At 54.0% G+C, this 140,083-nt stretch overlaps 2 protein-coding genes and 10 long non-coding RNA genes across 22 annotated transcripts; all 12 read right to left on the bottom strand.

The window, feature by feature from the left end:
- Positions 1-8,182: 8,182 nt before the first annotated feature.
- On the bottom strand, positions 8,183-11,689 carry LOC137440952 (uncharacterized). Of its 3 annotated transcripts, none has more exons than XR_010987269.1 (5): positions 10,756-10,912; positions 10,390-10,631; positions 10,020-10,278; positions 9,614-9,739; positions 8,183-9,069 (listed from the first exon to the last, which is right to left on the bottom strand). It is a non-coding gene; the product is annotated as an uncharacterized lncRNA (long non-coding RNA). The 3 variants fall into 3 exon arrangements; XR_010987270.1 differs by lacking the exon at positions 8,183-9,069 and adding an exon at positions 10,963-11,689 and having other exon boundaries at positions 9,368-9,739; positions 10,756-10,886; XR_010987268.1 differs by lacking the exon at positions 8,183-9,069 and having other exon boundaries at positions 9,367-9,739.
- Positions 11,690-17,816: 6,127 nt separating this feature from the next.
- Positions 17,817-19,773, bottom strand: LOC137440435 (uncharacterized). Of its 4 annotated transcripts, XR_010987138.1 has the most exons (4): positions 19,533-19,773; positions 18,922-19,054; positions 18,652-18,819; positions 17,817-17,986 (listed from the first exon to the last, which is right to left on the bottom strand). It is a non-coding gene; the product is annotated as an uncharacterized lncRNA (long non-coding RNA). The 4 variants fall into 4 exon arrangements; XR_010987139.1 differs by lacking the exon at positions 18,922-19,054 and having other exon boundaries at positions 18,652-18,841; positions 19,533-19,771; XR_010987141.1 differs by lacking the exon at positions 18,922-19,054 and having other exon boundaries at positions 18,652-18,837; positions 19,533-19,771.
- A 48,164-nt stretch (positions 19,774-67,937) lies between these two features.
- Positions 67,938-80,189, bottom strand: LOC137440951 (uncharacterized). 5 transcript variants are annotated; one of them, XM_068137754.1, is made up of 4 exons: positions 70,610-75,680; positions 69,519-69,651; positions 68,698-68,959; positions 67,938-68,197 (listed from the first exon to the last, which is right to left on the bottom strand). In XM_068137754.1, exon 1 carries the CDS (start codon positions 74,385-74,387, stop codon positions 71,703-71,705), a length of 2,685 nt encoding a protein of 894 aa, XP_067993855.1. In that variant the 5' UTR covers positions 74,388-75,680; the 3' UTR covers positions 67,938-68,197; positions 68,698-68,959; positions 69,519-69,651; positions 70,610-71,702. The 5 variants fall into 5 exon arrangements, 4 of the variants coding, with proteins under 4 accessions (XP_067993855.1, XP_067993859.1, XP_067993857.1 ...); XR_010987267.1 differs by lacking the exons at positions 67,938-68,197; positions 68,698-68,959; positions 69,519-69,651 and adding exons at positions 69,911-70,201; positions 80,067-80,189 and having other exon boundaries at positions 70,610-71,193; XM_068137758.1 differs by lacking the exons at positions 67,938-68,197; positions 68,698-68,959; positions 69,519-69,651 and adding an exon at positions 69,911-70,201 and having other exon boundaries at positions 70,610-76,055.
- A 2,140-nt stretch (positions 80,190-82,329) lies between these two features.
- Positions 82,330-84,512, bottom strand: LOC137440425 (uncharacterized). The gene is made up of 2 exons (XR_010987130.1): positions 84,475-84,512; positions 82,330-83,364 (listed from the first exon to the last, which is right to left on the bottom strand). It is a non-coding gene; the product is annotated as an uncharacterized lncRNA (long non-coding RNA).
- Positions 84,513-86,940: 2,428 nt separating this feature from the next.
- LOC137440960 (uncharacterized) lies at positions 86,941-92,975 on the bottom strand. Its single transcript, XM_068137767.1, has 4 exons — positions 92,934-92,975; positions 90,816-91,953; positions 90,363-90,530; positions 86,941-89,606 (listed from the first exon to the last, which is right to left on the bottom strand). The coding sequence occupies exons 1-4, from the start codon at positions 92,973-92,975 to the stop codon at positions 89,539-89,541; spliced, it is 1,416 nt and encodes a 471-aa protein (XP_067993868.1). The 3' UTR covers positions 86,941-89,538.
- Positions 92,976-93,412: 437 nt separating this feature from the next.
- Positions 93,413-100,026, bottom strand: LOC137440942 (uncharacterized). Of its 2 annotated transcripts, XR_010987259.1 has the most exons (5): positions 99,866-100,026; positions 99,694-99,772; positions 94,605-95,377; positions 93,799-94,081; positions 93,413-93,562 (listed from the first exon to the last, which is right to left on the bottom strand). It is a non-coding gene; the product is annotated as an uncharacterized lncRNA (long non-coding RNA). The 2 variants fall into 2 exon arrangements; XR_010987258.1 differs by lacking the exons at positions 99,694-99,772; positions 99,866-100,026 and adding an exon at positions 97,606-97,703.
- Positions 100,027-100,488: 462 nt separating this feature from the next.
- On the bottom strand, positions 100,489-102,202 carry LOC137440949 (uncharacterized). Its single transcript, XR_010987265.1, has 3 exons — positions 102,042-102,202; positions 101,870-101,948; positions 100,489-100,854 (listed from the first exon to the last, which is right to left on the bottom strand). It is a non-coding gene; the product is annotated as an uncharacterized lncRNA (long non-coding RNA).
- A 462-nt stretch (positions 102,203-102,664) lies between these two features.
- On the bottom strand, positions 102,665-104,378 carry LOC137440948 (uncharacterized). The gene is made up of 3 exons (XR_010987264.1): positions 104,218-104,378; positions 104,046-104,124; positions 102,665-103,030 (listed from the first exon to the last, which is right to left on the bottom strand). It is a non-coding gene; the product is annotated as an uncharacterized lncRNA (long non-coding RNA).
- A 462-nt stretch (positions 104,379-104,840) lies between these two features.
- On the bottom strand, positions 104,841-106,554 carry LOC137440946 (uncharacterized). The gene is made up of 3 exons (XR_010987263.1): positions 106,394-106,554; positions 106,222-106,300; positions 104,841-105,206 (listed from the first exon to the last, which is right to left on the bottom strand). It is a non-coding gene; the product is annotated as an uncharacterized lncRNA (long non-coding RNA).
- A 3,571-nt stretch (positions 106,555-110,125) lies between these two features.
- LOC137440945 (uncharacterized) lies at positions 110,126-115,755 on the bottom strand. The gene is made up of 5 exons (XR_010987262.1): positions 115,595-115,755; positions 115,423-115,501; positions 114,037-114,407; positions 113,335-113,436; positions 110,126-111,105 (listed from the first exon to the last, which is right to left on the bottom strand). It is a non-coding gene; the product is annotated as an uncharacterized lncRNA (long non-coding RNA).
- A 3,597-nt stretch (positions 115,756-119,352) lies between these two features.
- Positions 119,353-124,981, bottom strand: LOC137440943 (uncharacterized). Its single transcript, XR_010987260.1, has 5 exons — positions 124,822-124,981; positions 124,650-124,728; positions 123,264-123,634; positions 122,562-122,663; positions 119,353-120,332 (listed from the first exon to the last, which is right to left on the bottom strand). It is a non-coding gene; the product is annotated as an uncharacterized lncRNA (long non-coding RNA).
- Positions 124,982-128,475: 3,494 nt separating this feature from the next.
- On the bottom strand, positions 128,476-134,105 carry LOC137440944 (uncharacterized). The gene is made up of 5 exons (XR_010987261.1): positions 133,945-134,105; positions 133,773-133,851; positions 132,387-132,757; positions 131,685-131,786; positions 128,476-129,455 (listed from the first exon to the last, which is right to left on the bottom strand). It is a non-coding gene; the product is annotated as an uncharacterized lncRNA (long non-coding RNA).
- Positions 134,106-140,083: the final 5,978 nt, after the last annotated feature.

The raw sequence follows: 140,083 nt of genomic DNA, 5'->3' as shown, positions 1-140,083 counted from the left end.
AGAGAGTCCCCATACCGTTTCATTTCAGGCCAGCATTGCACCATTTGATCATTTCATTTCAGAGAGCCCCCAGTCCATTTCAATTCTGGCCAGCATTGCACCATTTGATCATTTCATTTCACAGAGCCCCCATACCATTTCATTTCAGGCCAGCATTGCACCATTTCATCATTTCATTTCAGAGAGCCCCCAGTCCATTTCAATTCTGGCCAGCATTGCACCATTTGATCATTTCATTTCAGGCCAGCATTGCACCATTTGATCATTTCATTTCACAGAGCCCCCAGTCCATTTCATTTCTGGCCAGCATTGCACCATTTGATCATTTCATTTCAGGCCAGCATTGCACCATTTGATCATTTCATTTCAGAGAGCCCCCACTCCATTTCATTTCTGGCCAGCATTGCACCATTTGATCATTTCATTTCAGGCCAGCATTGCACCATTTGATCATTTCATTTCAGAGAGTCCCCATACCGTTTCATTTCAGGCCAGCATTGCACCATTTGATCATTTCATTTCAGAGAGCCCCCAGTCCATTTCAATTCTGGCCAGCATTGCACCATTTGATCATTTCATTTCAGAGAGCCCCCAGTCCATTTCATTTCAGGCCAGCATTGCACCATTTGATCATTTCATTTCAGAGAGTCCCCATACCGTTTCATTTCAGGCCAGCATTGCACCATTTGATCATTTCATTTCAGAGAGCCCACACTCCATTTCAATTCTGGCCAGCATTGCACCATTTGATCATTTCATTTCAGGCCAGCATTGCACCATTTGATCATTTCATTTCACAGAGCCCCCAGTCCATTTCATTTCTGGCCAGCATTGCACCATTTGATCATTTCATTTCAGGCCAGCATTGCACCATTTGATCATTTCATTTCAGAGAGCCCCCAGTCCATTTCAATTCTGGCCAGCATTGCACCATTTGATCATTTCATTTCAGGCCAGCATTGCACCATTTGATCATTTCATTTCAGAGAGCCCCCAGTCCATTTCATTTCAGGCCAGCATTGCACCATTTGATCATTTCATTTCAGAGAGTCCCCATACCGTTTCATTTCAGGCCAGCATTGCACCATTTCATCATTTCATTTCAGAGAGCCCCCAGTCCATTTCAATTCTGGCCAGCATTGCACCATTTGATCATTTCATTTCAGGCCAGCATTGCACCATTTGATCATTTCATTTCACAGAGCCCCCAGTCCATTTCATTTCTGGCCAGCATTGCACCATTTGATCATTTCATTTCAGGCCAGCATTGCACCATTTGATCATTTCATTTCAGAGAGCCCCCAGTCCATTTCAATTCTGGCCAGCATTGCACCATTTGATCATTTCATTTCAGGCCAGCATTGCACCATTTGATCATTTCATTTCAGAGAGTCCCCATACCGTTTCATTTCAGGCCAGCATTGCACCATTTGATCATTTCATTTCAGAGAGCCCCCAGTCCATTTCAATTCTGGCCAGCATTGCACCATTTGATCATTTCATTTCAGGCCAGCATTGCACCATTTGATCATTTCATTTCACAGAGCCCCCAGTCCATTTCATTTCTGGCCAGCATTGCACCATTTGATCATTTCATTTCAGGCCAGCATTGCACCATTTGATCATTTCATTTCAGAGAGCCCCCAGTCCATTTCAATTCTGGCCAGCATTGCACCATTTGATCATTTCATTTCAGGCCCGCATTGCACCATTTGATCATTTCATTTTAGAGAGCCCCCATACCGTTTCATTTCAGGCCAGCATTGCACCATTTGATCATTTCATTTCAGAGAGCCCCCAGTCCATTTCAATTCTGGCCAGCATTGCACCATTTTATCATTTCATTTCAGAGAGCCCCCATACCGTTTCATTTCAGGCCAGCATTGCACCATTTCATCATTTCATTTCAGAGAGCCCACACTCCATTTCAATTCTGACCAGCATTGCACCATTTGATCATTTCATTTCAGGCCAGCATTGCACCATTTGATCATTTCATTTCACAGAGCCCCCAGTCCATTTCATTTCTGGCCAGCATTGCACCATTTGATCATTTCATTTCAGGCCAGCATTGCACCATTTGATCATTTCATTTCAGAGAGCCCCCAGTCCATTTCAATTCTGGCCAGCATTGCACCATTTGATCATTTCATTTCAGGCCAGCATTGCACCATTTGATCATTTCATTTTAGAGAGTCCCCATACCGTTTCATTTCAGGCCAGAATTGCACCATTTGATCATTTCATCTCAGAGAGCCCGCAGTCCATTTCAATTCTGGCCAGCATTGCACCATTTGATCATTTCATTTCAGAGAGCCCCCAGTCCATTTCATTTCAGGCCAGCATTGCACCATTTGATCATTTCATTTCAGAGAGTCCCCATACCGTTTCATTTCAGGCCAGCATTGCACCATTTGATCATTTCATTTCAGAGAGCCCCCAGTCCATTTCAATTCTGGCCAGCATTGCACCATTTGATCATTTCATTTCAGGCCAGCATTGCACCATTTGATCATTTCATTTCACAGAGCCCCCAGTCCATTTCATTTCTGGCCAGCATTGCACCATTTGATCATTTCATTTCAGGCCAGCATTGCACCATTTGATCATTTCATTTCAGAGAGCCCCCAGTCCATTTCAATTCTGGCCAGCATTGCACCATTTGATCATTTCATTTCAGGCCCGCATTGCACCATTTGATCATTTCATTTTAGAGAGCCCCCATACCGTTTCATTTCAGGCCAGCATTGCACCATTTGATCATTTCATTTCAGAGAGCCCCCAGTCCATTTCAATTCTGGCCAGCATTGCACCATTTTATCATTTCATTTCAGAGAGCCCCCATACCGTTTCATTTCAGGCCAGCATTGCACCATTTCATCATTTCATTTCAGAGAGCCCACACTCCATTTCAATTCTGACCAGCAATGCACCATTTGATCATTTCATTTCAGGCCAGCATTGCACCATTTGATCATTTCATTTCACAGAGCCCCCAGTCCATTTCATTTCTGGCCAGCATTGCACCATTTGATCATTTCATTTCAGGCCAGCATTGCACCATTTCATCATTTCATTTCAGAGAGCCCCCAGTCCATTTCAATTCTGGCCAGCATTGCACCATTTGATCATTTCATTTCAGGCCAGCATTGCACCATTTGATCATTTCATTTTAGAGAGTCCCCATACCGTTTCATTTCAGGCCAGCATTGCACCATTTGATCATTTCATCTCAGAGAGCCCGCAGTCCATTTCAATTCTGGCCAGCATTGCACCATTTGATCATTTCATTTCAGAGAGCCCCCAGTCCATTTCATTTCAGGCCAGCATTGCACCATTTGATCATTTCATTTCAGAGAGTCCCCATACCGTTTCATTTCAGGCCAGCATTGCACCATTTGATCATTTCATTTCAGAGAGCCCCCAGTCCATTTCAATTCTGGCCAGCATTGCACCATTTGATCATTTCATTTCACAGAGCCCCCATACCGTTTCATTTCAGGCCAGCATTGCACCATTTCATCATTTCATTTCAGAGAGCCCCCAGTCCATTTCAATTCTGGCCAGCATTGCACCATTTGATCATTTCATTTCAGGCCAGCATTGCACCATTTGATCATTTCATTTCACAGAGCCCCCAGTCCATTTCATTTCTGGCCAGCATTGCACCATTTGATCATTTCATTTCAGGCCAGCATTGCACCATTTCATCATTTCATTTCAGAGAGCCCCCAGTCCATTTCAATTCTGGCCAGCATTGCACCATTTGATCATTTCATTTCAGGCCAGCATTGCACCATTTGATCATTTCATTTCAGAGAGTCCCCATACCGTTTCATTTCAGGCCAGCATTGCACCATTTGATCATTTCATTTCAGAGAGCCCCCAGTCCATTTCAATTCTGGCCAGCATTGCACCATTTGATCATTTCATTTCAGAGAGCCCCCAGTCCATTTCATTTCAGGCCAGCATTGCACCATTTGATCATTTCATTTCAGAGAGTCCCCATACCGTTTCATTTCAGGCCAGCATTGCACCATTTGATCATTTCATTTCAGAGAGCCCCCAGTCCATTTCAATTCTGGCCAGCATTGCACCATTTGATCATTTCATTTCAGAGAGCCCCCATACCGTTTCATTTCAGGCCAGCATTGCACCATTTGATCATTTCATTTCAGAGAGCCCCCAGTCCATTTCAATTCTGGCCAGCATTGCACCATTTGATCATTTCATTTCGGAGAGCCCCCATATAGTTTCATTTCTGGCCAGCATTGCACCATTTGATCATTTCATTTCAGAGAGCTCCCATATAGTTTCATTTCTGGCCAGCATTGCACCATTTGATCATTTCATTTCATAGAGCCCCCATACCGTTTCATTTCAGGCCAGCATTGCACCATTTGATCATTTCATTTCATAGAGCCCCCATACCGTTTCATTTCAGGCCAGCATTGCACCATTTGATCATTTCATTTCATAGAGCCCCCATACCGTTTCATTTCTGGCCAGCATGGCACCATTTGATCATTTCATTTCACAGAGCCCCCAGTCCATTACATTTCTGGCCAGCATTGCACCATTTCATCATTTCATTTCAGAGAGCTCCCATACTGTTTCATTTCAGGCCAGCATTGCACCATCTGATCATTTCATTTCAGAGAGCCCCCAGTCCATTTCATTTCAGGCCAGCATTGCACCATTGGTCATTTCATTTCACAGAGCCCCCAGTCCATTTCATTTCTGGCCAGCATTGCACCATTTGATCATTTCATTTCAGAGAGTCCCCATACCGTTTCATTTCAGGCCAGCATTGCACCATTTGATCATTTCATTTCATAGAGCCCCCAGTCCATTTCAATTCTGGCCAGCATTGCACCATTTGATCATTTCATTTCAGAGAGCCCCCATACCGTTTCATTTCAGGCCAGCATTGCACCATTTGATCATTTCATTTCAGAGAGCCCCCATACCGTTTCATTTCTGGCCAGCATTGCACCATTTGATCATTTCATTTCAGAGAGCCCCCAGTCCATTTCAATTCTGGCCAGCATTGCACCATTTGATCATTTCATTTCAGAGAGCCCCCATACCGTTTCATTTCAGGCCAGCATTGCACCATTTGATCATTTCATTTCAGAGAGCCCCCAGTCCATTTCAATTCTGGCCAGCATTGCACCATTTGATCATTTCATTTCACAGAGCCCCCAGTCCATTACATTTCTCGCCAGCATTGCACCATTTGATCATTTCATTTCAGAGAGCCCCCATATAGTTTCATTTCTGGCCAGCATTGCACCATTTCATCATTTCATTTCACAGAGCCCCCAGTCCATTACATTTCTGGCCAGCATTGCACCGTTTGATCATTTCATTTCAGAGAGCCCCCATATAGTTTCATTTCTGGCCAGCATTGCACCATTTGATCATTTCATTTCAGAGAGCCCCCATACTGTTTCATTTCTGGCCAGCATTGCACCATTTGATCATTTCATTTCAGAGAGCCCCCATACCATTTCATTTCAGGCCAGCATTGCACCATTTGATCATTTCATTTCAGAGAGCCCCCAGTCCATTACATTTCAGGCCAGCATTGCACCATTTGATCATTTCATTTCACAGAGCCCCCAGTCCATTTCATTTCAGTCCGGCATTGCACCATTTGATCATTTCATTTCACCGAGCCCCCAGTCCATTTCATTTCTGGCCAGCATTGCACCATTTGATCATTTCATTTCAGAGAGCCCCCATATAGTTTCATTTCTGGCCAGCATTGCACCATTTCATCATTTCATTTCACAGAGCCCCCAGTCCATTACATTTCTGGCCAGCATTGCACCATTTGATCATTTCATTTCAGAGAGCCCCCATACTGTTTCATTTCTGGCCAGCATTGCACCATTTGATCATTTCATTTCATAGAGCCCCCATACCGTTTCCTTTCAGGCCAGCATTGCACCATTTGATCATTTCATTTCAGAGAGCCCCCATACCGTTTCATTTCAGGCCAGCATTGCACCATTTGATCATTTCATTTCATAGAGCCCCCATATAGTTTCATTTCTGGCCAGCATTGCACCATTTCATCATTTCATTTCAGAGAGCCCCCAGTCCATTTCATTTCAGGCCAGCATTGCACCATTTGATCATTTCATTTCACAGAGCCCCCAGTCCATTTCATTTCTGGCCAGCATTGCACCATTTCATCATTTCATTTCAGAGAGCCCCCATACCGTTTCATTTCAGGCCAGCATTGCACCATTTGATCATTTCATTTCATAGAGCCCCCATACCGTTTCATTTCAGGCCAGCATTGCACCATTTGATCATTTCATTTCGGAGAGCCCCCAGTCCATTACATTTCTGGCCAGCATTGCACCATTTGATCATTTCATTTCACAGAGCCCCCAGTCCATTTCATTTTTGGCCAGCATTGCACCATTTCATCATTTCATTTCAGAGAGTCCCCATACCGTTTCATTTCAGGCCAGCATTGCACCATTTGATCATTTCATTTCAGAGAGCCCCCATACCGTTTCATTTCTGGCCAGCATTGCACCATTTGATCATTTCATTTCAGAGAGCCCCCATACCGTTTCATTGCAGGCCAGCATTGCACCATTTGATCATTTCATTTCAGAGAGCCCCCAGTCCATTTCATTTCAGGCCAGCATTGCACCATTTGATCATTTCATTTCAGAGAGCCCCCAGTCCATTTCAATTCTGGCCAGCATTGCACCATTTGATCATTTCATTTCAGAGAGCCCCCAGTCCATTTCATTTCAGGCCAGCATTGCACCATTTGATCATTTCATTTCACAGAGCCCCCAGTCCATTTCATTTCTGGCCAGCATTGCACCATTTGATCATTTCATTTCAGAGAGCCCCCAGTCCATTTCATTTCAGGCCAGCATTGCACCGTTTGATCATTTCATTTCAGAGAGCCCCCAGTCCATTTCATTTCTGGCCAGCATTGCACCATTTGATCATTTCATTTCAGAGAGCCCCCATACTGTTTAAATTCTGGCCAGCATTGCACCATTTGATCATTTCATTTCAGAGAGCCCCCATACCGTTTCATTTCAGGCCAGCATTGCACCATTTGATCATTTCATTTCAGAGAACCCCCACTCCGTTTCGTTTCTGGCCAGCATTGCACCATTTGATCATTTCATTTCAGAGAGCCCACAGTCCATTTCAATTCTGGCCAGCATTGCACCATTTGATCATTTCATTTCAGGCCAGCATTGCACCATTTGATCATTTCATTTCAGAGAGCCCCCAGTCCATTTCATTTCAGGCCAGCATTGCACCATTTGATCATTTCATTTCACAGAGCCCCCAGTCCATTTCATTTCTGGCCAGCATTGCACCATTTGACCATTTCATTTCAGAGAGCCCCCAGTCCATTTCATTTCAGGCCAGCATTGCACCATTTGATCATTTCATTTCAGAGAGCCCCCAGTCCATTTCATTTCTGGCCAGCATTGCACCATTTGATCATTTCATTTCAGAGAGCCCCCATACGGTTTAAATTCTGGCCAGCATTGCACCATTTGATCATTTCATTTCAGAGAGCCCCCAGTCCATTTCATTTCAGGCCAGCATTGCACCATTTGATCATTTCATTTCAGAGAACCCCCACTCCGTTTCGTTTCTGGCCAGCATTGCACCATTTGATCATTTCATTTTAGAGAGCCCACACTCCATTTCAATTCTGGCCAGCATTGCACCATTTGATCATTTCATTTCAGGCCAGCATTGCACCATTTCATCATTTCATTTCAGAGAGGCCCCATACCGTTTCATTTCAGGCCAGCATTGCACCATTTGATCATTTCATTTTAGAGAGCCCCCATACCGTTTCATTTCAGGCCAGCATTGCACCATTTGATCATTTCATTTCAGAGAGCCCCACTCCGTTTCATTTCTGGCCAGCATTGCACCAATTTACCTGGTCTCATTTCAGAGAGCCCCCATACCGTTTCATTTCAGGCCAGCATTGCACCATTTGATCATTTCATTTCAGAGAGCCCCCAGTCCATTTCAATTCTGGCCAGCATTGCACCATTTCACCTGGTCTCATTTCAGAGAGCCCCTACACCGTTTCATTTCAGGCCAGCATTGCACCATTTCACCTGGTCTCATTTCAGAGAGCCCCCACACCATTTCAATTCTGGCCAGCATTGCACCATTTGATGATTTCATTTCAGAGAGCCCCCAGTCCATTTCATTTCAGGCCAGCATTGCACCATTTCACCTGGTCTCATTTCAGAGAGCCCCCATACTGTTTCATTTCAGGCCAGCATTGCACCATTTCACCTGGTCTCATTTCAGAGAGCCCCACACCAGTTCATTTCAGGCCAGCATTGCACCATTTCACCTGGTCTCATTTCAGAGAGCCCCCACATCGTTTCATTTCAGGCCAGCATTGCACCATTTCACCTCTTGTCATTTCAGAGGGCCCTCACACCACTTCATTTCAGGCCAGCATTGCAACATTTCACCTCTTGTCAGTCCAGAGAGCCCCCACAACCAGTTCATTTCAGGCCAGCATTGCTCCATTTCACCTGGTCTCATTTCAGAGAGCCCCACACCACTTCATTTCAGGCCAGCATTGCACCATTTCACCTGGTCTGATTTCAGAGAGCCCCACACCATTTCATTTCAGGCCAGCATTGCAACGTTTCGTCTTTTCGTTTCAGAGAGCCCCGCGTCGTTTCGTCAACAGAAAATCCTGCTAAAAATACCTGCTTTTTCTGTGGATAGTCAAGAGTATTACCAATTGCTACATAAGAAGCTTTGCAATTGCCCCCGTTGGATCTGTCCTGTTAAATACCAAGGCTTCCGTAATGTAAAAACGAATTCCAAATACGGTAACGCACGGCTTGAAAACATCTATGAAATGTGTAACGATTGCTCAGGAACGGGGGGTCTTCCTTTGTGCCGCGAGGGTCGTCGCTTTGCTTTGGGCTTTTTTACATCATCTGGGATTTTTTGGCTCCTTAGTTTACATGCCGATAGGAACCGTTTTCCCCCTCGCCCGCCGATTGCGCAACACATACCCTACGACTGAAAACCGACTGAAAAAATAAAACAACTGTTTACATCGACAGGAAAGAATGGGATCGATTGCTAAGTAGATACTTCGCAGCCGCCGAGCCGCCGAGCCGAGCCGCCGAGCCGAGCCGAGCCGCGCCGAGCCGAGCCGCCGAGCCGAGCCGCGCCGAGCCGAGCCGCCGAGCCGAGCCGCGCCGAGCCGAGCCGCGCCGAGCCGCGCCGAGCCGCGCCGAGCCCCGCCGCGCCGAGCCCCGCCGCGCCGAGCCCCGCCGCGCCGCCCTTTTAGGGGAAGAAAACCCTCTCGTTTGCCTGAGAGCGCCGAGGCGACTCGCCCCGAGACTATAAATCCAACTACAATCCTCTCCTCTCTATAGAGATATTCAGGAATGGTATTCATTGCGACGGTAAAGAGGCTCTGAAGTTACCCCCCCCCCCACCGGATCTCCTCTCTGAGATGCAAGTGATGCCGGAACGGAAAAGCGATTTGCGCGTAGAGCAAAGCCAATTTTGGCAACGTACCTACCAAAGGGGAATCGATTGAAAGCGGCGGACTTACGCTGAGCGGTCGGGGGGGCGTCTCTTGCCGCCGCGCGTGGGAAGCGCCCCGCCGGCCTCCGCTCGGCAGGTTTTCCGTTCCGAGAAAAACCAACCCGACGCCGAAACCGGTGAGTGTTCAAAAACCCTACAACGCAAAGGAAAATCCGTGAGCTGTTGTGTACTAGAGATACGCACTGTAAGTTTACGTCTTTCAGAACCCCATGCAGCGCATTTCAAAGCCTCTTTTCAGACAAATTAATACCAGACTGCTGCGCCTAGTTAAACAGCAGAGCTATGAAGTTGCAAGAGAGGGGTGTCAGGGTTAGCTGGCCTCTTAGGGATTTTAATCCCCTCCGAGAACGTGCAAGCGTTTCAAACGAGCTGCTACGTAAGAACCCCCGAGAGCGGCAGAGGCTGGCGCTTACCTGGAAGGGAGCCCGAGGAAACCGGGAAGAATCTGAGCGAGGAGCTGAGCCCCGCCAAGCCCCCAACGTGCCGGTTCCTTCCGCCTCGCCTCGGGGAGCCCCGCGCCGGTTCCGTTCGCCTCGGTTCGCCTCTCCTCGTCTCGGGGGGCCCCGCGGGTGAGCTGCCGCGGGGAGTTTGAGTCGCCGCCGGCTGAGGCGAGGAAAAATCTTTTCCTTCGCTGAAAGCGCTATGCCGACTCACCCTAAAACTGAAACTTTCCTGTTTACATGGATAGTAAAGAATAGGGTCAATTGCTATATGAAAACCTTTGCAGTCTCCCCCATTGGAATGCTTAGTGGAACCCCCTGGTTCCACCCCGAGGGCTCTTACCTGTGGCAGCGATTTGCCTTTCTCCCTTGTGGGACGCCCCCTTAGGGCTTACACGTTACCCCTTTCCCTTGCCAGCAGTCCTTTTCCTGCCTGAAGGCTCTTGTCTCTTCCTGGGGTGATCTGACTGAGTTAAAAGAGCTCTGCCTGAGAAGCCTCTAAGGGGGCGCCCGGAGAGGTCCTGCGCCTCGGCGGGCCCCGCGGCCCGACGGAGAGGGGTCCCGCCGCGGTCCTCGGAAACCGATCTGGGGGAAAAGACGAACGCCACGGCTCGGGTAACTGCCGGAGTTCTATAGGGCTCGCTACAGCCCTGGACGGCTGTGGGATCTCTCCTAAAGGTCTTGGAGCCGAGCGGTTTCACAAACTCACCTTACTTCTGTGAAAGAGGAGGTTGGACTATTTCCCAGAAGTCTGCTGCACGTTTTCCTGGTTTCTGCAGATAGTTTTCCTCCTTTTCTTACCAGCGACTTATGTGAAGTCTTAGGGCTTTTAATCCCCTCCTAGAACATTCAGGCGTATCGAACCTTCGGAGCACCTAAACGGGAACCGCGGACAGCGACAGAGGCTGGCACTAACCTGGTGCGGAGCTCAGCCGGACGAAGGGAACCCACGGAAGCTAAAGGAAGACGAGCTGAGAGCAGACCTCGGCGGAGCCGGCTGGCGCCCGGGGGAGCCGAGCCCCGGCGCGCCTGGTGAGAGGCAGCCCGGCTGGGCGGAGCCGCCGTCTGTTCGGGGGAAGGAAATCCTCCGGCTTCACAGAGAGCCGAGCCGACTCGCCCTAAGACTGCCAATCTCTCCTGTTCATATAGGTAGTCAGGACTGGCACTAAGTGCCAGGTAACAAGGCTCTGAACTCACCCCCGCTGCGTCTCTTCCGTTACACACAAAGGCTGCTAGCAGGTAGAAGCCGATTGCAAGCAGAGCAAAGCAGTTTGAAAACAGAACTACGAAATGGGTCTCAAGGAATTAAAGAGGGGGAACCCTCCTCAGTGTGTGTTGGGGGGGGGGATCCTTTGTTTCTTTTGCCTTTATTCTTTGTCCTGAGGTTTCTTTGGGTTTTGGTCTCTTTAATTTGAATGGAAGTAACCTCTGAGGAGAGCCCAGCGAAGCCTCCCCCCACACACAGGGGTGAGAATCCCCTACCTGGTCAGTGCTGCCCCCGCTCTTAAGGGGCCTGCTAGCATCTAAGGTGGATCTGGGGGTATCAAAGGGGAATTCGGGCACACAGAGAGGTATATGGGGAGGCTCTGGAGGGGCTCCAAAAGGACCTTTCAGTTGGATCCAACTGAGGCCACCGCCACCAAGACACGCCCCCCAAACTGAGGCCGCCGCCAAGCCAGCCCCCCCACCCACCCAAACACATAGGCCGCTGGCAAGACAAGCAACCCCCCCACCCCCCCCCCCAGCAACAGAAGCTGCCGCCAAGCCAGCCAAACCCCCACCCCAGCAACAGAAGCTGCCGCCGCCAAGCCGGCCACCCCCCAACCCCCCCCAAACCACAGAAGGCGCCACCACCAAGCCAGCCACCCCCAACCCCCACTCAATAACAGAGGCCGCCGCCAAACCAGCCACGCATCCCACCCACCCCAGTCACAACAGAGGCCGCCGCCACCAAGCCAGTCCCCCCCCCTCCCAACACAGGCCACCGCCGCCAAGCCAGCCCCCCCCCAACCACAGAGGCCACCGCCGCCAAGCCAAGCCAGCCCCCCCCCATGGCCCACCCAGTAACAGAGGCCGCTGCCAAAAAGCCAGCCACCCCCCACACACCCAAAAACATGGGCTGCCGGCAAATCAGCCACCACCCCTATCCCCCACCCAACAACAGAGGCCGCTGCCAAGGCAGCCACGCATCCCACTCCCCGCCCAACAGAGGCCGCTGCTGCCAAGCCAGCCAAACCCCCAACCAACAAAAAATGCTGCTGCCGCCAAGGCAGCCAGCCCACCACCCCATAACAGAGGCCGCTGCTGCCAAGCCAGCCACCCCCCCCACCCACCCAACGCCAACAGAGGCCGCCGCCAAAAAGCCAGCCACCACCCCCAACCACATAGGCCGCCGCCGCCAAGACAGCCACCCCCCCTATCCCCCACCCACTAACAGAGGCTGCCGCCAAACCAGCCACGCATCCCACCCCTCCCACCCAATAACAGAGGCCACCACCGCCAAGCCAGCCACCCCCCCACTCCACCACCCAATAACAGGGGCCGCCGCCAAGCCAAGCCAGCCCCCACCCCACGGCCCACCCAGTAACAGAGGCCACTGCCAAAAAGCCAGCCACCCCCCTACCCACCCACAACCAACAGAGGCCGCCGCCAAAAAGCCAGCCACCCCCCCAACCAACCACAGAGGCTGCTGCCGCCAAGCCAGCCAACCCCCCCCACCCCAGCAACAGAAGCTGCCACTGCCGCACCAGCCACCCCTCAACCCCCCCAAACCACAGAGGGCACCGCCACCACACCAGCCACCCCCCCAACCCCCACCCAATAACAGATGCTGACACCAAACCAGCCACGCATCCCACCCACCCCAGTCACAACAGAGGCCGCCGCCGCGCCAGCCACAGCCCCCCCACCCAGCCACATAGGCCGCCGCCAAGACAAGCAACCACCCCATACCCCCCAGCAACAGAAGCTGCCGCCAAGCCAGCGACGCATCCCACCCCAGCAACAGAAGCTGCCGCCACCAAGCCGGCCATCCCCTAACCCCCCCAAAAAACAGAGGCCGCTGCCACCAAGCCAGCAAATTGCCCCACACCCCCCAGCAACAGAAGCTGCTGCCGCCAAGCCGGCCATCCACTAACCCCCCCAAAAACCAGAGGGCGCCACCACCACGCCAGCCACCCCCCCAACCCCCACCCAATAACAGAGGCCGCCGCCAAACCAGCCACGCATCCCACCCACCCCAGTCACAGAGGCCGCCGCCACCAAGCCAGTCCCCCCACACCCAACACAGGCCACCACCGCCAAGCCAGCCCCCCCCCCCCCCCCCAACCACAGAGGGCACAGCCACCAAGCCAAGCCAGCACCCCCCCACGGCCCACCCAGTAACAGAGGCCGCCGCCAAAAAGCCAGCCACCCCACACACACCCAAAAACATGGGCTGCCACCAAACCAGCCAACACCCCTACCCCGTACCCAACAGAGGCCGCTGCCAAGGCAGCCACGCATCCCACCCCCCGCCCAACAGAGGCCGCGGCTGCCAAGCCAGCCAAACCCCCAACCAACAACAGACGCTGCCGCCGCCAAGGCAGCCGGCCCACCACCCCATAACAGAGGCCGTCGCTGCAAAGCCAGCCACCCCCCCCACCCACCCAACACCAACAGAGGCTGCCGCCAAAAAGCCAGCCACCCCCCCCCCAACCACAGAGGACGCTGCCGCCAAGCCAGCAAATCCCCTCATGCCCCCCAGCAACAGAAGCTGCCGCCAAGCCAGCCAACCCCCCCACCCCAGCAACAGAAGCGGACGCTGCCAAGCCAGGCAGCCCCCAAGCCCCCCAAAACACAGAGGCCGCCGCCACCAAGTCAGCCACAGCCCCCCCACCCAACCACATAGGCCGCCGCCGCCAAGACAGACACCCCCCCACTCCCCCACACCCCCACCCAATAACAGGGGCCGCCACCAAGCCAAGCCAGCCCCCCCCACGGCCCACCCAGTAACAGAGGCCGCCGCCAAAAAGCCAGCCACCCCCCCAACCAACCACCCCCCCAACCAACCACATAGGCCGCTGCCGCCAAGCCAGCCAACCCCCACACCACCCCAGCAACAGAAGCTGCCGCTGCTGCACCAGCCACCCCTCAACCCCCCCAAACCACAGAGGGCGCTGCCACCACGCCAGCCACCCCCCCAACCCCCACCCAATAACAGAGGCCGCCACCAAACCAGCCACGCATCCCACCCACCCCAGTCACAGCAGAGGCCGCCGCCACCAAGCCAGACACAGCCCCCCCACCCAGCCACACAGGCCGCCGCCAAGACAAGCAACCACCCCATGCCCCCCAGCAACAGAAGCTGCTGTCGCCAAGCTGGCCACCCCCCACCCCCCCCAAAAAACAGAGGCCACTGACAAGCCAGCCACGCATCCCACCCACCCCAGTCACAACAGAGGCCGCTGCTGCCAAGCCAGCCACCCCCCAGCCCCGCAACAGAAGCTGCCGCCACCAAGCCGGCCATCCCCTAACCCCCCCAAAAAACAGAGGCCGCTGCCACCAAGCCAGCAAATTGCCCCACACCCCCCAGCAACAGAAGCTGCCGCCGCCAAGCCGGCCACCCACTAACCCCCCCAAAAACCAGAGGGCGCTGCCACCAAGCCTGCCCCCCAAACTCCCACCCAATAACAATGGCCGCCGCCAAACCAGCCACGCATCCCACCCACCCACCCCAGTCACAACAGAGGCCACCGCCACCAAGCCAAGCCAGCACCCCCCCACGGCCCACCCAGTAACAGAGGCAACCGCCAAAAAGCCAGCCACCCCACACACACCCAAAAACATGGGCTGCCACCAAACCAGCCAACACCCCTACCCCCCACCCAACAACAGAGGCCGCTGCCAAGGCAGCCACGCATCCCACCCCCCACCCAACAGAGGCCGCTGCTGCCAAGCCAGCCAAACCCCCAACCAACAACAGACGCTGACGCCGCCAAGGCAGCCTGCCCACCACCCCATAACAGAGGCCGTCGCTGCAAAGCCAGCCACCCCCCCACCCACCCAACGCCAACAGAGGCCGCCGCCAAAAAGCCAGCCACCCCCCCAACCACAGAGGACGCTGCCGCCAAGCCAGCAAATCCCCTCATGCCCCCCAGCAACAGAAGCTGCCGCCGCCGCGCCAGCCACCCCCCAACCCCCCCAAACCACAGAGGCCGCCGCCAAACCAGCCACGCATCCCACCCACCCCAGTCACAACAGAGGCCGCTGCCACCAAGCCAGTCCCCCCCCTCCCAACACAGGCCACCGCCGCCAAACCAGCCCCCCCCCCAACCACAAAGGCCACAGCCACCAAGCCAAGCCAGCCCCCCCCCACAGCCCACCCAGTAACAGAGGCTGCCGCCAAAAAGCCAGCCACCCCACACACACCCAAACACATGGGCTGCCACCAAACCAGCCAACACTCCTACCCCCCACCCAACAACAGAGGCCGCTGCCAAGGCAGCCATGCATCCCACCCCCCGCCCAACAGAGGCTGCCGCTGCCAAGCCAGCCAAACCCCCAACCAACAAGACACTGCCGCCGCCAAGGCAGCCTGCCCACCACCCCATAACAGAGGCCGTCGCTGCAAAGCCAGCCACCCCCCCCACCCACCCAACGCCAACAGAGGCCGATGCCAAAAAGCCAGCCACCCCCCCAACCACAGAGGACGCTGCCGCCAAGCCAGCAAATCCCCTCATGCCCCCCAGCAACAGAAGCTGCCGCCGCCGCGCCAGCCACCCCTCAACCCCCCCAAACTACAGAGGCCGCCACCAAGCCAGCCACAGCCCCCCCACCTAGCCACATAGGCCGCCGCCAAGACAAGCAACCACCCCATGCCCCCCAGCAACAGAAGCTGCTGCCAAGCCAGCGACGCATCCCACCCCAGCAACAGAAGCTGCCTTCGCCAAGCTGGCCACCCCCCACACCCCCCAAAACACAGAGGCCACTGACAAGCCAGCCACGCATCCCACCCACCCCAGTCACAACAGAGGCCGCCACTGCCAAGCCAGCCACCCCCCAGCCCTGCAACAGAAGCTGCCGCCACCAAGCCGGCCACCCCCTAACCCCCCCAAAAACCAGAGGGCGCTGCCACCAAGCCTACCCCCACCCAATAACAGAGGCCACCGCCAAAAAGCCAGCCACACCCCCACACCCAAAAACATGGGCTGCCGCCAAACCAGCCTCCACCCCTACCCCACACACACAACAGAGGCTGCTGCCGAGGCAGCCACACATCCCACCCCCCCACCCAACAGAGGCTGCCACTGCCATGCCAGCCAACCCCCCAACCAACAACAGACACTGCCACCACCAAGCCAGCCACCCCCCCACCCACCCAACACCAACAGAGACCGCCGCCAAAAAGCCAGCCACCCTCCCCAACCAACCACATAAGCCGCTGCCGCCAAGCCAGTCAACCCCCCCACCCCAGCAAGAGAAGCTGCCGCCCTCAAGCCAGGCACCCCCAAAGCCCCCAAAAAAACAGAGGCCGCCGCCGCACCAGCGAATCCCCCCATACCCCCCAGCAACAGAAGCTGCTGCAGCCAGCCACCCCCCAACCCCCCCAAAAAATGGAGGGTGACGCCGCCAAGCCAGCGACCCCCCCCATCCCCACCCAATAACAGAGGCCACCGCCAAACCAGCCACGCATCCCACCCCCCCAACCAATAACAGAGGCCACCGCCAGGCCAAGCCCCCCCCCCCACGCCCCACCCAATAACAGAAGCTGCCGCCAAAAAGCCAGCCACACCCACACACACCCAAAAACATGGGCTGCCACCAAACCAGCCAACACCCCCCACCCAACAACAAAGGCTGTGGCCAAGCCAGCCACGCATCCCGCCCCCCACCCAACAGAAGCCGCCGCTGCCAAGCCGGCCAACCCCCCAACCAACAACAGACGCTGCTGCCGCCGCCAAGCCAGCCAACCCCCCCGCCCAATAACAGAGGCCGCCGCTGCCAAGCTGGCCAACCCCCCACACACACCAGAGGCTGCCAGCAAGCCAGCCCCCACTCCCCCCCCCCCAACTAACCCTAACCATCCAACTGAAGTGCCCCCAGGTGACCCTCCATTGGCTCCCACATGTCCCTGAATTCCTCTTTGATACCCCCCACACCCACCATAGATGCCCACAAACCCCCTGAAGTGGGGGGGGACGCTGACCGGTCAGGGGGGGCATCTCCTCCGGGTGCGTGGGGAGCGACTCAGCTGGCCTCTCTTCAGAGGCCTTTCCATTCAAATTAAACAACTGAATATAAAACCAGTGGGGTCTCCTTTGTGTGTGTTGTGCGGTTTTAATTTGCCGCTCAGGGCCATTGGAAACCTTTTGGCGTACACGTTACTACTGCTCTGCAACCTCTGGAGGAACAGCATGGCTTTTCCTCCGCTACAATACCTCACGCTAATACTTACGTTTTGTCATGGGTTTCCGTCCCCTCCGGGAACGTTCGGGCAAGCAGTCCGCCGGCAGCATTTGGGAGAGGCTGCCCCCGCCCCTCGGCTGTGTCATCGCTGCAGCGATTTGACCCTTACCTGGGAGCTCAGAGCTTGGATGGTGTCGAGGCTGAGAATCTCTCTCCTGCTCCCCCCCTCCTCCCTCCCAACAGAGGGGGGAAAAAAAAAAAAGGAAAGGACCAAATCCAGCAAGAAATAATTTGGAGTCAGCTGGGAAGCAGAGAGTTTAGTAGAACACTCGCAAGCCCTCCACCCTGTCTTCAGAATGGGCGTTCACCCCGCCACAAGCCACCCCTCCATTCCCCTCCCGCTCCCCTGTCACAGCCCTGTCATCCACTCTTGGCACGTGGTATTCGACTCCTCGAGGCGAGTCCCTGGTTATCCCGGCTCGTTCTCTCTCAGGGCAGTCTCTCTGGTGCTGGAACTGGGCAGGGATGTGGAGAAGAATCAGGAATCAGTCTGACTTTGAAAGGAAAAGAGGAAAAAAAAAAAAATCAGGAACAGTCCATTGCTGCAGGGACAGCAGGAACAAGTACAGGTGGGATGACCCAGGAGCTCTGTGGGTTGCTGTGCAGTGTGTATGTTGAGTCCTGGACGCCAGGCTGGTGTTAAGCCAGGAGGGAAAGAGGTTAGACCGACTTCTAACTATTCACACAGTGACTATAATGCATTGATGTGTGTTGCCCCCTCTGAGTTCATCCTCTCTCAGCCGGAGTCACATTCTGCTGTGGGATACGCTGAATGTCCCCAGTTTCCAACATGCTCCGCTAGGTGTGACCAGGCCTCTTGGCAGCAGCCGCCCCTGGGGTTGGTTTGCCCGGCGCTGGCAAGCCCTCCGCCCTGTTTTTGCAATGGTCTGTAACCCCCCCACAATCGCCCACCCCCACGTGGCATCGCGGTAGGAAAGACAGAGACAGCTGAGGGGCTGCCCTGCTTCTGATAGCCCCGACCCACGGACGCCCTTCTTGGTAGGGTTTGCGCCTTCGGGACGCAGCTGAGTTTTTGCTGCGCCTCTCTGTGAGAGCTGTTGCGTGGCTCTGCGTCTCCGAGCGTGTTCCCTGTTCCCCAGGATTTACTACGCCCCCATTGCCTTGCAGTCGGTGCATTTCTCCCTGGCCATCAACCAACCTCTAATGCCTGTTGCTCTCTAATTAAATCTTTCGATGGTTTCAGCTTTCTGAGCCTGTGTTGGTACGACTCCTGCTCAGGGCACCGCGAGAGAGACAAACCCTCCTTCTGTCCTGTGGTTCCGGGAAGGGTCCTGGCACTCGCAGGCAGGCACCAACGGGGTAGCGACTGTGAAGTGACATCAGCCTTGCTTGGTCGACCAAGTGGAAAGCAAAGAGTCAAACGGTAAGGAGTGGAGCAAAAAGCAAAGCTTAGCTCTCAGTTACTCACGTTGTAAAGCTGTGAGTAGGTTTCCCTGCACCCTAGAAAAACACTGCACAGGCATCTCATTTTTCTCTGGCATTCATTTAACTCGCAGAGCTGTGGGGGAGTTACTGGGAGACTTGGAAAGGCAGTGAGAGCACTAGGAAGGGAATTTGGAGTTACGGGGAGGAACACAAAGACGACAGGTGCCACGCTAGAAGAGCACTTACTGTTACCGGGAGAAGACCCCTCCTGACTCTTCCTGACTGCTGCTCGCCCCGGCCCGCCCGCTCGCTCGCCCCGGCCCGCCCGCTCGCTCGCCCCGGCCCGCCCGCTCGCTCGCCCCGGCCCGCCCGCTCGCTCGCCCCGGCCCGCCCGCTCGCTCGCCCCGGCCCGCCCGCTCGCTCGCCCCGGCCCGCCCGCTCGCTCGCCCCGGCCCGCCCGCTCGCTCGCCCCGGCCCGCCCGCTCGCCCCGGCCCGCCCGCTCGCCCCGGCCGGTAGTGCGCGAGTCCCCTGCCCCGTCGCGGCTCCCAAACGGTCCCGGCTCGGCTCCGGGAACCCCCCTGCAAGCAAAGCCAGAGTGCGGTCCTGCAGCTGCCAGAGAAAAGCCCCGGAGAGCTGTGGAGGCAGGCACTCACCTAGCACGGAGCGAGCAGGAACCCGATAGCCCCGGCGGGCCAGTGAGCGCCGTTTTAAAGCCGCCAGCCCCGTGCGCGCGAACAACCCTCGCTGCGACGCATGCGCTGAACCCATGGCAACGATCGCGACGCTATCGCCCTGGCGGGACTGGAGCCTCGCTGCGGCGCAGGAGTTGTACCCATGTCAGCGATCGAGTCAGGCTCTCTCTCCCTTTTCCCTTCTCCCCCTAACAACTTTCCAGCATTTCAAGCGTTCAGCGCGGTTCGCTGCAGCGCTGAGCGCCCTCGGGGCTGCACGCGCCGCGGCACGGCGGCGGTGCCGCCCGTGACGCACGCGGGGGCGGCCCTGAGCACTGCCCTGGGCGTGGGCAGCAGCTCGGCCCGGCCCCGTTCGGGATGTTTTGGCATTTAAATCGAAACCCTACACCGCGCGCAGGTAAAAGCCTCTGTTTATGATGGGTACGGCCGCAGGCTGTGCTTATAGCTCAAGCCCCTGTGTGACTTCATTACGATTCTCACAGCCTTTAAAACAGAGAGGGGAGACGGGGGGTCGTTTCCAAAGTTTTGTGACACAGCAGTCGCTCCAACTCCTCCCTCTCCAGCTGGAGAGGGTCTGCTCCGCATCGCCTCTCACGGCACTGACGCTGTGAAATGTTCTGTGGTCCCCTCCGAGACTTGTCAGTGGTTTAGGGGGGTGCCCCCAGCCCTCACCTGCTCCTCTGCTGCAGCATCCCCCTGCCCCATGTCCGCCCAGAATCCCCCCGCTCCCTTTGATTCTCCCCCCAAAAGGCAGAATGTGAAGCAAACTGCCCGGCCAGCAGCTCGGTCCTTTCCTAGTCAGTTGTGTACACATCCCCTCTCCCCCCGAAGGGGAGCTCTGCTGCAGCAATGAAGGGGGGCAGGGAAGGGTCCCCCACAAACAGCTGCAGCTACTCCAGCCCCCGTGCTGCCGGCTGGTGGCTGCCCCACAGTGGGGAATGTGCCAGAGGTCGATGTCTCTCACACCCAGTTTGGGTTGGACCCCTGGGCAGCGATGCTCCACCCGAGGCCTCCATCGGAGGCCGCAGGCAGGTTCCTCGCTGCTGCCTTTGTGCCTCAGACGCAGCCACCCTTGGATCCTCCTGAAGCCATGCGGCCTGCTGCGGTGCTCCGGTGCCCCACAGGCTACCCCGAAAGCTACTTCCTAGACTGACATGGAGCAGAAAGAGAGCAGAGTTTTCTCCTGCTAGGCACAGGAGACTCCCGTGTGGGAATGCATGCAGGGACCCCCCTGGTGCAGCAGGAATCATTTATTGGTGCAGCAGGAATCACTTACTGGTGCAGCAGGAATCATTTATTGGTGCAGCAGGAATCATTTATTGCTGCAGCAGGAATCACTTACTGGTGCAGCAGGAATCACTTACTGGTGCAGCAAGAATCATTTATTGGTGCAGCAGGAATCATTTACTGGTGCAGCAGGAATCATTTATTGGTGCAGCAGGAATCACTTACTGGTGCAGCAGGAATCATTTATTGGTGCAGCAGGAATCATTTATTGGTGCAGCAGGAATCACTTACTGGTGCAGCAAGAATCATTTATTGGTGCAGCAGGAATCATTTATTGGTGCAGCAGGAATCATTTATTGCTGCAGCAGGAATCACTTATTGGTGCAGCAGGAATCACTTACTGGTGCAGCAGGAATCATTTATTGGTGCAGCAGGAATCATTTATTGGTGCAGCAGGAATCATTTATTGCTGCAGCAGGAATCACTTATTGGTGCAGCAGGAATCACTTACTGGTGCAGCAGGAATCACTTACTGGTGCAGCAAGAATCATTTATTGGTGCAGCAGGAATCATTTATTGCTGCAGCAGGAATCACTTATTGGTGCAGCAGGAATCACTTACTGGTGCAGCAGGAATCATTTACTGGTGCAGCAGGAATCATTTATTGCTGCAGCAGGAATCATTTATTGGTACAGAACAGGCAGTTTACAGAGGGGAAATCCAGCAGCCCGAGCACTTCCCTGGCACTCCTGCACCACTGCTGCTCTCTGAGTTTGCTCCATCGTTATCTTCATCCCGTATCAGGTTGATCTTCTCCAGCAGGGAGGCAAGCGTCCCCCTGCCTCACGCTTCAGGCTGTGTACTGCAGTCCGCTCTTTTTTATCACCAGGCCATCCTTCCAGTATCAGCAGCCTGTTGTTCTCCCTTGTCCTGAAACCCTCCTGGGACCCTTTCTGCTTTCCTACGCTCCCAGTGCCCTTCACCCCTCCCCCGGAGGCACTGCACAGAGCCGGCGCTCGGTCCCAGAGAGACTGTAGAGCACAGCTGGATGGAAGATGCACCGCAACACACCCAGCACTCCTTTCTCTGCAGGAACAAGCAACAACCTCTCGGCAAGACTCAAGATGCTTACACAAGTGGCTCCACGACGTGTCTCAGATCCATCTCACCTCATCACCTGACCTGTGGAGTCGTTGTGTGAGCCAGAAAGAGAACCAGCCTTGGCCAGGGAGAGCGAGAGCGTCTCTTTCCCCCCGGAGCGGACGGCGGCTTGCAGGCATCAGGGCTGCTCAGCAGCCTGCCAGGCGTCCAGGCCTGGGCTCTGAGAAGGAAAGGGGAAGGGAGAGGAGAAGAGGGGAAGGGAGGGGAGGGGAGGGGGCCTCAGGGATCGGCCAGTTCCAACCCCCCTGCCATGGGCAGGGATGCCTCACCCTGGATTGGGCTGCCCAGAGCCACCTCCAGCCTGGCCTCCAAATCGCCCATGGGTGAGGCTACCACCACCTCCCTGGGCAACCTGTGCCAGAGTCTCACCACCCTGATGGGGAAGAGCTTCCTCCTGGCATCCAATCGGAACCTCCCCCCTTCTGGGTTTTGTTCCATGCCCCCCAGCCCTGTCACTCCCTGACACCCTTGAAGTCCCTCAGCTGCCCCACTTCCCCTCTTCATCCCCTCAAACCATCGGCACCTGGGCTCAGCTGGAGTCTCCTCCCACCCCAGGTGTGGCCACCTGGCCCCTCCCACCCACTCCCCTATTTAATCCCCTCCCCCAGGAAGAGCAGCCCCCCTAGGATGAGCCTGCCTGGGCTGAGGATCCTCCTTTCATCCCTGGTGAGTGTCTCTGGTGCACGCTGAGTGATGGTGGTGGTGGTGACAGAAAGTTGGGGACCTGGCGGCCTCCTGGCTGTCAGGGCCAGGGCTGATGACCGCCCCAATTCCATCCAGGGGTGCTGGCTGGGGCTCCCTGCTGGGGCTGAGCTCCTCTGGGTGGTGTCCTGGCTGGTAAGGGCCTTGCCCCTGGTGCTTGGCTGGGGGCAGAAGTGGTGGTGGTGGTGATGGAGCAGGAGCTGTGATGCTAACCGCACGGCTCTGACCTGGAGGCCCATGGAGTCTGCTCTCCTCCCTCCATAGCCCTCTGCTGCTGTGCCTCATCTGCAGAGCCTCTCCTCCCCCTCACTGCCTTCCTCCAGAAAGAAGGGAAGGAGGGAACAGCTGTGAGGCAGATCTGGAACTGCTTCCCCTCACCCGTCAGCTCTGAGCAGGCAGCCCCCAGGAAGGGGCAGGGTGGGCAGGGAGAAGCACAATGCCGGCGAGAACAGCCAGGACAGGACTGCATCTCCCCCCCCTGTGCTTCTGTTCAGGGGGGCAAATGCAGAGGGGGAAATAGTTCAGGCTGGCTGGGAAGCCTCTCTCACACCTCTGAAGAGGAGGAATCCCTGAGCAGAGAGACTGAGCAGGGAATCCCCGTCCTGAACACGCAGAAGCAGCACGAACCAGGCTGGGACGGGCCTCGAGGAGCGTCAGGTCCAACCTCCCACCCAGGGGAAGATGAAATAGGATGGGAAGAGAATTAATCAGGTTGGAAAAGGCCTCAGAGGTCCTCGAGTCCAACCTCCCACCCAGCCCCATCTGATCAACTCGACCATGGCACCAAGGGCCCCACCCAGGCCCCTCCTGGACATCTCCAGGGAGGGAGACTCCACCACACCCCCCCGGGCAGCACATCCCCAGGGCCAACCTCTCTTGCTGGGAAGAACTTCCTCCTCACCTCCAGCCTAAACCTCCCCTGGCACAGCTTGAGGCTGTGTCCTCTTGTTGTGGTGCTGGGTGCCTGGGAGGAGAGCCCAACCCCCACCTGGCTACAGCCTCCCTTCAGGTAGGTGTAGAGAGCAAGAAGGTCTCCCCTGAGCCTCCTCTTCTCCAGGCTAAGCAACCCCAGCTCCCTCAGCATCTCCTCACAGGGCTCTGTGCCCCAGCCCCCTGCCCAGGGCTCTGTGCCCCAGCCCCCTGCCCAGGGCTCTGTGCCCCAGCCCCCTGCCCAGGGCTCTGTGCCCCAGCCCCCTGCCCAGGGCTCTGTGCCCCAGCCCCCTGCCCAGGGCTCTGCGCCCCAGCCCCCTGCCCAGCCCTGCTGCCCTGCTCTGGACCCCTTCACCTGCACCCTGCTTACCGTGGCACCCCGCAGAAGGCTCTCTGGTGGAAGACTCCTGGGGGGATGGCTCCCAGCTGGTGAAGAGCATCTACAGCCCACACAGCTCCAGGCCTCTCAGGCTGTGCCTCTCTCTCTCCAGGAGTGAGGGCATCCTGTCCCCTAGGCAGGGAAGGAAACACAGCTGTGAAATCAGAGCAGTGGGGTCTGAGATCCCCAGGAGAACCCAAACCGAACCTTGGAGCTGGCCTCAGAGCTCCTCTGGGGGAAGCTATCGCTGCTAGGAGCGCAGAGCCCCCCCGGCGCGGCTCAGCCCTCGGCCTCCTGGAGGCAGCACTCGCCGCTGCCCATCTGCAGTGCCGACCGTGACGCGCGGGGGCAGCACTGAGCCACCGGGCGGCAGCACAGCTGCGCTGCCAACCGCTCGCGATGTGGCTGGGGGGGGCCCAGGGGGAGAGGGGCGTCCCGGGGGGGTCCCGGGGCTGCAGGGACGCCGAAAACCACAGTGAGACCTCCCCGAATCCTGCAGGACCCCAAAACCTTCAACCCCAGAAACCCCTAACCCTCACAGCCCCTCCCCAGCTCCTTTGGGACCCTCCAGACGGGCCCCCCCCAATTCCCCTTTCACGCCCCCAGGACCCTGGCACCGGCATCCCCGGGAGCAGCGCCCATCCCACCTCCCCCCCTCTGCCCTCTCCCTTTTGGGGGTCCCTAAAGGACCGTGGGGGTCCTGAGGGGTCCCCAAGGGTCTGTCAGGGTCCTTGGCTGTCCGCAGAGTTCTGGGGGGGTCCGTAGGGGTCCCCTAGGGTCTGGAGGGATATGTGGGGGTCCCCAAGGGTCTGCAGGGGCCCGTAAGAGACCCCCGCGGACCCCTATGGACTCTTAAGGACCATTCCAGACCCCTGAGGTCCCCCGCAGAGCCCCACAGACCCTTGGCGACCCCTGGGGACCCCCGCGGAGTCTGGCAGACCCCTGCAGACCCTTATGGACCTCCCAGAGCCCCCCCAGACCCAGCCCCTCCCCCCAATTCCCATCCCACCTTTTTCTGCCCTTCTGGGATCCCCTTCAGACCCTCCTGGGACCCCTCCCCAACCCTTAGGAGCCCCTCCTGGACCCCCTCAAACCCTTTTGACCCTCCCCCGTGCCCCACCCCCAAAAACCATCCCCCCTGCCCCTCCCCTCGCTGGGGTCCTCAGGGGTCCGCTGCAGCCAGCGAGCCAATGGGAGAACCCCAGGGGCTGCACCCCTGCCCCACCCCACGGGGACCCTGCCCCACAGATCCCCACCCCCTAGCTCCTGGCCCTGCCCCCTAGCTCCTGGCCCCTCCCCTTCCTGCCCCCCGCCCCCCTCATTCACCGGCACCAGTTCGAGGCACTGGGAGCCGCTGGGAGGTACAGGGATGGGCTGGGAGGGGGATCAGGGGGACTGGGAGTGCTGGGAGGGGGACTGGGGGGGACTGGGAGCCCCTGGGGGGGTGGGGAGGGGGGACTGGGAGCACTGGTCCTAACCCCAACCCCCTAAACCCTAACCCCTAACCCTCGGGTACTAACCCCACCCCCAAGCCCTGCCCCTAAGACTAACCCTAAACCTAACCCTAACCCCCTAACCCTAACCCCCCCAACCCTACCATAACCGTTAACCCCAACCCTAACCCCAACCCCCCCACCCTAACCGAACAGAACAGTTGCTTTTTTCAAAGTTTCATCCTACTTACTCCCTTACTTCAAAGAACTTACTTCTTTGTTAACTGCTTAATCTGTCAACGACTTAGATCTTACTAGTTCAAGTTTTCACACTTCACTCCTCTTACCAACAGAGATGACTTCATCAGGCCCAAATACGTCATACACAAGGATCAAGACACAATGATCTACAAACACAGCAAACCCTATCCTCACCACTGTCTTTTACAATATGCTTTAAAGGTATGTTACATCTTCTCTTGTCTAAGACGCTCAAAAATCCTAAGTTGTTTTATGTTAGCAAGATTCTCCTTGATCTATAAAGATAAAGCTGGCCAGGCTCCATCTCCATAAGTAAAGAAAAATCTTGCACGTAAACAGCAAAAGTGAAAAGGCTTCTTTGCCGGGTCAAAGGTGACATCTTGACTATTCACGGTTCTGCCCGGTATAAAATTGACCGTAACCTAACAATCCATCCTTACTCATCCTAACAATGCTGCTCTTTTGATACTTTGGTTTTGCTAAGGCACCGAGTCCTATAGATACTATCTTTGGCCTAATGTTGTTTGTTCTTCTTTCAAATTTCTCCTAGCTAAAACTTCCAGAATTCTTATATCCTCCATAAACTTTGTTAAATCACGCTTGAAACCGCACATAAAATGAAAGTTTGAGAATGTAGTATACTTTAGCCATTTTTTGGGGGGGGATGTAACACCTGAATTCTCCCTTGTTTTTTATAACCTAAAATGCAAATGTATTTTGTGTTATAATCAGACTAACTATTTAAAATTAATACAAACTGGTGAGTTAACATACAAGTCCATGACAACATATTCTCTAACCACACAACAATTAAGCAATTGTGATATTCAGTCCTAATACACATAGCTTTATGGTACATTCTCCCGATTGATGCTTTTGATCTCAGATTATCGTAACAGACATTGTGACCTGTGTTAGGTAGGTCTGCTGATTTTCAGCTTCATGTGAAATGCTATTTGTCCCATCCTTGTGATTCTTGTGCTGTTGTTTGTTGAGATGATTGCGGTACTGCGTTGCAGAAGTGATGTTCCCGGGTGTTGACATGGGTTAGCTATTTTTTGCTGGCATTACTAAAACCTTAGTTATAAAATGTGCATCCTTTTTGTTTTAATATATAATCCCTCTCTTAAAACGATTTTGAATACAAACAAAAAAAAAATCTCATTCTATAATATCCCTATATCAAACTCTTATGCTAACACCAAAAATCTCTAAAGAACTGAAAGAACTATGTTAAAATTAAATTATCAAATCAATGTCTAAAAAGAAACTAATAAAAAGTTAGAGCTCTTTCAAAATGCCATGGCACGAAAAAAAAAAAAAGGTTTGAACCAAAAGTTAAAATTTGAACTCACAGAAAAACAAAAGTTTGAGCTCATTACTAAATGCTTATACCTTAGTACAATCACTAATTACTTAATACTTATAAATACTAAATACTTACTATTCATTATGCTTACAGGTAAAACAACTATTGAAAACAGAAAAAAAAAATCTCTAAAACACATCACAATCAGAAATAATGAAATAATGAAATAATCATTGTTGCTTTAAATCAGAACACAACTTTCATAGACTAGAGAGGTTATCGGAAGGGGGGGGAGAAATGGGGGGGGGGGAGGTGGCTGGCTAGCAAAGGCACCATAGGGACAAAGAGAGGGGGGGGAAAAGGGGGGTGGGAAGAAAGCCACCGAATTCACACCAGCTGCCCTTCCAGGCAGCCTCCAGGTCAAATGTAGGATTCGCTGAAGGCATGGAGACTTCCATAGGAGGTGATAGCAGCAATTTTGAGCTACATTCATGTTTTTGAGCCTAAAACTCGAGGTGCTTGTAACAGATGCCACTGTCTCTTCTCCACTCCATATTGCTGGATGTCAGTGCATACAACTTACAGCAGCAGTTCCTAAAGTACACAAAAGTATCTGGCAATCAGTGTTTCTTACAGGCTCCTAGGACAGTCATCTTCTCCCAAGTCATGCTTTTTGCCTAAAGTGTCCCTTCTGTCCACAATTGTGGTGGGTTTGGAAGGGTAAGGCCGAGAAGCCTCCTCCCTTCCCCCTTGTAAGGTAAAAGGGGAAAAAAAATTGAAGGGAAAGGAAAAAAAACCTCACAAGCTGAATTAGCAAAGCAGTGGAGCTATATTTACAAAGCAATGTAAGGTATGCAGGGGAATGTTTACAAATTTACAATATCTACAATATATACAAAGATATACAACAGAGTAACACAGAAATGAGAGTAAGCCCCCTCGGCAGAGAGGGGGTTCCCCACCTCCGCTCTCCCCTCTCTCCCCCCCCCCTTCCCAGAGTGGGATAGAAAGAGAGAGAAAAGAGAGGAAAAAAAAAAATGTTAGAAGCAGTTTGTGTTAATTGGAAAGGAGTTAATACAGGCCTGGTATCTGGACTTCAAGGCCGAGGCCTTGGCAGAAAGCCCAGCACAGAGACAGAGAGATGCTGCACCGTGGAAAGGCGGAAGCAAGACTGATAGAAAAGTCCTGGAAATGTCCAGTTCACTCCCAGTTCAGAAGGCGCTTCCTCCCACTCTTCCAATGAAATTAGTTTAGACTATTTCTTCCGTTTACCAACTTCCGTCCACCATATTCCCTTTCTTAAGGGGGCAGCGTCAACCGGCCACAGTCCACCCCTTCTAAACAATTTCATTGGCTGTTCACACTGTCCATCCAATCCAAAACGATATTTACAGTTCGTGAGTAAAGTTCATAGTCCATTCCGGCTATGCTCAGATGTAGATGATTCAAAAGTCCAAGAAAATCAGAAAATGAGAAAAATGGAAAACAGTTCATTTCTTCACCGACGAAGCGAAGAAAAGGGAAACAGGGATTCTCAGGGTCTCTTAGTTGACTCAGGGATCTCAGGGTTCGTGCACCATAGATTCCTCGTTGATTCTTCCTTTGGACGAAATGTAGCTGTACAACAGTTTGAAATTAACCTCTTTCAGCTAAAGTTAAATTTCTTTGTGGAATACACTGAATTTCACCATTCTCTTGCATTACCCAATAAGTGTGACCCGGACCTTCAGCTGAAACCACCCCTCGGACAGGTTTAGCCTCTCCTGAGGGTGAAAATACCCAAACAGTTTTACCTAACAGATTCTTTTCTCTAACAACAGGAACTCTATCACCTTCTACTTTCCGTAGCAAATCTGAATGTGCAGGTCCAGCTCGGTTCACTGAACCTCTACTATTTACCAGCCAGGTTGCTTGTGCTAAATGTTTTTCCCGGTTTTTCAAAGATCCACCCCCCATGGCTTTAAGAGTGGTCTTCAACAAACCGTTGTAGCGTTCAATCTTCCCTGAAGCTGGTGCATAGTAGGGAATGTGGAATATCCACTCAATACCGTGCTCTTTTGCCCAGTTCTTTACAAGGTTGTTCTTGAAATGAGTTCCGTTGTCTGACTCGATCCTCTCCGGAGTTCCGTGTCTCCACAGGATTTGTCTCTCCAGACTGAGAATGGTGTTGCGTGCAGTTGCATGTGGAACTGGATAAGTTTCCAACCATCCAGTGTTTGCCTCTACCATAGTAAGCACGTACTGCTTACCAGAACGAGAACATGGTAGAGTGATGTAGTCAATCTGCCAAGCTTCACCATACTTGTACTTGGACCATCTGTCACCATACCACAAGGGCTTAAGTCGTTTTGCCTGCTTAATAGCAGCACAAATGTCACAGTCATGGATGACTTGTGTGATAGCATCCATGGAAATGTCTATGGATCTGTCACGAGCCCATTGGTATGTTGCATCTCTGCCTTGATGTCCTGACGAATTGTGAGCCCACCGAGCTAAGAATATGTCACCTCGGTGTTTCCAGTCGAGATCAAGATTAGAGTCCATGTCTACTTGAGAAACTCTTGCAGCTAGATCTGCCTGATGGTTGTGTTGCTGTTCCTCAGTAGCTTTGCGCTTAGGAATGTGAGCATCGATGTGTCTCACTTTCACTGGAATTCTCTCGATTCGGTCAGCAATGTCCTGCCACAGGTTGGCTGCCCAAATGGGTTTTCCTTTCCTCTGCCAACCACTTTTCTTCCAGTTCTTTAGCCAACCCCATAGAGCATTGGCTACCATCCATGAGTCGGTGTAGAGATAAAGCTTTGGCCATCTCTCACGTTCAGCCACGTCGAGAGCTAGCTGGACAGCTTTTACCTCTGCAAACTGACTGGATTCTCCTTCTCCATCTTTCGCCTCTGCAACTCGGCGTGTTGGACTCCACACTGCAGACTTCCACCTTCGCTTGTTTCCAACAAGACAACAGGAACCGTCTGTGAACAAAGCATATTTCTTTTCATCATCAGAAAGGTCATTGTAAGGAGGAGCTTCCTCAGCATGAGTTACTTTCTCCTCTGGAGGTTTAGCACAGTTGATACCTTCAGGCCAACTTGAGATCACCTCCACTAGACCAGGTCTTTCAAGATTTCCCATTCGAGCTCTCTGTGTTATCAGAGCCATCCACTTAGACCATGTTGAGTCTGTGGCATGATGTGGTGTGGAGCCTTTGCCTTTGAACATCCAATTCAAAACTGGTAATCTGGGAGCTAGAAGAAGTTGTGATTCAGTTCCAATCACTTCAGAAGATGCTTTCACTCCTTCATAGGCAGCTAAAATTTCTTTCTCTGTTGGAGTATAATTAGCCTCTGAGCCTCTGTAACCTCGACTCCAGAAACCAAGAGGACATCCACGTGTCTCACCTGGAGCTTTTTGCCACAAGCACCAGGTTGGACCATTGTCACTTGCAGCCGTGTACAAAATGTTCTTAATGTCTGGACCATCTCGGACAGGTCCCAGACCCATTGCTTGAACTACCTCTTGCTTTATCTGGTCAAAGGCTGCTTGTTGTTCAGGTCCCCAGTGGAAATGGTTTCTCTTTCGAGTCACATCATACAGAGGTTTCACAATCTGACTATATCCAGGAATGTGCAGTCTCCAAAATCCCACTATCCCCAAGAAACGTAGGGTCTCTTGCTTGTTTGTGGGACTTGCCATGGTGGAGACTCTATTTACCACATCCACTGGAATGTGTCGACGTCCATCCTGCCAGCGCACTCCCAGAAACTGAATCTCTGTGGTAGGCCCTTTCACCTTGTCTCGCTTGATGGCAAAACCTGCATTCAGAAGAATGTCAATGATTTTGTTACCTTTCTTAAAGACTTCCTCAGCAGTTTTACCCCAGACGATGATATCATCGATGAACTGGATGTGTTCTGGAGCACCGCCTTTCTCCAGAGCATCGTGGATCACTGCATGACAGATGCTTGAGCTGTGGATCCAGCCCATTGGCAGCCTGTTGAAAGTGTACTGGATTCCTCTCCAGGTGAAAGCAAACTGAGGCCTGCATTTTTCTGCTATGGGAATAGAGAAAAATGCATTAGCAATGTCTATGGTAGCATACCATTTGGCCTCTTTGGATTCCAGCTCATACTGTAGCTCCATCATGTCTGGTACTGCTGCACTCATAGGTGGTGTCACTTCATTCAGGGCTCGGTAGTCTACTGTCAGACGCCAGTCTCCATTCTGCTTCCGCACAGGCCACACTGGACTGTTGAAAGGTGAATGAGTTTTGCTGACGACTTTCTGACTCTCCAACTGACGAATCAGATTCTGAATGGGCAACAGAGTCACGGTTGGTTCTGTATTGTCTGTGATGCACAGTCTGAGAAGCAACCGGCAATTTAATGTCCTGTATCTTATGTTGTCCCACAACTGCAGATTCATCAGAAAGCTCAGGTCTGGCAGATAGCTTCAATTTTTGTCCATCAATTTCTATAGAAGCTACTCCAAAAGCCCATTTGTAACCTCTAGGGTCTTTGAAACGCCCTTCTCTCAGAAAATCAATTCCCAAAATACAAGGTGCATCAGGTCCGGTCACAACTGTAGGCTTCCTCCATTGTTTACCAGTTAAACTTATATTAACCTCTACCTTACTTAACTCTTGAGATCCACCAGTGACTCCCAGAATAGTTATAGACTCTGATCCCTGATAATTTGATGGTATTATGGTGCACTGAGCTCCTGTGTCAACCAAGGCCCTGTACTTCTGAAATTGTGAAGTGCCAGGCCACTGGATGTACACATCCCAATAGATTCTATTATCTCTGTTATCCCTCTCCTCCCCCTGGCGGGAGGCAGGGCACCCCTAGTTATGGGGAACATGCGCACATGTGCATTGCACATAGTTTGCAGGGTTATAACTTTGCATGTTATAACTGGAGCCACTGTTGGAGCCATAAGAGTCATTCTGGGGAACTGTGGAAGTAACAGCTACCCTTCTGGTATTGCTACCTCGGGTACTGCCACTTTGCAATTCCCTCAGTCTCCTGAAAAGATTAGAAGTTGGTTAGCCATCCCAGCGGTTCATGTTCTCACCGAACTGATCACGCAGAGTTATCCAAATAGTTCTACGTGATTGCCTTGGTGGTCTGTTTTGGAATGACCTGTTTTGGAATGTCCTGTTTTGGAATGACCTCCTTGGAGGACGTGTATTCCTCACAGATGAAACTTGTATCCACCTGGAGGAAGAATTGAAATTATCCTTCTGTGCCAATTGGTATATGGAATCTTTCAGATCCTTCATGCAATTCTCAATTTTTCCAGACAGAGTTTCAATGGCTGAAACCAAAGAACCACGTGTCATGCTATCCTCCAATTGTCTCATTTGATCACTGAATTGGCCAACCGTAGGAGAAGCTCCACCATAACTTCTTGACACAATTCTGCTTGCCAGAATGTTTGCATAATTAGAAGGAGCAAGTTTGATGATCTTTTTAGCAAGACCAATACCCACAGGAATGTCATCAGGATTCAGAGTTTCATGTTCACCATAGAGTAGCTCTCTAACAGCAAATTCTCTCAAGCGCTTAATTCCCTCATCTATGGTAGTCCAGGGTTTAGGGTTCCATGGAAGGTCATCTCGGGAAGGGTATCTCAGGGCAACCGCCATTAAAAGGCGTATCCACAGATTAACCTTACCGAGAGCTTTGCCTAGATGTCTATCTATTCCATTGTCCCTTGAGAGAGTTCCTAACTGAGCTGCTGACTTGTCTCCAACTGTTAGAGCTGAAGCACCTGTATCATAACACCTACTAAGCCAAGCTAGAACTGGCTCCTTATCTGCCCTGGTGAAATCTTTACGGACATTTCGCAATTCCTCCCGTGGAGAAGAACACTCCAAAATATCATCTTCATCTCCCTGAATTCTTTGTCCATATAATCCTGCTGTCATTCTCCTAAGGATCTCTTTAAGCTGAGAACCACCTTTGCCAGCTGCTTTCCTAACTTCATCTCTATCCTGCTTTGATCTCACTAGCTAGGGAAATGCCCTAAAGCGGATCTATGGGCCAAAAGTCCAGGCATTACTTGAGACGATATCTCCGCCTTACGCTTTGCGATGACACTGTATTTCATCTGATGACTGCTTATAGGGTTGGCCTTGCCCTTTCGAGTTTGTGCACAAAGGTACTAAGGCTGCCATAACCTGTTGACTATGCTCAAGCTGTTTTGTCATTGTCATTGACAACACCTCAGCCTGTTTTTGTAATCTCTTATCAATCACCTCCGTCAACATAGCCATCGGATTGCTTGGCAAGTCCTGAGCCCTCTGCAACAATTCGGCTACCGTCCATCTAGGATCTGCTGATGTAATAAGCTGTTGCGTCTGCTGGTTCCCATTCTGCATTAAACACTGCCTTAAAATTGCCTCTCGGATACCTTCTCCTACGCTTGCTGCTCTAAGTGCGGCAAGCAACTTATCTACAAATTCACCAAGAGGTTCCTGTCTACCTTGCTTAGTTCCCATATAGTGAGGATTTGCATTTCCATCCTTCTGCTTGTCAAAAGCCCTCCTTACTATCTGGGCTGATGCTTGCAAAACAGGCGGCTGTAAAAGTGCCTGTAACTCTGGTCTCTCATACTGTCCCGTTCCACACAACTGATCTACTGTTACACCAAATAATGGATCGTTTTGCTGTCTTTGTACTCCAGCTGATTGTCCAGCTAGGTGTTCCCACTCATTCAAAAATGTCATAAATTGAGATGCTGTTAGGATCAGCTTCATAACATTATAAGAATCTCTAGGTAACATATTATAGTTCATATAAATAAAATCAATCATCTGTCTAGCTGGTTCAGATTGAATCCCAAACTGACTCGCAGTCTGTCTTAATTGAGATAACAATTTCCATGGCAATTGAGTTACATCAGCCTGAACATTTTGCTCCCCAGGGACCTGTGTATACATTACTGGAAAAGCTTGATGTGAAGCAGTCAGCCAGCTAAGCCCTTCCTGATCTCCTTCGGCATTTAAGTGTTCTGCAACCTTTTGCCAATACTCTGCGTGCTTTCTTGCATGATCTTTAACACCACCTCTAGGATCTACCGCCCTGTTTGTCTCCTCTCCCTCACCTACTTTCTTCTCCTGTACAATTTGCTCAGCTAAAAGAGACGGGGAAGGCTCCTCAGCAGAGTCCTGTGTTACAGATTGTAATTCAACTCTGCCACCTAGTCCTTTTACACACGCAGCCTTCTCCTTTCTTAAATAATCCTGAACCTCTTCTGACAAAGGCAACCCAGCATGTGTAACACTTGCTCCATTTGGGTCCGTATGATCTAATCGTACCCTGGCTTGATAAGCTGCCATTTGCTCAGCATGATGCTGATCCAGTGCTGTCATAACCATCTTCCACCATTTTCCACACTCCTTTGCTCGTTTTTCATCATCTAACCCACGCAGCCACAAGTCTTGTCCAGACTTTTTCCACTGCAATCTTTGAAACACCTCAGTTGGATCCTTAAAATATCCTAACTCTTCTGCATAGCTTAACAGTGGCACCAACTCCTTTTTAAAATTTAACTTACACTGTCGCTTTTCTAAAAAGCATATAAATAAATCATACGCTGCCTGCCTATCCATGTCCGTATTTAAACGTTAATACCCGTGCGCACAGTCCTCATTTAAGTCCTCGTTTAAGCAGTTCCCGGCTCTACAGCGTCTTCGGCTTCAAGGCTGTCTTCCCTTTTCTTGCAGCCTCCGGTACTGCTATCCCGGGCCGGCCTTCTTCTTGCCTCCGGCTTACTCCGAATCTCCCAAGTCCCGAAGAACTTCTTAGACCCTAAACCTTTGTCTTCATTAGGGTCCCGTGTTCGAGCGCCATTTGCCACAAGAAGGGGCCGCTTATTCGACCAATTTGATCAGCGGAATCCAACTTTATTGAGCATCAGACACATCTTATATACAGTCTGCTATAATTATGCCCACTTGGCAACATACTAGTGGTTGCTCTCTAAAAGGTTACATCATTGTTTTCACAACTCTGTGGAATTCTTCTATCCGGTCTAATTGCTCTCTTCCCCAGATCTCGCCTCCTCCTTATCTTGCTTGCCTCCCATCTCAGGGGCAGCTGGACTTCAGCATACCAAGCAATCAGCACTTTCTCACATCTCTTACTCCGCCACTATATTATCACAGAGAATTCTTCAAAGCCTGAATTGCACAGGCATTCCTGGGACCCAAGGCCCCTCTTGCTCAAAACAATCCTCAACAACTGAGGGGACTGCAATCTTTGCAGCTTCAACTTTCCTTCTCTGCTACTTCTTTTTTCAGATGGATTTTTTTTCAAAGGGACTGCTGGACAGCAGAACAGGATGGATGGCTGGGCCCCAAGAGCAGTGGGGAACAGAGTTAAACCCAGCTGGTGGCTGGCCCGGCAGAAGTGGTGTTCCCCAGCACACAGAGGTGAGAGAGTGTCCCCAGAGAAGGGCCACAAAGCTGGTGAAGGGTCTGGATAACAAGTCTTATGAGGAGTGGCTTAAGGAACTGGGACTGTTTAATCTGCAGAAGAGGAAGCTGAGGGAATTATGGTGTGGTCTGGCTTCAGCTCTCAACTAGTTCCACGTTGAGCAAGGACAGCTTGTACTCACAGAAGGCACTGCCTGCTTGGGTTCAAGGTTCCTGTAGAGCTCAGGCTATCTCTCTTCTTTAGTGAGGTCATCCTCTCACCTAGGCAGAGAGAAGAAAATGCAGCTATGAAATTAGACCACTGGAATCGTGAGACTCGTTCTGTGTGTGACTCCAGGAGAATCCAAACCTAACCTTGGAGCTGCCCTGAAGAGCTCCTCTTTGGAAAACTCTCGCTGCCGGGCCCCACAAACCCCACACCCTCTGTCAGCAAACCGGATGTACGAGCTGAAGAGTGTCGACAGAAACTGCATGTGGACAGCTCAGGAAAATCCTGCCAGTCCCAGCACACCAGACCTGGGATGATCAAAGAAAGTCTGTTAACAACTGTCTGTGTGTCTGCTCATAGCTTGAGGAGTACCAGAGCAGGAACAATTCCCAAAAGGTTTTCACTGCATTCCTAGGGCACTTGAAGGATTGCCCTGGCTGTAGTTAATACCTAGAAATTCCTATCAAAATCTTTGCAGCACAGCAAGGAAACTAAAACAACCAACAAAGCACAGACTGCTTTATATTATCAAGCAGGAACTTGAAATCCTACAGGAATTGTGGGGTTTTTATGACAAATTGTGATGAATATACTGGTGATCTATGTTTAAAATTATAAGACTTAGAGTGCCCTGGGATTAAGGGTCAGGATCTTGTGAGGCCTGTTTTGAGAGCAAAGGGAAAGAAACATATCTTGCAGACTTGCAAGGATACTGTCTGGTTAGTTGGAGACATCACGGCTGAGGCAGAACTTATCTTAAAGATAAACATTCAGACCTAGGAATTTGTTTTCTTCAGATAAGAAGCCTGCAAAATTGTGCACATGAGAAAACGGATACATTGACCCTTACCACCCGAATGTGGGGAGAAGGGATTTGACCGCCTACTCTAAGACTCATTATCACATGCCTGCCTTCTGTTGAGCATAAGTTTGCTTATGTAGATGATGTAACTATAGAAGATGAAGAAAACTATTGTAAGGCTGCTGTGGAGGTGGAGTTTTGTCCCCTCTCAAGCCCAGCGCGCTGCTTTGCTTTCCTTTTATTGCACTTTATTCCCTTTTTATGATCTTTTAGTGCCAATAAAACTGTTACCAAAAACTTTTACCTGGAGTCATCTATAACGCAAATTATTCCTGTTCTTTTTTCCTTCTTTTGGTGTCGTACCACCTAGTACACATTCACCACCTAACCAAACGTCACAGTTGTGATTCAAAGCCAAGCAAGACAAAGTGTATCGAGGGAAAGAAAAGAGAGAGAAAGCTAAAGAGTTCTCCTCCTCTTCAATTTTCCCCTTGAGAGATCCAACACTACAGGAAGGCAGGCCTGAATTTCATGAGCTCTGGGATTCAGATGAGCTCGGGAAATCATTTGGTTTGCACTTCACGGCTGTACACACACAGCTGTGTTCAGCTGTAGAACGACCTCCTTGCAACATGAAATACAGGCTTCCGAAACTGGAGCGTCTGTCCCACTGAGACTTCCATGACCCTGTGTCCAAACCCTACTGACATGTCAATTCAATTGTTCACAGCTTTTATCACAGGTCACTCTTAGCACCTGAGTTTCTGAGCCTAGATGAGACATCCTGCTGTCTGGCTCTGAGCTCAGGAGAACATGCCAAGCTGCTGGCTACCTGCAGACATCACATTGCTAGGACTGAATTGGCTCACCTTTATCTTTCCAACAGGCAGCGCCTCTCTGAATGCTGGATTCACATGAGCGTGCCTAAGGCAGATGACACAAGCAGGCTCTGTGTCCGGCACAGCCCTGAGGGCACTCGCCAGCTAGCAAACAAGCATCACACAGCAGGATGTGGGGGGAAGACAACTGGAAGGGGGAAAGTGAGAAAACTCAGGGGTAGGAATAATAGTAATACCAATAATAAGAGCAATAATAACAATAGCAGAAGTCCTAAGGAGGATAAGGAATGGAAATGAAGGCTGTTGCTCACCATCAGCTGAGTGAGGTCAATCCAGTCCTGGAGAGTAGTCCACCGGCCAACCTGCCCTCCAGTCTTCTGGCTGAGCATGTGACATAGCCTTGCTAAATTACAAAATCCTTGCTGAATATGCAATGCGCTCAGTGGGAATTAAAACGTCCCTGCATTATCAACGCTGTTTGCAGCATAAACCCAAACCCACCCCGAGACACCCCCAGCTCCCACGGGAGCCTGCAGAGACCTCCCAAAGTGTCCGTCGGAGGTGCCCAGCTGCCTCTCCACGACCCTTGATCCTTTCAGATGGCCCCACCAGAACTTTACATATCCCCAGACCCTTTTAGGTGCCCCCAGACCTCCTCTGTCACCCCCAAAAGCCCTGCCGATGGCCCCAGACCACCTTCAGACGCCGGAAGGAACACACCTGGGAGTCCCGGGCCGGCAGCGACACCGGAAACCGCACTGCAACCTCCCCGAATGCGCCAGGACCCCTTGCCCCGCCAAAGGACGGCGCTTCGCAGGCACCCTGGGGCACAGAACGGCGTCATGCGCCAAATCAGGGCTCTCCGCGACCGGTCCAGCTCCAAAGCTGCTCTGCGCAGCACCCGCCCCCCCCGCCAGAAAAGCGGGGCGCAGCCCGCGAGGAGGGCGCGTGCGCGGGACCGGACCCGCTGCGGAGCAGGCGCCGTATCCATAGCGACGACCGGGACGCTGCCCCCCTGGCGCGAGCAGAGCCGGGCTAGGGCGCAGGCGCTGGATCCATAGCGATGCTCGACTCAAGCTCTCCGCTCTCCGCTCTTCCCCTAAGAATTTTCGAGCATTCAGCGCAGTTAGGCTGCAGAAATTAGCTCCCACGGGGCGGCACACGCCACGGCACGGCAGCACTGGCCTTAGAGACAAAGCTGTCTTTGATCTGGGTACCAGCTGCAGCTCTCAGCAGTGCCTAGCTGCAGAGCAATGGCCTGCACCTTCATCCTGATCCAGGTGGAGAGAGAACTGCCAGGAACACAGCTTCTCTGCTCCAGTTGCAGCATCCCCAGGGGCCGAGCGCAGCCTTGCTGTTAGTGAGGAACACAGCCCCTGTGAGAAGCTTCTGGGGTCAGGGGACAAACAAGAGGTTTTCCACACTGGAAACAAGGGAAGTCTCTTTGCCACCCCCTTTGCCACCACCCCTAACCCTAACCCCATAACCCCAACCCCCTAACCCTACGTCCGCCGGCCCCTGCACCCTCACCCTGGTGCCGTCCACGACGCAAACCCTAAACCCCCTGACCACCACACTATCGTTAACCCCGACCCCAAACGCAATCCTCACCCGGACCCTAAGTTGCCCATCCGCCCCTTCCCCTAATCTCCGCCTGAATAATCTCTCCTCCCTACCTCCATACTCACAAATGCTATTACTGGGCATTTAGAAAGCTTTAGCTAGCACCCCTGTCCTTCTCCTCACTTACCTGCAAAGGCTTCTAGCATGTAAAAACAAATTGCACATACTACAACACACAGTTTAGAAATATGCCATGTTCTTCCCTAAGGCAGGGGACCTTCCTTCATTTGTTTTCAGAAGGATGTTGCTAGTTCCTTGCCCTGATTTTGTTTCTTAGTTTATTAGTACTAGAAACCATATACGCATCCTACACCAAACCACAATGAAGTGCAACAAGGACTAATGCTGCAGATTCTGTGACTGGCCGTGCTCCCATTGACACCTTTCGCTTCGTCCGTCTCTGGCCACGCTCCTCACGAAGACGTGGAACCGCAGATCGGGACTCCCGCTCGCTTCGTAGGTATTATCTACGTCTCAGTCTTGCACACGCTCCCACTGACATCTTTTGCTTCGTCCGTCTCTGGCCACGCTCCTTGCGAAGACGTGGAACCGCAGATCGGGACTCCCACACGCTTCGTAGCTATTTTCTACGTCTCAGTCGTGCCCGCTCTCACTCGCACGCTCAAAGCATCAACAGGGTGTCAACCATAGCAGGAACCTCCCCTGCCTCCACACAAGCCATCCTACAATTCATTACGTCCCTAAGGGACACAGGGTTTAGGACCGACACAGTCAGTTTACAAGGTTCAGCGGCAACACTGTCAGTTCACAGGGTTCAACAGCAACACCATGAGTTTACAGGTTTCAGCAGCAACACAGACCGTTTACAGAGTTCAGCGGCAACACTTTCACTTTACAGAGTTCAGCGGCAACACTTTCACTTTACAGAGTACAACGGCAACACAGTCTGTTTACACAGTTCACCGGCGATACTGTCAGTTTACAGAGTTCAGCGGCGACACTGTCAGTTTACAGAGTTCAACCGCCACACAGTCCACTTACAGAGTTTGGTGGCAACACAGTCCGCTTACAGAGTTCAACAGCAACGCTGTCCGCTTACAGAGTTCAGCGGCAACGCTTTCAGTTTACAGAGTTCGGCGGCAACACGGTTTGTTACCGCTGAGCGTGGGAAGGAGCTTAGCCAGCTTCTGTTCAGAAGGCTTTCCATTCTAATAAAAGACAGAAAACCAGACACGCCCAAGTCAGTGAATACTTAATAACCCTACAACGCACGCAAAGGAAAAAGCGTTCCTTGCATATTAGACAGACACTCTGCAAGCTTACATATTCCGCAACCCCGTGGAGCTCGTTTCAAAGCCCCTTTTCGGGCAGATGAATACCACACTTCCACACCTCTTAAACAAGAGGGCCGTGGAGCTGGAGGAGAGGGGTCAGGGTTAGCTGGCCTACTAGGGGTCATAATCCCCTCCAAGAACATACAGGCATTTCAAACCTTCTAGGTTGATACAGAAGAACCCCAGAGAGCAGAAGAGGCTTGGACTTACCTGGAGGGGAACCCAAGGACATCCAAAAAGCCGAGCAGAGAGCCGACCTCAACGGAGCCGCCGAGGGGAACTGAGCCCGGCCGAGCCCAGTCTAAAGTAGCCGGGCTTGACGGAGCCGACATCCTTCTAGGGAAAGAAAATGCTCTCTCTTTACTGACCAGTCCTACACATACAATTACTAGCCACACACCCATTCACAACTTTCGCTTCGTCCGTCTCTGGCCACGCTCCTCACGAAGACGTGGAACTGCACATCGGGACTCCCGCTCACTTCGTAACTATTTTCTACGTCTCAGTCTTGCACACGCTCCCATTGACAACTTTCGCTTCGTCCGTCTCTGGCCACGCTCCTCGCAAAGACGTGGAACTGCAGATCGGGACTCCCGCTCGCTTCATAGCTACTTTCTACGTCTCTGCCGTGCCTGCTCTCACCCACACGCTCAAACATCAACAGGGTGTCAAACATAGGAGGAACCTCCCCTGCCTCCACACAAGCCATCCTACAATTCATTACATCCCTAAGGGACACAGCGTTCGGCAGCCCTGCAGTTTGTTAGCTTACAGCGTTCGGCAGCCCCACAGTGAGTTTACAGCGTTTGGTAGCAACACAGTTTGTTACCGCTGTGCATGGGAAGGAGCTCAGACAGCTTCTGTTCGGAAGGCTTTCCAGTCTAATAAAAGAAAGAAAAACAGACACGCCCAAATCAGTAAATATTTAATAACCCTACAACACACGCAAAGGAAAAAGCACTCCTTGTGTATGACACGGACGCGCTGTAAGCTTACGTATTCCAGAACCCCGTGTAGCTCATTTCAAAGCCTCTTTTCAGACACATGAATACCACACTTCTACACCTCGTTAAAAAAGAGAGCTAGGGAGTTGGAGGAGAGGGGTCAGGGTGAGCTGGCCTCCTAGGGGTCTTAATCCCCTCCAAGACCATGCAGGCATTTCAAACATTCCAGGTTGATACAGAAGAACCCCAGAGAGCAGCAGAGGCATGGACTTACCTGGAGGGGAACCCAAGGACATCAAAAAAGCTGAGCAAAGAGCCAACCTTGGCAGAGCTTGGCACCACCAAGCCCCACCTAGCCCGGTCTAAAGTAGCCAGGCTTGACGGAGCCACCATCCTTCTAGGGAAAGAAAATTGTCTCTCTTTACTGACCGGTCCTACACATACAATTACTAGCCACACGCCCGTTGACAACTTTCGCTTCGTCCGTCTCTGGCCACGCTCCTCGCGAAGATGTGGAACCACAGATCAGGACTCCCGCTCGCTTTGTAGCTATTTTCTACGTCTCAGTCGTGCCCGCTCTCACTCGCACGCTCAAAGCATCAACAGGGTGTCAACCATAGCAGGAACCTCCCCTGCCTCCACACAAGCCATCCTACAATTCATTACGTTCCTAAGGGACACAGGGTTTACGACCGACACAGTCAGTTTACAAGGTTCAGCGGCAACACTGTCAGTTCACAGGGTTCAACAGCAACACCATGAGTTTACAGGTTTCAGCAGCAACACAGACCGTTTACAGAGTTCAGCGGCAACACTTTCACTTTACAGAGTACAACGGCAACACAGTCTGTTTACAGAGTTCAGCGGTGACACTGTCAGTTTACAGAGTTCAGCGGCGACACTGTCAGTTTACAGAGTTCAGCGGCGACACTGTCAGTTTACAGAGTTTGGCGGCAACACAGTCCGCTTACAGAGTTCAACAGCAACACTGTCCGCTTACAGAGTTCGGCAGCAACACTTTCAGCTTACAGAGTTCGGCAGCAACACAGTAGACTTACAGAGTTTGGCGGCAGCACAGTCCGCTTACAGAGTTCAGCGGCAACGCTTTCAGTTTACAGAGTTCGGCGGCGACACTGTCAGTTTACAGAGTTTGGCGGCAACACAGTCCGCTTACAGAGTTCAACAGCAACACTGTCCGCTTACAGAGTTCGGCAGCAACACTTTCAGCTTACAGAGTTCGGCAGCAACACAGTAGACTTACAGAGTTCGGCGGCAGCACAGTCCGCTTACAGAGTTCAGCGGCAACGCTTTCAGTTTACAGAGTTCGGCGGCAACACGTTTTGTTACCGCTGAGCGTGGGAAGGAGCTTAGCCAGCTTCTGTTCAGAAGGCTTTCCATTCTAATAAAAGACAGAAAACCAGACACGCCCAAGTCAGTGAATACTTAAAAACCCTACAACGCACGCAAAGGAAAAAGCGTTCCTTGCATATTAGACAGACACGCTGCAAGCTTACGTATTCTGCAACCCCGTGGAGCTCGTTTCGAAGCCCCTTTTCGGGCAGATGAATACCACACTTCCACACCTCTTAAACAAGAGGGCCTTGGAGCTGGAGGAGAGGGGTCAGGGTTAGCTGGCCTACTAGGGGTCATAATCCCCTCCAAGAACATACAGGCATTTCAAACCTTCTAGGTTGATACAGAAGAACCCCAGAGAGCAGAAGAGGCTTGGACTTACCTGGAGGGGAACCCAAGGACATCCAAAAAGCCGAGCAGAGAGCCGACCTCAACGGAGCCGCCGAGGGGAACTGAGCCCGGCCGAGCCCAGTCTAAAGTAGCCGGGCTTGATGGAGCCGACATCCTTCTAGGGAAAGAAAATGCTCTCTCTTTACTGACCAGTCCTACACATACAATTACTAGCCACACACCCATTCACAACTTTCGCTTCGTCCGTCTCTGGCCACGCTCCTCGCGAAGACGTGGAACTGCAGATCGGGACTCCCGCTTGCTTCGTAGCTACTTTCTACGTCTCTGCCGTGCCTGCTCTCACCCACACGCTCAAACATCAACAGGGTGTCAAACATAGGAGGAACCTCCCCTGCCTCCACACAAGCCATCCTACAATTCATTACATCCCTAAGGGACACAGCGTTCGGCAGCCCTGCAGTTTGTTAGCTTACAGCGTTCAGCAGCCCCACAGTTTGTTAGCTTACAGCGTTCGGCAGCCCCACAGTGAGTTTACAGCGTTCGGCAGCAACACAGTTTGTTACCGCTGTGCATGGGAAGGAGCTCAGACAGCTTCTGTTCGGAAGGCTTTCCAGTCTAATAAAAGAAAGAAAAAACAGACACGCCCAAATCAGTAAATATTTAATAACCCTACAACACACGCAAAGGAAAAAGCACTCCTTGTGTATGACACGGACGCGCTGTAAGCTTACGTATTCCAGAACCCCGTGTAGCTCATTTCAAAGCCTCTTTTCAGACACATGAATACCACACTTCTACACCTCGTTAAAAAAGAGAGCTAGGGAGTTGGAGGAGAGGGGTCAGGGTGAGCTGGCCTCCTAGGGGTCTTAATCCCCTCCAAGACCATGCAGGCATTTCAAACATTCCAGGTTGATACAGAAGAACCCCAGAGAGCAGCAGAGGCATGGACTTACCTGGAGGGGAACCCAAGGACATCAAAAAAGCTGAGCAAAGAGCCAACCTTGGCAGAGCCTGGCACCACCAAGAGGAGCTGAGCCCCACCGAGCCCGGTCTAAAGCAGCCAGGCTTGATGGAGCCACCATCCTTCTAGGGAAAGAAAAATGTCTCTCTTTACTGACCGGTCCTACACATACAGTTATTAGCCACACGCCCGTTGACAACTTTCGCTTCGTCCGTCTCTGGCCACGCTCCTCATGAAGACGTGGAACCGCAGATCGGGACTCCTGCTCGCTTCGTAGCTATTTTCTACGTCTCGGTATTGCACACGCTCCCCGCACGCTCATAACATCAGTGTCAAACATTTAAAGTACTCTGAGGAACTTCCCCTGATTCTACACAAACCATCCTACAATTCATGAAGATCTCAAGGGATCCATTTCACAGAGCGCACCATTGTTTCACAGAGCGCACCGCATGAGCCGCCACAGGGAACCGAGACACGCTGCCCCCTAAGACAAAAAATCAAAGTGAAAAAAAAAAAGCCCTCTCTTTATAGATAGTCAAGAATGGTATTAATTGCGATGACAAAAGGCTTTGAAATCACCCCCACTGGATCTCTTCCATTAGATGCAAAAACTTCTAAGTTTTAGAAGCACATTCTAAGTAGAACAAAACGGATATTGCAGACATACCTATAAAAGGTGTATGAATTAAAAACCAGGGACCTTCCCTTGTGTCGTGGACTTTGTCGTGGACTTACTTGCTCTTTTGTTTTTATTTTGAACGCAAAGCCCTCTGAACAGAGCCCAGCAAAGCTGCTTCCCCATGCACGAAGGCAAGAGAAGCCCCTAACTGGGCTGCCACAATACCTTTCAAGGGGTTCTGATGGCATCTGAGAAGGCGCCGAGGAGCCGAGCCGAGCCGAGGAGCCGAGCCGAGCCGAGGAGCCGAGCCGAGCCGAGGAGCCGAGCCGAGCCGAGGAGCCGAGCCGAGCCGAGGAGCCGAGCCGAGCCGAGGAGCCGAGCCGAGGAGCCGAGCCGAGCCGAGGAGCCGAGCCGAGCCGAGGAGCCGAGCCGAGGAGCCGAGCCGAGCCGAGGAGCCGAGCCGAGGAGCCGAGCCGAGGAGCCGAGCCGAGCCGAGGAGCCGAGCCGAGGAGCCGAGCCGAGGAGCCGAGCCGAGGAGCCGAGCCGAGCCGAGCCGAGGAGCCGAGCCGAGGAGCCGAGCCGAGGAGCCGAGCCGAGGAGCCGAGCCGAGGAGCCGAGCCGAGCCGAGCCGAGCCGAGCCGAGCCGAGCCGAGGAGCCGAGCCGAGCCGAGGAGCCGAGCCGAGCCGAGGAGTCGACCCGAGCCGAGGAGCCGAGCCGAGCCGCCGAGCCGAGCCGCCGAGCCGAGCCGCCCAGCCGAGGAGCCGAGCCGAGCCGAGCCCAGCCGAGGAGCCGAGCCCAGCCGAGGAGCCGAGCCGAGCCGAGCCCAGCCGAGGAGCCGAGCCGAGCCGAGCCCAGCCGAGGAGCCGAGCCGAGCCGAGCCCAGCCGAGGAGCCGAGCCGAGCCGAGCCCAGCCGAGGAGCCGAGCCGAGCCGAGCCCAGCCGAGGAGCCGAGCCTCTTTTCAGACAAATTAATACTGCGCTTCTACACCCAGTTGAACAGGAGATCTATGAAGTTGGAGGGGATGGGTGACAGGGTTAGCTGGCCTCCTAGGGATTTTAATCCCCTCCAAGAACATGCAAGCATTTCCAACAAGCTGAGAGCAGCAGAGGCTGGCACTTACCTGGAAGGGAGTCCAAAGAAACCAGGAAAAATCTGAGCAAAGAGCTGACCTCAGCAGAGCCGGGAACCACCGTGGTGAGCTGAGCCCCACAGAGCAAGGTCTGAAGTAGCCCAGCCTGACAGAGCCACCATCCTTTTAGGCTCTCTCACTTTGCTGACTGGTCCTAGGCATACAATTACTGGCCACACACTCATTTACAATTTTCATGTGTCTCTGGCCATGCTGTCACAGAGACATGGAACCACAGATCGTGACTCCAACTCAGTTACTAGATTTTTCTCTACGTCTCCATTGTGCCCACACTCAACATTGCATTCCAGGTCACCATTTCAACATCTCACCTCTTCATTTCAGAGAACCCCACACCATTGCAGCGTTTCAGCATTTCATTTCACAGAGCCCCACACCCTTTCATTTCAGGTCACCATTGCAGCATTTCAGCATTTCAATTCGGAGAGCCCCACGCCATTTCATTTCAGGTCAGCACTGAAGCATTTCATTTCAGAGCGCCCCACACCATTTCACTTCAGGTCAGCATTGCAGCATTTCATTTCAGAGAGCCCCACACCATTTCATTTCAGGTCAGCATTTCATTTCAGAGAGCCCACCATTTCGTTTCAGAAAGCCCCGCACCATTTCATTTCACGTCAGCATTGGAGCAGTTCATCATTTCAGAGAGCCCCACACCATTTCATTTCAGGTCAGCATTGCAGCATTTCATTTCACAGAGCCCCACACCCTTTCATTTCAGGTCATCATTTCATTTCAGAGAGCCCCGCACCATTTCATTTCACATCAGCATTGCAGCGCTTCATCATTTCAGAGAGCCCCACACCCTTTCATTTCAGGTCAGCATTGCAGCATTTCATTTCAGAGAGCCCCACACCATTTCATTTCAGGTCATCATTTCATTTCAGAGAGCCCCGCACCATTTCATTTCAGAGGGCCCCGCACCATTTCATTTCACATCAGCATTGCAGTGCTTCATCATTTCAGAGAGCCCCACACCATTTCATTTCAGGTCAGCATTGCAGCATTTCACCTCTTTTCAGTTCAGAGAGCCCCACACCCTTTCATTTCAGGTCAGCATTGCAGTATTTCAGCATTTCATTTCACAGAGCCCCACACCATTTCATTTCACTTCAGCATTGCAGCATTTCATTTCACAGAGCCCCACACCATTTCATTTCACGTCAGCATTGCAGCATTTCATTTCAGAGAGCCCACCGTTTCATTTCAGGACATCATTTCATCATTTCATTTCACAGAGCCCCACACCATTTCATTTCACATCAGCATTGCACCATTTCATTTCAGAGAGCCCACCGTTTCATTTCAGGTCATCGTTTCATCATTTCATTTCACAGGGCCCCACACCATTTCACTTCAGGTCACCATTGCAGCATTTCACCTCTTTTCAGTTCAGAGAGCCCCACACCATTTCATTTCAGGACAGCATTGCAGCATTTCATTTCAGAAAGCCCACCGTTTCATTTCAGGACATCGTTTCATCATTTCATTTCACAGAGCCCCACATCATTTCATTTCACATCAGCACTGCAGCGCTTCATCATTTCAGAGAGCCCCACACCATTTCATTTCAGGTCACCATTGCAGCATTTCGCCTCTTTTCAGTTCAGAGAGCCCCACACCCTTTCATTTCAGGTCATCGTTTCATCTCGTGACATCCCACACCTGAGCCGCCGCATGTCGTCTGTTTCTTAGTTTTTAAATAGAAACCCTTTTCCCCTCCAAACGCACACCAAAACCAAATAAAACAACAATGACCGGTCCTAAACACACAAATAGTGGCCACGCTCCCATTCACAAGTTTCACTTTTAGGTTCTTTTAGCAACTTCCCCTGCTTCCCCACAGACAATCCTACAATACATTACGTTGTTACGGGATCCCCCGATCCCACACGCTTTACCCTTATTCCTCTTTTCTGCCGAGGGGAGCCGAGCCGCCTCTCGCGTCTCTCAGAGCGCTGAGGCAACTCACCCCAAGACTAAAAATCGAACTGAAAATCTCTCCCCTTTATATTGATAGACAATAATGGTATTAATTGCTATTTGAAAAGGTTTTGAAGTCATCCCCACTGGACCTCCTCTATTAGATGCAAATGCTTCTGGAATGCAGAAGCAAATTCTAAAGTAGAGCAAAACAAATGTTGAGAACATACCTACAAAAGGTGTATCAATTAAAAACAGGGGACCTTCCTTTGTGTGTATCAAGGGACATCTGTCTTTATTATTTCTTGTTTTATTTGTTGTGGAATTATTTGTTCTTTGTTTTTAATTTGAATGGAAAGCCCTCTGAACAGAGCTTAGCAAAACTCCTTCCCCCATACACAAGGGCAACAGAGGCCCCTAAGTGGGCTGTTAACACGCCTTTTAAGGGGTTCTGATGGCAACTGAGGTGGGTCTGAGGGTATCACTGGAGAATTTGGGGCCATATGGAGGGATGTGGGGAGCCTCCAGAAGGCTCCAAGAGAATCTTTTAGTCGGACCTTTAGGGTTACTTGCCGACAGCCAACCACAACAACCAGAACAGCTACTACTACTACGGTGCCTGCCACCAGCCAACCACAACCACGACAACCACCACCACAACAACAAATACTATGGCACCTGCCGCCAGCCAACCACAGCAACCACCAGAAAAACAGCAACTACTACAGCGCCTGCCACCAGCCAACCACAACCACGACAAATACCAGAACAACAACGACCACTACGGCGCTTGCCGCCAGCCAACCACAACTAGCCCTAACCATCCCACTAGAATGCCCACTGGAGACCCTGCATTGGCATCCACATGCCCCTAAATTCCCTTTGGGTAGCCCCACACCCACCACAGATGCACAGAGACCCCCTTAGGAGAGGTGGCAACACTGACCAGTTAGGGGGCTATCTCATGCTGCTGTGCATGGGAAGCGCCTCAGCCGGCCTCTGTTCAGAAGGTTTTTCATTCAAATTAAAAAAAAAAAACAAAAAAAAAAAAACACACACAAACAAAAAAAACCACAAACAACCAAGCCAATGAATATTTAAAAATCCTAGAACACACACAAAGGAAAATCCATTCTTTGTGTATTATAGATATACACTGCAAGTTTACGTAACACAGAACCCCATGTAGCTCATTTCAAAGCCTCTTTTGAGACTAATTCTGTATTTCTACACCTCGTTAAACAGGACAGCTATGGAGTTGGAGGAGGGTCAGGGTTAGCTGGCCGCTTAGGGGTTTTAATCCCCTCCAAGAACATGCAGGCATTTCAAATGTTCCAGGCTGATACAGAAGAGCCCCAGAGAGCAGAGGAGGTTGACACTTACCTGGAGGAGAGCCCAAGGAAGCCAGAAAAAAGCTGAGCAAAGAGCCATCCTCAGCAGAGCCGGGCACCACCGAGGGGAGCTGAGTCCCACTGGGCTCAGTCTGAAGTAGCCAGGCTTGCAGAGCCACCATCCTTTCAGGGAAAGAAAATGCTCTCGCTTTGCTGAAAGGTCCTAAACATACAATTACTGGCCACGCTCACATTTAAAATTTTCACTTCGTGTGTCTCTGGCCATGCTTATCACAGAACTGCAGGTCAGGACTCCAACTCGCTTTGGAGATTTTTTTCTACATCTCAACCGTGCCCACGCTCAGCTGCACGCTCCACACTAACTACGTTTCTAACATTTTAAGGTCTTTTAGGAACTTCCCCTGGTTCCACGCAGATAACACTACGATACCTTAAGTTCTCAGGGGATCCCCTTGTTCCCATATGCTTGGCCCCAGCTTCCATTTTGTATAATGCAACACGGTACCACCTTTTCAGCATACAAAATAAGCAAAAAGCCCTATTTATACACACAAAAGAAAATCCACTCTGTATTACGGAAGCACACTGTATACTTATATATTTCAGAACCCCATGTAGCTCATTTCAAAGCCTCCTTTCATACAAATCAATACTATTCTTCTACATCTACTTGAACAGGAGAGCTATGGAGTTGGATGGATTGAGACTCCCTCTCGCTTCATAGTTTTTTGGGCTTTTTTTCCTTCTGTGTCTCGATCGTGCACACTCAGCCACACGCTCTAAACAAGGTTTCTAACATTAAGTTCCTTAGGGAACTATCCCTGCTTCCCCACGGACAATGTCTACAATACTTTAAGTTCTTAGAGGATCTGCCGACCCCATACGCTTAACATCTGTAATACTTCAAGTTAAGCAGTACCTGTAATAAAAGAATAACAGAAACAATGCTTATACTACTTTTGGAACTCCCTGGTTCCGACCCAAGAGCTCTTTTACCTCGGACAGCAATTTGCCTCTCCCGTGTAAGGGGTCCCGTTACAGCTTATGCATTGCCCCTTTCCCTTCAAAGCATATGTTTTTCTGCCTGGTGGCCCTTGTCCGTTCCTGCGCTGACCTGAGAGAGTTTAAGGAGCTCTGCCCGAGAAGCCTCGGAGGGGGCACCCGGAGAGATCCCGTTCCTCGGCAGGTCCCGCTGCGGTGGCAAGAAAATGATCTGTGGAAAAAGACAAACTCCACAACTCAAATAAGTTGGAGTTTTACATGCTTTATTACAGTGCTGGACAGACGTGGGATCTCTCCTGAAGCCATGTGCCAAACAACTTCACATGCTCAGGTTATTTCTATAATACAGGAAGTAGTAGTGTTTCAGTGCCAGAAATCTATTGCCTTTTATTGTGTTTTCTGTGGGTTACTGCATATGTTTTTCATCTTTTTTTTAAAATCAGTCACTTAACTATCCCTTGTTGTTATTTTGCTCCTTTGATGCTCACAGTTTACCATTCTTATTTCATATAAAAGGTTAATCTTTTCCCATGTTAATTCTTATTTTATACAAAAAGGTTAATTTTTCTTATCAGGCTCAGCCAGCCTCCGTTCAGAGGGTTTTCCTTTCACATAAAAAACAATCGACAACAAAATCGATACGTTTTAAAAAGCCACTCTTTGCATATTATAGATACACACTGCACATTTATATATTTGAGAACCCCACGTACCCCATTTCAAAGCCTCCTTTCTTACAAATTAACACTGTAGTATAGAGGTTTTACTTCGAGCAGTGCTTTCTGGGCCAGATGTAAGCAGCTGAAGACATTTATTACATTATACAGCAAAGTCATATAGTCTAATCAGAAGGCACACGTGGCACATCTCAGTTGGGCATTTTCTGCTGGCATACGTGTAATTAAGGCATACAATAGGTTGCAATAAAACTATTTTAACACAATCTGTTATAAAATATGCATCCTTTTTTTTTTTTTTAATATATATAATCCTTCTCTTAAAACGATTTTGAATACAAAGAAACAAAAATCTCATTCTATAATATCCCTATATCAAACTCTTATCCTAACACCTTAGTACCTTAGTACAATCACTAATTACTTAATACTTATAAATACTAAATACTTACTATTCATTATGCTTACAGGTAAAACAACTATTAAAAACAAAAAAAAAAATCTCTAAAACACATCACAATCAGAAATAATGAAATAATGAAATAATCATTGTTGCTTTAAATCAGAACACAACTTTCATAGACTAGAGAGGTTATCAGAAAGGGGGGGAGAAATGGGGGGGGAGGTGGCTGGCTAGCAAAGGCACCATAGGGACAAAGAGAGGGGGGGAAAAGGGGGGTGGGGAGAAAGCCACCGAATTCACACCAGCTGCCCTTCCAGGCAGCCTCCAGGTCAAATGTAGGATTCCCTGAAGGCATGGAGACTTCCATAGGAGGTAATAGCAGCAATTTTGAGCTACATTGATGTTTTTGAGCCTAAAACTCGAGGTGCTTGTAACAGATGCCACTGTCTCTTCTCCACTCCATATTGCTGGATGTCAGTGCATACAACTTACAGCAGCAGTTCCTAAAGTACACAAAAGTGTCTGGCAATCAGTGTTTCTTACAGGCTTCTAGGACAGTCATCTTCTCCCAAGTCATGCTTTTTGCCTAAAGTGTCCCTTCTGTCCACAATTAAAACACATGGAAAAACTTTTAAGAGTTAGTGGGGGGGGGGTGTCCAGCAGCAGGGGGGGAGTGGGCTGCTGGTGCTATTGGCCAGGAGCCAGTGACTGCAGCTCCAGGGGAGCAGGTGAGCTTAGTGGCCATGGTGGAGGAGGGGGGCTGGGGGGTGTAGATGTCAAAGAGCTTTGTTCTGGTGAAATGGCATTACTACTGTAACAGCTTTATAATGTTCTGCTAATTGATCTAAAGAATCTTTAATTAGTCCCCATGTTGTAAGGGAAGATGTAACAATTTTGTTTACTTTTGTTGCCGCCCTGAACGATGCCATCCCTCCCTGCTCCCATGTCTTTTCATTCTACTTTTTTTTTCCCTCCAAGATGTAAGTAAATGACTCTGAGTATCAAGTTATCTTCTTTTGTTCTTTGATTACCCATACATGCTCCTCAACAGGAGGCACCGACCCTCAGTTTCCCCAGTCGCTTACCTCTGTCCGGGGTGACCATTTCTTGTAGTATCGATGTTTTACTTACTTCAAGCAGTGCTTTTTGGGCCAGATGTAAGCAGCTGAAGACATTTATTACATTATACAGCAAAGTTATATAGTCTAATCAGAAGGCACATGTGGCACATCTCAATTGGGCATTTTCTACTGGCATAGGTGTAATTAAGGCATACAATAGGTCGTAACAACAAAACTATTTTAACACGTCCAACCAAACTCTGCCCAGTTTCTCTCCTTCGGTTCCAAAGTGTTTACATTACTCTCAAAGGCAAAACATAGCTTTCTCTAACTCGAGCAAAGGCAAATCTTCCCCATAGTCTTCCAAAGCTATCCCAAAACATCTTCCCACATAATACTATTCTTCTACATCCACTTAAACAGGAGAGCTTCTGGAATGTAAAAGCAAATTCTAGGGAGAGCAAAACAGGGTTTCAAAGCATAAATATAACATGTGTATCACATAAAAACAGTAGACCTTCCTTTTTGTCTGTCACGGGAGGGGGGGTTGCACTTCTTTGTTTCTTTGGGTTTTTTTCTTTTTGTTTCTTAGTTTTCAATACAAATGGAAAAACCTTCAAAGAGGGCCGCACTCAGCTGCTCCCCACACACAGGGGCAAGAGAAGCCCCTAACTGGTCAGTGTTGCCACCCCTCTTAAGGGGATCGGTTGGCACCTAAGGTGCACCTGGGGGTATCAAAGGGGAATTTGGGAGCACATAGAGGGATCAGGAGGGCCTCTGGAGAGTCTCCCAAAGGATTAGTTGGATATTTAGGGTTATTTGGACCCCCGCCACAAAGGCCACTACTGCAAAGCTTTCCCCCCACCACCACAACTAACCCTAACCATCCGACTAAAATACCCACAGGAGACCCTCCATTGGGCCCCACATGCCTCTATATTCCCCTTGACTTCCCATTCAAATTAAGAAACTAAAAATAAAACCAGTGATGTTTCTTTTGTGTGTCTTGTGGGGTTTTTTAATTTGTAAATAAGAGTAATTTCAAAGCCTTTTTGCATCCACATTACTACTGTTCTGCAATCTCTCGATTAAGAGCACAGCTTTTTCTCTGCTGGAATACCTCACACTAATACTTACATTTTTTCATGGGTTTTCATCCCCTCTGAGAGCATTCAGGCAGCTTTTTTGGGCAGCATCCCCCACCCCTCACTCACCTGCTCCTCTCCTGCATCATCACCCACCCCCATATGGTGTCATGGAAGGAAAGAGACAGCTGATGGGCTTTTTATCACCCTGACCCACAAACACCCTTCTGGGTAGGATTTGCACCTTCAGCACACAGCTGAGTTTTTGCTGCGCTTCCCTCCTCTGTGACAGCTGCTGCGCAGGTCTGCATCTCCAAGCGTGTCACACCTTCTGGGATTTACTACCCCATAGTCACCTTGCAGTTGGTGCATTTCTTGCTGGCAATCAACCCATCTCTTCCATCTGTTGCTCTCATTGTTTTGTTTCTCTCAGGGCACCACAAACAGAGACAGACAAAGCTTCCTTTTCTCCAATAGTTCCAGGAAGATTTCTGGCACTCCTAGGCAAACACCAACAGAGTGACGGCTGTGAGGTGACATCAGCCTGGCACTGGAGCTGGGCATTCTGAGCAGATGAGGAACCCTGGGCAACACCTGCAGCGAAATCTTGGTTCCTCCACAGAGAAGCACTGGCCTTAGAGACAAAGCTGTCTTTGATCGGGGTACCAGCTGCAGCTCTCAGCAGTGCCCAGCTGCAGAGCAATGGCCTGCACCTTCATCCTGATCCAGGTGGAGAGAGAACTGCCAGGAACACAACTTCTCTGCTCCGGTTGCAGCATCCCCATGGGCTGAGCGCAGCCTTGCTGTTAGTGAGGAACACAGCCCCTGTGAGAAGCTTCTGGGGTCAAGGGACAAACAAGAGGTTGTCCACACTGGAAACAAGGGAAGTCTCTTTGCCACCCCCTTTGCCACCACCCTTAACCCTAACCCCCTAACCCTAACCCCCTAACCCCAACCCTAGGTCCGCCGGCCCCTGCACCCTCACCCTGGTGCCGTCCGCGACGGAAACCCTAAACCCCCTGACCACCACACTATCATTAACCCTGACCCCAAACGCAATCCTCACCCGGACCCTAAGTTGCCCATCCGCCCCTTCCCCTAATCTCCGCCTGAATAATCTCTCCTCCCTACCTCCATACTCACAAATGCTATTACTGGGCATTTAGAAAGCTTTAGCTAGCACCCCTGTCCTTCTCCTCACTTACCTGCAAAGGCTTCTAGCATGTAAAAACAAATTGCACATACTACAACACACAGTTTAGAAATATGCCATGTTCTTCCCTTAGGCAGGGGACCTTCCTTCATTTGTTTTCAGAAGGCTGTTGCTACTTCCTTGCCCTGATTTTGTTTCTTAGTTTATTAGTACTAGAAACCATATACGCATCCTACACCAAACCACAATGAAGTGCAACAAGGACTAATGCTGCAGATTCCGTGACTGGCCGTGCTCCCATTGACACCTTTCGCTTCGTCCGTCTCTGGCCACGCTCCTCACGAAGACGTGGAACCGCAGATCGGGACTCCCGCTCGCTTCATAGGTATTATCTACGTCTCAGTCTTGCATACGCTCCCACTGACATCTTTCGCTTCGTCCGTCTCTGGCCACGCTCCTTGCGAAGATGTGGAACCACAGATCGGGACTCCCGCTCGCTTCGTAGCTATTTTCTACGTCTCAGTCGTGCCCGCTCTCACTCGCATGCTCAAAGCATCAACAGGGTGTCAAACATAGCAGGAACCTCCCCTGCCTCCACACAAGCCATCCTACAATTCATTACATCCCTAAGGGACACAGGGTTTAGGACCAACACTGTCAGTTTACAAGGTTCAGCCGCAACAGTGTCAGTTCACAGGGTTCAACAGCAACACCATGAGTTTACAGGTTTCAGCAGCAACACAGACCGTTTACAGAGTTCAGCGGCAACACTTTCACTTTACAGAGTACAACGGCAACACAGTTTGTTTACACAGTTGAGCGGCAACACTGTCAGTTTACACAGTTGAGCGGCGACACTGTCAGTTTACAGAGTTCAGCGGCGACACTGTCAGTTTACAGAGTTCAGCGGCAACACTGTCAGTTTACACAGTTGAGCGGCAACACTGTCAGTTTACACAGTTGAGCGGCGACACTGTCAGTTTACAGAGTTCAGCAGCGACACTGTCAGTTTACAGAGTTCAACCGCCACACAGTCCACTTACAGAGTTTGGCGGCAACACAGTCCGCTTACAGGGTTCAACAGCAACACTGTCCGCTTACAGGGTTCGGCAGCAACACTTTCAGCTTACAGAGTTCAGCGGCAACACAGTAGACTTACAGAGTTCGGCGGCAGCACAGTCCGCTTACAGAGTTCAGCGGCAACGTTTTCAGTTTACAGAGTTCGGAGGCAACACAGTAGACTTACAGAGTTTGGCGGCAACACAGTCCGCTTACAGAGTTCAGCGGCAACGCTTTCAGTTTACAGAGTTCGGCGGCAACACGGTTTGTTACCGCTGAGCGTGGGAAGGAACTTAGCCAGCCTCTGTTCAGAAGGCTTTCCATTCTAATAAAAGAGAGAAAACCAGACACGCCCAAGTCAGTGAATACTTAAAAACCCTACAATGCACGCAAAGGAAAAAGCGTTCCTTGCATATTAGACAGACACGCTGCAAGCTTACGTATTCCGCAACCCCGTGGAGCTCGTTTCGAAGCCCCTTTTCGGGCAGATGAATACCACACTTCCACACCTCTTAAACAAGAGGGCCGTGGAGTTGGAGGAGAGGGGTCAGGGTTAGCTGGCCTACTAGGGGTCATAATCCCCTCCAAGAACATACAGGCATTTCAAACCTTCTAGGTTGATACAGAAGAACCCCAGAGAGCAGAAGAGGCTTGGACTTACCTGGAGGGGAACCCAAGGACATCCAAAAAGCCGAGCAGAGAGCCGACCTCAACGGAGCCGCCGAGGGGAGCTGAGCCCGGCCGAGCCCAGTCTAAAGTAGCCGGGCTTGATGGAGCCGACATCCTTCTAGGGAAAGAAAATGCTCTCTCTTTACTGAGCAGTCCTACACATACAATTACTAGCCACACACCCATTCACAACTTTCGCTTCGTCCGTCTCTGGCCACGCTCCTCGCGAAGACGTGGAACTGCAGATCAGGACTCCCGCTCACTTCGTAGCTATTTTCTACGTCTAAGTCTTGCACACACTCCCATTGACAACTTTCGCTTCGTCCGTCTCTGGCCACGCTCCTCGCGAAGACGTGGAACCGCAGATCGGGACTCCCGCTCGCTTCGTAGCTACTTTCTACGTCTCTGCCGTGCCTGCTCTCACCCACACGCTCAAACATCAACAGGGTGTCAAACATAGGAGGAACCTCCTCTGCCTCCACACAAGCCATCCTACAATTCATTACATCCCTAAGGGACACAGAGTTCGGCAGCCCCGCAGTTTGTTAGCTTACAGCATTCGGCAGCCCCACAGTTTGTTAGCTTACAGCGTTCGGCAGCCCCACAGTGAGTTTACAGCGTTCGGCAGCAACACAGTTTGTTACCGCTGTGCATGGGAAGGAGCTCAGACAGCTTCTGTTCGGAAGGCTTTCCATTCTAATAAAAGAAAGAAAAACAGACACGCCCAAATCAGTAAATATTTAATAACCCTACAACACACGCAAAGGAAAAAGCACTCCTTGTGTATGACACGGACGTGCTGCAAGCTTACGTATTCCAGAACCCCGTGTAGCTCATTTCAAAGCCTCTTTTCAGACACATGAATACCACACTTCTACACCTCGTTAAAAAAGAGAGCTAGGGAGTTGGAGGAGAGGGGTCAGGGTGAGCTGGCCTCCTAGGGGTCTTAATCCCCTCCAAGACCATGCAGGCATTTCAAACATTCCAGGTTGATACAGAAGAACCCCAGAGAGCAGCAGAGGCATGGACTTACCTGGAGGGGAACCCAAGGACATCAAAAAAGCTGAGCAAAGAGCCAACCTTGGCAGAGCCTGGCACCACCAAGCCCCACCGAGCCCGGTCTAACGTAGCTAGGCTGGACGGAGCCACCATCCTTCTAGGGAAAGAAAATTGTCTCTCTTTACTGACCGGTCCTACACATACAGTTACTAGCCACACGCCCGTTGACAACTTTCGCTTCGTCCGTCTCTGGCCACGCTCCTCGCGAAGACGTGGAACCACAGATCGGGACTCCCGCTCGCTTCGTAGCTATTTTCTACGTCTCAGTCATGCCCGCTCTCACTCGCATGCTCAAAGCATCAACAGGGTGTCAACCATAGCAGGAACCTCCCCTGCCTCCACACAAGCCATCCTACAATTCATTACATCCCTAAGGGACACAGAGTTCAGCAGCCGTACAGTTTGATAGTTTACAGAGTTCAGCAACCGCAGTTTGTTTGTTTAGAGGGTTCAGCAACAGCACAGTTTGTTTGTTTAGAGAGTTCGGCAGCAGCACAGTTTGTTTGTTTACAGAGTTCAGCAGCAGCACAGTTTGTTTGTTTACAGAGTTCAGCAGCAGCACAGTGAGTTTACAGAGTTCGGCAGCAGCACAGTGAGTTTACAGAGTTCAGCAGCCGCGCAGTTTGATAGTTTACAGAGTTCAGCAGCCGCGCAGTTTGATAGTTTACAGAGTTCAGCAGCCGCACAGTTTGATAGTTTACAGAGTTCAGCAGCCGCAGTTTGTTTGTTTAGAGAGTTCAGCAACAGCACAGTTTGTTTGTTTAGAGAGTTCGGCAACAGCACAGTTTGTTTGTTTACAGAGTTCGGCAGCAGCACAGTTTGTTTGTTTACAGTTTGGCAGCAGCACAGTTTGTTTGTTTACAGAGTTTGGCAGCAGCACAGTGAGTTTTCAGAGTTCGGCAGCAGCACAGTGAGTTTACAGAGTTCGGCAGCAACACAGTTTGTTACCGCTGTGCATGGGAAGGAGCTCAGACAGCTTCTGTTCGGAAGGCTTTCCATTCCAATAAAAGAAAGAAAAACAGACACGCCCAAATCAGTAAATATTTAATAACCCTACAACACACGCAAAGGAAAAAGCACTCCTTGTGTATGACACGGACGCACTGCAAGCTTACGTATTCCAGAACCCCGTGTAGCTCATTTCAAAGCCTCTTTTCAGACACATGAATACCACACTTCTACACCTCATTAAACAAGAGAGCTAGGGAGTTGGAGGAGAGGGGTCAGGGTGAGCGGGCCTCCTAGGGGTCTTAATCCCCTCCAAGACCATGCAGGCATTTCAAACATTCCAGGTTGATACAGAAGAACCCCAGAGAGCAGCAGAGGCATGGACTTACCTGGAGGGGAACCCAAGGACATCAAAAAAGCTGAGCAAAGAGCCAACCTTGGCAGAGCCTGGCACCACCAAGAGGAGCTGAGCCCCACCGAGCCCAGTCTAAAGTAGCCAGGCTTGATGGAGCCACCATCCTTCTAGGGAAAGAAAAATGTCTCTCTTTACTGACCGGTCCTACACATACAATTATTAGCCACACGCCCGTTGACAACTTTCGCTTCGTCTGTCTCTGGCCACGCTCCTCACGAAGACGTGGAACCGCAGATCGGGACTCCCGCTCGCTTCGTAGCTATTTTCTACGTCTCAGTCTTGCACACGCTCCCCGCACGCTCATAACATCAGTGTCAAACATTTAAAGTACTGTGAGGAACTTCCCCTGATTCCACACAAACCATCCTACAATTCATTAAGATCTCAAGGGATCCATTTCACAGAGCGCACCATTGTTTCACAGAGCGCACCATTGTTTCACAGGGCGCACCGCATGAGCCGCCACAGGGAACCGAGACACGCTGCCCCCTAAGACAAAAAATCAAAGTGAAAAAAAAAAAGCCCTCCCTTTATAGATAGTCAAGAATGGTATTAATTGCGATGACAAAAGGCTTTGAAATCACCCCCACTGGATCTCTTCCATTAGATGCAAAAACTTCTAAGTTTTAGAAGCACATTCTAAGTAGAACAAAACGGATATTGCAGACATACCTATAAAAGGTGTATGAATTAAAAACCAGGGACCTTCCCTTGTGTGTAATCAGGAAGGCATTTGTCATCTTTTTTTTTTTTTTAATTTGTCGTGGACTTACTTGCTCTTTTGTTTTTATTTTGAACGCAAAGCCCTCTGAACAGAGCCCAGCAAAGCTGCTTCCCCATGCACGAAGGCAGGAGAAGCCCCTAACTGGGCTGCCGCAATACCTTTCAAGGGGTTCTGATGGCATCTTAGATGGCGCCGAGGAGCCGAGCCGAGGAGCCGAGCCAAGCCGAGCCGAGGAGCCGAGCCAAGCCGAGCCGAGGAGCCGAGCCAAGCCGAGCCGAGGAGCCGAGCCGAGGAGCCGAGCCGAGGAGCCGAGCCGAGGAGCCGAGCCGAGGAGCCGAGCCGAGGAGCCGAGCCGAGGAGCCGAGCCGAGGAGCCGAGCCGAGGAGCCGAGCCGAGGAGCCGAGCCGAGGAGCCGAGCCGAGGAGCCGAGCCGAGGAGCCGAGCCGAGGAGCCGAGCCGAGCCGAGGAGCCGAGCCGAGCCGAGGAGCCGAGCCGAGCCGAGGAGCCGAGCCGAGCCGAGGAGCCGAGCCGAGCCGAGGAGCCGAGCCGAGCCGAGGAGCCGAGCCGAGCCGAGGAGCCGAGCCGAGCCGAGGAGCCGAGCCGAGCCGAGGAGCCGAGCCGAGCCGAGGAGCCGAGCCGAGCCGAGGAGCCGAGCCGAGCCGAGGAGCCGAGCCGAGCCGAGGAGCCGAGCCGAGCCGAGGAGCCGAGCCGAGCCGAGGAGCCGAGCCGAGCCGAGGAGCCGAGCCGAGCCGAGGAGCCGAGCCGAGCCGAGGAGCCGAGCCGAGCCGAGGAGCCGAGCCGAGCCGAGGAGCCGAGCCGAGCCGAGGAGCCGAGGCGAGCCGAGGAGCCGAGGCGAGCCGAGGAGCCGAGGCGAGCCGAGGAGCCGAGCCGAGCCGAGGAGCCGAGCCGAGCCGAGGAGCCGAGCCGAGCCGAGGAGCCGAGCCGAGCCGAGGAGCCGAGCCGAGCCGAGGAGCCGAGCCGAGCCGAGGAGCCGAGCCGAGCCGAGGAGCCGAGCCGAGCCGAGGAGCCGAGCCGAGCCGAGGAGCCGAGCCGAGGAGCCGAGCCGAGCCGAGGAGCCGAGCCGAGCCGAGGAGCCGAGCCGAGCCGAGGAGCCGAGCCGAGCCGAGGAGCCGAGCCCAGCCGAGGAGCCGAGCCCAGCCGAGGAGCCGAGCCCAGCCGAGGAGCCGAGCCCAGCCGAGGAGCCGAGCCCAGCCGAGGAGCCGAGCCCAGCCGAGGAGCCGAGCCCAGCCGAGGAGCCGAGCCCAGCCGAGGAGCCGAGCCCAGCCGAGGAGCCGAGCCCAGCCGAGGAGCCGAGCCCAGCCGAGGAGCCGAGCCTCTTTTCAGACAAATTAATACTGCGCTTCTACACCCAGTTGAACAGGAGATCTATGAAGTTGGAGGGGGTGGGTGACAGGGTTAGCTGGCCTCCTAGGGATTTTAATCCCCTCCAAGAACATGAAAGCATTTCCAACAAGCTGAGAGCAGCAGAGGCTGGCACTTACCTGGAAGGGAGTCCAAAGAAACCAGGAAAAATCTGAGCAAAGAGCTGACCTCAGCAGAGCCGGGAACCACCGTGGTGAGCTGAGCCCCACCGAGCAAGGTCTGAAGTAGCCCAGCCTGACAGAGCCACCATCCTTTTAGGCTCTCTCACTTTGCTGACTGGTCCTAGGCATACAATTACTGGCCACACACCCATTTACAATTTTCATGTGTCTCTGGCCATGCTGTCACAGAGACATGGAACCACAGATCGTGACTCCAACTCAGTTAGTAGATTTTTCTCTACGTCTCCATTGTGCCCACACTCAACATTGCATTCCAGTTCACCATTTCAACATCTCACCTCTTCATTTCAGAGAACCCCACACCATTGCAGCGTTTCAGCATTTCATTTCACAGAGCCCCACACCCTTTCATTTCAGGTCACCATTGCAGCATTTCAGCATTTCAATTCAGAGAGCCCCACGCCATTTCATTTCAGGTCAGCACAGTAGCATTTCATTTCAGAGAGCCCCACACCATTTCACTTCAGGTCAGCATTGCAGCATTTCACCTCTTTTCATTTCAGAGAGCCCCACACCATTTCACTTCAGGTCAGCATTGCAGCATTTCATTTCAGAGCGCCCCACACCATTTCATTTCAGGTCAGCATTGCAGCATTTCATTTCAGAGAGCCCCACACCATTTCATTTCAGGTCATCATTTCATTTCAGACAGCCCACCATTTCATTTCAGGACATCATTTCGTTTCAGAAAGCCCCGCACCATTTCATTTCACGTCAGCATTGGAGCATTTCATTTCAGAGAGCCCCACACCATTTCATTTCAGGTCAGCATTGCAGCATTTCATTTCAGAGAGCCCCACACCGTTTCATTTCAGGTCATGATTGCAGCATTTCACCTCTTTTCAGTTCAGAGCGCCCCACACCCTTTCATTTCAGGTCAGCATTGCAGTATTTCAGCATTTCATTTCACAGAGCCCCACACCCTTTCATTTCAGGTCAGCATTGCAGCATTTCATTTCACAGAGCCCCACACCCTTTCATTTCAGGTCAGCATTGCAGTATTTCAGCATTTCATTTCACAGAGCCCCACACCCTTTCATTTCAGGTCATCATTGCAGCATTTCATTTCACAGAGCCCCACACCATTTCATTTCAGGTCAGCATTGCAGCATTTCATTTCACAGAACCCCGCACCATTTCATTTCACGTCAGCATTGCAGCGCTTCATCATTTCAGAGAGCCCCACACCATTTCATTTCAGGTCATCATTTCATTTCAGAGAGCCCCGCACCACTTCATTTCACAGAGCCCCGCACCATTTCATTTCACATCAGCATTGCAGTGCTTCATCATTTCAGAGAGCCCCACACCATTTCATTTCACATCAGCATTGCAGTGCTTCATCATTTCAGAGAGCCCCACACCCTTTCATTTCAGGTCAGCATTGCAGTATTTCAGCATTTCATTTCAGAGAGCCCCACACCATTTCATTTCACTTCAGCATTGCAGCATTTCAATTCAGAGAGCCCCACACCATTTCATTTCACGTCAGCATTGCAGCGCTTCATCATTGCAGAGAGCCCCACACCATTTCATTTCACTTCAGCATTGGAGCGGTTCATCATTTCAGAGAGCCCCACACCATTTCATTCAGGTCAGCATTGCACCATTTCATTTCAGAGAGCCCACCGTTTCATTTCAGGTCATCGTTTCATCATTTCATTTCACAGGGCCCCACACCATTTCACTTCAGGTCACCATTGCAGCATTTCACCTCTTTTCAGTTCAGAGAGCCCCACACCATTTCATTTCAGGACAGCATTGCAGCATTTCATTTCAGAAAGCCAGCCGTTTCATTTCAGGACATCGTTTCATCATTTCATTTCACAGAGCCCCACATCATTTCATTTCACATCAGCACTGCAGCGCTTCATCATTTCAGAGAGCCCCACACCATTTCATTTCAGGTCACCATTGCACCATTTCACCTCTTTTCATTTCAGAGAGCCCCACACCGTTTCATTTCACTTCATCATTGGAGCGGTTCATCATTTCAGAGAGCCCCACACCGTTTCCTTTCAGGTCAGCATTGCAGCATTTCATTTCAGAAAGCCACCGTTTCATTTCAGGACATCATTTCATCATTTCATTTCACAGAGCCCCACACCATTTCATTTCACATCAGCATTGCAGCGCTTCATCATTTCATTTCACAGAGCCCCACACCATTTCATTTCACTTCAGCATTGCAGCATTTCATTTCACAGAGCCCCACACCATTTCATTTCACGTCAGCATTGCAGCATTTCATTTCAGAAAGCCCCACACCCTTTCATTTCAGGTCAGCATTGCAGTATTTCAGCATTTCATTTCACAGAGCCCCACACCATTTCATTTCAGGTCACCGTTGCAGCATTTCACCTCTTTTCATTTGAGGGCCCCACACCATTTCATTTGAGATCAGCATTGCACCATTTCACCTCTTTTCATTTCAGAGAGCCCCACATCGTTTCATTTCACGTCAGCATTGCAGCATTTCACCTCTTTTCATTTCAGAGAGCCCCACGCCGTTTCATTTCAGGTCACCATTGCACCTCTTTTCATTTCAGAGAGCCCCACACCCTTTCATTTCAGGTTATCGTTTCATCTCGTGACATCCCACACCTGAGCCGCCGCATGTCGTCTGTTTCTTAGTTTTTAAATAGAAACCCTTTTCCCCTCCAAACGCACACCAAAACCAAATAAAACAACAATGACCGGTCCTAAACACACAAATAGTGGCCACGCTCCCATTCACAAGTTTCACTTTTAGGTTCTTTTAGCAACTTCCCCTGCTTCCCCACAGACAATCCTACAATACATTACGTTGTTACGGGATCCCCCGATCCCACACGCTTTACCCTTATTCCTCTTTTCCGCTGACGGGAGCCGAGCTGCCTCTTGCGTCTCTCAGAGCGCTGAGGCAACTCACCCCAAGACTAAAAATCGAACTGAAAATCTCTCCCCTTTATATTGATAGACAATAATGGTATTAATTGCTATTTGAAAAGGTTTTGAAGTCATCCCCACTGGACCTCCTCTATTAGATGCAAATGCTTCTGGAATGCAGAAGCAAATTCTAAAGTAGAGCAAAACAAATGTTGAGAACATACCTACAAAAGGTGTATCAATTAAAAACAGGGGACCTTCCTTTGTGTGTATCAAGGGACATCTGTCTTTATTATTTCTTGTTTTATTTGTTGTGGAATTATTTGTTCTTTGTTTTTAATTTGAATGGAAAGCCCTCTGAACAGAGCTTAGCAAAACTCCTTCCCCCATACACAAGGGCAACAGAGGCCCCTAAGTGGGCTGTTAACATGCCTTTTAAGGGGTTCTGATGGCAACTGAGGTGGGTCTGAGGGTATCACTGGAGAATTTGGGGCCATATGGAGGGATGTGGGGAGCCTCCAGAAGGCTCCAAGAGAATCTTTTAGTCGGACCTTTAGGGTTACTTGCCGACAGCCAACCACAACAACCAGAACAGCTACTACTACTACGGTGCCTGCCACCAGCCAACCACAACCACGACAACCACCACCACAACAACAAATACTATGGCACCTGCCACCAGCCAACCACAACCACCGCAATGGTGCCTGCCGCCAGCCAACCACAACCACGACAACCGCCAGAAAAACAGCAACTACTACAGCGCCTGCCACCAGCCAACCACAACCACGACAAACACCAGAACAACAACGACTACTACGGCGCTTGCCGCCAGCCAACCACAACTAGCCCTAACCATCCCACTAGAATACCCACTGGAGACCCTCCATTGGCATCCACACGCCCCTAAATTCCCTTTGGGTAGCCCCACACCCACCACAGATGCACACAGACCCCCTTAGGAGAGGTGGCAACACTGACCAGTTAGGGGGCTATCTCATGCTGCTGTGCATGGGAAGCGCCTCAGCCGGCCTCTGTTCAGAAGGTTTTTCATTCAAATTAAAAAAAAAAAAAAAAAAAAAAAAAACCAACAAAAAAAAAACCCAACACCACACACAAACAAAAAAAACCCACAAACAACCAAGCCAATGAATATTTAAAAATCCTAGAACACACACAAAGGAAAATCCATTCTTTGTGTATTATAGATATACACTGCAAGTTTACGTAACACAGAACCCCATGTAGCTCATTTCAAAGCCTCTTTTGAGACTAATTCTGTATTTCTACACCTCGTTAAACAGGACAGCTATGGAGTTGGAGGAGGGTCAGGGTTAGCTGGCCGCTTAGGGGTTTTAATCCCCTCCAAGAACATGCAGGCATTTCAAATGTTCCAGGCTGATACAGAAGAGCCCCAGAGAGCAGAGGAGGTTGACACTTACCTGGAGGAGAGCCCAAGGAAGCCAGAAAAAAGCTGAGCAAAGAGCCATCCTCAGCAGAGCCGGGCACCACCGAGGGGAGCTGAGTCCCACTGGGCTCAGTCTGAAGTAGCCAGGCTTGCAGAGCCACCATCCTTTCAGGGAAAGAAAATGCTCTCGCTTTGCTGAAAGGTCCTAAATGTACAATTACTGGCCACGCTCACATTTAAAATTTTCACTTCGTGTGTCTCTGGCCATGCTTATCACAGAACTGCAGGTCAGGACTCCAACTCGCTTTGGAGATTTTTTTCTACATCTCAACCGTGCCCACGCTCAGCTGCACGCTCCACACAAACTACATTTCTAACATTTTAAGGTCTTTTAGGAACTTCCCCTGGTTCCACGCAGATAACACTACGATACCTTAAGTTCTCAGGGGATCCCCCTGTTCCCATATGCTTGGCCCCAGCTTCCATTTTGTATAATGCAACACGGTACCACCTTTTCAGCATACAAAATAAGCAAAAAGCCCTATTATACACACAAAAGAAAATCCACTCTGTATTACGGAAGCACACTGTATACTTATATATTTCAGAACCCCATGTAGCTCATTTCAAAGCCTCCTTTCATACAAATTAATACTATTCTTCTACATCTACTTGAACAGGAGAGCTATGGAGTTGGATGGATTGAGACTCCCTCTCGCTTCATAGTTTTTTGTTTTTTTTTTCCTTCTGTGTCTCGATCGTGCACACTCAGCCACACGCTCTAAACAAGGTTTCTAACATTAAGTTCCTTAGGGAACTATCCCTGCTTCCCCACGGACAATGTCTACAATACTTTAAGTTCTTAGAGGATCTGCCGACCCCATACGCTTAACATCTGTAATACTTCAAGTTAAGCAGTACCTGTAATAAAAGAATAACAGAAACAATGCTTATACTACTTTTGGAACTCCCTGGTTCCGACCCAAGAGCTCTTTTACCTCGGACAGCAATTTGCCTCTCCCGTGTAAGGGGTCCCGTTACAGCTTAAGCATTGCCCCTTTCCCTTCAAAGCATACGTTTTTCTGCCTGGTGGCCCTTGTCCGTTCCTGCGCTGACCTGAGAGAGTTTAAGGAGCTCTGCCCGAGAAGCCTCGGAGGGGGCACCCGGAGAGATCCCGTTCCTCGGCAGGTCCCGCTGCGGTGGCAAGAAAATGATCTGTGGAAAAAGACAAACTCCACAACTCAAATAAGTTGGAGTTTTACATGCTTTATTACAGTGCTGGACAGACGTGGGATCTCTCCTGAAGCCATGTGCCAAACAACTTCACATGCTCAGGTTATTTCTATAATACAGGAAGTGGTAGTGTTTCAGTGCCAGAAATCTATTGCCTTTTTTTGTGTTTTCTGTGGGTTACTGCGTATGTTTTTCATCTTTTTTTTAAAATCAGTCACTTAACTATCCCTTGTTGTTATTTTGCTCCTTTGATGCTCACAGTTTACCATTCTTATTTCATATAAAAGGTTAATCTTTTCCCATGTTAATTCTTATTTTATACAAAAAGGTTAATTTTTCTTATCAGGCTCAGCCAGCCTCTGTTCAGAGGGTTTTCCGTTCACATAAAAAACAATCGACAACAAAATCGATACGTTTTAAAAAGCCACTCTTTGCATATTATAGATACATACTGCACATTTATATATTTGAGAACCCCACGTACCCCATTTCAAAGCCTCCTTTCTTACAAATTAACACTGTAGTATAGAGGTTTTACTTCGAGCAGTGCTTTCTGGGCCAGATGTAAGCAGCTGAAGACATTTATTACATTATACGGCAAAGTTATATAGTCTAATCAGAAGGCACATGTGGCACATCTCAATTGGGCATTTTCTGCTGGCATACGTGTAATTAAGGCATACAATAGGTCATAACAACAAAACTATTTTAACACGTCCAACCAAACTCTGCCCAGTTTCTCTCCTTCGGTTCCAAAGTGTTTACATTACTCTCAGAGTCAAAGGCAAAACATAGCTTTCTCTGACTCGAGCAAAGGCAAATCTTCCCCATAGTCTTCCAAAGCTATCCCAAAACACCTTCCCACATCATACTATTCTTCTACATCCACTTAAACAGGAGAGCTTCTGGAATGTAAAAGCAAATTCTAGGGACAGCAAAACAGGGTTTCAAAGCATACATATAACATGTGTATCACATAAAAACAGTAGACCTTCCTTTTTGTCTGTCACGGGAGGGGGGGTTGCACTTCTTTGTTTCTTTGGGTTTTTTTTCTTTTTGTTTCTTAGTTTTCAATACAAATGGAAAAACCTTCAAAGAGGGCCGCACTCAGATGCTCCCCACACACAGGGGCAAGAGAAGCCCCTAACTGGTCAGTGTTGCCACCCCTCTTAAGGGGATCGGTTGGCACCTAAGGTGCACCTGGGGGTATCAAAGGGGAATTTGGGGGCACATAGAGGGATCAGGAGGGCCTCTGGAGAGTCTCCCAAAGGATTAGTTGGATATTTAGGGTTATTTGGACCCCCGCCACAAAGGCCACTACTGCAAAGCTTTCCCCTCACCACCACAATTAACCCTAACCATCCGACTAAAATACCCACAGGAGACCTTCCATTGGTCCCCACATGCCTCTATATTCCCCTTGACTTCCCATTCAAATTAAGAAACTAAAAATAAAACCAGTGATGTTTCTTTTGTGTGTCTTGTGGGGTTTTTTAGTTTGCAAATAAGAGTCATTTCAAAGCCTTTTTGCATCCACATTACTACTGTTCTGCAATCTCTCGATTAAGAGCACAGCTTTTTCTCTGCTGGAATACCTCACACTAACATTTTTTTCATGGGTTTTCATCCCCTCTGAGAGCATTCAGGCAGCTTTTTTGGGCAGCATCCCCCGCCCCTCACTCACCTGCTCCTCTCCTGCATCATGACCCACCCCCATGTGGTATCATGGAAGGAAAGAGAGACAGCTGAGGGGCTGCCCCGCTTTTTATCACCCCAACCCACGGATGCCCTTCTCAGTGGGATTTGCACCTTCAGCACACAGCTGAGTTTTTGCTGCGCTTCTCTTCTCTGTGACAGCTGCTGTGCAGGTCTGCATCTCCAAGCATGTCACACCTTCTGGGATTTACTACCCCATAGTCACCTTGCAGTTGGTGCATTTCTTGCTGGCAATCAACCCATCTCTTCCATCTGTTGCTCTCATTGTTTTGTTTCAGCTTTCTGAGCCTGTGTCGGTACAAGTCCTTCTCAGGGCACTGCAAACAGAGACAGACAAAGCTTCCTTTTCTCCAATAGTTCCAGGAACATTTCCGGCACTTCTAGGCAAGCACCGACAGAGTGACGGCTGTGAGGGGACATCAGCCTGGCACTGGAGCTGGGCATTCTGAGCAGATGAGGAACCCTGGGCAACACCTACAGAGAAATCTTGGTTTCTCTGCAGAGAAGCACTGGCCTTAGAGACAAAGCTGTCTTTGATCTGGGCACCAGCTGCAGCTCCCAGCGGTGCCTAGCTGCAGAGCAATGGCCTGCACCTTCATCCTGATCCAGGTGGAGAGAGAACTGCCAGGAGCACAACTTCTCTGCTACGGTTGCAGCATCCCCAGGGGCCGAGCGCAGCCTTGCTGTTAGTGAGGAACACAGCCCCTGTGAGAAGCTCCTGGGGTCAGGGGACAAACAAGAGGTTGTCCACACTGGAAACAAGGGAAGTCTCTTTGCCACTCCCATTATACCCATCAGAGGACTTCTGCTTGCTTACCTACCTGCTCGGTTGGAGTCTACACTGGAAGAAGTTTCAGCTCCTCGGTAAAAGCGTGGACTGAGCAGTTTCTTTTTCAGCCTTTCCTTCCTGACTGACAGATCAAACCCTACCTGGAGCCCACACAAACCAAGCAGGAGATCCCCTGCTAGGCTGGCAGGGCGAGGCTGTACCGTCGCAGCAGCCGTAGCCCTTGTGCCGACCGTGTCGCTGCTGCACGTCTTGCTTGCTCGGTTAATGAAGTGGAAAGCAAAGAGTCAATCTGAAAAGAATAAAGCAAAAAGCAAAGAACAGATCTCAGTTACTCACATTGTAAAGCTGTGAGGAGGTTAGCATGCATTCAATAAAAATACCACAAAATCCTTTGTTCTCCCTTCAGCGTTCATTTAACTCACAGAGCTGTGAACTGATGCTGTCCCAAAACACACAGTCAGCATCTGGTGGTACTTGGAGCACCAAGAAGAGAGTTTGGCATGCTGGGAGAACACTTCCCCACTGAGGGAAGATCTGGGGCCCCACTGGGAGACTTGGGAAGGCACTGGGAGCACTAGAAAAGGATTTTGGAGTTACTGGGAAGAAGAGGGAGAACACAGGGGCCATGCTGGGAGCAATCGGGAAAGCAGAATAGAATACAGACTTAACCAGGTTGGAAAAGACCTTCCAGAACACTGAGTCCAACCTATCACCCACCACCATCTAGTCAACCAAACCATGGTACTCAGTGCCTCATCCAGTCTTACTTTAAACACTTGCAGTGATGGTGACTCCATCACCTCCCAGGGCAGCTCATTCCTCATGAGTGCAACACAAAGCAGACTTACTTGTGGTCTTGTTCTCCAAAGCACAACGTATAGACTGCTCCTGATGTAGACATACACACACACCCCACATGTGTAGAACAGCAAGAGTCCTGCAGACAAGACTCCTAACAGGAGTGGGGAAACACTGGGTGTACTAGAAAAGAAAAAGAGATAAAGGGCCAATTCTGTTATCACTTACAGCTCCACACTTCCGTCATTATTGCATGCACTAGAAGCACAGAGTTACAGGTATCTCTGGGTACAGTTGAGGCAGCAGCTGCCACCCCCCCAAAGCCCCGCGCTGCCCCGCCGGCCGCCGCCGCCGCGGCCAGCCCCCAAAGCCTCGCGCAGCTCCAGACCCTGACAGGCTGGACAGATGGGCAGAGTTTGGAAAGCATGCACGGACTCCCTGGTTGGTGAAGCAGGAATTGTTTAGTGGTACAGAACAAGCAGTGTATGTGGGAAAAATCAAGCAGGCTAAGCAATTCCTTGGCATTCTTGCACCACTGCTGCTAATTGAGTTTTCTCCTTTGATATGCAGCTCTCCATTATTATCTTCATCCCATAGCAGGTTGAGCTTCTCCAGCACGGAGGCGAGCGTCCTTCTGTCTCGCACTTCAGGCTGTTTACTGCAGTCAGCTCTTCTTTATCATCAGACCGTTCTTCCGTCATCAGCAGCCTGTTGTTCTTTCCTGTCCTGAAACCTTCCATACATACTTTCTGTTTTCCTTCAGGCAGAGTCCAAGGGCGTGATATTGAACACATGCAAGTGCCAGGTTCTACACATTACCACAACAACCCCAGGCATTGCTACAGGCTGGGGTCAGACTAGCTGGAGAGGAACCAGGCTGGAAAGGGAGCGGTAAGGGAGTGGCAAAGGGCTGGGAGGGGCTCAGGACAGTACTGGGAGGTACTGGGAGGCTGTGGAAGGACTCTGGGGGGGAGGGTTACTGGGGGGGAGTGAGGAGGCACTGGGAAAATTCTAAGGGTTAACTGGGAGGTACTGGGAAGGGCTCTGAATGGCACTGGGAAGAACTCAGAGACTGTGGAAAGACTCTGGGGCAGTGTGGAGGGGCTGAGGGGGGCACTTGGGGTTATGAGGAGATACTCACAGTGCTCCCCCTGCTCTCCCAGTTGTCTCCCAGTTGCTCCCAGTTGGGTTCCTGCTGCTTCCAGTTGTCTCCCAGGGCTCCAGAACTGACTCCAGCTGCTGCAGGTATGGCTCCCAGTCCCTCCCAGTGCCTCTCAGCCCCTACCAGCTTCCTCCCAGACTGGGAAAGGACTGGGAGGCACTGGGAGGGGTTCAGGACAGTACTGGAAGGTACTGGGAGGCTGTGGAAGACCTCTGGTGGGGGGAAGGTTATGGGGGGGAGACTAAGGGGACATTGGGAAAATTCTAAGGGTTAACTGGGAGGTACTGGGAAGGGCTCTACATGGCACTGGGAAGAACTCAGAGACTGTGGAAAGACTTTGGGGCGGTCTGGAGGGGCTCAGGGGGGCACTGGGGGTCATGGGGAGATACTCCCAGTGCTCTCCCAGTTGTCTCCCAGTTCCTCCCAGGGACCCCTAGTGCTCCCAGTTGGGTTCCTGCTGCTTCCAGTTGTGTCCCAGGGCTCCAGCAATGCCTCCAGCTGGTCCAGGCATGTCTCCCAGTGCCTCCTGGTCCCTACTGGTCTCCTCCCATACTGGGATAGGACTAGAAGGGATTGGGAGGTACTGGGAGGGACAGGAATAAACAGGGAGGGACTGGGAGGGGACTGGGAAGGGAGTGGGACAGTGTGGGAGGGGACTTGGAGGGACAGGGAGGGGACATAGTGGGAATGGACTGGGAGGCTGTAAAGGGCTGTGGGAGGGAAATGGGGGGCTGAGGGGGGATACTGGGAATTCCTGGGTCATGCTCCCAGTGCTCCCAGTTGTTTCCCAGTTGTCTCCCAGTGTTCCCAGTGGGGATGCTACTGCTTCCAATTGTCCATCAGGGCTCTTGCCAGGTAGTGCATGTATGACTGGGAGGGAACTGGAAAGGGATGGGGAAGGCACTGGTTGGGGACTGTGAAGGGACTTGAAGAGGACTGGGAGGGGAGTGGGAGGGCCACTGGGCAGGACTGGGAGGGACTGGGGAGGAACTGGCAGGGACTGGCAAGGGACTGAGAAAGGATTGGGAGGAAATGAGTTGAATGGGAGGGGATTGGGAAGGACTGGGGAAAACTAGGAAGGGACTAGTAGGGGACATGGAAGGGACTGGGATGGAATGGAGGAACTGGGATGGACTGGGAGGGGCTGGATTGGACTGGGGGGGCACTGAGAAGAGACTGGGATGGGAGTGGGAAAGGACAGGGAGGAACTGGGTGTACTGGGATGGGACTGGGAGGGAACTGGGAGAGACTGGGAAGGACTGGGAATGCAGTGCGACGGGACTGGGAGGGGAGTGGCAAGTGACTGGGAGGGGAGTGGGGAGCCAGTGGGAGGGAAATGGGAGGGAACTAAGAAGGGAATGGGAAGGGAAAAAAGTTGGAAGGGACTGGGAATGGAATGGGTAGGGAGTGTGAAGGGAGTGGGAAGGAACAGGGAGGGCACCGGGACAAACTGGGAGGGGACTGGCAATGGCACTGGGAGGACCTGAGTGAAATGGGAGGGGACTGAGAGGGAATGGGAGGAACTGGGAAGGATGGGGAGGGAACTATGAGGGGAATGGGAATGGACTGGGACAAACTGGGAGGGGACTGGTTGGGAAGTGGATGAACTGTGAAGGGACTGGGAAGTGACAGTGAAGGGACAGGAAGGGACTGGGAAGGGACAGGGAGGGCACTGGGACAAACTGGGAAGGGACTGGGGGGGGGGACTGGGAGGGGACTGCTTAGGCACTGGGATGGGAATGTAAAAGGGACAGGGAAAAGAGTTGGAAGGGACTGAAAAGGGACAGTGCGGGGAGTTTGAGGGACAGGGTGGACCAGGAGGGAATGGAAGGGACTGGGAGGGTACTGGGAAGGGTCTGGAAAAAGCCTGGGAGAAACTGGGAGGGGACTTGGAGGGAACTGGGAGTGGACTGGGAGGGAATGGGAGGGCACTGGGAAGGACTGGGCGGACTGGGAGGGGACTGGGAGGGAATGGGTGGAACTGGGATGGAGTGGGAGGGAACTGGGAGGGCCTGGGAAGGGACAAGGAAGGGGAGTGGGAAGAGATTGGCACAAACTGGGAGGGGACTGGGAGGGAACTGGGAAGGGAAAAGGAGGGCAGTGCAAAGGGACTGGGAAGGGACAGGAAGGGACTGGGAAGGGCCTGGGACAAATTGGGAGGGGACTTGGAGGGAACTGGGAGGACCCAGGAAGGGACAGGGAGGGGAGTGGGAAGGGACAGGGACGGGAAAAGGAAGGGACAGGGAGGGGAGTGAGAGGGAGTGGGAGGGAACTGAGAAGGGAATGGGACGGGCCTGGAACTAAGTGGGAGGGGACTTGGAGGACCTGGGAGGGCACTTGGAAGGACTGGGAGGGCACCGGGAGGGAGTGGGAGGAAACTGGGAGTGCCTGGGAAGGGACTGGAAAGGGCCTGGGACAAACTGGAGGGGACTGGGATGGAACAAGGAAGGGAAAAGGAAGGGACATGGAAGGGACAAGAAGGGTAGAAGGAGGGGACAAGGAGGGGACTGGGAGGGGAGTGGGAGCACAAGGAGGGTACTGAGAAGGGACAGGGACAAACTAGGGAGGGCCTGGAACGAAGTGGGAGGGGACTTGGAGGACCTGGGAGGGCACTTGGAAGGACTGGGAGGGGACCAGGAGGGAGTGGGACGAAACTTGGAGGGCCTGGGAAGGGACTGGAAAGGGACTGGGAGGAAATGGGTGAACTGGGAGGGGACTGGGACAAACTGGGAGGGGACTGGGAAGGGAACTGGGAAGACCTGAGAGGGAATGGGAGGGAACGGGAGGGACTGGGAAGGGACGGGAAAGGGCCTGGGAGGAACTGGGTGGACTGGGAGGGGACTGGGACAAACTGGGAGGGGACTGGAAGGGAACTGGGAAGTAACAAGGAATGGACAGGGAGGGGAGTGGGAAGGGACTGGGAGGGGAGTGGGAAGGGACTGGGACACACTGGGAGCGGACTTGGAGGGAAGTGGGAGGACCCGAGTGAAATGGGAGGGCACTGGGAGGGCACTGGGAAAGACTGGGTGACCACTGGAAAGGGAATGGGAAGAGACTGGGAGGGGCCTGGGAGGAACTGGATGGACAGGGAGGGGACCGGGAGGGAATGGGAGGGACTGGTAGGAAACTGGGAGGGCCAGGAAAGGGAGTGGGACAAACTGGGAGGCGACTGGGAGGGCACTGGAAGGCTAATGGAAAGGGAGCGGGAGGGGAGTGAGAGGGTATTGGAAAGGGACTGGGAAGGGAGTGGGGGAGAATGGGAGGGAATGGGTGGACTGGGATGGACTGGGTCAAACTGGGAAGGGACTGGGAAGGGCCTGGAACTAAGGGGGAGGGGACTTGGAGGGAACTGGGAGGGAATGGGAGGGCCTGGGAAGGAACTGGAAAGGGCCTGGGAGGGACTGAGAAGGGACTGGGTAGGTCCTGGGACAAACTGGGAGGGAACTGGGAATGCACAAGGAAGGGCAGTGGGAAGGGACTGGGAGGGGATTGGGAGGGACCTGAGAAGGGACTGGCAAGGGCCTGGAACTAACTGGGAGGGGACTTGGAGGGAACTGGGAGGACCTGGGAGGGCACTGTGAATGACCAGGAAGGAATGGGAGGGGCTGGGATGGAGTGGGAGGAAACTTGGAGGGCCTGGGAAGGGACTGGAAAGGGACTGGGAGGAACTGGGTGGACTGGGAGGGGACAAAGAAGGGACAAGGAAGCAACATGGAGGCGACAAGGAGGTGACAAGAAAGTAACAAGGAAGCGACATGGAGGACGACAAGGTAGGGACAGGGAGGGCAGTGGGAAGGGACAGGGAGGGCAGTGGGAAGGGACAGGGAGGGCAGTGGGAAGGGACAGGGAGGGCAGTGGGAAGGGACAGGGAGGGCAGTGGGAAGGGACAGGGAGGGCAGTGGGAAGGGACAGGGAGGGCAGTGGGAGGGAACTGAGAAGGGACTGGGAAGGGCCTGAAACTAAGTGGGAGGGGACTTGGAGGACCTGGAAGCGCACTTGGAAGGACTGGGAGGGGACCGGGAGGGAGTGGGAGGAAACTTGGAGGGCCTGGGAAGGGACTGGAAAGGGACTGGGACAAACTGGGAGGGGACTGGGATGGGAAAAGGAAGGGACATGGAAAGGACAAGGAGAGGAGAAGGAGGGGACAAGGAGAGGACAAGGAGAGGACAAGGAGGGGAGTGGGAAGTGACTGGGAGGGGAGTGGGAATGGAGTGAGAAGGGACTGGGAGGGGAGTGAGAAGGGACAGGGACAAACTGGGAAGGGCCTGGAACTAAGTGGGAGGGGACTTGGAGGACCTGGGAGGGCACTTGGAAGGACTGGGAGGGGACCGGGAGGGAGTGGGAGGAAACTTGGAGGGCCTGGGAAGGGACTGGAAAGGGACTGGGAGGAAATGGGTGGACTGAGAGGGGACTGGGAGGGAACTGGGAAGGGACAGGGAAGGGGCAGGGAAGGGATTGGGAAGGGACAGGGACAAACTGGGAAGGGACTGGGAGGGAAGTGTGGGGGAACTAGAAGGGTAATGCAAAGGGACTGGGAGGGGAGTGGGAGAGTCTGGGTGGAGTGGGATGGACTGGGATGGAACTGAGTAGGCACTGGGATAAACTTTGAAGGGACTGGGAGGGGCCTGGAACTAACTGGGAGGGGACTTGGAGGGAACTGGGAAGTGACTGGGACAAACTGGGAAGGGACAGGAAGGGAACTGGGAAGGGACAAGGAATGGACAGGGAGGGGACTGGGACAAACTGGGAGGGGACTGGAAGGGAACTGGGAAGTAACAAGAAATGGACAGGGAGGGGAGTGGGAAGGGACTGGGACAAACTGGGAAGAGACTGGGACACACTGGGAGCGGACTTGGAGGGAAGTGGGAGGACCCGAGTGAAATGGGAGGGCACTGGGAAAGACTGGGTGACCACTGGAAAGGGAATGGGAAGAGACTGGGAGGGGCCTGGGAGGAACTGGGTGGACTGGGAGGGGACCGGGAGGGAATGGGAGGGACTGGTAGGAAACTGGGAGGACCAGGAAAGGGACTGGGACAAACTGGGAGGCGACTGGGAGGGCACTGGAAGGCTAATGGGAAGGGAGTGGGAGGGGAGTGGGAGGGTAATGGAAAGGGACTGGGAAGGGAGTGGGGGGAAGTGGGAGGGAATGGGTGGACTGGGTCAAACTGGGAAGGGACTGGGAAGGGCCTGGAACTAAGTGGGAGGGGACTTGGAGGGAACTGGGAGGGAATGGGAGGAGTCTGGGAGGGCCAGGGAATGGACTGGAGGAAGTGGGTGGACTGGAGGGGAATGGGAGGGACTGGGATGGAGTGGGAGGACACTGGGAACGGCCTGGAACTAAGTGGGAGGGGACTTGGAGGGAACTGGGAGGGAATGGGAGGGCCTGGGAAGGAACTGGAAAGGGCCTGGGAGGGACTGAGAAGGTCCTGGGTAGGTCCTGGGACAAACTGGGAGGGAACTGGGAATGCACAAGGAAGGGCAGTGGGAAGGGACTGGGAGGGGATTGGGAGGGACCTGAGAAGGGACTGGGACAAACTGGGAAGGGACTGGGAAGGGCCTGGAACTAACTGGGAGGGGACTTGGAGGGAACTGGGAGGACCTGGGAGGGCACTGGGAAGGACCGGGAAGGAATGAGAGGGGGTGGGATGGAGTGGGAGGAAACTTGGAGGGCCTGGGAAGGGACTGGAAGAAACTGGGTGGACTGGGAGGGGACTGGAAGGGGACTGGGAAGGTCCTGGGACAAACTGGGAGGGGACTGGGATGGAACAAGGAAGGGACAAGGAAGCAACACGGAGGCGACAAGGAGGCGACAAGAAAGGGACAAGGAAGTGACACGGAGGCGACAGGGAAGGGACAGGGAGGGGAGTGGGAAGGGACAGGGAGGGGAGTGGGAAGGGACAGGGAGGGGAGTGGGAAGGGACAGGGAGGGGAGTGGGAAGGGACAGGGAGGGGAGTGGGAAGGGCCTGGAACTAAGTGGGAGGGGACTTGGAGAACCTGGGAGGGCACTTGGAAGAACTGGGAGGGGACCGGGAGGGAGTGGGAGGAAACTTGGAGGGCCTGGGAAGGGACTGGAAAGGGCCTGGGACAAACTGGGAGGGGACTGGGATAGAACTGGGAAGGGAAAAGGAAGGGACAAGGAGGGGACAAGGAGGGGACAAGGAGGGGACAAGGAGGGGACAAGGAGGGGACAAGGAGGGGACAAGGAGGGGACTGAGAAGGGACTGGGAGGGGACTGAGAAGGGACTGGGAGGGGAGTGAGAAGGGACTGGGAGGGGAGTGAGAAGGGACTGGGAGGGGAGTGAGAAGGGACTGGGAGGGGAGTGAGAAGGGACTGGAACTAAGTGGGAGGGGACTTGGAGGACCTGGGAGGGCACTTGGAAGGACTGGGAGGGGACCAGGAGGGAGTGGGAGGAAACTTGGAGGGCCTGGGAAGGGACTGGAAAGGGACTGGGAGGAAATGGGTGAACTGGGAGGGGACTGGGACAAACTGGGAGGGGACTGGGAAGGGAACTGGGAAGACCTGAGAGGGAATGGGAGGGAACGGGAGGGACTGGGAAGGGACGGGAAAGGGCCTGGGAGGAACTGGGTGGACTGGGAGGGGACTGGGAAAAACTGGGAGGGGACTGGAAGGGAACTGGGAAGTAACAAGGAATGGACAGGGATGAGAGTGGGAAGGGACTGGGAGGGGAGTGGGAAGGGACTGGGACACACTGGGAACGGACTTGGAGGGAAGTGGGAGGACCTGAGTGAAATGGGAGGGCACTGGGAGGGCACTGGGAAAGACTGGGTGACCACTGGAAAGGGAATGGGAAGAGACTGGGAGGGGCCTGGGAGGAACTGGGTGGACTGGGAGGGGACCGGGAGGGAATGGGAGGGACTGGTAGGAAACTGGGAGGGCCAGGAAAGGGAGTGGGACAAACTGGGAGGCGACTGGGAGGGCACTGGAAGGCTAATGGAAAGGGAGCGGGAGGGGAGTGAGAGGGTATTGGAAAGGGACTGGGAAGGGAGTGGGGGAGAATGGGAGGGAATGGGTGGACTGGGATGGACTGGGTCAAACTGGGAAGGGACTGGGAAGGGCCTGGAACTAAGGGGGAGGGGACTTGGAGGGAACTGGGAGGGAATGGGAGGGCCTGGGAAGGAACTGGAAAGGGCCTGGAAGGGACTGAGAAGGGACTGGGTAGGTCCTGGGACAAACTGGGAGGGAACTGGGAATGCACAAGGAAGGGCAGTGGGAAGGGACTGGGAGGGGATTGGGAGGGACCTGAGAAGGGACTGGGACAAACTGAGAAGGGACTGGGAAGGGCCTGGAACTAACTGGGAGGGGACTTGGAGGGAACTGGGAGGACCTGGGAGGGCACTGTGAATGACCAGGAAGGAATGGGAGGGGCTGGGATGGAGTGGGAGGAAACTTGGAGGGCCTGGGAAGGGACTGGAAAGGGACTGGGAGGAACTGGGTGGACTGGGAGGGGACTGGGAAGGGACAAAGAAGGGACAAGGAAGCAACACGGAGGCGACAAGGAGGTGACAAGAAAGAAACAAGGAAGCAACATGGAGGACGACAAGGTAGGGACAGGGAGGGCAGTGGGAAGGGACAGGGAGGGCAGTGGGAAGGGACAGGGAGGGCAGTGGGAAGGGACAGGGAGGGCAGTGGGAAGGGACAGGGAGGGCAGTGGGAAGGGACAGGGAGGGCAGTGGGAAGGGACAGGGAGGGCAGTGGGAAGGGACAGGGAGGGCAGTGGGAAGGGACAGGGAGGGCAGTGGGAAGGGACAGGGAGGGCAGTGGGAAGGGACAGGGAGGGCAGTGGGAAGGGACAGGGAGGGCAGTGGGAGGGAACTGAGAAGGGACTGGGAAGGGCCTGAAACTAAGTGGGAGGGGACTTGGAGGACCTGGAAGCGCACTTGGAAGGACTGGGAGGGGACCGGGAGGGAGTGGGAGGAAACTTGGAGGGCCTGGGAAGGGACTGGAAAGGGACTGGGACAAACTGGGAGGGGACTGGGATGGGAAAAGGAATGGACATGGAAAGGACAAGGAGAGGAGAAGGAGGGGACAAGGAGAGGACAAGGAGAGGACAAGGAGGGGAGTGGGAAGTGACTGGGAGGGGAGTGGGAATGGAGTGAGAAGGGACTGGGAGGGGAGTGAGAAGGGACAGGGACAAACTGGGAAGGGCCTGGAACTAAGTGGGAGGGGACTTGGAGGACCTGGGAGGGCACTTGGAAGGACTGGGAGGGGACCGGGAGGGAGTGGGAGGAAACTTGGAGGGCCTGGGAAGGGACTGGAAAGGGACTGGGAGGAAATGGGTGGACTGAGAGGGGACTGGGAGGGAACTGGGAAGGGACAGGGAAGGGGCAGGGAAGGGATTGGGAAGGGACAGGGACAAACTGGGAAGGGACTGGGAGGGAAGTGTGGGGGAACTAGAAGGGTAATGCAAAGGGACTGGGAGGGGAGTGGGAGAGTCTGGGTGGAGTGGGATGGACTGGGATGGAACTGAGTAGGCACTGGGATAAACTTTGAAGGGACTGGGAAGGGCCTGGAACTAACTGGGAGGGGACTTGGAGGGAACTGGGAAGCGACTGGGACAAACTGGGAAGGGACAAGGAATGGACAGGGAGGGGACTGGGACAAACTGGGAGGGGACTGGGACACACTGGGAGCGGACTTGGACGGAAGTGGGAGGACCCGAGTGAAATGGGAGGGCACTGGGAGGGACTGGGAGGGCACTGGGAATGGACCAGGAGGGGACTGAGAGGGAATGGGAGGAACTGGGAATGACTGGGAGGGCACTGGGCGGACTGGGAGGGGACGGGGAGGGAATGGGAGGGGCTGGGATGGACAGGAATGGGGGGGGAGAGACTGGGAAGGACTGGGACGGAATGGGAGGGAACTGGGAAGGGAATGGGAAGGGAATGGGAAGGGACTGGGAAGGGACTGGGAGGGCCCGGGATGGAGTGGGATGGACTGGGATAGGACGGAGAAGGGACTGGGTGGGAATGGGATGGACTGGAAAGGACCTGGAGGGGACTGGCAAGGGACTAAGAAGAATTGGGAGGTAGTGGGAGAAATTGGGAGGGACTGGAAGGGAACTGGGAAGGGACTTGGCTGGGAATGGGAGAGTACTGCGAAGGGACTGGGATGCAGTGGGAAAGGACTGGGAATGAAACTGGGAATGGACTGGGAAGGGACTGGGACAGTGAGGGAAGGGACTTGGCAGGGATAGCAAAGCGATTGTTAGAGACTGGGACAAGCTGGGAGGGACAGGGACAAACTGGGAAGGGACTGGGAAATACTGGGGGGGACTGGGAGAACACATTGCAGTACTGGGAGCCCTTGAGGGAGATCTTGGAGTTCCTGGGAGCACTGTTGTTGCTGCGAGGTCACCGAGAATGGGATCAGAGAGGTTTTACTGGCAGCACCGCGTGGGACAGGAGGTCACTCACTGCGTTCCTGGGAGGACTGGAGAGGGATTTTGCAGTTCCCGGGAGCACTGGCAGAGACTGGGAGGCGCTGGGTTCACCCTGGGATCGCTGGGCGAGTCTGGGGGCATTGGGGTCAGCCTGCAAGAGCTGGGAGAGACAGGAGAACAGCTCGTGAACTGGGAGCAGACTGCTCCCGACCGCGGCAAATCGACACCCACCCCCACCCCCCCCTTCGCTGCTGCCCACCCCCTGACCCGTGGCAGAGTCCTGCAGCAGGGACAAAACAACTCCAGAGAGCAGCAGAGTCTACACTGAGCTGATGCGGAGCGGAGAAAGCAGAGGGGACGAGGGTTACGCTGGCTAGGTCAGAGCCGAGGGGGCGAGGGCGGCGCCATCTTGGGAAGGGCAGGCGCCGTCACGTGGAGGGCGGCGCCATCTTGGGAAGGGCAGGCGCCGTCACGGGGAGGGCGGCGCCATCTTGGGAAGGGCAGGCGCCGTCACGGGGAGGGCGGCGCCATCTTGGGAAGGGCAGGCGCCGAAGGGAGCCGAGCCGAGCCGAGGAGCCGAAGGGAGCCGAGCCGAGCCGAGGAGCCGAAGGGAGCCGAGCCGAGCCGAGGAGCCGAAGGGAGCCGAGCCGAGCCGAGGAGCCGAAGGGAGCCGAGCCGAGCCGAGGAGCCGAAGGGAGCCGAGCCCAGCCGAGGAGCCGAAGGGAGCCGAGCCCAGCCGAGGAGCCGAAGGGAGCCGAGCCCAGCCGAGGAGCCGAAGGGAGCCGAGCCCAGCCGAGGAGCCGAAGGGAGCCGAGCCCAGCCGAGGAGCCGAAGGGAGCCGAGCCCAGCCGAGGAGCCGAAGGGAGCCGAGCCCAGCCGAGGAGCCGAAGGGAGCCGAGCCCAGCCGAGGAGCCGAAGGGAGCCGAGCCCAGCCGAGGAGCCGAAGGGAGCCGAGCCCAGCCGAGGAGCCGAAGGGAGCCGAGCCCAGCCGAGGAGCCGAAGGGAGCCGAGCCCAGCCGAGGAGCCGAAGGGAGCCGAGCCCAGCCGAGGAGCCGAAGGGAGCCGAGCCCAGCCGAGGAGCCGAAGGGAGCCGAGCCCAGCCGAGGAGCCGAAGGGAGCCGAGCCCAGCCGAGGAGCCGAAGGGAGCCGAGCCCAGCCGAGGAGCCGAAGGGAGCCGAAGGGAGCCGAGCCCAGCCGAGGAGCCGAAGGGAGCCGAGCCCAGCCGAGGAGCCGAAGGGAGCCGAGCCCAGCCGAGCCGCCGAAGGGAGCCGAGCCCAGCCGAGCCGCCGAAGGGAGCCGAGCCCAGCCGAGCCGCCGAAGGGAGCCGAGCCCAGCCGAGCCGCCGAAGGGAGCCGAGCCCAGCCGAGCCGCCGAAGGGAGCCGAGCCCAGCCGAGGAGCCGAAGGGAGCCGAGCCCAGCCGAGCCGCCGAAGGGAGCCGAGCCCAGCCGAGCCGCCGAAGGGAGCCGAGCCCAGCCGAGCCGCCGAAGGGAGCCGAGCCCAGCCGAGCCGCCGAAGGGAGCCGAGCCCAGCCGAGCCGCCGAAGGGAGCCGAGCCCAGCCGAGCCGCCGAAGGGAGCCGAGCCCAGCCGAGCCGCCGAAGGGAGCCGAGCCGCCGAAGGTTATATAAAAGGTTAATCTTTTCCCATGTTAATTCTTATTTTATACAGAACGGTTAATTTTTCCTATCAGGCTCAGCCAGCCTCTGTTCAGAGGGTTTTCCATTCACATAAAAAACAACCAATCGACAACAAAATCGATACGTTTTAAAAAGCCACTCTTTGCATATGATAGATACACACTGCACATACCCCATTTCAAAGCCTCCCTTCTTACCAATTAACACTGTAGTATAGAGGTTTTACTTCGAGCAGTGCTTTCTGGGCCAGATGTAAGCAGCTGAAGACATTTATTACATTATACAGCAAAGTCATATAGTCTAATCAGAAGGCACACGTGGCACATCTCAAATGGGCATTTTCTGCTGGCATACGTGTAATTAAGGCATACAATAGGTTGCAATAAAACTATTTTAACACATCCAACCTGTTATAAAATATGCTTTTTTTTTTTTTTAATATATATAATGCTTCTCTTAAAACGATTTTGAATACAAAGAAACAAAAATCTCATTCTATAATATCCCTATATCAAACTCTTATCCTAACACCTTAGTACCTTAGTACAATCACTAATTACTTAATACTTATAAATACTAAATACTTACTATTCATTATGCTTACAGGTAAAACAACTATTAAAAACAAAAATAAATCTCTAAAACACATCACAATCAGAAATAATGAAATAATCATTGTTGCTTTAAATCAGAACACAACTTTCACAGACTAGAGAGGTTATCAGAACGGGGGGGAGAAAGGGGGGGGGGGGGGAGGTGGCCGGCTAGCAAAGGCACCATAAGGACAAAGAGGGGGGGGCAAAAGGGGGGTGGGGAGGAAGCCACCGAATTCACACCAGCTGCCCTTCCAGGCAGCCTCCAGGTCAAATGTAGGATTCCCTGAAGGCATGGAGACTTCCATAGGAGGTAATAGCAGCAATTTTGAGCTACATTGATGTTTTTGAGCCTAAAACTAGAGGTGCTTGTAGCAGATGCCACTGTCTCTTCTCACTCCATATTGCTGGATGTCAGTGCATACAACTTACAGCAGCAGTTCCTAAAGTACACAAAAGTATCTGGCAATCAGTGTTTCTTACAGGCTTCTAGGACAGTCATCTTCTCCCAAGTCATGCTTTTTGCCTAAAGTGTCCCTTCTGTCCACAATTAAAACACATGGAAAAAACTTTTAAGAGTTAGTGGGGGGGTGTCCAGCAGCAGGGGGGGAGTGGGCTGCTGTTGCTATTGGCCAGGTGCCAGTGACTGCAGCTTCAGGGGTGCAGGTGAGCTTAGTGGCCATGGTGGGGGAGAGGGGCTGGGGGGCGTAGATGTCAAAGAAGAGCTTTGTTCTGGTGAAATGGCATTACTATTGTAACAGCTTTATAATGCTCTGCTAATTGATCTAAAGAATCTTTAATTAGTCCCTGTGTTGTAAGGGAAGATGTAACAATTTTGTTTACTTTTGTTGCCGCCATCCCTCCCCGCACCCATGTCTTTTCATTCTACATTGTTGCCCTTTTTTTTCCCTCCAAGATGTAAGTAAATGACTCTGAGTATCAAGTTATCTTCTTTTGTTCTTTGATTACCCATACGTGCTCATCAACAGGAGGCACCGACCCTCAGTTTCCCCAGTCACTTACCTCTGTCCGGGGTGACCATTTGGTGTAGTATTGATGTTTTAATTACTTCGAGCAGTGCTTTCTGGACCAGATGTAAGCAGCTGAAGACATTTATTACATTATACGGCAAAGTTATATAGTCTAATCAGAAGGCACACGTGGCACATCTCAGTTGGGCATTTTCTACTGGCATACGTGTAATTAAGGCATACAGTAGGTCGTAACAACAAAACTATTTTAACACGTCCAACCAAACTCTGCCCAGTTTCTCTCCTTCGGTTCCAAAGTGTTTACATTACTCTCAGAGTCAAAGGCAAAACATAGCTTTCTCTGACTCGAGCAAAGGCAAATCTTCCCCATAGTCTTCCAAAGCTATCCCAAAACATCTTCCCACATAATACTATTCTTCTACATCCACTTAAACAGGAGAGCTTCTGGAATGTAAAAGCAAATTCTAGGGAGAGCAAAACAGGGTTTCAAAGCATAAATACAACATGTATCACATAAAAACAGTAGACCTTCCTTTTTGTCTGTCATGGGAGGGGGGGTTGCCCTTCTTTGTTTCTTTGGGGTTTTTTTCTTTTTGTTTCTTAGTTTTCAATACAAATGGAAAAACCTTCAAAGAGGGCCGCACTCAGCTGCTCCCCACACACAGGGGCAAGAGAAGCCCCTAACTGGTCAGTGTTGCCACCCCTCTTAAGGGGATCGGTTGGCACCTAAGGTGCACCGGGGGTATCAAAGGGGAATTTGGGGGCACATAGAGGAATCAGGAGGGCCTCTGGAGAGTCTCCCAAAGGATTAGTTGGATATTTAGGGTTATTTGGACCCCCGCCACAAAGGCCACTACTGCAAAGCTTTCCCCCCACCACCACAACTAACCCTAACCATCCGACTAAAATACCCACAGGAGACCTTCCATTGGTCCCCACATGCCTCTATATTCCCCTTGACTTCCCATTCAAATTAAGAAACTAAAAATAAAACCAGTGATGTTTCTTTTGTGTGTCTTGTGGGGTTTTTTAGTTTGCAAATAAGAGTAATTTCAAAGCCTTTTTGCATCCACATTACTACTGTTCTGCAATCTCTCGATTAAGAGCACAGCTTTTTCTCTGCTGGAATACCTCACACTAACACATTTTTTTCATGGTTTTCATCCCCTCTGAGAGCATTCAGGCAGCTTTTTCGGGCAGCATCCCCCGCCCCTCACTCACCTGCTCCTCTCCTGCATCATGACCCACCCCCATGTGGTATCATGGAAGGAAAGAGAGACAGCTGAGGGGCTGCCCCGCTTTTTATCGCGCTGGGGGAGGCGGCGCCGCGCTGGGGGAGGCGGCGCCGCGCTGGGGGAGGCGGCGCCGCGCTGGGGGAGGCGGCGCCGCGCTGGGGGAGGCGGCGCCGCGCTGGGGGAGGCGGCGCCGCGCTGGGGGAGGCGGCGCCGCGCTGGGGGAGGCGGCGCCGCGCTGGGGGAGGCGGCGCCGCGCTGGGGGAGGCGGCGCCGCGCTGGGGGAGGCGGCGCCGCGCTGGGGGAGGCGGCGCCGCGCTGGGGGAGGCGGCGCCGCGCTGGGGGAGGCGGCGCCGCGCTGGGGGAGGCGGCGCCGCGCTGGGGGAGGCGGCGCCGCGCTGGGGGAGGCGGCGCCGCGCTGGGGGAGGCGGCGCCGCGCTGGGGGAGGCGGCGCCGCGCTGGGGGAGGCGGCGCCGCGCTGGGGGAGGCGGCGCCGCGCTGGGGGAGGCGGCGCCGCGCTGGGGGAGGCGGCGCCGCGCTGGGGGAGGCGGCGCCGCGCTGGGGGAGGCGGCGCCGCGCTGGGGGAGGCGGCGCCGCGCTGGGGGAGGCGGCGCCGCGCTGGGGGAGGCGGCGCCGCGCTGGGGGAGGCGGCGCCGCGCTGGGGGAGGCGGCGCCGCGCTGGGGGAGGCGGCGCCGCGCTGGGGGAGGCGGCGCCGCGCTGGGGGAGGCGGCGCCGCGCTGGGGGAGGCGGCGCCGCGCTGGGGGAGGCGGCGCCGCGCTGGGGGAGGCGGCGCCGCGCTGGGGGAGGCGGCGCCGCGCTGGGGGAGGCGGCGCCGCGCTGGGGGAGGCGGCGCCTGCTTTGTCACCTCACGCTCAGCTTTCCATGGGTTTTATTCCCCTCCAAGACAACACGTTGAGTTCTGAGCAGCTGAGGAGCCCTGGGGAACACCTGTACAGAAATGTTCCTCCAAGAGCTGTCAGAAAAACGTTCGTTCCGCCAGCAGGCAGCTCTGGCTTCAGAGCAAAAGCCTTCTGTGATCATTCTGTTTAGCTCAGCACCAGCTGCAGCCGTCGGTATTACCAAACTACACAGTAATGGCCTCCTCCCGGTGCCCTCCCGGTCCCAACAGTTTCCTCCCACCAAAGGACTGGCAGAGAACTGGAAGCGACTGGGAAGAAACTGGGAGGGACTGGGAGGGCACGAGGTGGAATCTGGGAGGGAAGGAGGAGGAAACTGTCAGAGACTGAAAGAAAACTGGGAGGAAACTGGTAGAGACTAAGAGGTAGTGGAGGCTCAAGTGGGAGGCACTGGGGAGAACTGTGAGAGAGCTCCGAAGGAACTGGAAGGGACTGGGAACAACTGGGAAAAAAAGTCCCAAAGAGGACCCTAAATGGGCCCAAATGGCCCCAAAGTAAACAGAGCCCAAACTGGGGTGATCTGGACCAATGGAGCCAGTGGAAGCACTTCCCACCTAAACTGTACTGACCAAAGAGAGCGCGGCTCTGCTTTCCCACTCCGGGAAATCTGCCACGCTGCAAGATGAGAAGGAGACTGGGAGGGATTGAGAGGAACTGGGAAAGGACTAGGAGAGACTGGGAGGGGACTGGGAGTGACTGGGATGGGACTGGGAGGAGACTGGGAGAGGATTGGGAGGGATGGGGATGGGGACAGGACTGAGAAGGGACTGGGAGAGACTGGGAAGGGACTGGAAGGAGATTGGGAAGGACCGGGAGAGGAATGGGAGGGACTGTGAGGAATTCCAAAGGGAATGGGAGGGAATGGGAAGGAAACGGGAGGAACTGGGATGGAAGTTGGAAGGACTAGGGGTGACTGAGAAGGACTGGGAAAGAACTGGGAGGGACTGGGATACCACTGGGACCCTCACAAGTCTATGGCACCAGATGGGATCCATCCCAGGGCAGAGAGCTCTGGCAGATGAGCTCCAAGCCACTGTCCAACATTTGCCACCAGTCCTGCATGACCACAGAGGTCCCAGGTGGCTGGAAGCTGCCAGTGTGATGCCATTCACGAGAAGGGCTGGAGGGAAGAACCTGGGAACTCCAGGCCTGTAAGCCTGACCTCAGTGCCTGGCAAGACTATGGAGCAGATCATCCTGGGGGCAATCACAGCAAACCTGCAGGATGGGCAAGGGCTCAGGCCCAGCCAGCAAAGATTTGGTGGGAGGGGCAGGTCCTGCCTCACCAACCTGATCTCCTTCTATGCCCAGGTGACTGCCTGGTAGGTGTTGGGAAGGCTGTGGATGTAGTCTGCCCGGACTTCAGCAAGCCCTTTGACACTGTCTGCCACAACAACCACCTGGCTGAGCTGACAGCCCACATCCTGGACAGGAGCACTCTGTGCTGGGTTAGGAACTGGCTGGAGTCCTGGGCCCAGAGAGTGGTGGTGAATGGTGCCACATGCAGCTGGCAGCCGGGCACTAGTGGTGTCCCCCAGGGATCAGTGCTGGGTCCCATCCTGTTCAATATCTTTATTGATGATCTGGATGAGGGGATCGAGTCCATCATCAATAACTTTGCAGATGACACCAAGCTGGGGGCAGGAGTTGATCTGCTGGAAGGTAGGAGAGCTCAGCAGAGGGACCCTGACAGGCTGGACAGATGGGCAGAGTTTGGAAAGCATGCATGGACTCCCTGGTTGGTGAAGCAGGAATTGTTTAGTGGTACAGAACAAGCAGTGTATGTAGGAAAAATCAAGCAGGCTAAGCAATTCCCTGGCATTCTTGCACCACTGCTGCTAATTGAGTTTTCTCCTTTGATATGCAGCTCTCCATTATTATCTTCATCCCATATCAGGTTGAGCTTCTCCAGCACGGAGGCGAGCGTCCTTCTGTCTCGCGCTTCAGGCTGTTTACTGCAGTCAGCTCTTCTTTATCATCAGACCATTCTTCCGTCATCAGCAGCCTGTTGTTCTTTCCTGTCCTGAAACCTTCCATACATACTTTCTGCTTTCCTCCAGGCAGAGTCCAAGGGCATGATATTGAACACATCCAAGTGCCAGGTTCTACACATTACCACAACAACCCCAGGCATTGCTACAGGCTGGGGTCAGACTAGCTGGAGAGGAACCAGGCAGAAAGGGACCTGAGGGTGCTGGTTGACACCAGCTGAACATGAGCCAGCAGTGTGCCCAGGTGGCCAAGAAGGCCAAATACATCCTGGCCTGCATCAGGAACAGTGTGGCCAGCAGGAGCAGGGAGGTCATTCTGCCCTGTGCTCAGCACTGGTCAGGCCACACCTTGAGTTCTGGGTCCAGTTCCTGGGCCCCTCAGTTTAGGAAAGATGTTGAGATGCTGGAAGGTGTCCAGAGAAGGGCAACAAAGCTGGGGAGGGGTCTGGAGCATAGCCCTGTGAGGCAAGGCTGAGGGAGCTGGGGTTGCTTAGCCTGGAGAAGAGGAGGCTCAGGGGAGACCTTCTTGCTCTCTACAACTACCTGAGGGCAGATTGTAGCCAGGTAGGGTTTGGTCTGTTCACCCAGGCACCCAGTACCAGAACAAGAGGACACAGTCTCAGGCTGTGCCAGGGAAGGTTTAAGCTAGAGGTGAGGACAAAGTTCATCCCAGAAAGAGGAACTGGCCATTGGAATGTGCTGCCCAGGGAGGTGGTGGAGTCCCCATCCCTGGAGGTGTTCCAAAAAAGAACTGGATGTGGCACCTGGAGCCATGGTTTAATTGTGAGGAGGGGATAGGGATGCAGACATAGGAGGGAATTGATGAGATCTGAGGTCTCTTCAAACCTGGTTGATTATGTGAGACTGGGAGGTACTAGGAGGAACTGGGGGTTACTGGGAAGTACTAGAAGGTACTGGGAGGCTGTGGAAGGACTCTGGGGGTGGAGAGTTACTGGGGGGGAGTGAGGGGGCACTGGAGAACTATAAGGGTTAACTGGGAGGTACTGGGAAGGGCTCTGAATGGCACTGGGAAAAACTCAGAGACTGTGGAGAGACTTTGGGGCAGTCTGCAGGGGGTGAAGGGGTCACTGGGGGTTATGGGGAGATACTCACAGTGCTCCCAGTGCTCTCCCAGTTGTCTCCCAGTTCCTCCCAGTGCTCCCAGTTAGGTTCCTGATCCTTCCAGTTGTATCCCAGGGCTCCAGAACTGACTCCAGGTGCTGCAGGTATGGCTCCCAGTCCCTCCCAGTCCCTCCCAGTGCCTCTCAGCCCCTGCCAGCCTCCTCCCAGACTGGGAAAGGACTGGGAAGCACTGGGAGGGGCTCAGGACAGTAGTGGGAAGGACTGGGAGACTGTGGAAGGACTCTGGGGGGGAATTGGGGATGCTCAGTGGGGTACAGAGGGTCACTGGGAGGCTGTGGAAGGACTTCCTCGGTGGAACTGGGAGGGCTCAGGGGGGCACTGGGGGTTACTGGAAGGTACTGGGAGGTAGTGGGGAGTACTGGGAGGCTGTGAAAGGACTCTGGGAGGGGAGGGTTACTGTGGGGGGAGTGAGGGGGCACTGGGGAAGTCTAAGGGTTAACTGGGAGGTACTGGGAAGGGCTCTGAATGGCACTGGGAAGAACTCAGACTGTGGAAAGACTTTGGGGCAGTCTGGAGGGGCTCAGGGGGGCACTGGGGGTCATGGGGAGATACTCCCAGTGCTCTCCCAGTTGTCTCCCAGTTCCTCCCAGGGACCCCTAGTGCTCCCAGTTGGGTTCCCGCTGCTTCCAGTTGTGTCCCAGGGCTCCAGCAATGCCTCCAGCTGGTCCAGGCATGTCTCCCAGTGCCTCCTGGTCCCTACTGGTCTCCTCCCATACTGGGATAGGACTAGAAGGGATTGGGAGGTACTGGGAGGGACAGGAATAAACAGGGAGGGACTGGAAGGGAGTGGGACAGTGTGGGAGGGGACGTGGAGGGACAGGGAGGGGACATAGTGGGAATGGACTGGGAGGGACTGGCAGGGACTGGGAGGGGACTTTCACAGCTGTCTCCCACTTTTGTCCCAGTTGGGTTCCTGCTGCTTCCAGTTGTCTCCCAGGGCTCCAGGTCTGACTCCAGCTGCTGCAGGTATGGCTCCCAGACTCTCCCAGAAACTTCCAGCCCCTACCAGTCTCCTCCCAGACTGGGAAAGGTGTAGGAGAAAATGGGATGGACTGGGAGGCTGTAAAGGGCTGTGGGAGGGAAATGGGGGGCTGAGGGGGGGTACTGGGAATTCCTGGGTCACGCTCCCAGTGCTCCCAGTTGTTTCCCAGTTGTCTCCCAGTGGGGATGCTACTGCTTCCAATTGTCCACCAGGGCTCTTGCCAGGTAGTGCAGGTAGAACTGGGAGGGGACTGGAAAGGGATGGGGAAGGGACTGGTTGGGGACTGTGAAGGGACTGGGATGGAATGGGAGGAACTGGGAGGGGCTGGGATGGACTAGGGGGGCACTGGGAAGAGACTGGGATGGGAGTGGGGAAGGACAGGGAGGAACTGGGTGTACTGGGATGGGAATGGGAGGGAACTGGGAGAGACTGGGAAGGACTGGGAGTGCACTGTGACGGGACTGGGAGGGGAGTGGGGAGCCAGTGGGAGGGGATTGGGAGGGAACTAAGAAGGGAATGGGAAGGGAAAAGAGTTGGAAGGGACTGGGATAGAGTGGGATGGATCAGGGAGGGAATTGGAAAGGGCTCAGGACAGTACTGTGAAGGACAGGGAGGCTGTTAAGGGCTCTGGGGGGGCACTGGGAGGTACTGGGAGGCTGTGAAAAGATCTGGGGGGGGAGGGTTACTGGGGGGAGTGAGGGGGCGCTGGAGAACTATAAGGGTTAACTGGGAGGTACTGGGAAGGGCTCTGAATGGCACTGGGAAGAACTCAGAGACTGTGGAATGACTCTGGAGGGGGTCTGGAGGAGCTCGGGGGCACTGGGGGTCATGAGGAGATACTCACAGTGCTCCCAGTGCTCTCCCAGTTCCTCCCAGTGCTCCCAGTTGAGTTCCTGCTGCTTCCAGTTGTCTCCCAGGGCTCCAGAACTGACTCCAGGTGCTGCAGGTATGGCTCCCAGTCCTTCCCAGTGCCTCTCAGCCCCTGCCAGCTTCCTCCCAGACTGGGAAAGGACTGGGAGGCACTGGGAGGGTCTCAGGACAGTACTGGGAAGGACTGGGAGGCTGTGGAAGGTCTCTGGAAGGGAGTTGGGGGGGCACTGGGAGGCTGTGGAAGGATCTGGGGCAGGGAGGGTTACTGGGGGAGAGTGAGGGGGCACTGGGAAAATTCTAAGGGTCAACTGGGAGGTACTGGGAAGGGCTCTGAATGGCACTGGGAAGAACTCAGAGACTCTGGAAAGACTTTGGGGAGGTCTGGAGGGGCTGAGGGGGGCACTGGGGGTTATGTGGAGATACTCACAGTGCTCACAGTGCTCTCCCAGTTGTTCCCAGTGCTCCCAGTTGAGTTCCTGCTGCTTCCAGTTGTCTCCCAGGGCTCCAGCAATGCCTCCAGCTGGTCCAGGTATGTCTCCCAGTGCCTCCTGGTCCCTACTGGTCTCCTCCCATACTGGGATAGGATTAGAAGGGATTGGGAGGTACTGGGAGGGACAGGAATAAACAGGGAGGGACTGGGAGGGGACTGGGAAGGGAGTGGGACAGTATGGTAGGGGACTTGGAGGGACAGGGAGGGGACATAGTGGGAATGGACTGGGAGGGACTGGCAGGGACTGGGATGGAGTGGGATGGGACAGTAAGGGGATTGGGAAGGGACAGGGAAGGGACAGGGAGGGGATTGGGATGGGACTGAGTGAACTGGGAAGGGAATGAAAGGGACTGGGATGGACTGTTAGGGGCTTGGGTGGACTGGGATTGACAGGGAGGGCAGTGGTAGGGAATGGGAGGGATGGGAGGGGACTGGGAAGGAACTGGGAAGGGCCTGGGTCAAACTGGAAGGGGACTTGGAGGGAACTGGGAGGACCTGAGTGAAATTGGAGGGGACTGGGAGGGAGTGGGAGGAAACTGGGAGGGAATTGGTAGGGAACAGTGAAGGGACTAGGAGGGCACTGGAAGGGTAATGGAAAGGGAGTGGGAAAGGACAGGGAGGAACTGGGTGTAGTGGAATGGGAATGGGAGGGAACTGGGAGAGAATGGGAAGGACTGGGAGTGCACTGCGATGGGACTGGCTGGCCACGCCCCCTCCCAAATAAGGGAGGGAGAGTGAAACGGAGAAGGGCGGCTGGCCACACCCACAAAGGGAGGGCAGTGAAGAAGCGAGGTGGGGGGCTGGCCACGCCCCCCCCCAAATAAGGGAGGGAGGGAGTGAAGTGGAGGCGGGTGGCTGGCCATGCCCCCTCCCCCCACCAAGCTAAAAGGGGGAGGGAGCTTCTGGCGCGGTGCGGCCAATAGGAGGGAGGGGAAAGCGCAAAGGCGGGAAAGGGGTTAGGGGTGGGCGGCAAAAGGGGAGGGGAGGGCGGGAAAGGAATAAGGAAGGGGAAGGGAGGGGAGAGGAAGAGAGGGGGGACCAGTATGTACCAGTATGTACCAGTATGGAGCCAGGGCTAGACCAGTCTGGACCGGTTTGGACCAGTCTGGACTGGTTTGGACCAGTCTGCACCAGTCTGGACCGTTTTGGACGAGTTTGGAACAGTATGGATCAGTTTGGACCAGTGTAGACTGGTTTGGACCGGTTTGGACCAGTCTGGAGTGTTTTGGACCGGTTTGGACCAGTCTGGACCAGTTTCAAGCGGTTTTGACCGGTCCGGACCGGTTTGGACCGGTTTGGACCGGTCCGGACCGGCTTGGACCGGTCTGGACCGGTCTGGACTGGCTTGGACCGGCTTGGACCGGTTTGGACCGGCTTGGACCAGCTTGGACCGGTCTGGACCGGCTTGGACCGGTCTGGACCGGTTTGGACCGGTTTGGACCGGTCTGGACCAGTCTGGACCGGTCTGGACCGGCTTGGACCGGTTTGGACCGGTTTGGACCGGTTTGGACCGGTCTGGACCGGCTTGGACCGGCTTGGACCGGTTTGGACCGGTCTGGACCAGCTTGGACCGGTTTGGACCGGTCTGGACCGGTCTGGACCGGTCTGGACCGGCTTGGACCGGTTTGGACCGGTCTGGACCGGCTTGGACCGGCTTGGACCGGTCTGGACCGGCTTGGACCGCTTTGGACCGGTTTGGACCGGTCTGGACCGGCTTGGACCGGCTTGGACCGGTTTGGACCGGTCTGGACTGGTCTGGACCGGTCTGGACCGGCTTGGACCGGTTTGGACCGGTCTGGACTGGCTTGGACCGGTCTGGACCGGTTTGGACCAGTCTGGACGAGTCTGGACCAGTATCGAGCTTGGGTGGCCACTAATGAGCTACGGTGGCCACTAATGACCCCCCCCAGCCTCTCCCTCCCTCCCCTCCTCCTCCTCTCCCCTCCCGTTATCCCTTTCCCGCGCTCCCCGTGGCCCACGTGGCGCAGCCGGCCCCACTCCACTCTCTGACGTCACTGCGCGGGGCAGCCCTGATGCCCTCCTCCCCCCTCCCACCTGGGCGCTCCGCCCCCTTGCTCTGACGTAATCAGCAGCCATCGCCTCTCTGCCCCAGCTGCTCAGGCCACGCCCCCCGTGACATAGTCTGCGCTATTCCCCGCCCCCCCATAGCCATCCTGCTGCCCTCCTCCAGCCCCGCCCCCTCCTATAGCCATCCAATTGTCGCCCTCCAGCCCCGCCTCCAGTCCTCCAGTCCCACCTCCTGCAACCTCCCTCAGCCCTTTCCCCGCCCCCTCCATAGCCATCCTATTTCACTCAAACCCCACCCCCTTGTGACGCAGATGCCCTCTCGTTCCCGCCCCCTCCCTTAGCCATTCTATTGCCGCCCTCTAGCCCCGCCTCCAGTCCTCCAGCCCCGCCCCCCATAGCCATCCTATTGCCTTCCTCAAGCCCCGCCTCCAGTGACGTAACCTGCGCGGTCTTCCCCGCTCCCCCTCCCCTCTAGCTCCCTTCCCACCCTTTCCCTTTCCTATCCCCTCACAGCGCCGCCGCCGCTTTCTCTGCTCCCCGCCCCTCCTTTGCGTGGCCCCTAATCACGTGACGATCGCTGGGCGAATCTGGGTGCTGCGGGGTTCACCCTGGGATCGCTGGGCGAGTCTGGGGGCATTGGGGTCAGCCTGCAAGAGCTGGGAGAGACAGGAGAACAGCTCGTGAACTGGGAGCAGACTGCTCCCGACCGCGGCAAATCGACACCCACCCCCACCCCCCCTTCGCTGCTGGTGTTTCTTGCCCCCCCCCCTCGCTGCTGCCCACCCCCAGACCCGTGGCAGAGTCCTGCAGCAGGGACAAAACAACTCCAGAGAGCAGCAGAGTCTACACTGAGCTGATGCGGAGCGGAGAAAGCAGAGGGGACGATAGTTACGCTGGCTAGGTCGGAGCCGAGAAGGCGAGGGCGGCGCCATCTTGGGAAGGGCAGGCGCTGTCACGGAGAGGGCGACGCCATCTTGGGAAGGGCAGGCGCTGTCACGGGGAGAGCGGTGCCGTCTTGGGAAGGGCAGGCGCTGTCACGGGGAGAGCGGTGCCGTCTTGATGCCCTCACTTCCGTCTACATGCCCCCAGACCTCCTTTCTCACCCTCTAAGGCCCTTGAGGTGCTCGCAGCTCGCCTTGAGATGCCGGGGGAGATGTGGCTGGGGGGTCCTGGGACTGCAGGACACCCAATACCGGAGTGAGACCACCCCAATCCTGCGGGACCCCAAACCCTGGAACCCCCCAGAGACCTCTAACACAACACCACCACTCCCCGCCCCCTCAGCTGCTTCAGGACCCTCCAGAGACCCCCCCGGAGACCCTCCAGAGGCCGCCAGACACCTCTCGATGCCCACAAAGCCCCTCTAGACGCCCCAGAATACCTCTCTGCGCCTCCCTGCAGAGGCCACTCACACCCTTGGCAGCAGGCGACAGCAAGCAGTACCTGGCCGTGCCCACAAGGTGGGAGCAGTGAGCAGAAGAGTCAGGGGCGCTAGGGACACCGAGACTCCAGCAATGCCACACAGCAACCCACACGCTGTGGGGACCTGACACAGAGACCCCGAAACCACACTGAGGCACAGACCCCCCCACTCCTCCGTGACCCTCCAGACATGACCCAGGAGCCCCTCCAGAGGTCCCCAGACACCTCTAGATGCTCCCAGAACCCTTCACATGCCCCCAAATTCCCCTTTCATACCCCCAAGCCCACTTCAGATGACAGCAGACCCTCCTTAACAGGCCCCCAACGCTCAGCAGGTCCGGTGCTGCTGTGCCTCGGGAGCAGATCAGCTGGTCTCCCTGCAGAGCTTTTTCCATTCAATGAAAAAACAGCACACCACACACACACATGAAAGACAATCCACTGTTTTAATTGAGAGACAGTTGCTATTTCTGTTTCAAACCACACCCCACACCCCCCCGTGGCTCTGCTCAGGATGTGCTTTTCTCCTCTAGAAGCCTTTCTACAGAACAGAGGGGGGTCACGTCAAGGCCTTTCTGCACACAAATCACTGCCCTTCTGCAATCTCTCAATAAGCAGCACCGCTGTTCCTCGGCTGGAACACCTCACACTCACTCTTACACTTTCCCGGGGCTTTCCCTCCCCTCCAAGAACGTCCTGGCATTTCAAACATTTGGCATTTCAGGTCTGCAAGCAGCCTTTGTGGGAGGCTGCCCTCACCCCTCCCTCACTGCTCCTCTGCTGTATCCTCGCCCACCCCCCTGTGGCATCACAGAAGGAAAGACAGCCGAGCGGCTACGCTCCTGTTCTTTTTATCACCCCGAGCCGGGGACAGCCTTCTGGGCAAGGTTTGCAGCTTCAGCACACAGCTGAGCTTTGCTCTCACCCATTAAACCCTTTGGTGGTTTCAGCTTCCCGAGGATGTGTCGGCACAAGTCCTTGTCGGGGCACCGCAAACAGGGAGAGACAAAGCTCCGAGATCCAGGAAGAGGACAGCTGAGCAGACACTTCTAAAAGAGAGAAACTTCATCAGCTGAACCTCACACTTCTCCCAGCTTTGCAACAGCAAAGAACTTTGTGAACAACACAGTGGTGCTCCTAAGGAGGTCACCAGCTTGCAAGTTACAGGAGAAATAAAAACCTTTTTATTACAGAAGCACTGGCAAAAATTTACGGACAGGAACAGCAGACGAGGAAATTCTGCAATTGAGCTAACGATAGACATCAGGCCTAGGATCTGGCTACCCTGACAAAGGATGCCAACAGGACAGAGTGAGGCCTCAGCAGCACTCCCAAAAAGCCCCACAGAGAGCCACAGGCTCTGGCCCGTGCCCCACCTACGGGCCGGCCCTCCTGGCAGCAGCGCAACACCACCTCTTCAGGAGCCCAGGGACTGACCTCAGCCCCCTAAGGGCCAGGCAAGGTTGGTTCCTGTTAGCTGCCTAAAGCAGCCTCCCCAGCCCTGCTTACAGGGACCTTGGGCTGCTGCTGGGGACAGAAGGGGGATGGAGGGCTCCACAACTCGTCACACAGACCCCGAGTACAGGGCTGTTAAGCTGACAGGGTGCCAAGGGAACAGGCTGCCATGAAGGCAGAGACCCAGGCCCTGAACTACAGGGTGGGTCACCTTGCCGCAGCAACACGACCCAGCGGCTTCGCTGTGTCCGACGAATAAAAGGAGGAAGTTCCACAGGAACAGAAGGGAAAACCTTTTCACTGTGTGTGCCAGAGCCCATGAGCAGGCTGCCCAGAGAGTTAGTGGAGTCTCTGGAGACATTCAAAACCTGCCCCAGGTGATCCTGCACTGGCACAGGGGTTGGACCGGATGCTATTTTGGGGTCCCTTCCAACCCCTAACACTCAGTGATTCTGTGATTAGCTATGCTGGTGACAGAGTCTCACTGAGTGGTCTTTAAAATGTTTTTCTTTTCTTTCAGCCTAGGAGTTTCATATTTAAATAGACCTTCTGCTCTGTCTTCCCCCTTCCTTCTTCCATCTTGCGTCTAACAACTAGGAGAGCTTGATGAGGTGTATCCTGGGCGTCCCAACGTAACACGTCTCAATTGCATACATGGATTTTGTAACCTTTTGCCCCATTGCTCGCACAGGGTGGATTAAGTTCATTACTTAGAGCTTGTCAGGACAGCTGTTGAAGTGTCCTGTGCAATGCAGGAGGAGTTGAATCCCATAGGAAACCACATTACTGTGCTTTGTCAGCCTGGTTATGGTCAGAAACCTCCTTCATTTTTTTTTCTCTTAAACAGATATATCACATGAGTCCCCAGAATTAATTTGCCTCTTCTCATAATTATTTCTTTAAAACTGTCTTAGAAGTGTCTCTGTCCTTCCCTCTCCCTCTCTCTAGATACTGGCCTCCTGAGCCCATGGCAGACTTGCACAGAGCTACTGCGAGCACCACTCTGCACGGCCTCTGGGGGGCTTTCAAGCACAGGCACCCCTGGAGAATCCAAACCTAACCTTGCAGCTGGCCTTAGAGCTCCTCTTTGGAAAACTGTCGCTGCCAGGGCCCACAAACCCAACATCCTCTGTCAGCAACCTGGATGTAAGAGCTGAAAAGTGTCAACAGAAATTGTACTTGGACACCTCAGGAAGATCCTTCAATGAAAGAGCTGGCTCCTCCTGAAGGGCAAGTATGAATGGAGCTTTCAAAGTACCACACTTCAGAGCCTCCTACTTGCTAGCACTAAGACAATTGTTCATGTAGAACAACTGGCCACTCACTTCAACAAACCCCATAGAACTGGCTCCTATCAACTCTCCAGAAGACACTGCTGCACTAGCTTGGCTGCCTGACCGGCTCAGTTCAGGTGGCTTAGGATCTCACAGAGGGTACCACAAGAACTGAGGGGACTGCAGTCTTTGCAGCTTCAGCTTTCCTTCTCTGCTACTTCTTTTTTCAGATGGATTTTTTTTCAAAGGGACTGCTGGACAGCAGAACAGGATGGATGGCCAGGCCCCAAGAGCGGTGGGGAACAGAGTTAAACCCAGCCGGTGGCCGGCCGGGCACAAGTGGTGTTCCCCAGGACACCCCTTGTGAGAGAGTGAGTCCAGAGAAGGGCCACAAAGCTGGTGAGGGGTCTGGATAACAAGTCTTATGAGGAGTGGCTGAAGGAACTGGGACTGTTTAATCTGCAGAAGAGGAAGCTAAGGGAATTATGGTGTGGTCTGGCTTCAGCTCTCAACTAGTTCCACGTTGAACAAGGACAGCTTGTACTCACAGAAGGCACTGGCTGCTTGGGTTCAAGGTTCCTGTAGAGCTCAGGTCTCTGAGACTTCTGAACAGCTGTGCTTAGCCCAAAATCAGACAGTTTCACATCACCCTGGGAAAAAAAAAATCCAAGAAAAGAATTCAGAAAGATTGTGCTTGAGCAAAAGAAAAGGTTTAACCGCTGCACAGCCTCCTGAGCCCATGGCAGGCTTGCAGAGCTACTGTGAGCACCACTCTGCGCGGCCTCTGGGGGGTTTCAAGCACAGGCACTCCAGGAGACTGCAGGCACTCCATAGAGACTCCAAAACCTCACTGAGAACCCCCCAACTCCTTCAGGACCCCCACAGATTCCCCAGCTTAGATGCCCACAAAACCCCTTTGGAGGCACCCAAACCCCCCATCTGATACGCCCAGCTCCGTTTTAGGTACCCCCAGACGCTTCTAATGTCCCCAGACCCGCTGGTGGACCAGCCCAGAACCCCCTGACACTATCCCAGACCCTTTCAGGGGGCTCCACACCCCTTCTAGATGCCCACAAAACCCCTTCACACGCCAAAAGAAACCTTTACCTGCCTCCAAACCCCATTTGGGGCCCACTCAGACCCCTTAGCAGCGGGTGGCAGCAACCAAGTCTGTTGCTCTCACCAATTAAACCCTTTGGTGCTCTCAGCTCTCTGACCCTGTGTCAGTGCAAGTCCTTGTCAGCCGGTACCTTTGTCCTGATCCAGGCGGAGAGAGAACTGCCAGGAACACAGCTTCGCCGCTCCGCTTGCGGCACGCCTGCTGCCGAGGGCAGCCTCGTCCGCAGCCTGCCCGAGAGGAACACGGCCCCCGGGGCCGGGGGACAAACAAAAGCCTTCCACAAAGGAAACAAGGGAAGTCTCTTGGCCACTCTTCACGTGCCGAGTGCGATTGTCATGTGGAACACACCGCGGCATCTGGAACGAGTTTAAGTCCAGGTCTGTGGCAGCACAGAGGTTCCTGGAATATCCCGGTACATCGATCCACAGGAGGTTGTCTTTCGGTCCCCAGTCTGATGCTTTGCAGCACAGCCATCACATCATTTCTCTCGAGTGCTTTGAACTGACAATTCATACAGGAGAATAAACCCAAACAGGAGTAAGCAGGTTGGAAAAGAACTTTGATCATCACCGGGCCCAGCAAGAGGACACAGTCTCAGGCTGCACCAGGGGAGGTTTAGGCTAGAGGTTAGGAAGAGGTTCTGCACAGAGAGAGTGATGGCCCATTGGAATGGGCTGCCCAGGGAGGTGGTGGAGTCACCATCTTTGGAGGTGTTCAGGAGGAGACTGGATAGGGTGCTTGGTTGCATGGTTTAGTTGATTAGGTGGTGTTGGATGATAGGTTGGACACGATGATCTTGAAGGTCTCTTCCAACTCGGTCTGGTCTATTCTTTTCTATTCCGTTCCATTCCATACCATTCCATTCCAACACCATCTAATCAACTAAACCATGGCACTGAGTGCCTCATCCAGTCTCTTTCTAAACACTTCCAGTGATGGTGACTCCCTGGGCACCACCTCACTGAGCAGCACATTCCAAAGGCCAATCTCTCTTTCAACCTGCTCTATTCTATTCTATGAAGACCTTCTTCCTAACATCCAGCCTAAACCTCCCCTGGCACAGCTTGAGACTGTGTCCTCTTGCTCTGGTGCTGCTTGCCTGGGAGAAGAGACCAACCCCCACCCGGCTACAACCAGAACTGAGGGGACTGCAGTCTTTGCAGCTTCAGCTTTCCTTCTCTGCTACTTCTTTTTTCAGATGGATTTTTTTTCAAAGGGACTGCTGGACAGCAGAACAGGATGGATGGCCGGGCCCCAAGAGCGGTGGGGAACAGAGTTAAACCCAGCCGGTGGCCGGCCGGGCACAAGTGGTGTTCCCCAGGACACCCCTTGTGAGAGAGTGAGTCCAGAGAAGGGCCACAAAGCTGGTGAGGGGTCTGGATAACAAGTCTTATGAGGAGTGGCTGAAGGAACTGGGACTGTTTAATCTGCAGAAGAGGAAGCTGAGGGAATTACGGTGTGGTCTGGCTTCAGCTCTCAACTACTTCCACGTTGAGCAAGGACAGCTTGTACTCACAGAAGGCACTGGCTGCTTGGGTTCAAGGTTCCTGCAGAGCTCAGGCTATCTCTCTTCATTAGTGAGGTCGTCCTGTCACCTAGGCAGAGAGATGAAAATGCAGCTATGAAATGAGACCACTGGAATCGTGAGACTCGTTCTGTGTGCGACTCCAGGAGAATCCAAACCTAACCTTGGAGCTGCCCTGAAGAGCTCCTCTTTGGAAAGCTCTCGCTGCCGGGCCCCACAAACCCCACACCCTCTGTCAGCAAACCGGATGTACGAGCTGAAGAGTGTCGACAGAAACTGTACATGGACAGCTCAGGAAGATCCTGCCAGTCCCAGCACACCAGACCTGGAATGATCAAAGAAAGTCCGTTAACATCTCTCTGTGTGTCTGCTCATAGCTTGACGAGAACCCCCCAACTCCTTCAGGACCCCCACAGATTCCCCAACTTAGATGCCCACAAAACCCCTTTGGAGGCACCCAAACCCCCCATCTCATACGCCCAGCTCCATTTTAGGTACCCCCAGACGCTTCTAATGTCCCCAGACCCGCTGGTAGACCAGCCCAGAACCCCCTGACACTATCCCAGACCCTTTCAGGGGGCTCCACACCCCTTCTAGATGCCCACAAAACCCCTTCACACGCCAAAAGAAACCTTTACCTGCCTCCAAACCCCATTTGGGGCCCACTCAGACCCCTTAGCAGCGGGTGGCAGCAACCAAGTCTGTTGCTCTCACCAATTAAACCCTTTGGTGCTCTCAGCTCTCTGACCCTGTGTCAGTGCAAGTCCTTGTCAGCCGGTACCTTTGTCCTGATCCAGGCGGAGAGAGAACTGCCAGGAACACAGCTTCGCCGCTCCGCTTGCGGCACGCCTGCTGCCGAGGGCAGCCTCGTCCGCAGCCTGCCCGAGAGGAACACGGCCCCCGGGGCCGGGGGACAAACAAAAGCCTTCCACAAAGGAAACAAGGGAAGTCTCTTGGCCACTCTTCACGTGCCGAGTGCGATTGTCATGTGGAACACACCGCGGCATCTGGAACGAGTTTAAGTCCAGGTCTGTGGCAGCACAGAGGTTCCTGGAATATCCCGGTACATCGATCCACAGGAGGTTGTCTTTCGGTCCCCAGTCTGATGCTTTGCAGCACAGCCATCACATCATTTCTCTCGAGTGCTTTGAACTGACAATTCATACAGGAGAATAAACCCAAACAGGAGTAAGCAGGTTGGAAAAGAACTTTGATCATCACCGGGCCCAGCAAGAGGACACAGTCTCAGGCTGCACCAGGGGAGGTTTAGGCTAGAGGTTAGGAAGAGGTTCTGCACAGAGAGAGTGATGGCCCATTGGAATGGGCTGCCCAGGGAGGTGGTGGAGTCACCATCTTTGGAGGTGTTCAGGAGGAGACTGGATAGGGTGCTTGGTTGCATGGTTTAGTTGATTAGGTGGTGTTGGATGATAGGTTGGACACGATGATCTTGAAGGTCTCTTCCAACTCGGTCTGGTCTATTCTTTTCTATTCCGTTCCATTCCATACCATTCCATTCCAACACCATCTAATCAACTAAACCATGGCACTGAGTGCCTCATCCAGTCTCTTTCTAAACACTTCCAGTGATGGTGACTCCCTGGGCACCACCTCACTGAGCAGCACATTCCAAAGGCCAATCTCTCTTTCAACCTGCTCTATTCTATTCTATGAAGACCTTCTTCCTAACATCCAGCCTAAACCTCCCCTGGCACAGCTTGAGACTGTGTCCTCTTGCTCTGGTGCTGCTTGCCTGGGAGAAGAGACCAACCCCCACCCGGCTACAACCAGAACTGAGGGGACTGCAGTCTTTGCAGCTTCAGCTTTCCTTCTCTGCTACTTCTTTTTTCAGATGGATTTTTTTTCAAAGGGACTGCTGGACAGCAGAACAGGATGGATGGCCGGGCCCCAAGAGCGGTGGGGAACAGAGTTAAACCCAGCCGGTGGCCGGCCGGGCACAAGTGGTGTTCCCCAGGACACCCCTTGTGAGAGAGTGAGTCCAGAGAAGGGCCACAAAGCTGGTGAGGGGTCTGGATAACAAGTCTTATGAGGAGTGGCTGAAGGAACTGGGACTGTTTAATCTGCAGAAGAGGAAGCTGAGGGAATTACGGTGTGGTCTGGCTTCAGCTCTCAACTACTTCCACGTTGAGCAAGGACAGCTTGTACTCACAGAAGGCACTGGCTGCTTGGGTTCAAGGTTCCTGCAGAGCTCAGGCTATCTCTCTTCATTAGTGAGGTCGTCCTGTCACCTAGGCAGAGAGATGAAAATGCAGCTATGAAATGAGACCACTGGAATCGTGAGACTCGTTCTGTGTGCGACTCCAGGAGAATCCAAACCTAACCTTGGAGCTGCCCTGAAGAGCTCCTCTTTGGAAAGCTCTCGCTGCCGGGCCCCACAAACCCCACACCCTCTGTCAGCAAACCGGATGTACGAGCTGAAGAGTGTCGACAGAAACTGTACATGGACAGCTCAGGAAGATCCTGCCAGTCCCAGCACACCAGACCTGGAATGATCAAAGAAAGTCCGTTAACATCTCTCTGTGTGTCTGCTCATAGCTTGACGAGAACCCCCCAACTCCTTCAGGACCCCCACAGATTCCCCAACTTAGATGCCCACAAAACCCCTTTGGAGGCACCCAAACCCCCCATCTCATACGCCCAGCTCCATTTTAGGTACCCCCAGACGCTTCTAATGTCCCCAGACCCGCTGGTAGACCAGCCCAGAACCCCCTGACACTATCCCAGACCCTTTCAGGGGGCTCCACACCCCTTCTAGATGCCCACAAAACCCCTTCACACGCCAAAAGAAACCTTTACCTGCCTCCAAACCCCATTTGGGGCCCACTCAGACCCCTTAGCAGCGGGTGGCAGCAACCAAGTCTGTTGCTCTCACCAATTAAACCCTTTGGTGCTCTCAGCTCTCTGACCCTGTGTCAGTGCAAGTCCTTGTCAGCCGGTACCTTTGTCCTGATCCAGGCGGAGAGAGAACTGCCAGGAACACAGCTTCGCCGCTCCGCTTGCGGCACGCCTGCTGCCGAGGGCAGCCTCGTCCGCAGCCTGCCCGAGAGGAACACGGCCCCCGGGGCCGGGGGACAAACAAAAGCCTTCCACAAAGGAAACAAGGGAAGTCTCTTGGCCACTCTTCACGTGCCGAGTGCGATTGTCATGTGGAACACACCGCGGCATCTGGAACGAGTTTAAGTCCAGGTCTGTGGCAGCACAGAGGTTCCTGGAATATCCCGGTACATCGATCCACAGGAGGTTGTCTTTCGGTCCCCAGTCTGATGCTTTGCAGCACAGCCATCACATCATTTCTCTCGAGTGCTTTGAACTGACAATTCATACAGGAGAATAAACCCAAACAGGAGTAAGCAGGTTGGAAAAGAACTTTGATCATCACCGGGCCCAGCAAGAGGACACAGTCTCAGGCTGCACCAGGGGAGGTTTAGGCTAGAGGTTAGGAAGAGGTTCTGCACAGAGAGAGTGATGGCCCATTGGAATGGGCTGCCCAGGGAGGTGGTGGAGTCACCATCTTTGGAGGTGTTCAGGAGGAGACTGGATAGGGTGCTTGGTTGCATGGTTTAGTTGATTAGGTGGTGTTGGATGATAGGTTGGACACGATGATCTTGAAGGTCTCTTCCAACTCGGTCTGGTCTATTCTTTTCTATTCCGTTCCATTCCATACCATTCCATTCCAACACCATCTAATCAACTAAACCATGGCACTGAGTGCCTCATCCAGTCTCTTTCTAAACACTTCCAGTGATGGTGACTCCCTGGGCACCACCTCACTGAGCAGCACATTCCAAAGGCCAATCTCTCTTTCAACCTGCTCTATTCTATTCTATGAAGACCTTCTTCCTAACATCCAGCCTAAACCTCCCCTGGCACAGCTTGAGACTGTGTCCTCTTGCTCTGGTGCTGCTTGCCTGGGAGAAGAGACCAACCCCCACCCGGCTACAACCAGAACTGAGGGGACTGCAGTCTTTGCAGCTTCAGCTTTCCTTCTCTGCTACTTCTTTTTTCAGATGGATTTTTTTTCAAAGGGACTGCTGGACAGCAGAACAGGATGGATGGCCGGGCCCCAAGAGCGGTGGGGAACAGAGTTAAACCCAGCCGGTGGCCGGCCGGGCACAAGTGGTGTTCCCCAGGACACCCCTTGTGAGAGAGTGAGTCCAGAGAAGGGCCACAAAGCTGGTGAGGGGTCTGGATAACAAGTCTTATGAGGAGTGGCTGAAGGAACTGGGACTGTTTAATCTGCAGAAGAGGAAGCTGAGGGAATTACGGTGTGGTCTGGCTTCAGCTCTCAACTACTTCCACGTTGAGCAAGGACAGCTTGTACTCACAGAAGGCACTGGCTGCTTGGGTTCAAGGTTCCTGCAGAGCTCAGGCTATCTCTCTTCATTAGTGAGGTCGTCCTGTCACCTAGGCAGAGAGATGAAAATGCAGCTATGAAATGAGACCACTGGAATCGTGAGACTCGTTCTGTGTGCGACTCCAGGAGAATCCAAACCTAACCTTGGAGCTGCCCTGAAGAGCTCCTCTTTGGAAAGCTCTCGCTGCCGGGCCCCACAAACCCCACACCCTCTGTCAGCAAACCGGATGTACGAGCTGAAGAGTGTCGACAGAAACTGTACATGGACAGCTCAGGAAGATCCTGCCAGTCCCAGCACACCAGACCTGGAATGATCAAAGAAAGTCCGTTAACATCTCTCTGTGTGTCTGCTCATAGCTTGACGAGAACCCCCCAACTCCTTCAGGACCCCCACAGATTCCCCAACTTAGATGCCCACAAAACCCCTTTGGAGGCACCCAAACCCCCCATCTCATACGCCCAGCTCCATTTTAGGTACCCCCAGACGCTTCTAATGTCCCCAGACCCGCTGGTAGACCAGCCCAGAACCCCCTGACACTATCCCAGACCCTTTCAGGGGGCTCCACACCCCTTCTAGATGCCCACAAAACCCCTTCACACGCCAAAAGAAACCTTTACCTGCCTCCAAACCCCATTTGGGGCCCACTCAGACCCCTTAGCAGCGGGTGGCAGCAACCAAGTCTGTTGCTCTCACCAATTAAACCCTTTGGTGCTCTCAGCTCTCTGACCCTGTGTCAGTGCAAGTCCTTGTCAGCCGGTACCTTTGTCCTGATCCAGGCGGAGAGAGAACTGCCAGGAACACAGCTTCGCCGCTCCGCTTGCGGCACGCCTGCTGCCGAGGGCAGCCTCGTCCGCAGCCTGCCCGAGAGGAACACGGCCCCCGGGGCCGGGGGACAAACAAAAGCCTTCCACAAAGGAAACAAGGGAAGTCTCTTGGCCACTCTTCACGTGCCGAGTGCGATTGTCATGTGGAACACACCGCGGCATCTGGAACGAGTTTAAGTCCAGGTCTGTGGCAGCACAGAGGTTCCTGGAATATCCCGGTACATCGATCCACAGGAGGTTGTCTTTCGGTCCCCAGTCTGATGCTTTGCAGCACAGCCATCACATCATTTCTCTCGAGTGCTTTGAACTGACAATTCATACAGGAGAATAAACCCAAACAGGAGTAAGCAGGTTGGAAAAGAACTTTGATCATCACCGGGCCCAGCAAGAGGACACAGTCTCAGGCTGCACCAGGGGAGGTTTAGGCTAGAGGTTAGGAAGAGGTTCTGCACAGAGAGAGTGATGGCCCATTGGAATGGGCTGCCCAGGGAGGTGGTGGAGTCACCATCTTTGGAGGTGTTCAGGAGGAGACTGGATAGGGTGCTTGGTTGCATGGTTTAGTTGATTAGGTGGTGTTGGATGATAGGTTGGACACGATGATCTTGAAGGTCTCTTCCAACTCGGTCTGGTCTATTCTTTTCTATTCCGTTCCATTCCATACCATTCCATTCCAACACCATCTAATCAACTAAACCATGGCACTGAGTGCCTCATCCAGTCTCTTTCTAAACACTTCCAGTGATGGTGACTCCCTGGGCACCACCTCACTGAGCAGCACATTCCAAAGGCCAATCTCTCTTTCAACCTGCTCTATTCTATTCTATGAAGACCTTCTTCCTAACATCCAGCCTAAACCTCCCCTGGCACAGCTTGAGACTGTGTCCTCTTGCTCTGGTGCTGCTTGCCTGGGAGAAGAGACCAACCCCCACCCGGCTACAACCAGAACTGAGGGGACTGCAGTCTTTGCAGCTTCAGCTTTCCTTCTCTGCTACTTCTTTTTTCAGATGGATTTTTTTTCAAAGGGACTGCTGGACAGCAGAACAGGATGGATGGCCGGGCCCCAAGAGCGGTGGGGAACAGAGTTAAACCCAGCCGGTGGCCGGCCGGGCACAAGTGGTGTTCCCCAGGACACCCCTTGTGAGAGAGTGAGTCCAGAGAAGGGCCACAAAGCTGGTGAGGGGTCTGGATAACAAGTCTTATGAGGAGTGGCTGAAGGAACTGGGACTGTTTAATCTGCAGAAGAGGAAGCTGAGGGAATTACGGTGTGGTCTGGCTTCAGCTCTCAACTACTTCCACGTTGAGCAAGGACAGCTTGTACTCACAGAAGGCACTGGCTGCTTGGGTTCAAGGTTCCTGCAGAGCTCAGGCTATCTCTCTTCATTAGTGAGGTCGTCCTGTCACCTAGGCAGAGAGATGAAAATGCAGCTATGAAATGAGACCACTGGAATCGTGAGACTCGTTCTGTGTGCGACTCCAGGAGAATCCAAACCTAACCTTGGAGCTGCCCTGAAGAGCTCCTCTTTGGAAAGCTCTCGCTGCCGGGCCCCACAAACCCCACACCCTCTGTCAGCAAACCGGATGTACGAGCTGAAGAGTGTCGACAGAAACTGTACATGGACAGCTCAGGAAGATCCTGCCAGTCCCAGCACACCAGACCTGGAATGATCAAAGAAAGTCCGTTAACATCTCTCTGTGTGTCTGCTCATAGCTTGACGAGAACCCCCCAACTCCTTCAGGACCCCCACAGATTCCCCAACTTAGATGCCCACAAAACCCCTTTGGAGGCACCCAAACCCCCCATCTCATACGCCCAGCTCCATTTTAGGTACCCCCAGACGCTTCTAATGTCCCCAGACCCGCTGGTAGACCAGCCCAGAACCCCCTGACACTATCCCAGACCCTTTCAGGGGGCTCCACACCCCTTCTAGATGCCCACAAAACCCCTTCACACGCCAAAAGAAACCTCTACCTGCCTCCAAACCCCATTTGGGGGCCACTCAGACCCCTTAGCAGCGGGTGGCAGCAACCAAGTCTGTTGCTCTCACCAATGAAACCTGGATGTTAGGAAGAAGGTCTTCATAGAATAGAATAGAGCAGGTTGAAAGAGAGATTGGCCTTTGGAATGTGCTGCCCAGGGAGGTGGTGGAGTCACCATCACTGGGAGTGTTTAGAAAGAGACTGGATGAGGCACTCAGTGCCATGGTTTAGTTGATGGAATGGGATGGAATGGACCAGGTTGGAAGAGACCTTCAAGATCATCGTGTCCAAGCTATCATCCAACACCACCTAATCAACTAAACCATGCAACCAAGCACCCTATCCAGTCTCCTCCTGAACACCTCCAAAGATGGTGACTCCACCACCTCCCTGGGCAGCCCATTCCAATGGGCAATCACTCTCTCTGTGCAGAACCTCTTCCTAACCTCTAGCCTAAACCTCCCCTGGCACAGCTTGAGACTGTGTCCTCTTGTTCTGGTGCTGCTTGCCTGGAAGAAGAGACCAACCCCCACCTGGCTACAACCTCCCTTCAGGGAGTCGTAGAAAGCAAGAAGGTCTCCCCTGAGCCTCCTCTTCTCCAGGCTAAGCAACCCCAGCTCCCTCAGCCTCTCCTCACAGGCCTGTGCTCCAAACCCCTCCCCAGCTTTGTTGCCCTTCTCCGGACACCTTCCAGCAACTCAACGTCTTGCTTAAACGGAGGGGCCCAGAACTGGACACGGGACTCAAGGTGTGCCCTAACCAGTGCCAAGTGCAGGGGCAGAATGACCTCCCTGCTCCTGCTGGCCACTCTGATCCTGATATTGGCCAGGTTGCCAGTGGCCTTCTTGGCCACCCGTGCACGCTGCTGGTCACGACCAGAAGACAGGGATCGGAAGATTCTTTGGCCAAGCTGTAAGCCTCTTCCTAACATCCAGCCTAAACCTCCCCTGGCACAGCTTGAGACTGTGTCCTCTTGTTCTGGTGCTGCTTGCCTGGGAGAAGAGACCAACCCCCACCCGGCTACAACCAGAACTGAGGGGACTGCAATCTTTGCAGCTTCAGCTTTCCTTCTCTGCTACTTCTTTTTTCAGATGGATTTTTTTTCCATAGCGACCACCGGGACGCTGCCCCCCTGGCGCGAGCAGAGCCGGGCTAGGGCGCAGGCGCCGGATCCATAGCGACCACCGGGACGCTGCCCCTCTGGCGCCAGCAGAGCCGGGCTAGGGCGAAGGCGCCGGATCCATAGCGACCACCGGGACGCTGCCCCCCTGGCGCGAGCAGAGCCGGGCTAGGGCGCAGGCGCCGGATCCATAGCGACCACCGGAACGCTGTCCCTGTGGCGCCAGCAGAGCCGGGCTAGGGCGCAGGCGCCGGATCCATAGCGACACTCGAGTCAAGCTCTCCGCTCTTCCCTTAAGAATTTTCGAGCATTCGGCGCAGTTAGGCTGCAGAAATTAGCTCCCACGGGGCGGCACACGCCGCGGCACGGCTGCACTGCGGCCATTACACACAGGGTTGAGCACTGAGCTCCCACGGGGCGCTATACGCCGCGGTACGGCTGCACTGCCGGCCATTACACACCGGGTGGCAGCATTGAGCTCCCCCGGGGCGGCACACGCCGCGGCACGGCTGCACTGCCGGCCATTACACACAGGGTGGCAGCATTGAGCTCCCACGGGGCCTCTGGGTACGGTTGAGGCAGCAGCCGCCACCCCCGCAGAGCCCCACCGGTCAAGCCCGGACACGCCCCCCCCCCCCCCCCAAAAGCCCCGCGCTGCCCCGCCGGTGGCCACCCCCCCAAGCCCCGCGCACCTCCAGCGGCTGCTATAGAGAAGCCCCACAAAGCAGCAGAGACTGGCACTGACCTGGGACACAGCAGAAGAGCTGCAACCTCTACCAGCCACAACCCTGAAAGCATCTGGCGCCATGTTGTTGAGGGCGGTGCCATGCTGGGGGGTGGGGTTCAGGCTGGGGGGCGGTGACACGCTGGAGGGGGGCGGTGACAAGCTGGGCGGGGGCGGTGCCACGCTGGGGGGGGCGGTGCCACGCTGGGGGGGGGCGGTGACACGCTGGAGGGGGGCGGTGACACGCTGGAGGGGGGCGGTGACACGCTGGAGGGGGGCGGTGACACGCTTGGGGGGCGGTGACACGCTGGAGGGGGGCGGTGACACGCTGGAGGGGGGCGGTGACACGCTGGAGGGGGGGCGGTGACACGCTGGAGGGGGGCGGTGACACGCTGGAGGGGGGCGGTGACACGCTGGAGGGGGGCGGTGACACGCTGGAGGGGGGCGGTGACACGCTGGAGGGGGGCGGTGCCACGCTGGGGGGGCGGTGCCACGCTGGGGGGGGCGGTGCCACGCTGGGAGGGGCGGTGACACGCTGGGGGGGCGGTGCCACGCTGGGGGAGGCGGTGACACGCTGGAGGGGGGCGGTGCCACGCTGAGGGGGCGGTGCCACGCTGGGGGGGCGGTGCCACGCCGGGGGGGGGGCGGTGCCTGCGTTGTCACCTCACTCTCAGCTTTCCATTGGGTTTTATTCCCCTCCAAGACAACACGTTGAGTTCTGAGCAGCTGAGGAGCCCTGGGGAACACCTGTACAGAAATGTTCCTCCAAGAGCTGTCAGAAAAACGTTCGTTCCGCCAGCAGGCAGTTCTGGCTTCAGAGCAAAAGCCTTCTGTGATCATTCTGTTTAGCTCAGCACCAGCTGCAGCCGTCGGTATTACCAAACTACACAGTAATGGCCTCCTCCCGGTGCCCTCCCGGTCCCAACAGTTTCCCCCCACCAAAGGACTGGCAGAGAACTGGAAGCGACTGGGAAGCAGATCCGGGCTAGGGCGCAGGCGCCGGATCCATAGCGACGCTCGAGTCAAGCTCTCCGCTCTCCCCCTAAGAATTTTCGAGCATTCAGCGCAGTTAGGCTGCAGAAATTAGCTCCCCCGGGGCGGCACACGCCGCGGCACGGCTGCACTGCCGGCCAGTACACACCGGGTGGCAGCATTGAGCTCCCCCGGGGCGACACACGCCACGGCACGGCTGCACTGCCGGCCGTTACACACCGGGTGGCAGCACTGAGCACCTCCCTGGGCGTGGGCAGCAGCCGGGCCCCCACGTGGGTTTTATTTTCCAATGCTAAAAGCCTTTTAGAAGCAGAGAGGGCAGACAGGGGTCGTTTCCAAAGCTTTCTTACGCACCAGTCACTCCAAGCCCTCCCTCTCCAGCTGCAAACCAGAGGTTTGCCTCCGCCTCGCCTCACCCCAGTACTTACACTTTTAAAGATAGTGTGGTGCCCTCGGAGAATTTTCAGCACTTTAGGGGGGGGCCCCCAGCCCTCGCTCACCTGCTCCTCTGCTGCAGCAGCCCCCTGCCCCACGTGGCAGAACCAGCCCACCCACAATCCCCCCACTCCCTTTGATTCACCCCCAAAAAGGCACAAAATAAAGCAAACTGCCCAGCCAGCACCTCCTGCCTTTCACAGCAAGGACTGAACATTGCAGCTTTGGCCAAGACTATCAGCCCAAAGGAAGGCCTGGCCCCTGAGGAACTAAATGCAAGTGAACTATCTGACACCACCACAGTCCTGTGAATGTTGCAAAGCAGTAGTGCATGCAGTATAATAATTCGAAAGTTAAGGGCTGCTCAAGCTTTACACAAAGTATCCTATTCAGTTTTGGGTTCCACTTAACACAAAGTAAAAGTATAAAAGGTCAGAGGGAAAGCCAACTCTACCTCTGAACTACAGCAAGAAATACTGGAATCAAGGGGCCCTTTCTTCTGCTACTAATAGATGAAGAGAACATGAAAACTGATGGGCTAAACCAACAGGGCAAGATTAGAATAACTAGTAGAGAGAACGGAAGATACAAAGCTTCAACTACATCTGTTTAGCAACGACTCCTACCAGATAACTTCCATGCCATAACTTTACTGAATTCAAACAAGCCAGCTGGCGAAGCGTCTCGCTTACAGGCGGCCGACGAGGACACGCGCAGAAGGAAGAGGCGAGGGAACAAGTCCTGAGCTTTGCTGCAGGCTGTCCTGCGGCTTCCCCTACCGACTCTTTCCCGTACACCACCGCAGAATGAGTTGGGTGAATTTTGTCTCAAACCCATTAAACCCTTTGGTGGTTTCAGCTTCCCGAGGATGTGTCGGCACAAGTCCTTGTCGGGGCACCGCAAACAGGGAGAGACAAAGCTCCGAGATCCAGGAAGAGGACAGCTGAGCAGACACTTCTAAAAGAGAGAAACTTCATCAGCTGAACCTCACACTTCTCCCAGCTTTGCAACAGCAAAGAACTTTGTGAACAACACAGTGGTGCTCCTAAGGAGGTCACCAGCTTGCAAGTTACAGGAGAAATAAAAACCTTTTTATTACAGAAGCACTGGCAAAAATTTACGGACAGGAACAGCAGACGAGGAAATTCTGCAATTGAGCTAACGATAGACATCAGGCCTAGGATCTGGCTACCCTGACAAAGGATGCCAACAGGACAGAGTGAGGCCTCAGCAGCACTCCCAAAAAGCCCCACAGAGAGCCACAGGCTCTGGCCCGTGCCCCACCTACGGGCCGGCCCTCCTGGCAGCAGCGCAACACCACCTCTTCAGGAGCCCAGGGACTGACCTCAGCCCCCTAAGGGCCAGGCAAGGTTGGTTCCTGTTAGCTGCCTAAAGCAGCCTCCCCAGCCCTGCTTACAGGGACCTTGGGCTGCTGCTGGGGACAGAAGGGGGAATGGAGGGCTCCACAACTCGTCACACAGACCCCGAGTACAGGGCTGTTAAGCTGACAGGGTGCCAAGGGAACAGGCTGCCATGAAGGCACAGACCCAGGCCCTGAACTACAGGGTGGGTCACCTTGCCGCAGCAACACGACCCAGCGGCTTCGCTGTGTCCGACGAATAAAAGGAGGAAGTTCCACAGGAACAGAAGGGAAAACCTTTTCACTGTGTGTGCCAGAGCCCATGAGCAGGCTGCCCAGAGAGTTAGTGGAGTCTCTGGAGACATTCAAAACCTGCCCCAGGTGATCCTGCACTGGCACAGGGGTTGGACCGGATGCTATTTTGGGGTCCCTTCCAACCCCTAACACTCAGTGATTCTGTGATTAGCTATGCCGGTGACAGAGTCTCACTGAGTGGTCTTTAAAATGTTTTTCTTTTCTTTCAGCCTAGGAGTTTCATATTTAAATAGACCTTCTGCTCTGTCTTCCCCCTTCCTTCTTCCATCTTGCGTCTAACAACTAGGAGAGCTTGATGAGGTGTATCCTGGGCGTCCCAACGTAACACGTCTCAATTGCATACATGGATTTTGTAACCTTTTGCCCCATTGCTCGCACAGGGTGGATTAAGTTCATTACTTAGAGCTTGTCAGGACAGCTGTTGAAGTGTCCTGTGCAATGCAGGAGGAGTTGAATCCCATAGGAAACCACATTACTGTGCTTTGTCAGCCTGGTTATGGTCAGAAACCTCCTTCATTTTTTTTTCTCTTAAACAGATATATCACATGAGTCCCCAGAATTAATTTGCCTCTTCTCATAATTATTTCTTTAAAACTGTCTTAGAAGTGTCTCTGTCCTTCCCTCTCCCTCTCTCTAGATACTGGCCTCCTGAGCCCATGGCAGACTTGCACAGAGCTACTGCGAGCACCACTCTGCACGGCCTCTGGGGGGCTTTCAAGCACAGGCACCCCTGGAGAATCCAAACCTAACCTTGCAGCTGGCCTTAGAGCTCCTCTTTGGAAAACTGTCGCTGCCAGGGCCCACAAACCCAACATCCTCTGTCAGCAACCTGGATGTAAGAGCTGAAAAGTGTCAACAGAAATTGTACTTGGACACCTCAGGAAGATCCTTCAATGAAAGAGCTGGCTCCTCCTGAAGGGCAAGTATGAATGGAGCTTTCAAAGTACCACACTTCAGAGCCTCCTACTTGCTAGCACTAAGACAATTGTTCATGTAGAACAACTGGCCACTCACTTCAACAAACCCCATAGAACTGGTTCCTATCAACTCTCCAGAAGACACTGCTGCACTAGCTTGGCTGCCTGACCGGCTCAGTTCAGGTGGCTTAGGATCTCACAGAGGGTACCACAAGAACTGAGGGGACTGCAGTCTTTGCAGCTTCAGCTTTCCTTCTCTGCTACTTCTTTTTTCAGATGGATTTTTTTTCAAAGGGACTGCTGGACAGCAGAACAGGATGGATGGCCAGGCCCCAAGAGCGGTGGGGAACAGAGTTAAACCCAGCCGGTGGCCGGCCGGGCACAAGTGGTGTTCCCCAGGACACCCCTTGTGAGAGAGTGAGTCCAGAGAAGGGCCACAAAGCTGGTGAGGGGTCTGGATAACAAGTCTTATGAGGAGTGGCTGAAGGAACTGGGACTGTTTAATCTGCAGAAGAGGAAGCTAAGGGAATTATGGTGTGGTCTGGCTTCAGCTCTCAACTAGTTCCACGTTGAACAAGGACAGCTTGTACTCACAGAAGGCACTGGCTGCTTGGGTTCAAGGTTCCTGTAGAGCTCAGGTCTCTGAGACTTCTGAACAGCTGTGCTTAGCCCAAAATCAGACAGTTTCACATCACCCTGGGAAAAAAAAAATCCAAGAAAAGAATTCAGAAAGATTGTGCTTGAGCAAAAGAAAAGGTTTAACCGCTGCACAGCCTCCTGAGCCCATGGCAGGCTTGCAGAGCTACTGTGAGCACCACTCTGCGCGGCCTCTGGGGGGTTTCAAGCACAGGCACTCCAGGAGACTGCAGGCACTCCATAGAGACTCCAAAACCTCACTGAGAACCCCCCAACTCCTTCAGGACCCCCACAGATTCCCCAGCTTAGATGCCCACAAAACCCCTTTGGAGGCACCCAAACCCCCCATCTCATACGCCCAGCTCCGTTTTAGGTACCCCCAGACGCTTCTAATGTCCCCAGACCCGCTGGTGGACCAGCCCAGAACCCCCTGACACTATCCCAGACCCTTTCAGGGGGCTCCACACCCCTTCTAGATGCCCACAAAACCCCTTCACACGCCAAAAGAAACCTTTACCTGCCTCCAAACCCCATTTGGGGCCCACTCAGACCCCTTAGCAGCGGGTGGCAGCAACCAAGTCTGTTGCTCTCACCAATTAAACCCTTTGGTGCTCTCAGCTCTCTGACCCTGTGTCAGTGCAAGTCCTTGTCAGCCGGTACCTTTGTCCTGATCCAGGCGGAGAGAGAACTGCCAGGAACACAGCTTCGCCGCTCCGCTTGCGGCACGCCTGCTGCCGAGGGCAGCCTCGTCCGCAGCCTGCCCGAGAGGAACACGGCCCCCGGGGCCGGGGGACAAACAAAAGCCTTCCACAAAGGAAACAAGGGAAGTCTCTTGGCCACTCTTCACGTGCCGAGTGCGATTGTCATGTGGAACACACCGCGGCATCTGGAATGAGTTTAAGTCCAGGTCTGTGGCAGCACAGAGGTTCCTGGAATATCCCGGTACATCGATCCACAGGAGGTTGTCTTTCGGTCCCCAGTCTGATGCTTTGCAGCACAGCCATCACATCATTTCTCTCGAGTGCTTTGAACTGACAATTCATACAGGAGAATAAACCCAAACAGGAGTAAGCAGGTTGGAAAAGAACTTTGATCATCACCGGGCCCAGCAAGAGGACACAGTCTCAGGCTGCACCAGGGGAGGTTTAGGCTAGAGGTTAGGAAGAGGTTCTGCACAGAGAGAGTGATGGCCCATTGGAATGGGCTGCCCAGGGAGGTGGTGGAGTCACCATCTTTGGAGGTGTTCAGGAGGAGACTGGATAGGGTGCTTGGTTGCATGGTTTAGTTGATTAGGTGGTGTTGGATGATAGGTTGGACACGATGATCTTGAAGGTCTCTTCCAACTCGGTCTGGTCTATTCTTTTCTATTCCGTTCCATTCCATACCATTCCATTCCAACACCATCTAATCAACTAAACCATGGCACTGAGTGCCTCATCCAGTCTCTTTCTAAACACTTCCAGTGATGGTGACTCCCTGGGCACCACCTCACTGAGCAGCACATTCCAAAGGCCAATCTCTCTTTCAACCTGCTCTATTCTATTCTATGAAGACCTTCTTCCTAACATCCAGCCTAAACCTCCCCTGGCACAGCTTGAGACTGTGTCCTCTTGCTCTGGTGCTGCTTGCCTGGGAGAAGAGACCAACCCCCACCCGGCTACAACCAGAACTGAGGGGACTGCAGTCTTTGCAGCTTCAGCTTTCCTTCTCTGCTACTTCTTTTTTCAGATGGATTTTTTTTCAAAGGGACTGCTGGACAGCAGAACAGGATGGATGGCCGGGCCCCAAGAGCGGTGGGGAACAGAGTTAAACCCAGCCGGTGGCCGGCCGGGCACAAGTGGTGTTCCCCAGGACACCCCTTGTGAGAGAGTGAGTCCAGAGAAGGGCCACAAAGCTGGTGAGGGGTCTGGATAACAAGCCTTAGGAGGAGTGGCTGAGGGAACTGGGACTGTTTAATCTGCAGAAGAGGAAGCTGAGGGAATTACGGTGTGGTCTGGCTTCAGCTCTCAACTACTTCCACGTTGAGCAAGGACAGCTTGTACTCACAGAAGGCACTGGCTGCTTGGGTTCAAGGTTCCTGCAGAGCTCAGGCTATCTCTCTTCATTAGTGAGGTCGTCCTGTCACCTAGGCAGAGAGATGAAAATGCAGCTATGAAATGAGACCACTGGAATCGTGAGACTCGTTCTGTGTGCGACTCCAGGAGAATCCAAACCTAACCTTGGAGCTGCCCTGAAGAGCTCCTCTTTGGAAAGCTCTCGCTGCCGGGCCCCACAAACCCCACACCCTCTGTCAGCAAACCGGATGTACGAGCTGAAGAGTGTCGACAGAAACTGTACATGGACAGCTCAGGAAGATCCTGCCAGTCCCAGCACACCAGACCTGGAATGATCAAAGAAAGTCCGTTAACATCTCTCTGTGTGTCTGCTCATAGCTTGACGAGAACCCCCCAACTCCTTCAGGACCCCCACAGATTCCCCAACTTAGATGCCCACAAAACCCCTTTGGAGGCACCCAAACCCCCCATCTCATACGCCCAGCTCCATTTTAGGTACCACCAGACGCTTCTAATGTCCCCAGACCCGCTGGTAGACCAGCCCAGAACCCCCTGACACTATCCCAGACCCTTTCAGGGGGCTCCACACCCCTTCTAGATGCCCACAAAACCCCTTCACACGCCAAAAGAAACCTCTACCTGCCTCCAAACCCCATTTGGGGGCCACTCAGACCCCTTAGCAGCGGGTGGCAGCAACCAAGTCTGTTGCTCTCACCAATGAAACCTGGATGTTAGGAAGAAGGTCTTCATAGAATAGAATAGAGCAGGTTGAAAGAGAGATTGGCCTTTGGAATGTGCTGCCCAGGGAGGTGGTGGAGTCACCATCACTGGGAGTGTTTAGAAAGAGACTGGATGAGGCACTCAGTGCCATGGTTTAGTTGATTGGAATGGGATGGAATGGACCAGGTTGGAAGAGACCTTCAAGATCATCGTGTCCAAGCTATCATCCAACACCACCTAATCAACTAAACCATGCAACCAAGCACCCTATCCAGTCTCCTCCTGAACACCTCCAAAGATGGTGACTCCACCACCTCCCTGGGCAGCCCATTCCAATGGGCAATCACTCTCTCTGTGCAGAACCTCTTCCTAACCTCTAGCCTAAACCTCCCCTGGCACAGCTTGAGACTGTGTCCTCTTGTTCTGGTGCTGCTTGCCTGGAAGAAGAGACCAACCCCCACCTGGCTACAACCTCCCTTCAGGGAGTCGTAGAAAGCAAGAAGGTCTCCCCTGAGCCTCCTCTTCTCCAGGCTAAGCAACCCCAGCTCCCTCAGCCTCTCCTCACAGGCCTGTGCTCCAAACCCCTCCCCAGCTTTGTTGCCCTTCTCCGGACACCTTCCAGCAACTCAACGTCTTGCTTAAACGGAGGGGCCCAGAACTGGACACGGGACTCAAGGTGTGCCCTAACCAGTGCCAAGTGCAGGGGCAGAATGACCTCCCTGCTCCTGCTGGCCACTCTGATCCTGATATTGGCCAGGTTGCCAGTGGCCTTCTTGGCCACCCGTGCACGCTGCTGGTCACGACCAGAAGACAGGGATCGGAAGATTCTTTGGCCAAGCTGTAAGCCTCTTCCTAACATCCAGCCTAAACCTCCCCTGGCACAGCTTGAGACTGTGTCCTCTTGTTCTGGTGCTGCTTGCCTGGGAGAAGAGACCAACCCCCACCCGGCTACAACCAGAACTGAGGGGACTGCAATCTTTGCAGCTTCAGCTTTCCTTCTCTGCTACTTCTTTTTTCAGATGGATTTTTTTTCCATAGCGACCACCGGGACGCTGCCCCCCTGGCGCGAGCAGAGCCGGGCTAGGGCGCAGGCGCCGGATCCATAGCGACCACCGGGACGCTGCCCCTCTGGCGCCAGCAGAGCCGGGCTAGGGCGAAGGCGCCGGATCCATAGCGACCACCGGGACGCTGCCCCCCTGGCGCGAGCAGAGCCGGGCTAGGGCGCAGGCGCCGGATCCATAGCGACCACCGGAACGCTGTCCCTGTGGCGCCAGCAGAGCCGGGCTAGGGCGCAGGCGCCGGATCCATAGCGACACTCGAGTCAAGCTCTCCGCTCTTCCCTTAAGAATTTTCGAGCATTCGGCGCAGTTAGGCTGCAGAAATTAGCTCCCACGGGGCGGCACACGCCGCGGCACGGCTGCACTGCGGCCATTACACACAGGGTTGAGCACTGAGCTCCCACGGGGCGCTATACGCCGCGGTACGGCTGCACTGCCGGCCATTACACACCGGGTGGCAGCATTGAGCTCCCCCGGGGCGGCACACGCCGCGGCACGGCTGCACTGCCGGCCATTACACACAGGGTGGCAGCATTGAGCTCCCACGGGGCCTCTGGGTACGGTTGAGGCAGCAGCCGCCACCCCCGCAGAGCCCCACCGGTCAAGCCCGGACACGCCCCCCCCCCCCCCCCCCCAAAGCCCCGCGCTGCCCCGCCGGTGGCCACCCCCCCAAGCCCCGCGCACCTCCAGCGGCTGCTATAGAGAAGCCCCACAAAGCAGCAGAGACTGGCACTGACCTGGGACACAGCAGAAGAGCTGCAACCTCTACCAGCCACAACCCTGAAAGCATCTGGCGCCATGTTGTTGAGGGCGGTGCCATGCTGGGGGGTGGGGTTCAGGCTGGGGGGCGGTGACACGCTGGAGGGGGGTGGTGACACGCTGGGCGGGGGCGGTGCCACGCTGGGGGGGCGGTGCCACGCTGGGGGGGGCGGTGACACGATGGAGGGGGGCGGTGACACGCTGGAGGGGGGGCGGTGACACGCTGGAGGGGGGGCGGTGACACGCTGGAGGGGGGCGGTGACACGCTTGGAAGGCGGTGACACGCTGGAGGGGGGGCGGTGACACGCTGGAGGGGGGCGGTGACACGCTGGAGGGGGGCGGTGACACGCTGGAGGGGGGCGGTGACACGCTGGAGGGGGGCGGTGACACGCTGGAGGGGGGCGGTGACACGCTGGAGGGGGGCGGTGACACGCTGGAGGGGGGCGGTGCCACGCTGGGGGGGGCGGTGCCACGCTGGGGGGGGGCGGTGCCACGCTGGGAGGGGCGGTGACACGCTGGGGGGGGCGGTGCCACGCTGGGGGAGGCGGTGACACGCTGGAGGGGGGCGGTGCCACGCTGAGGGGGCGGTGCCACGCTGGGGGGGCGGTGCCACGCCGGGGGGGGGCGGTGCCTGCGTTGTCACCTCACTCTCAGCTTTCCATTGGGTTTTATTCCCCTCCAAGACAACACGTTGAGTTCTGAGCAGCTGAGGAGCCCTGGGGAACACCTGTACAGAAATGTTCCTCCAAGAGCTGTCAGAAAAACGTTCGTTCCGCCAGCAGGCAGCTCTGGCTTCAGAGCAAAAGCCTTCTGTGATCATTCTGTTTAGCTCAGCACCAGCTGCAGCCGTCGGTATTACCAAACTACACAGTAATGGCCTCCTCCCGGTGCCCTCCCGGTCCCAACAGTTTCCCCCCACCAAAGGACTGGCAGAGAACTGGAAGCGACTGGGAAGCAGATCCGGGCTAGGGCGCAGGCGCCGGATCCATAGCGACGCTCGAGTCAAGCTCTCCGCTCTCCCCCTAAGAATTTTCGAGCATTCAGCGCAGTTAGGCTGCAGAAATTAGCTCCCCCGGGGCGGCACACGCCGCGGCACGGCTGCACTGCCGGCCAGTACACACCGGGTGGCAGCATTGAGCTCCCCCGGGGCGACACACGCCACGGCACGGCTGCACTGCCGGCCGTTACACACCGGGTGGCAGCACTGAGCACCTCCCTGGGCGTGGGCAGCAGCCGGGCCCCCACGTGGGTTTTATTTTCCAATGCTAAAAGCCTTTTAGAAGCAGAGAGGGCAGACAGGGGTCGTTTCCAAAGCTTTCTTACGCACCAGTCACTCCAAGCCCTCCCTCTCCAGCTGCAAACCAGAGGTTTGCCTCCGCCTCGCCTCACCCCAGTACTTACACTTTTAAAGATAGTGTGGTGCCCTCGGAGAATTTTCAGCACTTTAGGGGGGGGCCCCCAGCCCTCGCTCACCTGCTCCTCTGCTGCAGCAGCCCCCTGCCCCACGTGGCAGAACCAGCCCACCCACAATCCCCCCACTCCCTTTGATTCACCCCCAAAAAGGCACAAAATAAAGCAAACTGCCCAGCCAGCACCTCCTGCCTTTCACAGCAAGGACTGAACATTGCAGCTTTGGCCAAGACTATCAGCCCAAAGGAAGGCCTGGCCCCTGAGGAACTAAATGCAAGTGAACTATCTGACACCACCACAGTCCTGTGAATGTTGCAAAGCAGTAGTGCATGCAGTATAATAATTCGAAAGTTAAGGGCTGCTCAAGCTTTACACAAAGTATCCTATTCAGTTTTGGGTTCCACTTAACACAAAGTAAAAGTATAAAAGGTCAGAGGGAAAGCCAACTCTACCTCTGAACTACAGCAAGAAATACTGGAATCAAGGGGCCCTTTCTTCTGCTACTAATAGATGAAGAGAACATGAAAACTGATGGGCTAAACCAACAGGGCAAGATTAGAATAACTAGTAGAGAGAACGGAAGATACAAAGCTTCAACTACATCTGTTTAGCAACGACTCCTACCAGATAACTTCCATGCCATAACTTTACTGAATTCAAACAAGCCAGCTGGCGAAGCGTCTCGCTTACAGGCGGCCGACGAGGACACGCGCAGAAGGAAGAGGCGAGGGAACAAGTCCTGAGCTTTGCTGCAGGCTGTCCTGCGGCTTCCCCTACCGACTCTTTCCCGTACACCACCGCAGAATGAGTTGGGTGAATTTTGTCTCAAACCCATTAAACCCTTTGGTGGTTTCAGCTTCCCGAGGATGTGTCGGCACAAGTCCTTGTCGGGGCACCGCAAACAGGGAGAGACAAAGCTCCGAGATCCAGGAAGAGGACAGCTGAGCAGACACTTCTAAAAGAGAGAAACTTCATCAGCTGAACCTCACACTTCTCCCAGCTTTGCAACAGCAAAGAACTTTGTGAACAACACAGTGGTGCTCCTAAGGAGGTCACCAGCTTGCAAGTTACAGGAGAAATAGAAACCTTTTTATTACAGAAGCACTGGCAAAAATTTACGGACAGGAACAGCAGACGAGGAAATTCTGCAATTGAGCTAACGATAGACATCAGGCCTAGGATCTGGCTACCCTGACAAAGGATGCCAACAGGACAGAGTGAGGCCTCAGCAGCACTCCCAAAAAGCCCCACAGAGAGCCACAGGCTCTGGCCCGTGCCCCACCTACGGGCCGGCCCTCCTGGCAGCAGCGCAACACCACCTCTTCAGGAGCCCAGGGACTGACCTCAGCCCCCTAAGGGCCAGGCAAGGTTGGTTCCTGTTAGCTGCCTAAAGCAGCCTCCCCAGCCCTGCTTACAGGGACCTTGGGCTGCTGCTGGGGACAGAAGGGGGAATGGAGGGCTCCACAACTCGTCACACAGACCCCGAGTACAGGGCTGTTAAACTGACAGGGTGCCAAGGGAACAGGCTGCCATGAAGGCACAGACCCAGGCCCTGAACTACAGGGTGGGTCACCTTGCCGCAGCAACACGACCCAGCGGCTTCGCTGTGTCCGACGAATAAAAGGAGGAAGTTCCACAGGAACAGAAGGGAAAACCTTTTCACTGTGTGTGCCAGAGCCCATGAGCAGGCTGCCCAGAGAGTTAGTGGAGTCTCTGGAGACATTCAAAACCTGCCCCAGGTGATCCTGCACTGGCACAGGGGTTGGACCGGATGCTATTTTGGGGTCCCTTCCAACCCCTAACACTCAGTGATTCTGTGATTAGCTATGCTGGTGACAGAGTCTCACTGAGTGGTCTTTAAAATGTTTTTCTTTTCTTTCAGCCTAGGAGTTTCATATTTAAATAGACCTTCTGCTCTGTCTTCCCCCTTCCTTCTTCCATCTTGCGTCTAAAAACTAGGAGAGCTTGATGAGGTGTATCCTGGGCGTCCCAACGTAACACGTCTCAATTGCATACATGGATTTTGTAACCTTTTGCCCCATTGCTCGCACAGGGTGGATTAAGTTCATTACTTAGAGCTTGTCAGGACAGCTGTTGAAGTGTCCTGTGCAATGCAGGAGGAGTTGAATCCCATAGGAAACCACATTACTGTGCTTTGTCAGCCTGGTTATGGTCAGAAACCTCCTTCATTTTTTTTTCTCTTAAACAGATATATCACATGAGTCCCCAGAATTAATTTGCCTCTTCTCATAATTATTTCTTTAAAACTGTCTTAGAAGTGTCTCTGTCCTTCCCTCTCCCTCTCTCTAGATACTGGCCTCCTGAGCCCATGGCAGACTTGCACAGAGCTACTGCGAGCACCACTCTGCACGGCCTCTGGGGGGCTTTCAAGCACAGGCACCCCTGGAGAATCCAAACCTAACCTTGCAGCTGGCCTTAGAGCTCCTCTTTGGAAAACTGTCGCTGCCAGGGCCCACAAACCCAACATCCTCTGTCAGCAACCTGGATGTAAGAGCTGAAAAGTGTCAACAGAAATTGTACTTGGACACCTCAGGAAGATCCTTCAATGAAAGAGCTGGCTCCTCCTGAAGGGCAAGTATGAATGGAGCTTTCAAAGTACCACACTTCAGAGCCTCCTACTTGCTAGCACTAAGACAATTGTTCATGTAGAACAACTGGCCACTCACTTCAACAAACCCCATAGAACTGGCTCCTATCAACTCTCCAGAAGACACTGCTGCACTAGCTTGGCTGCCTGACCGGCTCAGTTCAGGTGGCTTAGGATCTCACAGAGGGTACCACAAGAACTGAGGGGACTGCAGTCTTTGCAGCTTCAGCTTTCCTTCTCTGCTACTTCTTTTTTCAGATGGATTTTTTTTCAAAGGGACTGCTGGACAGCAGAACAGGATGGATGGCCAGGCCCCAAGAGCGGTGGGGAACAGAGTTAAACCCAGCCGGTGGCCGGCCGGGCACAAGTGGTGTTCCCCAGGACACCCCTTGTGAGAGAGTGAGTCCAGAGAAGGGCCACAAAGCTGGTGAGGGGTCTGGATAACAAGTCTTATGAGGAGTGGCTGAAGGAACTGGGACTGTTTAATCTGCAGAAGAGGAAGCTAAGGGAATTATGGTGTGGTCTGGCTTCAGCTCTCAACTAGTTCCACGTTGAACAAGGACAGCTTGTACTCACAGAAGGCACTGGCTGCTTGGGTTCAAGGTTCCTGTAGAGCTCAGGTCTCTGAGACTTCTGAACAGCTGTGCTTAGCCCAAAATCAGACAGTTTCACATCACCCTGGGAAAAAAAAAATCCAAGAAAAGAATTCAGAAAGATTGTGCTTGAGCAAAAGAAAAGGTTTAACCGCTGCACAGCCTCCTGAGCCCATGGCAGGCTTGCAGAGCTACTGTGAGCACCACTCTGCGCGGCCTCTGGGGGGTTTCAAGCACAGGCACTCCAGGAGACTGCAGGCACTCCATAGAGACTCCAAAACCTCACTGAGAACCCCCCAACTCCTTCAGGACCCCCACAGATTCCCCAGCTTAGATGCCCACAAAACCCCTTTGGAGGCACCCAAACCCCCCATCTCATACGCCCAGCTCCGTTTTAGGTACCCCCAGACGCTTCTAATGTCCCCAGACCCGCTGGTGGACCAGCCCAGAACCCCCTGACACTATCCCAGACCCTTTCAGGGGGCTCCACACCCCTTCTAGATGCCCACAAAACCCCTTCACACGCCAAAAGAAACCTTTACCTGCCTCCAAACCCCATTTGGGGCCCACTCAGACCCCTTAGCAGCGGGTGGCAGCAACCAAGTCTGTTGCTCTCACCAATTAAACCCTTTGGTGCTCTCAGCTCTCTGACCCTGTGTCAGTGCAAGTCCTTGTCAGCCGGTACCTTTGTCCTGATCCAGGCGGAGAGAGAACTGCCAGGAACACAGCTTCGCCGCTCCGCTTGCGGCACGCCTGCTGCCGAGGGCAGCCTCGTCCGCAGCCTGCCCGAGAGGAACACGGCCCCCGGGGCCGGGGGACAAACAAAAGCCTTCCACAAAGGAAACAAGGGAAGTCTCTTGGCCACTCTTCACGTGCCGAGTGCGATTGTCATGTGGAACACACCGCGGCATCTGGAATGAGTTTAAGTCCAGGTCTGTGGCAGCACAGAGGTTCCTGGAATATCCCGGTACATCGATCCACAGGAGGTTGTCTTTCGGTCCCCAGTCTGATGCTTTGCAGCACAGCCATCACATCATTTCTCTCGAGTGCTTTGAACTGACAATTCATACAGGAGAATAAACCCAAACAGGAGTAAGCAGGTTGGAAAAGAACTTTGATCATCACCGGGCCCAGCAAGAGGACACAGTCTCAGGCTGCACCAGGGGAGGTTTAGGCTAGAGGTTAGGAAGAGGTTCTGCACAGAGAGAGTGATGGCCCATTGGAATGGGCTGCCCAGGGAGGTGGTGGAGTCACCATCTTTGGAGGTGTTCAGGAGGAGACTGGATAGGGTGCTTGGTTGCATGGTTTAGTTGATTAGGTGGTGTTGGATGATAGGTTGGACACGATGATCTTGAAGGTCTCTTCCAACTCGGTCTGGTCTATTCTTTTCTATTCCGTTCCATTCCATACCATTCCATTCCAACACCATCTAATCAACTAAACCATGGCACTGAGTGCCTCATCCAGTCTCTTTCTAAACACTTCCAGTGATGGTGACTCCCTGGGCACCACCTCACTGAGCAGCACATTCCAAAGGCCAATCTCTCTTTCAACCTGCTCTATTCTATTCTATGAAGACCTTCTTCCTAACATCCAGCCTAAACCTCCCCTGGCACAGCTTGAGACTGTGTCCTCTTGCTCTGGTGCTGCTTGCCTGGGAGAAGAGACCAACCCCCACCCGGCTACAACCAGAACTGAGGGGACTGCAGTCTTTGCAGCTTCAGCTTTCCTTCTCTGCTACTTCTTTTTTCAGATGGATTTTTTTTCAAAGGGACTGCTGGACAGCAGAACAGGATGGATGGCCGGGCCCCAAGAGCGGTGGGGAACAGAGTTAAACCCAGCCGGTGGCCGGCCGGGCACAAGTGGTGTTCCCCAGGACACCCCTTGTGAGAGAGTGAGTCCAGAGAAGGGCCACAAAGCTGGTGAGGGGTCTGGATAACAAGCCTTAGGAGGAGTGGCTGAAGGAACTGGGACTGTTTAATCTGCAGAAGAGGAAGCTGAGGGAATTACGGTGTGGTCTGGCTTCAGCTCTCAACTACTTCCACGTTGAGCAAGGACAGCTTGTACTCACAGAAGGCACTGGCTGCTTGGGTTCAAGGTTCCTGCAGAGCTCAGGCTATCTCTCTTCATTAGTGAGGTCGTCCTGTCACCTAGGCAGAGAGAAGAAAATGCAGCTATGAAATTAGACCACTGGAATCGTGAGAGTCGTTCTGTGTGCGACTCCAGGAGAATCCAAACCTAACCTTGGAGCTGCCCTGAAGAGCTCCTCTTTGGAAAGCTCTCGCTGCCGGGCCCCACAAACCCCACACCCTCTGTCAGCAAACCGGGTGTACGAGCTGAAGAGTGTCGACAGAAACTGTACATGGACAGCTCAGGAAGATCCTGCCAGTCCCAGCACACCAGACCTGGAATGATCAAAGAAAGTCCGTTAACATCTCTCTGTGTGTCTGCTCATAGCTTGACGAGAACCCCCCAACTCCTTCAGGACCCCCACAGATTCCCCAACTTAGATGCCCACAAAACCCCTTTGGAGGCACCCAAACCCCCCATCTCATACGCCCAGCTCCATTTTAGGTACCCCCAGACGCTTCTAATGTCCCCAGACCCGCTGGTAGACCAGCCCAGAACCCCCTGACACTATCCCAGACCCTTTCAGGGGGCTCCACACCCCTTCTAGATGCCCACAAAACCCCTTCACACGCCAAAAGAAACCTCTACCTGCCTCCAAACCCCATTTGGGGGCCACTCAGACCCCTTAGCAGCGGGTGGCAGCAACCAAGTCTGTTGCTCTCACCAATGAAACCTGGATGTTAGGAAGAAGGTCTTCATAGAATAGAATAGAGCAGGTTGAAAGAGAGATTGGCCTTTGGAATGTGCTGCCCAGGGAGGTGGTGGAGTCACCATCACTGGGAGTGTTTAGAAAGAGACTGGATGAGGCACTCAGTGCCATGGTTTAGTTGATTGGAATGGGATGGAATGGACCAGGTTGGAAGAGACCTTCAAGATCATCGTGTCCAAGCTATCATCCAACACCACCTAATCAACTAAACCATGCAACCAAGCACCCTATCCAGTCTCCTCCTGAACACCTCCAAAGATGGTGACTCCACCACCTCCCTGGGCAGCCCATTCCAATGGGCAATCACTCTCTCTGTGCAGAACCTCTTCCTAACCTCTAGCCTAAACCTCCCCTGGCACAGCTTGAGACTGTGTCCTCTTGTTCTGGTGCTGCTTGCCTGGAAGAAGAGACCAACCCCCACCTGGCTACAACCTCCCTTCAGGGAGTCGTAGAAAGCAAGAAGGTCTCCCCTGAGCCTCCTCTTCTCCAGGCTAAGCAACCCCAGCTCCCTCAGCCTCTCCTCACAGGCCTGTGCTCCAAACCCCTCCCCAGCTTTGTTGCCCTTCTCCGGACACCTTCCAGCAACTCAACGTCTTGCTTAAACGGAGGGGCCCAGAACTGGACACGGGACTCAAGGTGTGCCCTAACCAGTGCCAAGTGCAGGGGCAGAATGACCTCCCTGCTCCTGCTGGCCACTCTGATCCTGATATTGGCCAGGTTGCCAGTGGCCTTCTTGGCCACCCGTGCACGCTGCTGGTCACGACCAGAAGACAGGGATCGGAAGATTCTTTGGCCAAGCTGTAAGCCTCTTCCTAACATCCAGCCTAAACCTCCCCTGGCACAGCTTGAGACTGTGTCCTCTTGTTCTGGTGCTGCTTGCCTGGGAGAAGAGACCAACCCCCACCCGGCTACAACCAGAACTGAGGGGACTGCAATCTTTGCAGCTTCAGCTTTCCTTCTCTGCTACTTCTTTTTTCAGATGGATTTTTTTTCCATAGCGACCACCGGGACGCTGCCCCCCTGGCGCGAGCAGAGCCGGGCTAGGGCGCAGGCGCCGGATCCATAGCGACCACCGGGACGCTGCCCCTCTGGCGCCAGCAGAGCCGGGCTAGGGCGAAGGCGCCGGATCCATAGCGACCACCGGGACGCTGCCCCTCTGGCGCCAGCAGAGCCGGGCTAGGGCGCAGGCGCCGGATCCATAGCGACACTCGAGTCAAGCTCTCCGCTCTTCCCTTAAGAATTTTCGAGCATTCGGCGCAGTTAGGCTGCAGAAATTAGCTCCCACGGGGCGGCACACGCCGCGGCACGGCTGCACTGCGGCCATTACACACAGGGTTGAGCACTGAGCTCCCACGGGGCGCTATACGCCGCGGTACGGCTGCACTGCCGGCCATTACACACCGGGTGGCAGCATTGAGCTCCCCCGGGGCGGCACACGCCGCGGCACGGCTGCACTGCCGGCCATTACACACAGGGTGGCAGCATTGAGCTCCCACGGGGCCTCTGGGTACGGTTGAGGCAGCAGCCGCCACCCCCGCAGAGCCCCACCGGTCAAGCCCGGACACGCCCCCCCCCCCCCCCCCAAAAGCCCCGCGCTGCCCCGCCGGTGGCCACCCCCCCAAGCCCCGCGCACCTCCAGCGGCTGCTATAGAGAAGCCCCACAAAGCAGCAGAGACTGGCACTGACCTGGGACACAGCAGAAGAGCTGCAACCTCTACCAGCCACAACCCTGAAAGCATCTGGCGCCATGTTGTTGAGGGCGGTGCCATGCTGGGGGGTGGGGTTCAGGCTGGGGGGCGGTGACACGCTGGAGGGGGGTGGTGACACGCTGGAGGGGGGCGGTGACACGCTGGGCGGGGGCGGTGCCACGCTGGGGGGGCGGTGCCACGCTGGGGGGGCGGAGCCACGCTGGAGGGGGGCGGTGACACGCTGGAGGGGGGCGGTGACACGCTGGAGTGGGGCGGTGCCACGCTGGAGGGGGGCGGTGACACGCTGGGGGGGCGGTGACACGCTGGAGGGGGGCGGTGACACGCTGGGGGGGGCGGTGACACGCTGGAGGGGGGCGGTGACACGCTGGAGGGGGGCGGTGACACGCTGGAGGGGGGCGGTGACACGCTGGAGGGGGGCGGTGACACGCTGGAGGGGGGCGGTGACACGCTGGAGGGGGGCGGTGACACGCTGGAGGGGGGCGGTGACACGCTGGAGGGGGGCGGTGACACGCTGGGGGGGGGCGGTGACACGCTGGGGGGGCGGTGCCACGCTGGGGGGGCGGTGCCACGCTGGGGGAGGCGGTGACACGCTGGAGGGGGGCGGTGCCACGCTGAGGGGGCGGTGCCACGCTGGGGGGGCGGTGCCACGCCGGGGGGGGGCGGTGCCTGCGTTGTCACCTCACTCTCAGCTTTCCATTATGTTTTATTCCCCTCCAAGACAACACGTTGAGTTCTGAGCAGCTGAGGAGCCCTGGGGAACACCTGTACAGAAATGTTCCTCCAAGAGCTGTCAGAAAAACGTTCGTTCCGCCAGCAGGCAGCTCTGGCTTCAGAGCAAAAGCCTTCTGTGATCATTCTGTTTAGCTCAGCACCAGCTGCAGCCGTCGGTATTACCAAACTACACAGTAATGGCCTCCTCCCGGTGCCCTCCCGGTCCCAACAGTTTCCCCCCACCAAAGGACTGGCAGAGAACTGGAAGCGACTGGGAAGCAGATCCGGGCTAGGGCGCAGGCGCCGGATCCATAGCGACGCTCGAGTCAAGCTCTCCGCTCTCCCCCTAAGAATTTTCGAGCATTCAGCGCAGTTAGGCTGCAGAAATTAGCTCCCCCGGGGCGGCACACGCCGCGGCACGGCTGCACTGCCGGCCGTTACACACCGGGTGGCAGCACTGAGCACCTCCCTGGGCGTGGGCAGCAGCCGGGCCCCCACGTGGGTTTTATTTTCCAATGCTAAAAGCCTTTTAGAAGCAGAGAGGGCAGACAGGGGTCGTTTCCAAAGCTTTCTTACGCACCAGTCACTCCAAGCCCTCCCTCTCCAGCTGCAAACCAGAGGTTTGCCTCCGCCTCGCCTCACCCCAGTACTTACACTTTTAAAGATAGTGTGGTGCCCTCGGAGAATTTTCAGCACTTTAGGGGGGGGCCCCCAGCCCTCGCTCACCTGCTCCTCTGCTGCAGCAGCCCCCTGCCCCACGTGGCAGAACCAGCCCACCCACAATCCCCCCACTCCCTTTGATTCACCCCCAAAAAGGCACAAAATAAAGCAAACTGCCCAGCCAGCACCTCCTGCCTTTCACAGCAAGGACTGAACATTGCAGCTTTGGCCAAGACTATCAGCCCAAAGGAAGGCCTGGCCCCTGAGGAACTAAATGCAAGTGAACTATCTGACACCACCACAGTCCTGTGAATGTTGCAAAGCAGTAGTGCATGCAGTATAATAATTCGAAAGTTAAGGGCTGCTCAAGCTTTACACAAAGTATCCTATTCAGTTTTGGGTTCCACTTAACACAAAGTAAAAGTATAAAAGGTCAGAGGGAAAGCCAACTCTACCTCTGAACTACAGCAAGAAATACTGGAATCAAGGGGCCCTTTCTTCTGCTACTAATAGATGAAGAGAACATGAAAACTGATGGGCTAAACCAACAGGGCAAGATTAGAATAACTAGTAGAGAGAACGGAAGATACAAAGCTTCAACTACATCTGTTTAGCAACGACTCCTACCAGATAACTTCCATGCCATAACTTTACTGAATTCAAACAAGCCAGCTGGCGAAGCGTCTCGCTTACAGGCGGCCGACGAGGACACGCGCAGAAGGAAGAGGCGAGGGAACAAGTCCTGAGCTTTGCTGCAGGCTGTCCTGCGGCTTCCCCTACCGACTCTTTCCCGTACACCACCGCAGAATGAGTTGGGTGAATTTTGTCTCAAACCCATTAAACCCTTTGGTGGTTTCAGCTTCCCGAGGATGTGTCGGCACAAGTCCTTGTCGGGGCACCGCAAACAGGGAGAGACAAAGCTCCGAGATCCAGGAAGAGGACAGCTGAGCAGACACTTCTAAAAGAGAGAAACTTCATCAGCTGAACCTCACACTTCTCCCAGCTTTGCAACAGCAAAGAACTTTGTGAACAACACAGTGGTGCTCCTAAGGAGGTCACCAGCTTGCAAGTTACAGGAGAAATAAAAACCTTTTTATTACAGAAGCACTGGCAAAAATTTACGGACAGGAACAGCAGACGAGGAAATTCTGCAATTGAGCTAACGATAGACATCAGGCCTAGGATCTGGCTACCCTGACAAAGGATGCCAACAGGACAGAGTGAGGCCTCAGCAGCACTCCCAAAAAGCCCCACAGAGAGCCACAGGCTCTGGCCCGTGCCCCACCTACGGGCCGGCCCTCCTGGCAGCAGCGCAACACCACCTCTTCAGGAGCCCAGGGACTGACCTCAGCCCCCTAAGGGCCAGGCAAGGTTGGTTCCTGTTAGCTGCCTAAAGCAGCCTCCCCAGCCCTGCTTACAGGGACCTTGGGCTGCTGCTGGGGACAGAAGGGGGAATGGAGGGCTCCACAACTCGTCACACAGACCCCGAGTACAGGGCTGTTAAGCTGACAGGGTGCCAAGGGAACAGGCTGCCATGAAGGCACAGACCCAGGCCCTGAACTACAGGGTGGGTCACCTTGCCGCAGCAACACGACCCAGCGGCTTCGCTGTGTCCGACGAATAAAAGGAGGAAGTTCCACAGGAACAGAAGGGAAAACCTTTTCACTGTGTGTGCCAGAGCCCATGAGCAGGCTGCCCAGAGAGTTAGTGGAGTCTCTGGAGACATTCAAAACCTGCCCCAGGTGATCCTGCACTGGCACAGGGGTTGGACCGGATGCTATTTTGGGGTCCCTTCCAACCCCTAACACTCAGTGATTCTGTGATTAGCTATGCCGGTGACAGAGTCTCACTGAGTGGTCTTTAAAATGTTTTTCTTTTCTTTCAGCCTAGGAGTTTCATATTTAAATAGACCTTCTGCTCTGTCTTCCCCCTTCCTTCTTCCATCTTGCGTCTAAAAACTAGGAGAGCTTGATGAGGTGTATCCTGGGCGTCCCAACGTAACACGTCTCAATTGCATACATGGATTTTGTAACCTTTTGCCCCATTGCTCGCACAGGGTGGATTAAGTTCATTACTTAGAGCTTGTCAGGACAGCTGTTGAAGTGTCCTGTGCAATGCAGGAGGAGTTGAATCCCATAGGAAACCACATTACTGTGCTTTGTCAGCCTGGTTATGGTCAGAAACCTCCTTCATTTTTTTTTCTCTTAAACAGATATATCACATGAGTCCCCAGAATTAATTTGCCTCTTCTCATAATTATTTCTTTAAAACTGTCTTAGAAGTGTCTCTGTCCTTCCCTCTCCCTCTCTCTAGATACTGGCCTCCTGAGCCCATGGCAGACTTGCACAGAGCTACTGCGAGCACCACTCTGCACGGCCTCTGGGGGGCTTTCAAGCACAGGCACCCCTGGAGAATCCAAACCTAACCTTGCAGCTGGCCTTAGAGCTCCTCTTTGGAAAACTGTCGCTGCCAGGGCCCACAAACCCAACATCCTCTGTCAGCAACCTGGATGTAAGAGCTGAAAAGTGTCAACAGAAATTGTACTTGGACACCTCAGGAAGATCCTTCAATGAAAGAGCTGGCTCCTCCTGAAGGGCAAGTATGAATGGAGCTTTCAAAGTACCACACTTCAGAGCCTCCTACTTGCTAGCACTAAGACAATTGTTCATGTAGAACAACTGGCCACTCACTTCAACAAACCCCATAGAACTGGCTCCTATCAACTCTCCAGAAGACACTGCTGCACTAGCTTGGCTGCCTGACCGGCTCAGTTCAGGTGGCTTAGGATCTCACAGAGGGTACCACAAGAACTGAGGGGACTGCAGTCTTTGCAGCTTCAGCTTTCCTTCTCTGCTACTTCTTTTTTCAGATGGATTTTTTTTCAAAGGGACTGCTGGACAGCAGAACAGGATGGATGGCCAGGCCCCAAGAGCGGTGGGGAACAGAGTTAAACCCAGCCGGTGGCCGGCCGGGCACAAGTGGTGTTCCCCAGGACACCCCTTGTGAGAGAGTGAGTCCAGAGAAGGGCCACAAAGCTGGTGAGGGGTCTGGATAACAAGTCTTATGAGGAGTGGCTGAAGGAACTGGGACTGTTTAATCTGCAGAAGAGGAAGCTAAGGGAATTATGGTGTGGTCTGGCTTCAGCTCTCAACTAGTTCCACGTTGAACAAGGACAGCTTGTACTCACAGAAGGCACTGGCTGCTTGGGTTCAAGGTTCCTGTAGAGCTCAGGTCTCTGAGACTTCTGAACAGCTGTGCTTAGCCCAAAATCAGACAGTTTCACATCACCCTGGGAAAAAAAAAATCCAAGAAAAGAATTCAGAAAGATTGTGCTTGAGCAAAAGAAAAGGTTTAACCGCTGCACAGCCTCCTGAGCCCATGGCAGGCTTGCAGAGCTACTGTGAGCACCACTCTGCGCGGCCTCTGGGGGGTTTCAAGCACAGGCACTCCAGGAGACTGCAGGCACTCCATAGAGACTCCAAAACCTCACTGAGAACCCCCCAACTCCTTCAGGACCCCCACAGATTCCCCAGCTTAGATGCCCACAAAACCCCTTTGGAGGCACCCAAACCCCCCATCTGATACGCCCAGCTCCGTTTTAGGTACCCCCAGACGCTTCTAATGTCCCCAGACCCGCTGGTGGACCAGCCCAGAACCCCCTGACACTATCCCAGACCCTTTCAGGGGGCTCCACACCCCTTCTAGATGCCCACAAAACCCCTTCACACGCCAAAAGAAACCTTTACCTGCCTCCAAACCCCATTTGGGGCCCACTCAGACCCCTTAGCAGCGGGTGGCAGCAACCAAGTCTGTTGCTCTCACCAATTAAACCCTTTGGTGCTCTCAGCTCTCTGACCCTGTGTCAGTGCAAGTCCTTGTCAGCCGGTACCTTTGTCCTGATCCAGGCGGAGAGAGAACTGCCAGGAACACAGCTTCGCCGCTCCGCTTGCGGCACGCCTGCTGCCGAGGGCAGCCTCGTCCGCAGCCTGCCCGAGAGGAACACGGCCCCCGGGGCCGGGGGACAAACAAAAGCCTTCCACAAAGGAAACAAGGGAAGTCTCTTGGCCACTCTTCACGTGCCGAGTGCGATTGTCATGTGGAACACACCGCGGCATCTGGAATGAGTTTAAGTCCAGGTCTGTGGCAGCACAGAGGTTCCTGGAATATCCCGGTACATCGATCCACAGGAGGTTGTCTTTCGGTCCCCAGTCTGATGCTTTGCAGCACAGCCATCACATCATTTCTCTCGAGTGCTTTGAACTGACAATTCATACAGGAGAATAAACCCAAACAGGAGTAAGCAGGTTGGAAAAGAACTTTGATCATCACCGGGCCCAGCAAGAGGACACAGTCTCAGGCTGCACCAGGGGAGGTTTAGGCTAGAGGTTAGGAAGAGGTTCTGCACAGAGAGAGTGATGGCCCATTGGAATGGGCTGCCCAGGGAGGTGGTGGAGTCACCATCTTTGGAGGTGTTCAGGAGGAGACTGGATAGGGTGCTTGGTTGCATGGTTTAGTTGATTAGGTGGTGTTGGATGATAGGTTGGACACGATGATCTTGAAGGTCTCTTCCAACTCGGTCTGGTCTATTCTTTTCTATTCCGTTCCATTCCATACCATTCCATTCCAACACCATCTAATCAACTAAACCATGGCACTGAGTGCCTCATCCAGTCTCTTTCTAAACACTTCCAGTGATGGTGACTCCCTGGGCACCACCTCACTGAGCAGCACATTCCAAAGGCCAATCTCTCTTTCAACCTGCTCTATTCTATTCTATGAAGACCTTCTTCCTAACATCCAGCCTAAACCTCCCCTGGCACAGCTTGAGACTGTGTCCTCTTGCTCTGGTGCTGCTTGCCTGGGAGAAGAGACCAACCCCCACCCGGCTACAACCAGAACTGAGGGGACTGCAGTCTTTGCAGCTTCAGCTTTCCTTCTCTGCTACTTCTTTTTTCAGATGGATTTTTTTTCAAAGGGACTGCTGGACAGCAGAACAGGATGGATGGCCGGGCCCCAAGAGCGGTGGGGAACAGAGTTAAACCCAGCCGGTGGCCGGCCGGGCACAAGTGGTGTTCCCCAGGACACCCCTTGTGAGAGAGTGAGTCCAGAGAAGGGCCACAAAGCTGGTGAGGGGTCTGGATAACAAGCCTTAGGAGGAGTGGCTGAAGGAACTGGGACTGTTTAATCTGCAGAAGAGGAAGCTGAGGGAATTACGGTGTGGTCTGGCTTCAGCTCTCAACTACTTCCACGTTGAGCAAGGACAGCTTGTACTCACAGAAGGCACTGGCTGCTTGGGTTCAAGGTTCCTGCAGAGCTCAGGCTATCTCTCTTCATTAGTGAGGTCGTCCTGTCACCTAGGCAGAGAGAAGAAAATGCAGCTATGAAATTAGACCACTGGAATCGTGAGAGTCGTTCTGTGTGCGACTCCAGGAGAATCCAAACCTAACCTTGGAGCTGCCCTGAAGAGCTCCTCTTTGGAAAGCTCTCGCTGCCGGGCCCCACAAACCCCACACCCTCTGTCAGCAAACCGGATGTACGAGCTGAAGAGTGTCGACAGAAACTGTACATGGACAGCTCAGGAAGATCCTGCCAGTCCCAGCACACCAGACCTGGAATGATCAAAGAAAGTCCGTTAACATCTCTCTGTGTGTCTGCTCATAGCTTGACGAGAACCCCCCAACTCCTTCAGGACCCCCACAGATTCCCCAACTTAGATGCCCACAAAACCCCTTTGGAGGCACCCAAACCCCCCATCTCATACGCCCAGCTCCATTTTAGGTACCCCCAGACGCTTCTAATGTCCCCAGACCCGCTGGTAGACCAGCCCAGAACCCCCTGACACTATCCCAGACCCTTTCAGGGGGCTCCACACCCCTTCTAGATGCCCACAAAACCCCTTCACACGCCAAAAGAAACCTCTACCTGCCTCCAAACCCCATTTGGGGGCCACTCAGACCCCTTAGCAGCGGGTGGCAGCAACCAAGTCTTTATTAGAATAAACTCTTTATTAGAATAAACCAAACCAGGTTGGAAGAGACCTTCAAGATCATCGTGTCCAACCCATCAACCAATCCAACCCACCCAAACAGCTAACCCATGGCACCAAGCACCCCGTCAAGTCTCCTTCTGAACACCTTCAATGACGGCGACTCCACCACCTCCCCGGGCAGCCCATTCCAATGGGCAATCACTCTTTCTGTATAGAACTTCTTCCTAACATCCAACCTGAACCTCCCCTGGCGCAGCCTGAGACTGTGTCCTCTTGTTCTGGTACTGGCTGTTGCTCTCACCAATGAAACCTGGATGTTAGGAAGAAGGTCTTCATAGAATAGAATAGAGCAGGTTGAAAGAGAGATTGGCCTTTGGAATGTGCTGCCCAGGGAGGTGGTGGAGTCACCATCACTGGGAGTGTTTAGAAAGAGACTGGATGAGGCACTCAGTGCCATGGTTTAGTTGATTGGAATGGGATGGAATGGACCAGGTTGGAAGAGACCTTCAAGATCATCGTGTCCAAGCTATCATCCAACACCACCTAATCAACTAAACCATGCAACCAAGCACCCTATCCAGTCTCCTCCTGAACACCTCCAAAGATGGTGACTCCACCACCTCCCTGGGCAGCCCATTCCAATGGGCAATCACTCTCTCTGTGCAGAACCTCTTCCTAACCTCTAGCCTAAACCTCCCCTGGCACAGCTTGAGACTGTGTCCTCTTGTTCTGGTGCTGCTTGCCTGGAAGAAGAGACCAACCCCCACCTGGCTACAACCTCCCTTCAGGGAGTCGTAGAAAGCAAGAAGGTCTCCCCTGAGCCTCCTCTTCTCCAGGCTAAGCAACCCCAGCTCCCTCAGCCTCTCCTCACAGGCCTGTGCTCCAAACCCCTCCCCAGCTTTGTTGCCCTTCTCCGGACACCTTCCAGCAACTCAACGTCTTGCTTAAACGGAGGGGCCCAGAACTGGACACGGGACTCAAGGTGTGCCCTAACCAGTGCCAAGTGCAGGGGCAGAATGACCTCCCTGCTCCTGCTGGCCACTCTGATCCTGATATTGGCCAGGTTGCCAGTGGCCTTCTTGGCCACCCGTGCACGCTGCTGGTCACGACCAGAAGACAGGGATCGGAAGATTCTTTGGCCAAGCTGTAAGCCTCTTCCTAACATCCAGCCTAAACCTCCCCTGGCACAGCTTGAGACTGTGTCCTCTTGTTCTGGTGCTGCTTGCCTGGGAGAAGAGACCAACCCCCACCCGGCTACAACCAGAACTGAGGGGACTGCAATCTTTGCAGCTTCAGCTTTCCTTCTCTGCTACTTCTTTTTTCAGATGGATTTTTTTTCCATAGCGACCACCGGGACGCTGCCCCCCTGGCGCGAGCAGAGCCGGGCTAGGGCGCAGGCGCCGGATCCATAGCGACCACCGGGACGCTGCCCCTCTGGCGCCAGCAGAGCCGGGCTAGGGCGAAGGCGCCGGATCCATAGCGACCACCGGGACGCTGCCCCCCTGGCGCGAGCAGAGCCGGGCTAGGGCGCAGGCGCCGGATCCATAGCGACCACCGGAACGCTGTCCCTGTGGCGCCAGCAGAGCCGGGCTAGGGCGCAGGCGCCGGATCCATAGCGACACTCGAGTCAAGCTCTCCGCTCTTCCCTTAAGAATTTTCGAGCATTCGGCGCAGTTAGGCTGCAGAAATTAGCTCCCACGGGGCGGCACACGCCGCGGCACGGCTGCACTGCGGCCATTACACACAGGGTTGAGCACTGAGCTCCCACGGGGCGCTATACGCCGCGGTACGGCTGCACTGCCGGCCATTACACACCGGGTGGCAGCATTGAGCTCCCCCGGGGCGGCACACGCCGCGGCACGGCTGCACTGCCGGCCATTACACACAGGGTGGCAGCATTGAGCTCCCACGGGGCCTCTGGGTACGGTTGAGGCAGCAGCCGCCACCCCCGCAGAGCCCCACCGGTCAAGCCCGGACACGCCCCCCCCCCCCCCCCAAAAGCCCCGCGCTGCCCCGCCGGTGGCCACCCCCCCAAGCCCCGCGCACCTCCAGCGGCTGCTATAGAGAAGCCCCACAAAGCAGCAGAGACTGGCACTGACCTGGGACACAGCAGAAGAGCTGCAACCTCTACCAGCCACAACCCTGAAAGCATCTGGCGCCATGTTGTTGAGGGCGGTGCCATGCTGGGGGGTGGGGTTCAGGCTGGGGGGCGGTGACACGCTGGAGGGGGGTGGTGACACGCTGGAGGGGGGCGGTGACACGCTGGGCGGGGGCGGTGCCACGCTGGGGGGGCGGTGCCACGCTGGGGGGGCGGAGCCACGCTGGAGGGGGGCGGTGACACGCTGGAGGGGGGCGGTGACACGCTGGAGTGGGGCGGTGCCACGCTGGAGGGGGGCGGTGACACGCTGGGGGGGCGGTGACACGCTGGAGGGGGGCGGTGACACGCTGGGGGGGGCGGTGACACGCTGGAGGGGGGCGGTGACACGCTGGAGGGGGGCGGTGACACGCTGGAGGGGGGCGGTGACACGCTGGAGGGGGGCGGTGACACGCTGGAGGGGGGCGGGTGACACGCTGGAGGGGGGGCGGTGACACGCTGGAGGGGGGCGGTGACACGCTGGGGGGGGGCGGTGACACGCTGGGGGGGGCGGTGCCACGCTGGGGGGGCGGTGCCACGCTGGGGGAGGCGGTGACACGCTGGAGGGGGGCGGTGCCACGCTGAGGGGGCGGTGCCACGCTGGGGGGGCGGTGCCACGCCGGGGGGGGGCGGTGCCTGCGTTGTCACCTCACTCTCAGCTTTCCATTATGTTTTATTCCCCTCCAAGACAACACGTTGAGTTCTGAGCAGCTGAGGAGCCCTGGGGAACACCTGTACAGAAATGTTCCTCCAAGAGCTGTCAGAAAAACGTTCGTTCCGCCAGCAGGCAGCTCTGGCTTCAGAGCAAAAGCCTTCTGTGATCATTCTGTTTAGCTCAGCACCAGCTGCAGCCGTCGGTATTACCAAACTACACAGTAATGGCCTCCTCCCGGTGCCCTCCCGGTCCCAACAGTTTCCCCCCACCAAAGGACTGGCAGAGAACTGGAAGCGACTGGGAAGCAGATCCGGGCTAGGGCGCAGGCGCCGGATCCATAGCGACGCTCGAGTCAAGCTCTCCGCTCTCCCCCTAAGAATTTTCGAGCATTCAGCGCAGTTAGGCTGCAGAAATTAGCTCCCCCGGGGCGGCACACGCCGCGGCACGGCTGCACTGCCGGCCGTTACACACCGGGTGGCAGCACTGAGCACCTCCCTGGGCGTGGGCAGCAGCCGGGCCCCCACGTGGGTTTTATTTTCCAATGCTAAAAGCCTTTTAGAAGCAGAGAGGGCAGACAGGGGTCGTTTCCAAAGCTTTCTTACGCACCAGTCACTCCAAGCCCTCCCTCTCCAGCTGCAAACCAGAGGTTTGCCTCCGCCTCGCCTCACCCCAGTACTTACACTTTTAAAGATAGTGTGGTGCCCTCGGAGAATTTTCAGCACTTTAGGGGGGGGCCCCCAGCCCTCGCTCACCTGCTCCTCTGCTGCAGCAGCCCCCTGCCCCACGTGGCAGAACCAGCCCACCCACAATCCCCCCACTCCCTTTGATTCACCCCCAAAAAGGCACAAAATAAAGCAAACTGCCCAGCCAGCACCTCCTGCCTTTCACAGCAAGGACTGAACATTGCAGCTTTGGCCAAGACTATCAGCCCAAAGGAAGGCCTGGCCCCTGAGGAACTAAATGCAAGTGAACTATCTGACACCACCACAGTCCTGTGAATGTTGCAAAGCAGTAGTGCATGCAGTATAATAATTCGAAAGTTAAGGGCTGCTCAAGCTTTACACAAAGTATCCTATTCAGTTTTGGGTTCCACTTAACACAAAGTAAAAGTATAAAAGGTCAGAGGGAAAGCCAACTCTACCTCTGAACTACAGCAAGAAATACTGGAATCAAGGGGCCCTTTCTTCTGCTACTAATAGATGAAGAGAACATGAAAACTGATGGGCTAAACCAACAGGGCAAGATTAGAATAACTAGTAGAGAGAACGGAAGATACAAAGCTTCAACTACATCTGTTTAGCAACGACTCCTACCAGATAACTTCCATGCCATAACTTTACTGAATTCAAACAAGCCAGCTGGCGAAGCGTCTCGCTTACAGGCGGCCGACGAGGACACGCGCAGAAGGAAGAGGCGAGGGAACAAGTCCTGAGCTTTGCTGCAGGCTGTCCTGCGGCTTCCCCTACCGACTCTTTCCCGTACACCACCGCAGAATGAGTTGGGTGAATTTTGTCTCAAACCCATTAAACCCTTTGGTGGTTTCAGCTTCCCGAGGATGTGTCGGCACAAGTCCTTGTCGGGGCACCGCAAACAGGGAGAGACAAAGCTCCGAGATCCAGGAAGAGGACAGCTGAGCAGACACTTCTAAAAGAGAGAAACTTCATCAGCTGAACCTCACACTTCTCCCAGCTTTGCAACAGCAAAGAACTTTGTGAACAACACAGTGGTGCTCCTAAGGAGGTCACCAGCTTGCAAGTTACAGGAGAAATAAAAACCTTTTTATTACAGAAGCACTGGCAAAAATTTACGGACAGGAACAGCAGACGAGGAAATTCTGCAATTGAGCTAACGATAGACATCAGGCCTAGGATCTGGCTACCCTGACAAAGGATGCCAACAGGACAGAGTGAGGCCTCAGCAGCACTCCCAAAAAGCCCCACAGAGAGCCACAGGCTCTGGCCCGTGCCCCACCTACGGGCCGGCCCTCCTGGCAGCAGCGCAACACCACCTCTTCAGGAGCCCAGGGACTGACCTCAGCCCCCTAAGGGCCAGGCAAGGTTGGTTCCTGTTAGCTGCCTAAAGCAGCCTCCCCAGCCCTGCTTACAGGGACCTTGGGCTGCTGCTGGGGACAGAAGGGGGAATGGAGGGCTCCACAACTCGTCACACAGACCCCGAGTACAGGGCTGTTAAGCTGACAGGGTGCCAAGGGAACAGGCTGCCATGAAGGCACAGACCCAGGCCCTGAACTACAGGGTGGGTCACCTTGCCGCAGCAACACGACCCAGCGGCTTCGCTGTGTCCGACGAATAAAAGGAGGAAGTTCCACAGGAACAGAAGGGAAAACCTTTTCACTGTGTGTGCCAGAGCCCATGAGCAGGCTGCCCAGAGAGTTAGTGGAGTCTCTGGAGACATTCAAAACCTGCCCCAGGTGATCCTGCACTGGCACAGGGGTTGGACCGGATGCTATTTTGGGGTCCCTTCCAACCCCTAACACTCAGTGATTCTGTGATTAGCTATGCTGGTGACAGAGTCTCACTGAGTGGTCTTTAAAATGTTTTTCTTTTCTTTCAGCCTAGGAGTTTCATATTTAAATAGACCTTCTGCTCTGTCTTCCCCCTTCCTTCTTCCATCTTGCGTCTAAAAACTAGGAGAGCTTGATGAGGTGTATCCTGGGCGTCCCAACGTAACACGTCTCAATTGCATACATGGATTTTGTAACCTTTTGCCCCATTGCTCGCACAGGGTGGATTAAGTTCATTACTTAGAGCTTGTCAGGACAGCTGTTGAAGTGTCCTGTGCAATGCAGGA

This window comes from Melanerpes formicivorus, unplaced genomic scaffold (assembly GCF_026170545.1).
Source record: "Melanerpes formicivorus ecotype bairdi unplaced genomic scaffold, bMelFor1.0.p_v2 SCAF_4, whole genome shotgun sequence".
NCBI lineage: Eukaryota > Metazoa > Chordata > Aves > Piciformes > Picidae > Melanerpes > Melanerpes formicivorus.
This window is presented reverse-complemented; position numbering and strand designations above follow the sequence as displayed.

Coding starts and splice junctions, on each gene's coding strand:
- LOC137440951 (XM_068137758.1), bottom strand. CDS start 74,387: ATGTCGCTTCCTTGTTACTTTCTTGTCACCTCCTTGTCGCCTCCATGT.
- LOC137440960 (XM_068137767.1), bottom strand. CDS start 92,975: ATGGCTGCTGATTACGTCAGAGCAAGGGGGCGGAGCGCCCAG. Junction 91,954..92,933: donor CAAGGGGGCGGAGCGCCCAG/GTGGGAGGGGGG, acceptor AGACTGGTCTAG/CCCTGGCTCCATACTGGTAC. Junction 89,607..90,362: donor GGGAGAGCACTGGGAGCACT/GTGAGTATCTCC, acceptor TCCCTCCCACAG/CCCTTTACAGCCTCCCAGTC.